This window comes from Ambystoma mexicanum, chromosome 7q (genome assembly GCF_040938575.1).
Source record: "Ambystoma mexicanum isolate Mex_15411 chromosome 7q, UKY_AmexF1_1, whole genome shotgun sequence".
Classification (NCBI taxonomy): domain Eukaryota; kingdom Metazoa; phylum Chordata; class Amphibia; order Caudata; family Ambystomatidae; genus Ambystoma; species Ambystoma mexicanum.
This window is the reverse complement of record NC_090941.1, coordinates 177,324,540-177,468,718: the sequence shown is the minus strand read 5'-3', so window position 1 is coordinate 177,468,718 and position 144,179 is coordinate 177,324,540.

Below are 144,179 nucleotides of genomic sequence, written 5' to 3'. Positions count from 1 at the left end.
AAGCTAAGAAAATACTGTAAATGACATATCACCAACGGTACATAGAAGCATTTAAACATTTTCATGATGCCTGCATCCACAATATATTCCATAATTGCAAACCACTTTTATGAAGCTGCCACAATCTTTCTATGCCATAAATTGTCACTGTAAATCACTTCACCAAGCTGCAGCTACAATAAATATATGCCAGTAATCATCACTGTAAATCACTTCACTAAGCTGTTGCTACATTCTTTCTGTTCCATTATTACCACAGTAAATCCATTTCATACAGCTACAGCCATGATGTGTCTATGCCAGTAATGGTCAGGGTAAACCACGTGCATGAAGCTGCGGCCCCAATCAACTTATGCCAGTTATGGTCAGTGTAAATTACTTGCATGAAGCTCTGGTCACAATCTATGCCAGCAATAGGAAATGTAAATCACATGCATGAATTTGCAGAAACAGTCCATGCCAATAATGGCCAACGTAAATCACTTGCATGAAGATAATCTAACAATGCCAGTAATTGTCACTTTAAATCACTTCATGAAGCTGCAGCCACAACCTATGCCAGTAATTGTCCTGCAAATCACATTCTGAAGCTGCGTCCATGATCAATCCTTGTAACAGTCACTGTGAATCATTTCCATGCAGTTTAGGCCACACTAGAACAGCAGCAGTGATCCCTGATGTGGCCCCAAACTCACACATACACACACACGCATACCCACAGTCTCTCTCAAAACTCTTGATCACAAATACTGCAATACTGCACAACATGCATGCATTACATCCAAACATGCACACACAGAAACATACAATACATGCACGTTTAAAAATGAAAATATTATCTTTCGCATCACACCTTTATAATTGGGTGAGGAGGCAGCACATTGGGTACAGGTCTGCAGACAGGCAGTGCCCAGAACAACTTGCCAAAACAGAGCATAAACTCGCCAGTGGATCATAATGTGTTTGCCGAGCAACATGGACACAACTTGGATGCACAATCCTGCATATGCGCTTTTTTTCTTTCTTTCTTTGTTTGTTTGTTTGTTTGTTTGTTTGTTTCTTTCTTTCTTTCTTTCTTTCTTTCTTTCTTTCTTTCTGTCACAGCTTCCCTCAGAGGTGGTAGTAGAGGCTCCCATTCTGGTGGTGCAACTTCTACCACATATAGGGAAGTCGTTTTCCAAGTACATTTTTTGTGTTCGATGTAACACCTTCTGATGTGTCCGATTTGTTGCTTTTAGATTGCTCTTTAGGCATATAGTATTTTTTCCGGGATTTTAAGAGTGGAATTGTCAATTCGATTTTCATTATTAGCTAATCCAATTGCTTTGTTTAGTGGCATCTTATTCATTATTTTTTTCAGCAAATCTTTTGATTTAATATTTGGAGTCGGTACTAACGCCTCTTGACTTTCTTTTGTCAGTTGATGCAGATCAATGTGATCTTCATCAATGATTTCTATCACTGATTCTATGTTAACTACATCTGGGATCGCATTATGGCATCTCGAGATTTATCAGGAGAAGCAATATTCTTTTCCTTTTAGAAGGGCATCTTTTTGTCTTTTTGCATATCTTTTTACTGCTCGTAAATGTGTCTTTTTAGCACGACGAGACATAAAGGAAAGGTTTTCATCAGTTAGTTGGCTTTCTTCTTCTGTAGGTTCAACTGATCTAGGGCCTTCACCAGGACCGTAGGATTGTCCGGGTGATCAATAGGTTGAACTAGTTTCAAAAGTTGGTAAGCAATTGTTATATTAATCTCCGCAACTGATGCTTTGAGTTCCTTCAATTCTTTTTTACAATTACAAGGAATCAGGACAGGTGAAATAGTTGTTGATTGTGTGGGAAGTACTGGTACTGTGTTAGATGGTTGCAATACCTCCAGGCAGCATTGTATGCTTTTATCTTTATAATCTGGGGACGTGTTTGTCTGCTGTTTTGAAATAGGTTCATCCTTGATAGTTCTTTAGGTATCTGCAGCCATTATAAACCCTTCCATTCTGTCCATCTTAGAACATATATGGTACAACGTAGCTTTTATTTCCCTCAATTCCAGGTGAGTCAGATCATGCCCTTTATCAAGTAGATCTAGTATTTTAATTATCACCAGGAAAGTTCCTGGGGAACGCTGTTCATTCGCTTCAATTGGGCTAGAACCCCCAAAGAATTCGGGTTGGGAGGGCTTAATATGTACATCAGCCGATTCTGGGGACTATATTAAATGAGGCGGTGGTAATTCCTCATTAATATCTTCATCTCTATCTTTGTTTGTCTCAGTAACCATCCTGAGATTTCCCGGAGATTGCGATGTTAGTGAGATTTTTCTCTTGAGAGATCCAAATACCAAAGGCGTTAACATGCCTATTGAGCGGCTCACTCGTTCATTGAGATCCGCCATTTTCCTCATTGAAATATCAAACTGTTCTTTGGCCCGTGTGCAAACAGCTGGTGACTCAGTACAGCTGCTAAAAACTTCTTGTCTCCTAACTTCAGGGCTTATGATATTACTACATGAAAAAGATTCCGATAGCATAGAGACAGAAGTGCTAATCGGATCTATAGCATGTATTAATGCTACATGGGATGAGAGGTTTGTGTAGTTCGTATTTTCTTTAGAGGTACTTAGAGCAATTTCTTCTAACACTGCAGGTTCTATATAAGATGTCCTTCTGTGACATATAAGTGAGTCTATACTTGTTGATGATAAGGGTGTTGCTGTTAAATCATTGCATTGCCCACTCCGCAAACCGCTTGCCATGTCTTTTACTACTGAAGCGTGAGCGGGAGTAGCAATAGGAATGAATGTTAAATGACTGTGCGGTTAATTGCTTCTTTCTAACTGTATGATTCGTTCAACATCCAACTTCAACCATAACAAAAAATGCAAATAAGTGGGCTATTTACTCCGTTACTCACCTCCCAAGCTTGCAGACAATTTACCCAATATAATATCCTTGCAAAGGTAGCTGGTTTAGCGACCAATAGATTGAAAGATAGGGGAATGGTAAATACAGTTTGTTCTCACTGGTACGCCAGGGGAGCCAGCGAACAGCAAACAGCGCTACTTACAGCGTGTACTTGATGCGTGCGCAGCACAGATGATATTGGCTTCTGGGGAAAAGGGGCGGAGCCACCTAAACAAATGTAAATATAACACATATCAATGTTGTATGTTTGTTAAAGGGTGCGTCTTAAGGTCCATATGCTTAGCAAAGTATATATATACAATTTAAGTCCACAAGTCCAATGAAGAAAGGTGCACAGCGTCCTCATGCAGGGTCAGGTGCCAGCAAACAACACTATTTGGAGCGCGTACTTGATGCGTGCGCGCTGATGCATGCGCAGCACCGATGATATTGGCTTCTGGGAAAAGGGGGCAGAGCCACCATTAAAGTCCACAAGTCCAATGAAGAAAGGTGCACGGCTTCCTCATGCAAGGTCAGGTGCCAGCAAACAGCGCTACTTAGACCGCATACTTGATGCGCGCGCGCTGATTCGCACGCATCACAGATGATATTGGCTTCTGGGAAAAAGGGGCAGAACCACCATTAAAGTCCACAAGTCCAATGAAGAAAGGTGCACAGCCTCCTCATGCTGGGTCAGGTGGCAGCAAACAGTGCTACTTAGAGCGCGTACTTGATGCTACTACTGACATATTTAATATTGTATTTAATATTGTGCCAAGATTTCCCAAGATTTGTGAACACTGTAAAATTTCAAGAGGAGTTACAAGTCAACATAGATTGCTATAAAATGACCTGTGCTGATCCTAACTAATAATTGAGGGATGCACTCCCATCAGACATATTCACATTACTAAAACAAAAATGCAATAACCCATTGTAAGAACTCACAACATAAGTACTAAAATATTTCACTCACAGGATTCTTGGAAATCTGTCCCAAAAAGATGGATTTAATCAAGATAAGTGCCTGTATAAACGCTGAAGGAGAAAATACTGCAGATTATCGTAAGAAACACATACAAATGTTTTGACCAATTCTCTGGAATCCCCAATGCGGCAACGACAAGACCACAAGCAGTGGTTTCAGCATTTGCCATGAGATTCTAGCTCAAGAAGGTGGATGGAATTAAGGCTAATCCTATTATTATTATTATTATTATTATTATTATTATTATTATTATTGTTGTTATGGTATTTATTGAGGGCGGACCTAGCTTCGAGGAGCAATGGAGCGCTTCAAAGAGGTATACAACAGTACAGATACATAACAAAGTGCTTTTCAGAGGTATTGGTTGGGAAGGAAAAAATGTGAGTGGAGTATTGCTAGCTGCTCAGCATTTTCATGAGAAAGAAAGAAAGAAAGAAAGAAAGAAAGAAAGAAAGAAAGAAAGAAAGAAAGAAAGAAAGAAAGAAAGAAAGAAAGAAAGAAAGAAAGAAGCAAAATCAATGGCATTATAAATTCAGAAGCTCCAGCCCTCTCAAGGTAGGGCAGGGCAACAAGCTAGTGTAGGTGTCCGAGGGGACAGGACATAGAGAAGTTCTCGCTTACCAGGGAAAGGGAGAATTTCAGAAAAGACAAACTTGGAATGCTTGTTCAATGTAATTACTCACCCCGAACGCAGTTCCTGTGTAAGCACTCCGCTGTGAGCTGCGCCTTTAGTCACTACGGGCCAGCTGGTGTATACAACGCTGCGAATTATATCTTTCTTTAGTCACTGCTCCAACTAACAGTGAGACCCGTACAACCCTTTTCTCACGTAAATATCAAGTTCCTTGTCACAACGTATTTTTGGCTGCACTGAAGGAAACTGCTAATGTTCAGTTTCGCAATATTGAGCTAATAGCTGATACTAGCTCTGTCGCAGATATAGACTCGATAGATCCCGATATCCCGAGTAAGCTAAAGAGACATTTTTTTTTAACTTGGGATAGGGCATCCACCATTTCCAATCTGAGTGGGAAAAAGAGGTGTCTTGAATACAGCAGACAAAGCTTCCTTCTTAGCAAGCCTTGCACATGTGTAACACAAATCTGTACAAAAGATTTGAGAAGGTCTGCATGCTACATGGGCTTCAACATATTACCCACATATGAATATGTTGGGGAGTGGACGAAGGTTCCTATTACGAATAGAGTTTGTCGAATGTGCAAGGGCACGATTCAGACATTGCGACACATTTCAACACAGTACTCTAACCTCCATTTGCAATACCAAAAGGGCTGCCAAGCATTTGTAACTCATATATCGGATGTACGGGCCGATCAGTTTTGGAGCACTTTGATGAGGCAACTTCATTGGTGATTATCTGTGCAGCATATACTATTTGGCAGGAGGTATTAAGAATTACATCAGCGACCCTTTGTACATAGTATCTTGGTTCCTCACTAATTTGATGACTTGGATGTTGTTTCTCTAATATACGCGAACATACTGAACATAGATGAAAAGCAATCTATACAATGTACCGACATTTACAAGCAAGGAGCAATAGAATGATGAATGGACTCTACTGTGAAAGTGTAAATGGATTTTATTGTGATCATCGATGGCTTTTATTATGACATTTGATGTATGATGTTTTGAACCTTTTTATATGTATGTACAAATGTGTAACTGTGCTTAAGATTATAATGATTAAATCAAATGCACAAAAAATACAAATTCATTAAATAAAAGTAATTACTCACATAAATGTGGACATTGGAAGTCAAAGTGTCAGAACCGTATAGTGCAGCGGTCAGCATGGCAAACACAATTCACTCCTTCCTTTTCTCAGCCCTTTCCTCCACCAGCTAATATGTTGAACATGCAATAGGAGACCGAGGAGGTCTGCAAGGTTAATGCCCCATTGATACTGCTTGATTCATCCAGCTCATGCTAATTGTGCGATCAACAGCAAAAATGTTTCTTCTTTAGTTGACACCAGAGCTTCGCACTCCACATTGAGAGCTTCTGCATGTCCACATGCCCTTTGTTCTAATGACATGATCACTGCTGTAGGTATTGGGGTTACGCCTATATTCCATCCTGATAGTCGTCCTATGTCTGTCACTTTGGGTCCTATCTCAGAGGACTACACTTTTCTATTGAGTCCATGCCCTCCAGTAAACATATTGGAATTGGGTCGTTCCATTTACTGTTCTGCTGATGGTATTTTTCTGGATGTTCCAGTGCATAGAGAATTGGAGTTTTTGACTGTGTTACATGACACCCCAAATTCGAAAAAGGAACCATGGTATGGCACTTCCTTGTAACAACAGTGACTGTTCCACCAGGTTTCCCCAAAATGATGTTCCACTTATGTGATTGACATGGGCACATGCCGAATTACTTTGAAGCCAGCTAACCCTCTTCTAGGGCCTCCTCAGTATCCCATTTAGAAGCAAACTGAGGAAGCCATGAGATCAGTCAATGAATCATTACTGAAGCAAGGCATTATTGTGCCTACTCTTAGTCCTTGTAGCACTCTGATTTTGCCTATCAAGAAACCTCGTAAAAATGTATTTCAGTTTGTGCAATACCTGCAAGCTGTGAATGCTGCAGTACTGCCTGCTTTTCCATGCGGGTCCAACCCCTACTACCATTTTGTCTTCCATTCCTGCAACAGCTATGCACTTTACTCTGGTAGATCTGTGTTCTGATTTCTTCTCTATACCTGTGCACCCAATAGTCAATATGTATTCTCATTTTCCTACAATAATTTTCAATTTTGCAGGTATGTGGAAATCCAGACTCGCTATTCCCAAATTCTGAACAGAGACCTTTCTTCGCTAGTGCTCAAAGGGGGATCCCTTTTGGTACAGTATGTGGATGATCTTCTGTTGGCATCTCACACAATGAAAGCCTGCAAACAACACTCACTTGATCTTTTAGCAACTGTTTCTCGTAAGGTAGATAAGGTCTGAAAGGAAAAGCTTCAAATGTGCCAAACAAGAGTCCATTTTACAGTCATAATATCTCCGCTGAGGAGAGACACCTGTCCAATGACTGTATTGATGTGATTTTACAAGTACCCAGATCTCGAGCCTGAAAAAAATGAGAGGATTTCTTGGGATGACTGGCTACTGCTGCCACTGGATTTTGGGGGTATGCTTCAATTGTGAAGCCAATTCAAAATCGATTATTGAACCCATGCCGTGGTCCACCAAAGCTGAGGCGGCCTCTGTTAAAGTTAAGCGGGAATTAACAAAGGCTCCGGCACTGGGTGGGCCCGATTATCAGATGTCCTTTACATTGTTTTGCCATGAATAAAATGAATTTGCTCAAGGTGTGTTAACTTAAATGCAGGGTGATACATATTGTCCAATTATGTATTACAGCACAGCACTAGATTCAGTGTCTGCAAGGCTGCCTGCTTGTTTACAAGCTGTAGAGGCTACTGTCATTTTAGACAAGAAAGCTGATGCTTTGGTTCAGGGGCATCTGGTCAGCGTCGCGGTTCTGCATGCTACATTGAATTGACTTCTGAAGGGTAAAACCCGGCGCATCTTGAACTCGAGATTTATAAAATATGAGAAGTTGCTCATTTCGGGCGCTAATGTTGCCCCCAGCAGATGTTCTGCTTGTATTCCTGGCTCCCTGTTTCCAGCTCCCTCACACAAAAAACCCCATGATTTCCTTAAAGAAATCGAGAATCGCATAACCCCTACAGCTGATCTGAAAGATGTGCCCCTGCATAACCCCAAGCTCATTCTGTTTGTTGACAGTTATCTTTTATGTAATAACATGGGTCAAAGGTTCCGCTGGTTATGCAGTGTGTACACAGTATGAGGTTCTGGAAAACTTTCAACTACTCAGTGTAAATTCTACCCCGGTGGCTGAGCTAATTGCACTCACCCAGAATTGTATCCTTACTGCCGTTTACACTGATTCTAGGTACACCAATTAGTGTACCAACCTCAGTGGTGGGGGAGGCAACTTGCCCCCCACAGAGCTCCACAATGCTGGAAAATGGGAGTTCTAAGAGTGGACCAGGACATTTCTCCCAGCTTCAGCCACATCAGGAGGGCCCTACACCTTCGGAGGCAGTTTTCACAAGTGTCTTTGTTTCAACTAGCTCCCTGCCAATGGGCAGCAGTTAAATGGATGCAGCCAACCCTATCCCATTTGGGAAATTAATGAAGGGCCCTGCTCACTGTCTGCTGCTTTGGCCAGTAGGACAAAATGCAGATAAGAAAAGGCATCTTAACAGCGACACTACAATTACTGCTGTAAAATGTTTCTTTTGTTAGCAGTGCCTTGCACAGTGATGACCATTTCCAGGTAAAAGACCCGCCCACACCCTTCAGCGACCTACTAGATCTCTCTGCTACCTATACAATTATAATGCGTAATGATCTGTTTAAAGGTTCATTTTTAGTTTGGCTATTAGGTGCTGCTTTCCACACCTATATGCCGAAACTATTGCATTTGAGAACAGACAGGGAGAAATGGCATATGAGGAGGACACACAACTTGTAGGTGTTGTTTGATCATTTGCCCACCCATTGACGTCTCATGGCCATTGCTAATGGCCATTCCCACCCAGTTTTGAACCCCTCCTAGCCCAAAACCTCTCCTCATGGGAACTCCTTGAGCTCGTATCAATCAAGCCTTACCATCAAACATTGCACTCAAAGTGCCTGCTAGTGGTTTTTTCAAAGCAGTCTTCTGAGAGTTAATGACTTCATTGGAGTTTTAAAGCCACTTACTGGTGTAATAAACATGTCTTAACCAGGTCTCCCTCAGCCACTGGTTTATAAGCACTACACGTGTCTCTCTCACTGAAGTCCTGTTGAAAAACAAGCATTGGCAAAGCCAACAGCTTTGGCTCGTGTACAAGTTTTAGGCATTTGCCAGGCACTGCTCTTCGATGCTCAGGTACTTGTACCATTTTGCACCTGCTACTATCAATGGGCTGTTGATACCACTACAGCAGTGCCTGGCAAGTGCCTTTCCCATGCCTACACAAAAGCCCAAACAGTTGGCATTTCCAATGCTTGTTATCCATTATATCTGCTAACTTACCAGGCAAAAAAGCGTTTGCTTTTATGTGGCTAGTCAAATGTTCTTATCATCATGTAGCAGAAAGCTGGAAGTGTGTGACAATCTCTATACCCAAGTGACCTTACTACAAACATTAATTGAGTGTGTGCCTTAAAGTGTTAAAATTACAATGGTGTGAAACTGGAAATGCTATATCTTGTGTATTATGTTGTCCTCCAGGACTTAAAGTTTTCTATTCATGATGTGGAAATAAAGCCACGATGATATTCGTTTGCCTTAACAACATGTTTCCATATAGTATGTGATTTGTGTATTTTGTAAGTAATCACTATAAGAGAGTATTGTTGCAGTTCTTGAATGCGAAAACTTAAATATTTGTACCAAGTAAAGCTCAGAAAGTATGTGGTCAAGGGCCTGAATTGGGCCTAAAATCCCTGTTTCAAAGCTTCACAAAAGTGGGTGATCCTGGGCAAATAATGTAACCTCATTATGCCTATTAAGTTCACAGTATTCAAAAACCCAAATCTTCCTATGGGACAGATATAATGATTTTTGGGAAAAAAATGTGGTCCCCTCATGCTCCTGTTTGTGGCCCCTGAGACCTTCATCTACAATTATGTTGTTGTTGTACTATCTCTCCTTCGTCCCATAACAATTGATTTGATGGGCAGGTGTATAGTCTGACCTGCCAGTCAGTGCAGCACGGATTATAGTAAATCAGACTGACTGGGGTAGAACCAACATTAATTTCCTCCCCTTTTGCTTCCAATCATTGACGTTGCTTGCGCTGTACAGAGTCCTTCCCCACAGTCAAATGAGTGAAACTCTTTAATATTCCCTGTAGTGTTATGTTATTTATTCTTGCATTGCACAAATTCTGCATTTTTAACAGGATATTGGTGTTTTATGATCTGCAAGAGGTAGGGTAGAGGCCTGGCATAAAACAAGGGGGTAGGGTAAGGTTGATTTGTAGCAGTGTCGATATGTGCTATCTGACAACATAAGAAAATCTGTGGTGTGTACGTTTTACATTTGTGAGTTGCCTTGAGCAGTGTTGAGTCTAAACTCCGGTGTGCTTATGTACATTGTTTGTGTGGTTATTTGTGGCATCTGTCAGAGTGGTGTTTAAGGAGTCTGGAGAGACGCATTGGTCTATCTGTGGTAAGTGTGGTGCATAGGGACATTTAGTATAGACAGGTGTCTTCGGGTGGTGTGCATTCCACTGTGGAACCTGTGTTGTTTTGGTGCTGAAGTTGTGTTGAGATGTGTTGTCTGTTAGGCTGAGAGGTAGAATGATTTTGAGATAGGCATTGTTATCATGTCTTGCCTAACAAACCGCCCGATTTCTGGAGCAACCTTTTTCCCTTTGGAAGCATCACTATTTTGTCATATATATTTGTTTACATCCTTGCAAAACATTCTTTTTCCAGCTTGTATGCCTTATTTAGCAATATTGTATGATTCTAGGCTAAGTTATGCTACGTTAGGTGACACCATGCTATGGCACAAATTCAGGGCCCACCGTTTCTGTTCCTTTGGCCAGGACCTCCCTTCTGGCTGCCAATTGACCCCTCAAAGACACTCCAACTGTAGTGTCACTCATTTTTACATGGGAATATGGTAAACTGCAGATAACTATGCACTGTGAACTAGCAATTTACAAAGCCACTATTTGAAGCATTGGTCTATCCCCACACCAGAGGTTTTGGCTTAGTTGTGCCTCGGGCAGTAGGCATGAAAAACAATACAAGGGTAGATCTTTTCTCTAAAACATCTCAATTCTCCTGAAGTATTACAGATGGGTGTTTGATGAGCAAACCGTGGGTACATGATGCATATCTTTGTCAAATGATGACTACAAGCAGACGGGTTCATCACAAAGGTTCTTCTGAGGGTGTATACGTCTTTAACTTATTAACACGTGTATGGTAGTTTAAGGCAGGATCGGCAACCTTTAGCTTTCCAGATGTTTTGTAGCACAAATACCATCAGTCCTTGCTAGCATAATCAATGGGGAGGGACCGTGGGATTCATAGATCAAAATATCTAGAGAGCCGCAGGTTAAAGACCCCTACTTTAAGACGAACACACATTTAATAGTGTCAGCTGTGAAATAATTAACCATCCCTGTCTTTTAGGCTCATGAAAAATAAAAATGAATCATATGTCTAAAAATGTGTTGGCATGTGTATTTGCGTGAATGCGTTTGCGCATGTATATGTATGTATGCATTTGGGTGTGTATGTGTTTGAGGCAAAGAGGCAGTTTGTGGCCGCCAACTTGGGGCAATGGTGCCATACATTGAGACAGACGGCAGGATTTTATTTAGTCACTAGCATGGAAAGTGGACAGTGTGGGCATATATTGTTGAGCCAGGACTTGTTTTGAGGGCATTGGCAGGATGAGGATGTGTTTCCCAAGGGCAGTGCTGGCATGTATTTGTGAAAGACCAGCCTAATTACTTTCTTTAGACACAAAAAGGGGGACATACCTCATGATGTGTTTTGAGCAGAACCTGCTTAAAAGTGGGGCATATATTTTTGAGAGGCCTCCTGTTTTTATTTAGGGACAGTCAGCATCAACACCTGTTACAACATGTTCCTGTGTTCTGTTGGAGTCTTTCATGTGTTGCCTTGCAGAATGGAATGTAAATCCCTTATTGTTCCCCAATTTTTCAGAATTTTTGGCTGTGAAATTCAGGATTGCAGCCCATTATTTTATAAAATTTAGAAGGAGAAGAACCAGCCACAACCTTACTGTGTTAAGTTTAGGTCTGCATATTTGGTTAAATTCAAGGAAAACCTTTGCACCCCTCAAATTCACCAGCTGCAACTGCTCTAGACTCTAGCGGAATCATCAGTTTGGGTCACGGGAGCCCATGAAGATGGCTAGGTAGGTATTGCTATCTGCTTTGACCACACATTGGGAGAGCCTGATTACTGCCATAAAAAACAGGACTTGTTAAATTGCTCGGCCCCTCGCTTTTCCTACACTGTATACTCCCCTGGGTATGCCCACAGGCTAGCGCATAATTTTGGTATCATTTGGCAAGAAAGGGGCTATTTGACTTCTGCTGGTACCCCTATGCACAATGGTGTACATGTTTGAGCCCTTTTACAAGGCACGTCATTTCACCAAAATGCCAGGGGTAGCGGAAGTGACATCAGACGACACTTCACCTCTGACAACATCACCAGAAGTGATGTCATTTGACCCCACCCCAAAGTGATAAAATGGGAAGCAATGGAACACAACCTTTCACCCCTTGACAAAACAGGACGTGGCATCACATAGCATTGTTCCTAAGTACACTACGAAAAATATGGTTACAATATCACTATAATGTGATATACATTTCACACAAGAATGGATCGCCATATGTATCATTAAGATCAATGTGTATAGGCCCATATTAGCAAATTACTGTGACTGCAAGCAGACGTCCATGGCCAAATGATAATGATGTGTTATTATATAGCACTTAAGCTTAAGCGCTTTATATAGAAAAAACATACATACAATATCACCCAACCTGTGTTGGTACTCATTTATTGACCTCCGAAGGATAAAAGGCTGGGTTGGTGTTTAAGAACAGACTAAATCAGTGACTCACCCCCTGAAGTGTGCCTGAAATACACCCTTAATGAGTCTAGCAATTATTGTATAGAATTCCAGAAAGACACATTATTTAGGGTCACTGATGAAAGTGTTAGACTTGTGGAATCCCTGTTCTTTTTTTATTTTATTTTTAAGAGACCTGAACAAGAAAGCCAGGCACTCCAGAAGCAAAGAACCACACGTCACTGGCCACAGCCCACGAGCTTGAATAAAAAATAAAAAAAATAAAAATATTTTTAGGGGTAGCAAGGGAGACCTGAGGGGTTGCAGTTGCGACCCCTGGCAGCCCCTAAATGACATCCCTGCCTCTTACAAGCGCTTTTACTTCCCTCTGCCCAGGCAATTGTCAAGTGCTGAGGCCAACATACACCACAAACCTTTTCTTGCTATGAGTAATGACCTCCCTGACAAATCGGCTCGAAAATGCAGCCCTAAACGCCCCCTGGCTGTTAGCAATGTACTTATATGTGTTTCTGTTGAAGAGTCGCCGTTTGCAAATCTTTCCACGCTGGCTAACCTGCAAGATCAAGCACCAGGGTCTGAGAAGGAGCCGTGGCCCAAGAAAAATTGTAAGTTGGACCCTTACTCTCTTGGGTGCTCACTGAATGGCACCCTGGTAGCACCCAGACTTATTCTACATCATCTTACCAGACTGGCACATTCTGTAGCTCACTCAGGAAAGGGAGCAATGATGGATATTGTGAACCGACCCTGACTCACTCCCTTCTTCCCCACTGTGGCTCAGGCGTATTGTAGTAATTGCTCTGTGTGCCTTGCACACAATGTGGGAAGAGTGCTAAAAACAGTGCCACCAGCACAGCCCGTCCCAGAAAGCCCTTCTCTGAATGTGCCGACAGACATCATGGAGCTCCCCAAGTGCCTACACTATGGATACTGTAGGAGGGGCACACAAGGCGGGTGAACGTCTGCAGCTTGGTTCAGAGAGTTCCCTCTTTAGTAGAGCCCTCCCATTACAAGGGCCTATTCATATGTCCCATCGTGGGTTGACAGAAACCCCCCATGTGAAAAGGTGCTTACCACCTAGCAAGAGGACAGGGGCACTATCAGACACTCTGCCAGGGCTCAAGTCGAGGGTACACACGGAGGATGGACTCATCCCCCCCCTGCCCCCGCCCCCAGCTAAAATGAGGAACACTGAAAGTCTTCTTTGAACTCATGAATTAAAGCCGACCTCAGGGATCAAACCTGCAGTCGTCAGGTTTGCAGGCCGGACACTTCACCACTGCACTGTATAACCGTATGAAAAACAACAAACAACTAAAGGTGAAATGTCCCATTTCGGTTCTGCATGTTCCAGGGAAAACATTTGCATTGGTTCTTGGAGTTTGAAACGTGCACACCTATTCATGTTTGCAAAAAGACTACTAGAAGAAAATATCCTCTCTTGGTTTTGTGTGTGTTGATTTTATGGAAAGCAAATGTCATTCACCTGTGCAATCTAGGTGGCGTGCATAGCCAATTTAATGAAATGTGCATATTTCACCTTGATATGCTAATTTCTGGCAACAACACTTCCCATTGCATATGCTGATGAGTCCCCCACTGTTATTTTTAGGACTTGACCCCTGCACTCTGCAGGAGGTAAACATCTCTATATGTTTGAGACTTACTCGACCTCACCCCAGAGTGACCCAATCAAAACTTCAGACAACGAAATGTTAAAAATGTATTGAACGGTATTGAACGGTAGCGTTCTTTTTAGAACTGTAACACAAAAAGCAAGTGGCAACGGATTTGCCAAACCAAACCAAACTCAAAATCCACCAAAAGGCATAACAACAATTTTTTAAAAAAGCATGTTTTATGTCATTCTTTAATACAAAGGGCCAACTCGGTAGGAGAGGAAACTAAAAAGTGGGGTCAGACGTGGAAGGGTTGCGTACCTATCCACTTTCATCTGTGGCAGGACAAACCAAACCCCACCAACGGCATTGCACAGGCTGCGGAATGCCCCTCAGCCAAAATGTTAATGTTAAAGGATATTTATACCGTGCACTATCACCACCAGAGTGGTCCCCTGGCGCTCAATGCCACGAGGAGAATTGCTGCTCCAAGCATGCGCAAGCTTCAACCACAGCAAACCAAGGAGTGTGACATTCTAATTCTGTAGTAATTAAAATGTGTGACTCAGGGTGGACTGCTTCAAAAAGGTGTTGGCGAGGTAGGAAGTGAACCCAGCTGCTTCTCATTTAGAGGTCAGTGTTCTAAGCACGCCACAATCTAAAGCAGTATGCATGAAACACCTAGAAGCCTAAATAAGTGCTCACACATATCCATATGGCGCTTTGCGATCAGCTGGGCAAATTCTTGTGCATGGGCAGCGCGGTTCCTATCTAACGCCACATGGCAGAGAATGCCGAGATGTGCCATTTGCTTCTCTCTAGGCCTCTCAGCGATGGCAATTAAAAGAAATCAATCAATCAGAGGCCTCTCACCGAGGCAATGGCTCTCCTATTGCGGCAAAGGGTGCTCCGCGTGTCAGATGATATTTCAAATCAAATGTTGATGAGAGGCACCGCAAGTGGTTGACCCTGAAGCAGGGGTGTTGCTAGGTCTGGAAAAGATCCGGGGCTATGCTAATGTCCGGTCTGTCGGGACTCGGGGCTAGCTAGTCTTTTGGTTGTAGCCCCTGCGCTTCTATCTGGGGCTGCAACCAAAAGACCTGGGGCTATAGCCCCCTCAGTCCTCCCTAGCAAGGGGTCCCTTCCATGTAAGGTTGACCATCAGTGTGTAGGTTCCCTGTGGAGAATGTAGCCCTGGGGCTGCTGCCAGGGCAATCAGTGGGCCCTGCTAGCAAACCTATCGGGACTCCAGGGGAGCTGTGGATACAGGGGCCCTCTTAAGCAGTTAGTGTGATTACCTGAGGATAGTCTGCATATATACCACCCCTTGCCAACCAATTCCCTGAGCTGTCGTTGCTTAGGTAGGTTAACAGGTGGCAGTAGGTTAAATCTAGAAAACCTCGGGCAAACATCTCGGTTTGCAGGACAGCCTGTTCTCTATGCAGCACGGAACTGGACCAACACAATTGCCGGACAGTGAGAAAGAAAGAGGGAAGGAAAAGTACGAGGAGGTGCAGGGTGCCCAAAAGCAGCACGCCAAAGTAACTCGGCCACTATCAGGAAATAGTCAGATTCCACAGCGCGGTTCAATAGAATTCATTCAATCGCTGGGAAGCCTCGGTCGAGTTGAGCAGGAACTTTTAGCAACCGTTTTCACCATTCCGGAAATGTTCTTTATGAAGCTAAACACACTTCTCCACTTTACCACCGGATGTCAGTTACAGTTAAACTGAAATCTATTCCAACTCAATTGGCTGTCAACCGGCCAGACTGCCACCTTTGAAGAATGTGTTGCGCGTTGCTCCTTTCCTTCCTACTCTGTCCCCCCGCAGGAGTCACAGTTCTACTACTTTTTTCTGGTACACTTCTATCTCTGCTGGGAAGCGAATGCTCTGTGTGTGGCGGGATTTCCAAGTACAGTGGAAATGAGTGAGGATCTGGAAGCAGAGGTGCAGCCAGGATTGTCTAACAAGTGGGCCCTGAAGCTAATGCAGTTGGGCCCACAGCAGTGACATTAACATCTGTAAATGCTCACACAGCTCTGCTGAGTGGACATGTACAGATGTTTGGTGGGCTTTGCCCACTCAGGCCCTTCCCTGTCTACGCCTCTGTCTGGAAGTCTTCGGCCCAATGTAGAGGAAATGGCATCGAAACACAAAACAATTTGTTCCTAAACGTATACGCAAGGCACCTGTCCTACAGGCACAAGAAAATACTATGACTTGGCTAGCTGGTACTCTTGACAAATCCTTTTAAAACACAGACAGGATTGCATTTAAAGCTCTGACAGCACAATTGAGTTTGATCCACATCAGGCTCTCGAACAATTCACACTATGCTAGCAGCGAGAGAAATTGGGATTTGGGCAAGAGGCTTGAACCCCATTGATCTTTTAAAAACACAGGAGGGGTGTATTCAAGCGTGGAAAAGAACACATATTATTTTTCTTCCAAAACAGACTCTCAGACCAGGCATTTTGTTGGCAGCAGGACACATCAGGGTTTGGGGTGTAAGTACACTTGGAAACACGAATTACATCACAAACTGTCAAGACGCATAAGGATATGTTTCAAGACTGACTCCTGATCAATACACCTTCCAGAGGAGGAGAGATGTTAGGTTATGTTATGTGTCAAAGGCCAGGGGAACCAATGGACGGCTCAAGGCCCAACAGGCATGGTGCAACTCAGGTTAATCGACACAAAATCCATGGTTTAGGGTGTGGCCTTTATGTTCTCACTGGGAGTGGCTATAACACAACAAGGATATGTCTCAATAAAACAGTCCTAGGGAGGACTGTGTTCCTAATTCCAGGTTTCCTTGAGTAACAGCAGTTCCTGGTTAGGGTGTTATGGCCTCGTTGTTGGAAGATTCAAGAACTCCAGCACACTTCTGTTATTGTCCTAGTGAGTAGTGTACTGCCTGGGTTTGATGCATGGCAAACAGAGTTGGGGACTGCAACTCCAGATGCCTTAAGATTTCACATTTGCCAGTCAATTTCTTCCAGTCTGTCCTGCGTACATTTCCAGGCAGGAGACACTGATGTCATGCCCCCCTTCAATGGCGGCGTCAGATCCATTCCAGAGCCTATCACTGGCTTTGGTTTCCTGCGATCTCATCACAGACTCCGGTCTCTCGGGAGCTTACCTTAGGCATTAGTTTCTCAGGTGGTTCGAGGATCAATTCTAGATGCAAGAATGCAGCCTCCCCTCTTTTCCTCTATTTCTTCTTTGGCTTGTGCCAGGACTTAGGCTAATGCCTTCAGCAGTCTGCAGGCAAGATTTTCCCCCTTCCGGATAAAAATCTGAAAGGTGTCTTTCATTATGCCCCCTTTTCTTTCTCTTTTGTTCCTTCCTACCACCCCACTAGTTAGCTGTCCACCCCAACCCTCTTCTACTGTCAAGGTATTCTTCCTCCTTTTCCTTTCCTTTTCGCTACTTTCTCCTCTCCTTCTACGCCCTGTCAGATTTAAGATGATTTAAGAGGATTTCACCTCTCTGCCTTCTCCTCTTAGGCTCTTTTCTTAACCTCCCTCTCCTGGGTGGTTACTTTGCCTTTCTGTCCAGCCACCAAATCCAAGTTTACTCGGGGTAAGGGGAAGCTTAGATTCCCCTTTGAGTGAGGTTTCCTGCTCTCCTTCCAGACCATCTCCGGTTCCGGAAGCACCTTGCTTCTGCTTCCTCTCCTCCTCTCCCCTACTGAGCCCATGGCTAAATCTGTAACTGCAGTGGTCATCTGGCTACCCTCTGAACTCGGCCCAGGTCCCCTCCCGTCCAGTTGCTCACCTGCACTGCCCCCCTGGCAACCCTTGCACTCATGGACTGTTTCTGTATCCTTACACCCCCTACTGGTACTTGACCCTTGATGTCTGCACTTACCCTTGCACTTGCCACCAGCTGGAAGCACATTTATTTACGGTCTTTATTTCACTGTTATCTTATGTTCTGCACTGCCCCCTCCCCTTTCCCCTTGCACTTGTCACCTTCCCACCTCCCTTGCACTTGTGCAATCTCAATGTTATTTAGCCTAGTAGGATCGTTGTCTGTCCTCCCTATGTTTCCCCTCCCTTGCCTTGTCGCGCATTGAAACACTTGGTATAGGCGCATTATAATTGCCATACCATATCATATCATTCACCTCTCCTGCAACAACCTTTACCTAGTGTTCTTCAGATTGGCCTAATGCTTTCCATTCTCTTTCCCTCCATCCTCCATCTCCAGCCTCTGACCCTTGTGCCTCTTTTCCCATAGCACTATATGTGTCCCTCTTGCTCTGCTCTCCTTCGCCTCCAACCAGCCTCCAAACTCCCTCCGTGTTGGACTACCTGAATCCCGTTTTGTATCATCTGACCCAATAACCCCTGTGATTGGTATGGCCCTCATCTCACTCCAAAGGTTTTATGGGATGGGCTACTGATTCCCAGTGCTGCCTTCTCCCCATGTGCAGTTCATTATTATTCATCAGATTGGTCTGATTTACATATAGCAAAGCAGATCAGCCGACTGATACCTTAAGAGGAGTGGTCTCCAACTTGGAATCATGCGGCCTTGTCATGGCTGCTGCTTGATATGTCATGATACATCGGGTTCCATCTTGGTGATGCTGATGAGTGCTTATATTGCAGGACAGTAAATAATGCAATATGCTGGCTACGGCTAAAAGCTTGCACATGGGCATTGCAGTTTCCATCTAACGCCACATAGCGGAGAGAGTAATGATGTGATGACGATGCTAATGAGTGGCGATATTGCAGGACAGTAAATAATGCAACATGGGTATGACGTCCTTTCATCGCGGGATGTTTTATCGTGGGTTTTTTTACCGCTGATTATTTTTTTTGAAAAAAAAATCAGCAAATTTTTTGGGGGGTTAAAACAATTATATAAATTGGGTGTGGGTTTACGGGAATATTAAAAAATTAAAGGGGATGGGAGTTTTGGAGGTGCAAATCCCCAAAAATAAAAAATAAAAAATTCGATGAGTTTTTTTTAAAAAAAAATCTGCGGTAAAAAACCCAGCGAAAAAAAATCCCGCGATGAAATAACATGGAACCGCAACATGTTGGGTAAGGCTAAAAGCTTGCATATCGCAGTGCAGATTTCATCCAACGCTACATAGCGGAGAGAGTCATGATATGAAGTTACCTTTCTCTTGGGTGTACTGCCAATGGGGAATACATCATTAAATGTGTGGGGATGTACTATACTCACTGAGATGCAGAGTATTGTATAGCAACAAAAGGTACATTATATGTCAGCCACATGTTCACATGCATGCACGATAAGGCACACTAATATAGCGCCCTCTTACAGATTAAATACTTGCAAGACACTGTTCCAAGGGGCAATGTGGAGTATGGCAGTAAAGTAAAGGTGAAAAGGTGGTGGCCGTTCAGAAGATCCATCCACATCCGAGGGACTGGCTTTGCAATAAGGTAGGCTGTCGGGTCTACTTAAGCACATGCCACACCCTTTGTACTGTGGGTGCTATCAAGAGAGAAGGAAACACCACAAGAGTAGGCCAAACTGGAAGCACTGTAGGAGCCCGAGCTCTCTGAGGATGAGCAGACAATGCCCCGACTAGACGAGGCCGACAGAGATGCCCATCCCACCATGGCACTGTCTGCTGCCCCAACCATGGTCATAATGAGAGAAAGCATTGATGCCCTAATGTCATGCAGCAGCAGGTTGTGGGCAATGGGAAGGACCAACAGGAAGCTGAAACCATCTCCCTGTTCACAAGGAGTTCACTTTCATTGAGCAGTGCATCCAAGCAGCCAAGCCATCAACAACAAAGGTGCTTGAGGATGCCTAAGGAAACAGCGTAGGCTTCAGTGTCTTTGAAGGAACTGGCAGCAGTTACGAAGGAGGCTTCAACTGGGTATGAGCAGATCTGTAAATGTGCTTTCCTGACCCATAATCAGAAATGCAACCTCAAAGGCACCGTTGCCTCTGCCATATAGTTTTTGGCACTGACCATGCATGTTGGCAAAAGGGACCTGCCAATGCTGTGCATGTCGGATTGCACCGTGGCATGACCATTCACATGGATTGGCAAGAGCAGATACTGTCTCTTGTGTCTGTTTAGAGTAGTAGAGACTGTACCAGGACTTCTGATTTCCCTTCTCATACCTCACTCTCCTCATCCTACCAGCAGTCTCCGGTCCGGCCAAAAGACAGTTCACCCGCAGCATGGACTGTGCGTCACATTGGAAGTGAAAGCAGTGGACCACAGGGATTTTTTAGAATTAGTGATGGTGGTGGATGACTTTGGGGTTTGGTCTGGGTAATGTTGGGGCTAGGGAGGGCAGCACTGCGACAGAGTACTGGATTTTGGCATGATTACGATTAGAGTATGTGTATGAAATATGAAAAGACCTAGAGGTGTTCATTCAGACGACCAATGGTTCTTTTACTGGAAGACATTTTGGATATTATTGATAGGTCAGTGCCATCACATATTCTGGGAGGCCTGTAGTGTTGTCCTGATCTGACATCTCTCAAATCCTCGGTGGCGGGAGGGGACGCCGCCATATGGCCCTGGTGTGTAACATCCACCTAGTATTTTGATAAGTCAGACTTTGTCTGAGTTGTACTGCAGCCGCCCATTGTCCTGTGGGGGCAGTCAAATCTACTTGCTTTTAGGAGTCCAAATACACTCGAAATGGTGTCCGAATTGGACTGTGGCCGGGGTTGCATCTTTGCAACGTTGTGAATTAACGGGAGGCAAGCAGCCAAGATTGCAGTGGGTATCAACCATTCAATGAGAAAGGTAGGTTGAAGAAGATATTCCTTGCCCAACTGCTAAATGTGCATTTATGATGGAATGTCAGTGTCGATGTTTCTCACCTGTGATCCTGAGTACTCTTTGGTGTGTGCTCGCATGCCAGACATTCATCCATAATGTTGGCATGGGCACAGTGCTGGTGTTTGCAAGGTGAGCCATGTAGAGCCTCAAAACAATGCTCCCCCTTCTGCTTAGTGGCATGCAGTAATTGGTTGTGCCCAATGTCGTGTTCCTGTGTACACGTGGCAGTCTGATGTAGGCACCGGTGTGTAGATGTTAACTCGGGTGCCGATGTGTGCACGGATGCATGCATGGTGACATGATTTAGCCATTTAGGTTACGGACAAAGAATCAGCTTGAAAAGCTGCAGGCGGCTGAAATCTCCCAAGCTCTAATAGAACTGGGATCCACACCTCGACCAAATGAGCTGTCATTGCTCCAAAAAGTAGCTGAAAGAAGGAGACATTCCAGAGATCGAGTGCTGGGCTCTTACAATATCCCTACTGCCATTAACCTGGAAGCCAAAACTCTTGATGCTTGGTCGAAATAACTTTGGTGGGTGATGGATCCAGAATGATTTTGCATTAGTTTGAGACTAGTGCTTAAGAAAGTTAACAGCATTGGGCTACAATGAATATTAGATCAAATTACATCAAAATCAATCTTTTTTGGAGTGCTAGTAAACCTGCATGCATGGTTGTGTTCACACTTCCAAATTAGCATTAGAAAAGAAATTACTGTATGAAATTGTCTTGGACAGTTCGCCTTTGCCTCCGCCAGTTGGACATTGGCAAATGTGTGGCTTAATAGAGTAGAGCGATAAAGCAACGGGTCAAATATACTTATTTTATACGTAATACAATGTTTTTCCGCAGTCATTTGCTGGGCAATATCCCATTTAAGTGTGAAGAATGAGGACCTATCTTTGTTTAACTTTACATAAAATAGTCTTAGGCACAGCTGGTTTTCCCCACTGTTGGGTCTGAAGGATGCATTTGGCCATGTTTCATTGGGGAGGCAGCGAGAGTTTCTTGACTGAAATGTTTTCCACATGCCATCCGTGAGCACAATGGACCCCTTAGCACTGCTGCCCTGAGGCAGTTTCGCTGTTAGGCTGAATGATGAATTTGCCCATGTTTCATTGGAGGGGGGCTGGGTTGAGAGCTTGCTTGACTGCAATGGGAGAATGTGCTTGCGGGAGCCGGCACATTTAACAACAATAGGCTCCAGTGAGTGCATTTAATTTCAAAATGACACTTCTCCAACCACGCCAGCCCGGGGTAGCCCTTGAAAGGCTCCCCCGAGGTGGCACCCGGGCGGCTGATGGCACCCAAGGCGGTCGCCCCGCCCTCCCTGCCCTAAGGCCGGCTCTGCATGCATTACACTTTGCTTCCCTGTGTGTATTATTTCCAGCCCCTCCTCCATCAGCCCGCACAGAAATGTGCACCTGCCCCCCCCCCCCAAAGGGATTCTCCTGTTGATTGGAGTCTAGATTTGTCCCATGCATTGCAGGTGTGTGTGGATTATCGTTAAACCTATTTCCCTACCTTGTTCTTTTCATGTGTGACAGAATTGGAAGGGCATTGCAAACTCATGAGTGGATTTTATTCAGATAACCTGATGGCAGTTCACTGATAAGGCCCGGGTCCTCAGTTTCACTCTCTTGGTGCCACCGATACTTTCCTGTTCGCTGCGGTGCACTGCTGACTGGCCAGGGGCATGACTTACCTGATTCCCCCAGGCACACATCCCTTGGGTGTGGGTGTAAGAAGTCTGTTGTCCTGTCTTCTGTGTTTGTATGAGCGTGTTAATGTCCCTGCGCCCGATGCCTGCGGGATTTAGGCGCATTACAAATACATAAATAAACCTAAATAAAATAAATACGCATCCAGCTTAATCTCTTCATGGCAGGTGTGCACTCTGGCTTGTCATCTTGATATGCTCCCTGCTGTACAAGCAGGTTGCGTCTCTCAGCTTCCCTGCACAAAAGGCACCGCCTGTTAGCGGGCGATCCCGCCGCCCCCGTGAGCCCCCACACCCCCGTGCACACAGAGACACACGGAGACCGATGCTGTTCGTGTGGGCTCCCCCGTGGCTCTGCTGCCGCCGGGCGACGCCCCTTTATTTATATGGCACGCGACGGAGTGAACGTCACTCCGTCGCGTGCTTGCCCTTAAAGGGGCCACGCAACACTCCTCCTTTTCCATAACAACAAACATAAAGGAGGATACAATTGTTCTACGTTCTACAGCACACAAAACTGACTAATCACTACTTTACAGCACACACATTAGGAATCCCCCATTTATTGGCAACCACCCTGGATCCCCAGCGGTGCCTTCACACAGTCCGGCGACCCATCGCCAACATGACCCCAGATCAGTCCATCACATAGTCACTCAGGTGGGCAGGTTTCCCACGCCCTGTTCTCAGGGGTACCTCCTGCCACTGTCCCTTACCGGAGTACTTGAGTCGGTTCTTCCGCGAACAGGCGAGTCCATGGTGGGGACATCTCCTCCACTATCGTCGGGTAGTTCTTCGCCAGCCTCTACTCGATTCGCTCCCGGGTCACCCAGTCTCCTAAAGAAACTGGCATTTCTGGTCACCGACGATGTCCCATCTGATGCAGTCACCATAGACCCCTTCACCGCTACAACATCCAGGGGGGCGGGCTCGTATGTGAGGGAGAGCTTGCCCTGCGGATGACGGTTCCTCACTAATACCTCATCCCCTGGGGCAATGTTGGGTGGCTTCAGACCTCTTCTCATGTTCTCCGCCCGAGTTCTTGCCAGCCGATCTTCCTCCACCTGCTCATTGTCAATGATGGCGGGCTCTCGGGCCCCTACCTCAGGTACGACATCCCGAGGGCACCTCTGGAAGAGGGCCTCCGCCGGTGCTACTCCCGTCGATGAATGGGGAGTGGTTCTGTATCCCCGTAGGAATACATACAGGGCCCTCTGCAGACATTCACCCTTGCCTTGGGCGATCCGGAACACCTTGTTAAGGGTGCGCATCATGCGCTCGGCCTCCCCGTTTGCCCTGGGCCAGAGGGGTGTGACCTTCCTGTGCTGAATGCCATAGTTCTTTAAGAGTTCAGCAAAGCTCTCACCCTGATACGGTGCGCCATTGTCAGTGCACACAACCAATGGAAGGCCATGGGTGGCGAAGATCTTTTCCACGGCGATCACCACGTCACCAAACGCCAGCGACTCCACAAATTCCACCTCCGGGTATCGCGACCACTCGTCGACCATCACTAGGAAGTGCGTCCCTCTAGATGTAGAGCCGAAGTCAGCATGCACTACTTCCCATGGCTTGGTTCCCCTAGGCATTGTCTCAATGGATGGGTCCCGCTGGGCTGGGGATGCGGCCTGACACCACCGACACGAGGCCACAAACTCTTCTACCCTCCGCTCTAGCTCCGGGAACCACACCTTTTGGCGAAGCCGAGCCTTTGTTTTGGGCGCCCCTTGATGGCCCTGGTGGGCGAGAGCGATTATCTGTGGGATCTTCGTCTGTGGCACCACTATTCTGTCGCCTCTCAGCAGGAGTCCCGATTCCGAGAATGCAAGTTCTTCCCGCACCTTCCAGAGCTGTTCCAGTGCCACCCTGGCTTCGCATGTTCGACGGTCAAGCGCTTCAAGCACCGTCTTCCACGCACCTTGTTGCATGGCCAGTCTTAGAATGGCGAAGCACTCGTCATCATTCGACGCCAGCTCCAGCTCCTCCACCTGCATGGAGTTGGGGGTGGCAGACTCAACGACGAGACGAACGTGTTCATCAGCCTCCTCCGCGGACACAGACGCCCAGGCATCCCCACATGGGTGACGTGACAGATAGTCTGCAGCGTTGCTTACACCAGGCCGATACACCAGCGACACGCCGTATTCAAGCAGGGCAAGCATCCAGCGCTCTATCCTTACTGGTGGTCTGGAGGAGGAGCCTGCCATGATGGGTAGCAGTGGTTTGTGGTCAGTGATGACAGTCACAGGACGCCCTAGAATGTATAGGCGAAAATGCCTGCAACCCCACAACACCGCCAGGGCCTCCCTCTCGATTTGCGAGTAGCGTTGTTCAGTGTCCGAGAGTGCCTTGCTCGCATAGGCTATTGGCCGAACTTCCTGCTCGCGCCCCACTTGAGTGAGGACCGCCCCCAGACCATAGGGACTGGCGTCCACGACTATTTCCGTCTGCAGGCTAGGGTCAAAGAACGCCATGGTGTCTTCTGCCGCTAGGGCACCCCGGATGTCATCAAATGCCGCCTGCTCGAGGGGGCCCCACTGCCACACGGAGTCTTTCTTGGTTAAAGATCTTAGAGGCTCAGAGCGGGACGCTAGATTCCTGATGAAGCGGCCACAATAAGTGACCATGCCCAAAAGCTCCTCACCTCAGCGACGTTTTCAGGTGGGCGGGCCTCTCTAATGTCCTTCACCTTACGGGGGTCGGGTGACACCCCATCCGCTTTAAACACGAACCCAAAGAACTCGATTGTTGTCCTGAGGAATTCGCATTTCTCTTTGTGTAAGGTGAGTCCCAAGAGACGGAGGCGCTCAAATGTCTTTGCAAGGCGGGCCATGTGTTCTGCCTCTGACTTGGAGTGTACTAAGATGTCGTCACTGATGTTGATGACCCCATCCAGATCTGCTAATGCCCCTCTTATGATGTTTTGAAAAACTTCCGCTGCAGAGGACACTCCAAAACTCAGCCTCTTATACCGATACAGGCCCCGATGGGTGGTGAAGGTGGTGATGTATCGGGACTCAGGGTGCAGAACCACCTGATGATATCCTGCCCTCAAGTCCAGCTTGGAGAAGAATCTCGCCCCCTGTAATTCTGCAATGATGTCGTCCATGGTGGGGGTTAGGTGTCTCTCTCTTTTGATCGCCTTGTTGGGCAGGCGCATGTCGACACAAATCCTTACTGCATCTGGTTGTTTGGGCTTCCGTGCGACGACAATGGGTGAGACCCAAGGAGTGGGGCCTTCCACCTTCTCAATTATGTCCAGCTGAACAAGGTTGTCCAATTCCTGGTCTACCAGATCCCTGAGGTGAAACGGTATGCGCCGGTGCTTCAGAGCCACCGGTTGTATGGACTCATCAATGTGCAAGCGGACTGGTTCCCCCACTAACTGTCCAATGCCTTCAAAGAGGGATGTGTGCTTCTCCAGGAGCTCCTGGATGTCGTCAAGATATACGTTGTATGCGAATGTCACAATCCCCAAAGCTTCAGCAGCTGCGCAGCAGAGGAGCGTGTTGGTGCTCACCGGCGTGACGTAAAACCTTGCCCGAATGCCTGAGTTGCCATATTGAGTGTCAGCCACAAACACACCATCCAGTGGGATTGGATGGTTGCCTCCAAATGTGAAAATGCGCGCTCTCGGTGCCGCCAGCGGTGGTGGTGCCTGCATTGCATCATAGTGTTGCCTGGCCATCACGTTCACGGACGCCCCCGTGTCCACCAACATGGGTACTGAATCCCCATTGACCAGTACGTCGCATCTCGGCTGTCTCTTGGAGTGCGATTTCAGCATTCTTACGCATGACACAAAGAAAACATTCTCTTCATCTTCTTCTTCCTCCTCACCTTCTTGAGGGGGGCCATCGTTGGCCTGGTCCACCTGGGCAACGTTGGATGTTCTCTGGGGGCGGAAAGAGCCAGCCCAGACAGGTCCCCTGGGGACCATTTTCGGGACCGTCGATCTGCACACTCTTGCAAAATGGTCTGTGCCCCCACATCGTCCACACTTCACTCCCGCTGCTGGACAGTCTGCTGGGTTCGGGAGGTCATATCCACATTTTAGGCACGAGGACTGCGCCACTTGGGGCCGTGGACTTTGAGTATTCATGGGGCGTCTTGATCCGCGACCTCTTCCGACTGCGCATACCTCTTCCACCCTACCAGGGCGCACACCCGCTTCCATCCTTGATGCCCGCAGCTCCGACACCTCGTGGCACCTCCCCAGTTCTAGGATGCGGGGTAGTGTTATACCAGGCTCGCGCAGGATTTGACGCCTCAGCTTACCAGAGGAACAGCCTTGAATGAGGTGGTTGCGAATCATATCATCAGGGTCAGTCCAAGCACAAGGTGCCGCCAGCCTGCGCAGCCGCCCATAAAACACATCCAAAGTCTTGTCATCTTTCTGTCTGGTGTTGCCCATTAGGAACCGTTCGTAATCCACATTGGCCATGGGCAGGAAGTGATTGTGGAGCGCAGTTTTGGCGGCATCAAAAGACCCATCCGCTGGTTGCAAGGACAAGAAGATCTCGTGCACAGCAGGGCCTGCAGAATACAGGAGAGTGGCCAACTTACTGTCGTCACTCGTCTCCATCGTGGCCCTGAAGTACATTTCCAGCCTGTCCATCCACATCTTCCACCTCTGTCCCAGGCTTGATGGCGTGCCCGAGACATCAAACTCTGGCATTGGCTGTAGGGTACCGGGAGGTCTCTGCAATGGTCTTGGTGGAAGGGCAGGCGGGGGTTGGGCTGGAGCAGCAGCCTGCTGTTGGGCCACGGCGGCCGCTGCACCTTGATCCATGGTGTAAAGCGCACAGGCACCCCGTGATGGGGCCGCAACTTGGACACCAAACACAACCAGTACCTTGATGAGGATCCCAGCCCCTCAGGTGATTCAGATGATGTCCAGGTTCGAGGGTTTTCCAGGCAAATGTAGGACCACCAGGTTCCAGACTTCAGCCGGTGTAGGATTGAAGAATCCAAAAATCGAGCAGGGTAGGCCCCAGTGTGCATCCAGTAGGCCTCCAGGTAGCTCCACCCTTAAACTCGATGAAAAACAGTGAAAATGCAAATGACTTGCATTTCCACCAGCACGTGTTGCAAGCAGTGACTGTCCGCCACTGGAATCTCCAAAAATTGGGTCCGGATCTCTCACAGATGCTTCGTTATGAAGCCGTGAGTTTCCGAGGCCTTGTAGTCAAAATGGCCGCCGGCCACGCGTGTCTCTCCCCTCTCCGCGGCCAACATTCACGGATGCGCTCACACGCGATCATCTGCGCATCTCGAAAACGTTGCCACCTGTCCCAGGGATCGATCCGACTTCGTCGCCATTGTTAGCGGGCGATCCCGCCGCCCCCGTGAGCCCCCACACCCCCGTGCACACAGAGACACACGGAGACCGATGCTGTTCGTGTGGGCTCCCCGGTGGCTCTGCTGCCGCCGGGCGACGCCCCTTTATTTATATGGCACGCGACGGAGTGAACGTCACTCCGTCGCGTGCTTGCCCTTAAAGGGGCCACGCCACACCGCCCACCTTCTGTAAACTGGTTAGAAGTGGGTCGCGATCTTCACACACAGTCAGGTTTACTGTGCATCGGACTTCCGAGTTCTTTGCCAAGCTGCTTTTGAACAAACGCACTGAAAATCCAACCCCTGCATCTGACGTCAGTGCGCCACGCTGGCGCTGTACGTAGGCACACACAATGCAAATCATAACTGCGTTCATGAGCTCAACGCCAGGGGTGGACTGGCAACCAAAAGTGGCCCTGGAAATGTTTTGGATATTGCACTATCTGAGGGAGCCCACCCCTGTGTAGGGTTTATGAAGGGACCACACAAGGCAATTTAAACAAATGGGCCGAAATGGTGAATTTGAAGGGATATTTGTCACTTTATAAAAATTGAAAAGAAAATAATGTTGCAAAAAAATAGCATAAAACATTTAAGAGTGTAGAATAACATACTGGAAGCTTTAAAACAAATAATTTCCTTCAAACTGCCGTGGGAACGAGGGGAGATGGAATAAAGGGCCAAGGTGAATAGGACAAAGGGTAAGAGGAGCAGAAAATCAGGTTTACAATAAATGAAGAGATACACGATGCAGAAGCCCGCCATAAAATATCTAGAGTTCCCTCTAGGCCAGTCCACCACTGCTCAAGGCAAATGCTTTACTCACAAGGGGGTCTTGCTAAAGTGCTGAATCAAGTTGGGTGAGTGACAGGCTATTATGCAAGTCTATGCAAAAAGAAAGCACAAGCATACTCGTCCTTGGCACTTAAGGGGTTAAAGGTTGTGGAAAACATAGTAGGTTATGCAGTCCCATGTATACTGTGTTTCCAGCATGCTGAGAACATCCTGTTTTTGTCTTTCCTTCTATGCAGTTTTCTACATTTAAGATTGGCGTGCGATGGCACCTGTCCAGTCGCCTCTTCCCTACATGATATCATGCTACTTTCTTACCCTTTATGACTGTTTCATTTATTTGACCTCATGATCAGCACATATGCTTAGGATATTTGTCCTCGGCCTTGGATAGCCTTTTTATTTGGACCCTTTAGAAACGACTTGGACACATCCATCGGGAGGTCTCTGGTCAACCATGCCTTCAACATCTCGAGCCCCTGACGCACCCAGACTTTACATATATGTTTAATATACAGCAATCACCGCCTATTGAACATCTGCTTCCACGCCTTGGCATGCTCTGCGTCATTATTTATTTCTATATATTCCTTACTTCTTGTATGACATCATTTTCTGGTCAAGGCATCGTTAGAAGACTAAGGTCCTGCAGTTGCTTTGTGGGACTTAACACACCTTAACTCAGACAATAGGCCTCATTCTAAGTTTGCCGGCGCGGAAACAACAGTGCCGGTAAGACTACCGGCATGGTTGTTTCCGGACCACCAAACTACAAGACGCTGTGCCCAACAGGTATGACCACAATGCCGGTGCTCCCGTATCCCCATTGCCATAGAGTCCCATAGATTAACGAAATTGCTGGTGCCTGACTTCCTGGCTGCAGGACTTGGAATAGCCCGGTGTCACCGGGAAGCCAGGCACCAGTAATTCATTCCGAGTCCATCGGCAACCCGCCGGTAGCCCCGACAGGGTTACCGGCAGACTCAGAATGAGGCCCAAGGTATGTGCGTGTTGAGACTACTACAGTGGTCAGCTGGTGCAGTAAAAAAAAACAATTATAAATAGTGCATGTCAGAAATTTCCTATTTGCCACTTGTCTTTCTTTTATCCTTCGTGAGAAACTGTGCCTAAAGATGGTGGATTTGTGGGTGGATCTGGGAAAACGTGATCGAACATACATGGTGTGGAACTCTGCGTCACATACCATCTGCTTGGCTATTGTGTGCCGCATCTGGTGGCTGCGATTGACCTCCTGTCCCCTGATCGTGGGCAGTATCCGAGAACAAATACCGGGCAGTGAGCTTGGGCAGTATCAGAGAACATTGGTGCATTCAAGTGCACCTTTGGTAGGGGATCCAGCAATGACATTCAATCTCCCCTTCCCTGTTAAAGAGCTCATTCCAAGCCATTCCAACAGTATTCGTAAAAGCCTCAGGGGTATTCAGCCATAATTCGCTGCAGAAAATGGCGAACCCGAAAATGCCAAATTGCGAGGTGCACATTTCCGTGCAATTATATGTGGGGTGAGGGGGTTAGGGTAATAGCACGCCTAATTGCGGGAAATGTGTGGGAAAAAAATAATTCACCATTTTCTTGTCGACAATTTTGTTTGGGCAGTAATCACACAGATCCGTCTCAGGGTCATCAATCTTTTCCCTCCCCAGAGGTTCCGGACTGTGACTCCCATGATCCCTCAATATTGGCTGTGCTGGTTAGAGCAGATTGAACTTAGAGTCCAAAACATCTGGAGAGCCCAAGGTTGCAGACCCCAACGGTTAGGCCAATGACATGGGGGAAGTATTGCTGCTGTGTATGTCAATGTCTGTGTTGGTTTTGTGGTCATTGCTGTCTTTCATATTAGTTTGGCATGTGATATGTGCTGGCTCTTACACAGGATTGAATAGTGCAGTGCTTTGCCCACACTCCCAGCGTGCTATCAGTTTTTGAAATGCCATTCATTAGTAGCGATGCTAGTAATCATGGACATATACCAAAATGTCGCCTCCAGAACTCCGACTGCCGGAAATTCCGTCTTTTATTTTTTACATATATATGTGCGAGGGGGTATCGGATATAATATACAAGTAGAGGGGGCTGAGGGAGGTCTCCCCCTCACATATGTATGTGGTATAAAGGGGGTTGAAAATAACAAATAAATAAAGTCGGCATTTTCGGCTGTCGGCCTTCAGTAATGTGTCCACACGTATGCAGTATCAGCACATGCATGCCACACATCTGCATGCCATGTTTATTTTGGCTAATAAGCTTGTCAAGCTTGGGTGTTCAGGTTTGCCAATTAATCAAAATACGGGTGTTAGTCTCCCAAGACTAGCAGGCATTGTGTTGGAGATATGTTAAAAAAAATAATAATAATTTACAATCCGGACTACTGCAATGGCCAGTGATTGTTTTCATCAATGTGATTTTGATAACAATGCCCATCAGAGGCAGAGTAGACCCAGTAGAAAGCTTTATCAGAAATAATGCAGATGCATTTGATTGGCTCCCAGTATTGCGTATATCAAGGCACCAGTGCTTTGCGGCTTTGAGAAAATACTGTACCTTGCTGGAAATAGGAAATGATGTTTCGAACGCTTCACCAGCTTTCTCATTTTCGCTCGACTGAAATAACAATTCACATCCCAGGTGCGTTCATTACTGTGACCCAGTCTCCTTGATCACAGTACAGGTTCTGGAGCAGACAGTAATACATGGCAATCAACCGGCGCGGCGGATGTGTGCAGAGACGCGGGCGCTCTCCTGATGGCTGAAGTGGCCCACCTTATAAGAGGTGCCCATGGAGGCATAAGAAGGTGGCTACACTTTCTTAAATGTTCTTGGGGGTGGTTGCGAAGCAACACACATACTAGGAAGTCCTAGTAAGTCGCAATTAGCACGACAAGCTTCATAACTATATTGTAAAGACTCAAAGGATGAACAAAATGGCATTTGCTTACAAATTAGAATAAAGTAGGGAATTATTAGCGCACAGAAGAAGAAAAGTCTGTACTGTCATTATGGGCCTCAGTACACGTTGTGCGGTAAAAAATGGAATTTAACGGCATGGCGCTATTAGCGTGACCGCCCTCTCAAGAGGCCGCTAATTGCGGCCCATTACGAGTACGCGGACACGAGCATAGCGCCATGCCGTAAATGACCCTACCGCCATGCCGCAAAATCCCCCAAAAAGCCCCTTAGCGGCTTCGACCAAAGTGCTGATAGCACCTCTGCCCTCACGCTACATGCAAATAGCGGTCATCGCTATTTGCAGACACCGCTATTAGCAGTCACCGCTATTAACGGTCACCGTAAAAAAGCAGAACCGGAAATAGCGTCATCGCACAGGAACGGGAAAGAGCACGGCGGCCATGTTTAAAAACACAATCCATTGCCATCCTCTGCATCCAGGACCTCTTACCAGAGAACTACGACTAGAAATCATCCCGGATAGCCCGAAGATGCCAAAGGCCCTAAAGAAAGCTGCTGATTGCCAGCGTAAGGAAAAGTTTTCAAACGAGGAGATGATAATGCTGACCGAGACACTTGCAGCTAATGCAGAAGTTATATTCACCAATGATATGCGCCGGGAGGCCCTCATAAAGAAAAAGGCCATCTGGGCTGAAGTTGCCCGCAAAGTCAGTGCGTTGGACACTACCATCCGGAGTGTGAAGGACTGCCGCAAGAGGTGGGACGACCTCCGGGTTCGTGTCCGGAACATACTATCGGTCAACCGTAACCTGGCAATGGCGACAGGAGGTGGCGCAGATTCCCCTTTGAAGCTCAAGAAGTGGGAGGAGACCTGTGCCTCCAAAATTGGAGTAGAATCCATAGAGGGCATCGGAGATATGGAGCTTGGTGTGGCCATTTCATCTGATGGAGGTGAGTGTATACATCAAACAATGCACAGTGAAGGGTGAGGGGTCCCCCAAATATGTGTCCATGACCAGGCCATTGATCCAGCCACAAACGTACATGCATGCATCACCATATACACGTGCAACACAGACCCATCCATGCATGACCCACCTGACATCCCCATCACAAGAATCAATATTAAAGAGGCCCCAATGCATAGAGCCGCATGACGTAAAGATTCTGCATAAGGCACGTAGAACGATTAACAATGATATACCCTATTTATGTCCCCTACAGGATCACCAACAGACACTGAAGGCACATGCACTGCAACACGTACTCCCCCAGCAGCCAAAAAGGCCAGGATGAATCAGACAGGGGACACCGCCACCACCTCCAGGGGAACTGGGAGGAGTGTCCATCATCAGAGGGCCAAAGGCAGCAGAAGCACCACTTCCAAGCAGTCTGAGGGCACTGCTGCTGTCATTGCTGAACCCACGCCAGTGTGCCCCATCATAGGTAAAATCATCACAGAGGGCACGCACTCCGCTGCCACCAGTTCGACTGGTGAGGCAGCAGCCACCGCACTGCTCACTGACGAGGAGGACGCCATTGATGTCCTGGATCATAGCCATACACTCAGCCCAACACGGTCCGTTGAGGAAAGGCCAAGGGCAACGTCCATATCAGGTAGCCATGGAGGAAATGACACCCACACCGTTGAATGGGCATGGAGCCCTCAGGTGTCCTCACCTGATGCGGGAAGCACGGACCAGGACGCACCAGCCAGCCCAACAGCACACACCCCCCAACCTGACCTTGCAACCGTTTGTCGGAGGCAGGAAGAAATTACTGGCCTGGTCGCCCAGCATGTGGTCGAGGCAGGCCATCTAAGGGATGACCTCAGCACATTAGCAGGGCAAACAAGGGAGGCCATGGAGGCCTGCACTGACAGGATCTGTAGGGAAATGTGCCAACTTCGCCAGGCCATTACACGCATTGGGGACATCATGGAGCAGCAATACCAACCCCCAACACAGGAGCAACCGGGCACCTCCTCCTCTGCAAGTTCCCAGCAGACAAGCCCCCTGCGCTGCTCCCACCGCAACCTGAGGCGCCCCACATCACAACCACACAATGGTGGAGGAGGCCCTGACGCTTAGGTCCAGCAAGGACTAGGTGGCACATGTTGGAAAGACACGTAGACACTATGGGGCTCACATGGGGGTGTTGTGGGGGGAGGGGGGAAAGGGTGTATTCGGGGGTGTCGTCGGGGGAGGGGGGAAGGGTGTATTTGGGGGTGTTGTGGGGGGAGGGGGGAAAGGGCGTTTACACAGTTGGGGTAATGCACTTTTTGTCCACATTTTGTTCGCAATACACTATTTTGAAGTTGAAACACAGGCGTGGTCTCCATCATTGTGTGTGTGTAATTTATTGTGGATAGGGTACTTTGGGGGCCTCATAAAATGCATCAGCGCAACAATACCCATCTCCATCCATTATATTTCACCTTTGTACCTGATGAAATTCCTGATTCAGATGCTGACGCACATCATGTGCCTCCTTGCCATCGCCTCTTGCATGTGGGTGTGGATGGATGGGTGATATCTGGAGACATGGATTGTTTTCAATGATGTGCAGCTCAGATATGCATGTGAGGTCTTCTCAGGTACATTGTGGCCTTCCATGATGGACATTGCCGTACATCTGTATGTCCATTTGTCCGACACACGACAGTCAACACCCAGTTGGAGTATGTATCTCTCCCTCCCAATCACACCACCATGTGCATGCCCTGCTACTCACTAAACTTGCCACGATTGTCGTCCAGCTTGTCGCTGCATGTTGCGTGGTGTGGTTGAGTTCTGCAGGACCATTGAATCATGTGTTGATCAGGGATATCTTGCACTACAATGTGTGATTATCTTGTTTGCGTCACATGCCATTTTGACTCATATGGAGTGTACTTGTTTTCTGGTTTCGGTAGACTACTTCATTGTGATGTGGGCCCACCAATTCCACATGGGTACAGTCCATGGGCACAATGGTACTTCGGATTCCTGCCAGTGAATTGAAGGCAACTTTGGTGTTTGCGATCTCCTGGCCAGTCCGTGGCAGGAATATGTGTCCACGTGCATACTTCAGGAGGGCATCGTGTACCTCGTTCAGTGTGCATGAGATTACTGGTTGTGAGATGCCATGCATCTGCGCCACAGTATGCTGCTAGGAGCCTGTGGGCAGGAAGTGGAGCACAGTCACCACCTTCAGTAGAGGGGGGATTGCAGTTCTGATGTCTATGAGGGTCAAAATGTTGTCATGTATCTTATCCATGATGCTGGTGATGGTATACCGGTCCAGGCGGTACAGGGTAGGTATTTGCTCCGGTGTTGGGTGAAATGGACTGCCTTGGATCCTGGGGTTTGTTGGCTGCCCTTGTGGTATTTATGGGTGCCCTGGTGGTGCTTGCTGCGCCAGTCTTGCCCTCCTCCTCCTCCTTCTCCTCCTGCGTCTCCTCTGTGCTGCCTGTCGTTGTTGGTACTGCACTGCAATCATGTACTCAAGCCCATGTCATGCTGCTGGTATTGGGACCATCTTGGTGTGGGAAGGGGTGTGGGAAGGGATGTGGTGTGCTCTTTTGTGCTGCCTGTCTCCATTGCCTCCACCTGTGCTGCTTGTGCCCACCTGTGCCAGATGGGAACACAGCTCAGGTCTCTTAACGGGTGGTTTTAGATGCCGTTATTAGCGCCATGCCGGTCATGCGTTTTTGGGTCTTTACGATGCCGCTAATGCCATGTCCACATGGCTTGTAATGGCGCTATTTCCGTACTGGGGGTTGCGCGCGCACGGCCTTGCCGCTGTTAGTGGCACCGTACTTACCCGGGTCCGCTAATAACGTAATTGGCTTGGGGAATTAACGGTACCGGTAATTCTTTACCAGTACCGGTATTCCCTTACCGCACAACATGTAATGAGGCCCATTGTATTTTATTCCAGGTTGTTTTGCCATCTGACAGACCCTATGAAGGCAGAATGTTTTTTCAATCACTGCTCATTGGGGTTTATTATAAATTGGTCAGTGTGGTATTAACGTGCCGTTATTAACGTATACCAGAATGTTACTGCACCAGTGAACTATAAGTTTGCCAGTGGGGTGGAGGAATAACCGCCAGCTAAGAGCTGGAGGTAATTTCAACACGCTACCAGCAAAATAACGCCGGTATACGGTAACACCAGCACCTGTAATACCGGCAACTCCCACATGGGGGCTTATGGGACTCAATAAATGAGGATTCACTCTGTCAACCCAGCATTCGTGATCCGGCAGTAACGGACCTAGTTCCAGAAATGACAAAGTTGTCACGAGAGCCATTATATATTTTTTCAACTCTATGTTTGTATTTTTTACAATAACATCACAACAAACCACATTATGAAATCGAGGAAACATTAAATAAGAATTCCGGAACATTATTAGTGTGACAATAATTAGGGGACAAGAACAAAAGGTTAAAATACAAGGAACTGCACAGCAGTCAAGACAACACCAAGACAGTTCAATTGTGCATCAATCAATAAGTCAACATACACAACTGCACAGTTATCATTAGCATACGTTTCGTTTTTGTGACAGTGGACATGCATGCATCTGCTTTTATAGTCTTTAGGGGCCCACCCATCCAATGGGTAGAGCACTCTGATGTCCTGAGTAGCCTCAAAATAAGAAAACTAATTTAAATCATTGTCTCCATCGGATTACTGAATTGTAGAGCTAATGCTTGGGCTCAGGTTACTGCTTGGTAAATGCCTTTTAGGCATCGGCCTCACAGCAGACACACGGGTGCTGAAGGTGTGCCCTCATAGGCTGATTTCAGGGCAAAAATGCTTGCGATCAGGTACAGATATCCTACTTGGACCTACTGGATTAAGTCCATTGAGCTGTCCTGAATTTTGCTGGGTGTGTATCACAATCAGTGTAATAACCCCCTGACTACAAGGAGCTCTTTCAGAATATAAGCTAACAAAGAAAAATATCTTGCTGGTTCAATGAGATTTAATATTGGTGATCTTTCGTTGGTACAGTTAGTAAAGGGGTTAAATGGTGTAATTCCCCTCAGTAAAGAAAGCTGACAGGGCGCATTTATGGCTCTGATCAAAAGCATTCCCACTCTCTTATTTGAGCTTTTACGCACACAGGTGTTACGCCTCTCCAATAAAAGGACACACAACCCTTTGCCTTCTGAATGAAAATTAAAATTCTGACATTAAAACGTCTGAATCCATCTGTTATCCATTTTCAATAATAACGTCATCCAATGGTTAAAACTATGAAATGGCCTGTTAGTGTGATACAACAAGTTTACTTGCAATTTGTTTGTGCCTGGGTACATGTTACAGATAAACCGGAGACTTTGATTAAATAACTGGAGTGGAAGATACATTGTGAAATTAACCTTAAGCTACATGCTACGACCCTCGCTCAATATCATCAAGCACAGTGAATTCCTCGAGGGTTATGAGTGAACCTGGAACCAACCTTGTGTAGGTAAACCCCTGCATTTGAAAAGAGGTGGCGACAAATCCTGAATAAATGTTCCCTGGACCTTATACTGCTTACCATAGAAGAACGAGCACATAATCTAACCACCTTTGATGAAGAAATCAACAGCATTAAAACGACCTTGACCACGGGCCTGTCTGCGGAACAACTCAAGCAGATCTTGGAAGACACCAATCTGAAATTGTCTAAATACAAACAGGAGTTCAAAGTAAAAAAGATTAGAAAGTCTAGACGCGATACCCAGGATTAGGAACTGGACATCGTCTATAGTTGGCAAGAATACTATGGCTAAAGACCAACTAAACCTTACCAACCACGAACACCAAAACCAGGACCACCAATCCGGAAACAACTTCTTCTGACCCATACATTACTGAACGTGAAACAACTCTAAGCACTAACATTGGGACAGCCTCTACATCCATTAACGGCAATTCCACTGCAGAAACTCCACATTTTTTAGAAAAGGACCAATCAGACGCAGAAAGAAGAAAAAATCCACAGAGGATGAAAACGACTGGGAAAAATACATAGTTGTTAACATGTCCTCATACACACTATCCCAACTGGAATTACACGTTCTCAGGAAAGGACTATCATTTGTTCCTCAACACAGTAGTAATTTATTGAGAGAAAACATCGATTTCTTCAAGATGATGAGGAAGCTTAAGCTTAAGGTCTGAGGACTCCATCTTGGAACAACCTTCGGAATTCTTGGAGTTCAAACACAAAAGCACATTTAATCCCCCGATTCAGAACAATGTACTCGCGGTATTCGAAAAAACACTGTTGGAGGATTTCAAGAACATCCCTTTCAATGTCAAGAGACACGGCAACTTTACGTGTAGGGAACGACAGACTCTGAAGAATCTGCTTGACAACACAGACATTATTTTCAAACCCGCAGATAAGGGCGGGGCATCAGTCCTGATTACTAAAATCGATTACATTGATGAGGTAGAACGCCAACTATTGGATGCAGAAACATACAAGGAAATCCAATTAAATTCTACAGGAAATGTGATAGTGCTAATCAAGGAGATACTGGATGATGCAGCAAACAGAGGAGTCATTTCGGACAAAACCTGCAAGTTCCTTGAGAACACACACCCCATCACTCCGGTGTTCTATATTCTCCCCAAGATACATAAGAGGCTGATAGACCCACCAGTATAACAAGGGGGTTGTCCTACCCTCTATGAATCAAAGGAGTGCACACAATTCATCAAATGCACACTAGATTTTTAAACCCTTTTGGGTGCCCATGCAACTGGGGCAGCCGTTATTGAAAAAAACATGCTTGCTGCTGACAAATACATATCTCAAATGTTTATAAAAGTGTCAGCTTTTATTAGTTTTAGCTGATGCTTTTTCTTTTTTTACAAAATATTTTAAGTTTTTGTATATACATAAGAGCACATAATGACCGTTGTGGTGAACAAACACATAGTTCTGTTGAAAATTCAGTGTAACATATTTACAGGTGACATAAGGTGTAAAACCTTGCACTGTCTCCTGAATGCCGGATGGCACCCACTTTGTTACACCTTCTTAACAACGCTTGTGTCGGCTATCAGGGTCCTCACCCACGTAACCTTTTTTCTCCTCCCTCCCTTCTTTGTCTTGTCCCTCTACTTTTTCCCCCCCAGGGCGAACCAGACGGAAAATAAAAATATTTACGAGCCATCCAGTTTAGATGACTTCACTTCTGACTCTTTTGGCTCCAGGCCCCCGCCTATACCGGGCCAACCTCTCCAGTTACCTTCAGGTACTTTCAATACCTCCACCTTGGGTAGTGTTCTTGCATAATTTGCCTGTTTATCCTGCCCCCATGCTCACCACATGAGCATAGTATTCTCCCCCCTTCCTCTGTGCACCCCAGGTTCGTCACTTATTGAATCCAGCAGGACCTTGCACTGACTACCAGGGAACACCTGCATGATCCCCACGGGCCGAACGCCCTTATGCCGGATGCCCTCACAACCAACGCCCATAGTGGCGTCTCTTCTGCCCTACTATGAAACCTCTTGGGCTCATCTGCTCCCAGTCGAAGCACGACCAGTGGTGAGTGGAGTATTTTTCTGGAACCTTCCAGGACTTGTTCTTCATGTATTAGATATACCTTGTTGACCCGCCCCAGCACCCTGCTGCTGTTTTAACACTGTACTCTGATTCATCTATCATTTTTTGTTTTTCTAAACACAGAGTTTCCTGACTTTCTTTGGCCCCAGAAGAAGGCTTCCATCTATTTCTGCCGAAACGTCTTCAGCACATAGACCCATAATCTTCATGGGTTGTATTTAGTGCTGCACTCTTACTCCTAACATCTTACTCAGACGTAGACCAAATATGAGGTCAGACTTTAGCCGGGCACAGGAGGCCTAATATCAACGCCTCCTCCATTCACACTTTCATCCTGTGTTTCCTGTACCCAATCACATGGGGTATTTTATTTACAAGCAAGTTTACTGTTAAAATGTGTAAATGGATGTTTTACACCTTATGTCACCTGTAAATATGTTACACTGAATTTTGAACAGAACTATGTGTTTGTTCACCACAACGGTCATTATGTGCTCTTATGTATATACAAAAACTTAAAATCTTTTGTAAAAAAAGAAAAAGCATCAGCTAAAACTAATAAAAGCTGACACTTTTATAAAAGTTTGAGATATGGGTTTGTCAGCAGCAAGCATGTTTTTTTCAATAACGGCTGCCCCAGTTGCATGGGCACCCAAAAGGGTTTAAAAAACTAGTGTGCATTTGATGAATTGTGTGCACTCCTTTGATTCATAGAGGGTAGGACAACCCCCTTGTTATGGTGTCTACAGCCCTCCAGTCCTCCCCGTTTTTTTGGGCAGCCTCTTTTTGTGTTACTGATAAACCCACCAGGACGTCCTATTATTGCAGCTACAGACAGCCTACTGGAACCTCTCACAAATTACTTGGACCAGATTCTACAACCACTGATTCAGGATACAGCCATCTATATAAAGGACACTACACACTTTCTTCAAAAACTGAAGGGGACTCAATTTGTGAACGGTAGATATACGCGCTGTTCACCACAGATTTGATTTCACTGTATACCAACATAGTACACAAAGCAGGCTTAGAAGCAGTAGAATGGTTACTACTTAGATCTGACAATTGCCAAGGTGACATAATGTTTGTGCTGTCACTCTTGAAGCACGTCCTAATGAACAATTTATTCAAATTCCAGGACAGGTATTTTCTACAACTCTCAGGGTATATGGCAACAACATATGCCAATACATATAAATGTGCTACCTAGAGACTGAACTCATGCTCACCTCACCACGTTGGATGCGTCATCTTTCCATCTTTGTACGATACATTGACAACGCATTTGGCATTTGGACAGGCCCTGAAAATGAACTACAGGAGTTCTTCAGTATGATGAACGGAATGCACCGGAGAATTAAATTTACCACCCAATCAAGCAAATCAGTGATTGGCCCTCATTAGGACCTTGGCGGAGGACCATGGTGCAATTTGCACCATGGTCCATGGCGCAAAGCTGCCAACTCCGCCAAGGTGGTTGGCGGACTTACCGCCCCATGCCGACTTGGTGGGGCGGTAAGTCCCCAATCCCCATTTTACCCTTCCCCATTCCCATTTTTGCCCCATAGGGTATAATGGGAGTGGGGAAGGCGTTAATTACGCCACCGTAAATTACGGTGGCGTAATTAACAACAAGTCCCGTAGCGCCATGGATTTTTCCGCCTGCGAAAAGCAGGCGTAAAAATCCTTCCATGGCGCTACGGGAACTCGTAGTCTGGCGGAGAGGTACTCCATGCACTACGCCGGCGTAAAACCCTCTCCGCCAGGGTCCTAATGAGGGCCATTAACTTCTTAGGTGTGGAGATTTACAGAAAGGGCCACAACTTGGCGACCCCTAAGCCAATTCCTTAGGTACAGAAGAAATATCTCTGAGACTGATGAGTATGAGCATCAATCCACGTCCCTAAAGAGGAAATCTGGGAGAGAGGCTACAGCCCTATCCTCATTTCAGGCATAGCAGAGAAAGTCGAAGCAATTGACAGGGAAACCCATTTGACACCCAGACCTCAGAAGAGGAGTGAATCACTGCTCCATGTGACAACACATTCCATTCAAAGTCACACAATCAAAAAGATCATACAGAGGAATTGACCATTGCGCCAAATAGATCCTCAACTACAGCCACTCTTTCGACAACTACCTACCTTTGCCTATAGGAACAATAAGGCATTACGCAACAGTCTAGTAAGAGCAGAGATACCTACTGCCCAAATGCGGAAGATCCAACACCAGGGGACACAACCCTGCCACAATTGTCAGCACTGTGGTAATATAATACTAAGCAATACCATCACACGCCTCCATTTAAGGGAAACCTGTCTGGCTCAAGCATTCTTGTACATGCAATTCATCAAATGTAATGTATGCAATGAAGTGCCCCTGCGGTTACTACTATGTGGGCATGATAATGAGGAAAGCCAAGACGAGGTGGACTGAACACAAGTTAAATATCCGCAGGAAAAATTTGAAGTCCCTTGTAGACATGCATTTTGTAGAGGCAAGACACTCAGTTGCACAATTGAAATGTGTTATCTTGGAAAAGATCAAAGTAATTCCACTCTCCGCAGTAAGCTTCACGTAGTGATGGGTTCGTTTTATCAAAATCCTCCAATTACAGTTTGAACAGAACCCGGGGTATGTGATTCTGCCCACAGGTCTATGCCCTCTTTCCTCATTGTTACTTCCCATACAAGATTGTTCATTTACTGCACCACACGGCCATGTGGCCTCACTACATTCCCCACCTACTATTAGCAGGAGTAGGACACCCCACAGAATAATTTCTGTGCATTGACCCAACTTCTTGCTTATATTGATTCCTCTTATCACTCCTTTAAAGTTGCCAGCCCTGGACCTTCAACCATTAGCACCTGAAGGTGCAGCACGACATAATTTAATTAAGAGCATGTTTTATAACTCAGAATGTTCACTACAGCTATCTCCCCATATATATTTATGAATATGCAAAAATGCTGCTCTTATATAGAAAATCATCCTTTCAATCAAATGGTTAATGGCTTTACAACTCACGGATAAGCAGAGCGGCCACACACTTATGAGCCATACTTACGAACTGGCTCCACAACCCAAGTCCCACATCAAGATGGTGACTATGCAACGTGGCGCCGGTGCCATGGTTACTATATACACAGAGAGGGATCGGGCCACGCGTCATCTAGACAGCCGGCTCCAATCCCTCGCTGTGTTCCCATAGGTAAGTGTATTCCCCAGACATGGGGTTTGATTTTCCTAATATGGCAGTGGCCATGCTGACTTACAGTTTACAGCGCCATACACTGTAGCTACATTTAATATAACGTTCGACTTTCAGTCCTCCGGTAATGTTTTCGTCCACACTGTTTGGAACACTGTGTCTCTAAACTTGGATGCACGGCTTGATAACTAGACTTCCCGTAAAGAATATGCACAGTGATATTATTATTGATACGGACTTGTTGCCTCTAAGAAATATACTTATGGTCCCTTATATTATAGATGCGTATTACATCGCGCTTACGTCAATGATCAAGGCACACTTATCCAGTCCCTCTGCACTCGGATTAGACTAAAGGGAACACAGCAAGCTATATGGTGATGGGGTAGTGACGTTTCCAATACTTTAGGCTTAGTTACTTATATCACTTTATTCTTTCCATTATTTCTTTTACCGTAACCAGAGAATACAGCATTTTAGCGGCTGGACTACAAACACGCTTCTTATTAGGTGGATATTAGGGTTACCGATTGGCAACAACCGGGTGCATTTTCTACAGATGAATAGTGTGCCATGGTAGTTAACCGTGGCATTTTCGACTACTTTAGTCACATTTATTTTTTATTGAAATATATATCTACCTAATATTTGTTATCACTAATGGGTTACATGTAACTACAGAATTGCCAGAATGGTAACATATCCCAAATGTGACAGCAATCTGAGCCTACAACATTATTGTGGTAATGACATATTCCTATACATATATGTATGTGCAGAAACCTGGACCTCTTTCACTCAGCAAACGCACCCACTTCACCACATTGCAGCAACAATCAAACAACACATAAACCGCACCAACAGCACACGACGTCTCGCATCGGTCCGATGTTCACACCTCAGCTCAGCGCACGGTGAAAACCAAACTGAAGCTGCCAACAGCACACCACTTGTTTCACTTTCCTACTCGTCTCCACCCGACTAACCCACACCGCCTTCTTGTTTACAGATCCGCCTGAGCGCCTGGGGACCAATTCCGTTCGTGGCGGTGCGCGGTACAAATACCTTTAACATGAACGTTGACATGTGAGTTAGGTGGCAGTTGATAACAGCTCAAATAGAATTGTGGGCCTAACGTCTGACAAAATCCATGTTCCATGCATTGTGCGTATCCTCAATCCTGTAACTACACCTTTCATTCATACATGGTGTGCCCATGATACAAGAAAAAAGCATATCTCTGACAGCATTCGGTGCACACAAATTGGAATACCCTCTCTTGCAAAATCCAACAGGATCCCTACTTCCACAAATTCAAGAAGAAGCACAATGATAACGATGCCTGGTATCTCTCCAACTTTCCCCTCTCAAACCTTGGAACATAGAATGTTGCCTTCCAGAAAATGCTGGCCATGCTTACAGTGCATGCAATGCTTTGCCCGTGTTGCCTTTCTGCCACACCATGCAAAGAAGATGACCATGCGAACCCAGTGAAATTTTCCATTGCATATGCACAAATCCCTATGTGTCAGGCCCAGACCAGCAAGCACAATGGTAGCATCACTCTTGCAAAGAGGATGGCATCCAGGGAAGGACTGGGTGGGCTACGGTGGCCCAGTGAGACCATATGCACCAGTCATGCTGGGCTTGGTACAAGAACTGTAACGGCAGCTCTGGAGCAGCACTTGTATGGCACCTAAAACGGTGACCATCCAAGCACAAGTAGCTTCTTCTGGCAACTGCTGTCTGCATCGCATGCTGGTCCCTAGAGAGCTGTGCCGCAAACCCTCTACTCTGGCGCCAAGCGGGTTTATGTATTCGTCTCTGTACCTCCTGCACTACAATTGCTCTTTCTGTCATAAGAAAAAAGTCAGCAGCACCGAGGATGTAACATACGTTTATCATCTCTGTTAATTATAGATATACATCACAATGTTCACCAGGGACGTCATTTCGGGGTCTCCCTTGTGACCTCTAAAAAAAATAATTAAAAAAGGGTTTTTATTTTTTGCAATGCAAGCTCCTGGGCTGTGGCCAGCACCATGTGGCTCTTTACTTCTGGAGTGGCTAGCTTTCTTGTTCAGGCCCCTTAAAAAAGAAGAAAAATACGAACAGGAATGCCACAAGTCTAACACTTTCAGCAATTAACCTAAATAAGAAAGAATAGGAATGCCAAAAAATGTGTCTTTCTGGAATTCTATACAATAACTGCTAGACTCATTAAAGGTTTATTTCAGGCACACTTCATGGGATGAGTCACTGATTTTGTCTGTTCTTAAATGCCTCAAATCAGCCTTTCATCCTTCTGAGGTCAATAAATGGGTACCAACAAAGGTTAGGTGATATTGGGTGTATATTTCTTCTATGTAAAGCTCTTAAGCGTAAGTGCTATATAATAACACATTATTATCATTTGGTCATGGACGTCTGCTTACATTCACAGTAATTTGGTAATATGGGCCTATGCACACTGATATTAATGAAACATGGCGATCCATTCTTGTATGAAATGTACATCACATTATAGTGATATCATAACCATATTTTTCATAGTGTACAATGCTATGTGATGCCACTTCCTGTTTTGTCAACGGGTGAAAGGTCGAGTTCCATCGCTTCCCGCGATATCACTTCAGGGTGGGTTCAAACGATATCACTTCCTGTGATGTCATCATGGGGTCAAGGGTCGTGTGATGTCACTTCCGCTACCCCTGGCATTTTGGTGAAATAACGTCCCTGATGTTCACTGCCTACAATAGCTGAAGAAATCCTGTGAATGCCGTTTTCAGAATGAAACCTGCCAGGCTTGGTTTTCATTGACACACCGGACCCGAAATGTATTGTAAACATCATCTACATTGTTGCATTTAGGCCTGGGGCTTAGATGTTTAAAGCACACACAGCAGTGTGTACAATTTCTACAGTGTCAGAGAAATCCGGCAGGGTTGTACATACGCTGTTGTTTTGTTTTTTGTTTTTTTGATACACTTTTATATTGTGTTACTGTGTGGACTGTATAGTTAGTATTTTTTATGTTACGAATTCTGGATGAAATTACTATTTTTTAACAGTTGATCAAATGCAATATTCAGTATTGAAAACACATTCATAGTTCTACCAGTGCACGCACTAGGGAGACTGTTGTTGCCACGCTGACAATAATCCATCAGCAATGGCCTGTGCACTACTGTGGCGCACACCAAAAGCAGAGGCGTATACAGGGTAGGGCCTGAGCGGGCAAGGCCCACCCGAAATATGAAAATGCCCATTCAGCAGCGCTGTGTGGGCATTTACATATGTTCATGTCACTGCAGGGGGCCCAACTACATTAGCTTCAGGCCCCACTTGTTAGACAATCCTGGCTACGCCTCTGACCAAAAGTCGTGATTGGCCCCTCTAGCACAACAGCTAATCTACACTTCCTGTTGCGCTTCTCTCAAACACTTTGCCCTCTCATCCCCCATGATTGCAATTATGAGCTCATCTCTGGGGCACTGATAGAACTGAACGCATAAGCCCCACTGTCTTTAAAGATAAGTACAGTGAACAATTAACTATTTTCTCTATGCACATACTGGTGCGCCCACCTTGTATTTGCCCAAGTCAAGTGACAGCATAAAACATCCACGCATGAAACAACAGAGGCACAGTCCCATGCTGAATGATTTGCACAGTGATGCAGGGGAAGTTTGATCATGAAACCAGAGAGAGGAATAACTGAAAATGTGTTCCTTGGGTACTTCTTGGCCGAAGATGCTTGTGAGGGTCAGAATCGATCGTCTCAAGAGGATCAAAATTGACACCGAGCTGTTGATGTTAGTCTTCTATATTTCATGGCACATCCTACCCGAATAATTCGAAGATAATGATAATGATAAGTGCAACCAGGTGTATGGAGCACATGCAAATGAGTTATTCATGAGGATGAGGGTGAATGAAGGAGCAGCGAGTGGCTTTAATGTACTTCTTTTTCCAATGACTGCACTCTTATTTCCCAACTCCACTATGCATTCACTAAGAATAACCAACATCAGTCTAGTGTTCCTAGTCATTTATCCTCCCTCTCTTCTACTCTCTGTGCAGCTCAGGGGCCCCAGAAGTTGGGGCTGCAGAAAACTGATGTGGCAGCCGCGTACCTGCTGCCTCTGTGAAGTTCAGAGCTTGTTTCATGTGCCACTATAGGCAAGGTAATGCTGAAAGTGATTACACCTACAATCAAAACAAAGATTTGGCGGAGGCATTTGTCGCTCTGACTCAATGCCAAATGATGAGCACAGTCTGCGATCTCCCATAGTTTATTTATTGTTTTATTGTTATTTTATTTATTACATTTGATTATACGCCCAAGTCCTGGGGTATCACGGCGTAGGTTACAAGATTACGGTAGTACTTTCTGGTTGCAAGGAAATAGTGTTAGGACAAAGCAGTTAGACATTGTTGTAAATTCATTTTCAGTTGTCAATACAATATGTAAACAGTTATTTGATACATTCTGAACAGAAGGGTTAGAATGTATTGAAAAGCCAGGTTTTTAAATTAAAAAAAAAATGAATATGGGAGGGGTCATTCCTTAGGTTGGGGGTGAGTGAATTCCAGATTCTGGGCACTGCTACAGGGAAGCTGGAGATACCTGTCCTTGTGTTCTTGAAGCAGGGGATGAGTATGTGGGTGCTGGAGTTGGATCTGTGGGATCTGGTGGCTGATTTGTGAGTGAGACATTGTTTAAGGTAGATGGGGGTGTTTTGGGTAATGCATTTATGAGTGGTGGTGAGTGATTTGTGTAATATGCTGGCTTGTATAGGCAACCAGTGTACTTCCCTCATTGACTGTGATATATGGTCCCTTTTTTGATGCCCAATGCTGCTCTTAACACTTTTTTTTGCAGTAGTTGCAATTTAGCTAGATTTTTCTTGGTGGTACCTAGTAAGACTATGTTACATTAGTACCCGGCATGCACAACGCACCGGGAATACAACGTGTGGATTGACTCTTTTGCGAGCCATACCACAAAGTATTCCCTTGTATGCCAGTGTGTCCTGCGCGTGCAGGGTACTCTGTTCCCGGTGAGGGGCGTGGCATCCCCTCAGACAATGAGGAGGCTCGATACGGGGCAATCAACGCTCCGAGCCTCCCCATGGCTGGAGGCTGCCTTCGTCCCCCGCTGGGGAATCAGGTAAGACTTTTTTCCCCTTTCCTCCCTCTTCCCACCTCCCTGCCCTCCCCAGCCCACTTACCTTCTATCCCTTGGTCTCCTCGGATGGCTTCCATCGTCCCCCGCCGGAGACCGCAGTACGTTTTTTTTTTTTCCCCTTCCCCTCCCTTCTGCCCTCCGAACCCCACTTACCTTCTTTTTTCTTCTTGTCTTGTGAGCGAACACGCTGGAAACTTCTGTTCCCAGTGTGTCCGCTCCCGATGGCCGCCATGGAAAGGGAAAACGGACTACGTTTTCCCTTTCCCGACGGAACGTTTTTTTCACTTTTTTTTTCTGTTTCAAAACGCATTTCAAAATAGAAAAAAATGCCATTAGTACCCCGGTCTAATGGGCCAGGGTACTAATGGCAATAAGACCCTCAGTGGCGGGCCAATACCGCCCATGGTAATGCCCCCGGGGCATCGTTAAGGCCCTTGCTATGCTCGGGCCCATAACTACGGCCCCAGGGGCATTACCTGGGGCAGTATTGGCCCGCTACCTCGGGTCTTATTGCCACAATAGTCTAGTAGACACAATGAGTGCTAATGTGATACAGTTTTGAGGGGTGAGAAATTGGCGACTGAGGGCAATAAGTTTGCCTGTCTAGGCCGTGAAGGAGGCGATTGAATTGATATAATTGCTCATGGTGAGACCAGAGTCTAAATAAACACCTAGTGTTTTGACTTGGTTTGAGATAGGTATGGGAGTACCATCTATAGGGATAGAAGTGTAGCCCTGGTGCAGTCTTTTCAGGCGAGCAGGTGTGCCTACTATAAGGTCTTTTTGCCGTTGAGGCAGAGACTGTTTGTTGCCATCCAAATTTGGATGATAGAATAGATTTTGTTGATGAGTATGGTGTCTTGTTCTAGATTACCAGTGACTGGGATGAGTATCTGCGTATCATCTGCAAAATTAGTATATATTACTCCCATGGCAGCTACGGCAGCGAAGAGGAGTTTAGTCTAGGCATTGTCGGGGGTGGGGGAGAGGCACGATCCTTGTGGCAGACCTATGGGCACTGAAATAGGATCAGCTGCCTCTTCGCCAATTGCTAATCCATAGATGTGCGATCTGATAGAAAAGATTTGATCCACGTGGTTGCATCATTAGAGAAGTGAACTTTTTAGATAGTGTTAGGCAGAGTTTGTCATGATCTACTAAGTCGAACGAGGCAGACAGATCGAGCAATAGTAGGATACATAAGTGACCTGAATCTCTTATAGCATCCATATGAATTTTTAAGTCAAGTAGTGCTGTCTCAGTGCTGTGTTTGGGTCGGAAGCCGGACTGTCTATCGCCTAGCAGATGGTTGTTTTCTAGGTAAGTTTGTACTTTGCTGTAAGCAGTTTTGTCAATAATTTTAAGGGTAGGTCTGTAGTTGGCGGGGATAGAGGGGTCTAGTGTGTTTTTATTCAGCAATGGCATGACCCAGGCTTCTTTGATATTGGGGGGGGATGAAATTGGAGCTGAAAGATGCTTTTATGAAGTTAGTGATAATAGGTGCCAGGGTCGGATCACAGGTCTTAACTAGTTTTGCAGGAAAGCTGTCTCCATTGCAGTTAGATGGTTTGAGGGAGGCGATAGTCTTGAGTACTATGGCTCGGGTGACTGGAGTAAAGTTGAATAGGGATAGGGGTACTATGTAATCTGTCGAGGTAGAGGTGGCAGGATTAGCCGTGTTCGCTAGTAGCTTTTTTTAATTACAATTTTATCTTGGAGATAATTGATTTTAGTGGCTAAAGCATCCTGGATGGTGGTACACCATGCTTTACTTGCAATGGTTCCGCTGGACGGTGTGATGGGTGTTTCTAGTTCCCTAATTATAGAAAACAGTTCTTTACTGTTGGAGGCAGCATTGGTGATGTGTTAAGTTCAGGGTGCTGGATTTCTGGGTAATTACTGCCGTCTTGTATTTTTGTGCGATTACGTGGAGATCTTTTTTAGATTCATTAGTGGGTTTTTTTCTGTTTAAGTGTTCTTACGCTCTTTTCTTTCTTCTAAGTTTGATTAATTCGTCATTGAACCAAGAGTTGCTACATTTAGGTAGAGGCAATTTACACTTGCGTGGAGCTACTTTGTCGATGGCGGTTTTCAGACTGGTATGGTAAAGGTGGAAGATGCTGTCAGGTTAGGTGTTCATTATACCCTGTGCAATGAGTATCTTGTTTAGTATTGGGGTTAGGTTCTCTGGTGTGAGTTTCCGTGAGAAAGCCACCAAGCATGCTAGTGATAATACTGGACGACTCTGCCACATACTGTCATTAGAAGACCTGCTGGACATGAACCTCTCAAATTTGGTGTGGGAATGTGGCAGCCTCTGCAAAACAGACATGCCACAGATGTGAAAACATTGCTGTTGGCCTTTCGTGTGGATGTGTGTGAGTACACAGAACAGTTGTATTGACTATCTTTTTAACCTGCAAACAGATGAAAGGGAGAAAGCATGCACACTGACACTGTGCAAGAATGTACAGAAAATATGCTTGGGGGAGTTACTTCAAGAGAAAAGTTAAAAAAGACATGCAACACATGTTCAGCAGCAACGAATTTTGGTGGTCAGTGTCAAGTTGGGTGTGACGTCATGTCATGCTTGCTGCCAGCACAATGCCATCCCTGTCGTACACACTGCAGTGTCTGTGTTGAGGTGGTCAGGAAGGGTCCCCATGATTGTCAGAGGTTGATGTTGTGCACCGTATTGATGACCGGGGGATGGCAGCGAACTGGACGCAATTTTCCGAATTCATATGTATCGAGTGCAGTTAATTATTGATGGGATATATTACATTTAGTATCACTGTTGTTTAGAATGTATAAATATTAGATCTTCATGCACGTTGAAAGATACAATGTTAAAACGGCAAATGCAACATGAACACAATCTACACACAGGGACCTTAGAAAAAAACATGGTAGCTGCGGTTCTCTCGCAAAACACATTTTGCCTTTAAACTGACTTTCTCAGGTTTTCAGATGGCAGAAAAGGAGTAAATCAGTAACTTTAACTTTCGCGGTTAGCTGCTGCACATGATTTTTAAGTAGCAGGGGCATTCATTGACAGAAAGAAGAATGAGTCATCTAGTAAGAAGGTCAGCTTGCAAACAGGACAAACGGTTATGATATATGAGTTCCACAAGGGAACAGATGTTATCTCGCTCATTGTGTTGAAGTTGCGCAAAGGGGGTTGGTCATTTGTTTGGGCTGGCAATAAAAATGGGACCTGAGGCCAGGGTATCCTGTGGTGAATTGTTTTTACAGGTCGAAACCAGAGGCTCCATATTCTGGAGTAGTGGTTGCATACATGAGTATGTCTTCAAACGTGCCTGCAGTCTGGGGTAGTTGAAATAACAATCAGTAGTTCAAACAAGAACCTTTTTATCCATGCCTTCCTCATATTTGCTGAAATATGTAAGCAGACCATGTGCAATCACACTTAAAGTTAAAGGCCCTAGGCCAGTTTTTGCTAGTAATTAATTATATTTCCTTACCAATGTTTAACCATGAACTGACGTCATGGACCGCTATGGACAAATCCTAAGAAGAGGTGTGTTCTGAATATGACCTGAAGATGACTATCAAGAGAAGACGGGCCAATGAAAATGGAAGAATTGGGAAAAGCCAGGATTTCTTTGAAGAGGTTTCTGTGCAATCATGTTTGGGGCTGGACTGCAACAAAGTATTTGGGAGTGTTTTAACTGTTGCAAAACTGTACAAAAGATGTGAACTGATGTGGTATTATTGAGACTTGGGTTAGTTTGGTCCTGCAACACCATCTGCATGCTCCCCGGAGCTTTGTACAATAAACTGGCTTTATGTACAACCATGTACTCACTTCATAAGTGGTGGGCCTGTTTGGGTTGAGGTGATTAAAGGACCATCTGCACATTTGCTGAGCCAGACAGGAGCCCAGGCATTCTGATATGTTGGGAGTCTTATGTCCACAGCTCTCAACTGCGGCACCTCACGACGGTGACCAGTCTTCTGTGCACAGTGAAAAAGAGGTCTGTGGTTGCCATATTGGTTAAAGTTCTATCTGCTCCGCAGAGATGTGGTGCTGCAGCCTAGCTGTGCAGGAGGACTTGATGAAGCACCACATCAGAGCATCTCGGGTTCACATAAGTACATTTTTGGGGGTGTAAATCAAGGGGGAAATAGAGGTGAAAAAGGGATGTTTCTTCGATTTAAGTTTTTTTGGTAAGGGTAGACGTGGAATGTGGGTGTGAAATTAGTTGCGGTTGTAGGCATTGGAAAAGTGGATGCTTCAATAGAGTTGTGGGACTATTCTGTGTTGTAAGTCCCCTGTATATATTTTTTTTACTTTGTTATTTTAGAGGTGTGAGGGGGTACCATACCCCACACGCCCAGTGTGAGGCTTGTCCTGATACCCTTTAGTTTGCTTTTCTGGTTGGCTGGAGCCCTCATCTGAAGGTGGGGTGGTATCCTCGGGTAGGTCCAACTATAGGTATCTTTTTGAGGTAGGACTTGACATTCTTTTGTATTTGCTGGGCAGGCAGAGCCCCTCACCTCAATTTTCTTGGTTAGTCGAAGTAGTGAAGGGAAACTTCCTATAGTCAGGAAAAGACAGTTTTGTAGTAGAGAAAATCGTACTAGTGATGAAGAGAGCGAGTGCAGCGGTGCTGTAGTGGAAAGCATTGCACCCATCCTATGTTTGAGTGGTGGGGATATCTCAGAGATATTGGTCGGCGGAGTGTTTTAAGATGCTGTGTTCTGTGTATGAGTGATTGGAGTAAATAGTGAAGTGAGGTAATTGGGGTATAGATTAGTATGGTGAATGAGTGTGAAGTGTTGGTAAGGAATTGGGTAAGGGTATAAGGGAGGTCCTTGGTGAACATTTTCCGTGCTGCAGGTTGGGCTCGGTATCATATTTTTGTGAAACTATTTTTTGATAACTTGGGTTGGAGTATGGAGATTCCGTTGAATCCTTTGTGCCATGTGTTATAAGGTGAACATTTTAAAATATCATAGAGAAAGGTTGCGGGAGAGTAAGGGGAAAATGATGCATTCTTAGCCTATTGGGGGATCCTATGATACAGGTATTTTGGAGAATTTGCATACTTTTTTAACTACAAAGCACAAGGACTCGAAGTTAGAGAAGTGGTTAAACATCTTGGAATTATGGAGGATGTATTAAAAAAGCCAAAAGGGCCATAATGTTGAAATTGTGGAGAAAGGGCTGAAAAAGGAGGGTTCAGGCATTTCTTCTGCACCACCCCCATATGGGTGCTATCCTTTATTGCCCACAGAGGGGTACACAGACTCTGAATTCATACCACCAAGGTCATGCTCAATCAGTTATGATTTCTAAGAGGAAAGTGGAAGGATGACTCCTTCAATGGTTAGGGCTACAGAGAGGATGAAAATGGAGAGCGGGAAGGTGATAACTCCCCTGAATTCTAGGTTAGCAGATAGATTAAGGGTGGAGGAGAGAGAAAGAGTGAGACCGATAGTCAGAAGAGCAGAAAAAGGATTGAAAATGAGAGCGAAAGAAGATGTTATCCCTCTTTATGCGAGGATAGAGGTTAGGCTGCATTGAGTGGTAGATGCGCAAGAATGCGAAAAAATTAAGGAAGTACTAGGCATATTGGAGGAAGAGGTAGTGCTGCAACAGCGGTAAATAAATGAAGAGCGGGGGAAATGAGAAGACAGGTAAGGGATGTAGAAGAAGGAAGGTGGAGACATGGGCAGGTTCTTGTTAGATTGGCAACTCAGTTATCAGAACAGTTGAGGTGGATATGGAGAACAGGGATCTTGCCACGGGTAAAGTGGCTGAACAGGGAGGATGAGAGACAGCACCCTATGGGAGTGCAGATTATGCTTCCATGCCTGTAGAAGGGACAGGGGATGTAGTAGCCGGAGTAGGTGTTGAAGAAGGAGAGGAATGAGATGGCGAGTAAGGAGAGCAGGGTGTAGTCAACCTACCTCCCGCTCCGGGAGCAGCAATAGAAAGCACATCATGGAGCCATAGGATGCGCTAGGGTACTCGCATGGCTGTAGTAAGTGATAGGGGAGATACAGGGGAAGCCCCAGTAAATACAGAAGGGACTGGGAAGGGCGTATTATGTTGCGTGGTCACGCATGAACCGGAATAACTTGATGAAGACACTTCGCTCACTGCAGGGGTGGGGAAGCGGATTTATGCATTGGAGAAGCACACTGCCAGTATCATGTTGGCCATAAGAGACATCAAGAGCTTATTCAAGGGCCTAATGAGGGAGCAGTCAGACAAGCTTTGGAAGAGATCGGGGTATCCAGATGTTCAGTTGGATACAAATATCCATGATGGAGCAGCTTTTGATAATGTTAGAGCATAGGCATGAGGGGGCCTTGCAGATTACATACCCAGATACATCTGATATCGATTACATTTTAGCTAAGATGATGAAATTGGATGATGATCCTGCTGCACACATCCAGTTAATTGAGGAGATGTGAAGGGTATAAATGGGAGAAGCATGGGACAAGAATGTGGCAATTTATTACCACATGCTGAAGAAGATACTATCTAAAGAAGTGCAGTACGATTTAGGATGGAGGCCAAGAGTTGGCAAGATATTCAGGCACACATTGTGCATTTTTGCAAGAAAAGACAGGAAAAAGAGGCTAAGCTCATTCAAAAGAAATTGGCAAAGATTTGTTTAGAAGAGGCAGTAATTACAAATTCCATGCAAGGACAGCAGGGGCAATCGGGACAACAGGGACACAGTGAAATGAGCATGACGCATGGTTGGGTGGACGGGTATGTTCCCGATCCAAGGCCAATGAGAGGGTTTCTGTGGGGCAGTGGAGGATTTCCATGGGGAAGTGGGTTATTTGGCAGTGTCACAGGAATGGATCCCCAGTTTAATGCGCCAACAGGAAATAATTATGGATATTTTATGGGATTGAGTGTTGGTCATGTGGAAGGTTGCGGCACATGCCACTGGATTGTCATGAACGGCCACAGTACTTTAACATGGAAGCTCAACAGATGCTGCCCCCAACCCTGCCATATGCCCCAGGCTCTGTGCAATCGCAGCAGGCACGGGTTGAACAGAACCCAGCAACTGGGGCTTCACAGACCTTCAGGATCCCACCAACCATGCCAGCACAAGCATTGGTGCAGACATGGAACAAGCATCCTTTACCCCAAGCAACAGTTGCGCACTACACTGGAGCAAGTGTTTTCAGGGGAAATAATTTTTCTCTTGCAGGTGCTAATATGTACCAGGAGTAGTACAACCCACAGTGATCTCTGATGTGCCCAGTCCTGTCCATTGCAACTGATCCAGAAGAGGCACCTCTGATAGGTGTTCAGGTAGGTGACCAAACGTTTTCCGTCATGGTTGACACATGGGCTACCAAGTCTTGTACCAAGGAAGGTGAGCGCCCCTTGTCAGGCAAAATGATGGACACACAGGGATTCTCTGGGGCTGTCCTTTCAGTTCATTATACTGAAGATCTTCTTAACAACTTAACAAGGTTTGTAATCAAAATGTATCAGTCCCTTTGTTGTATTGTATGGGCACCCCAGAAAATCTTTTTGGAAGGGACATCCTGAGCAAGTTGCTGATGTTGATTCCCTTCACAGAGGAAGGGAATGTATGCTCGACCCCAGGGTTGTATCCAGTAAGGCAAGCAGCACATTTTCAGACCTATTGTAGTGACAGCAAGACTAGGGGGGTTCCTGTGCGTGTTTTTCTATAGGGTGATGGTTTTGTTAAGTTGGGTCCCAGGGATCAGAAATCAGGCTTGGCAAGTACCACTTTTTATTTCAGCCTGATGTGCCAAAGGAAGTACTGTCGGGCACCATTGTTATGATTCTCTTAGAGGCCAAGTAATTAAGAAGAACAGGGTGACTCTCTCAGGCACAGATGAGGAAGGCAGAGAATGGTGCACAGTTCTCTGCATCGATCCAACTCTATCACTAAAGGGCGTGTCTTCGACCATTAACCAAGAGACAGGTGAGAGGCATACAGGTGCAGCTGTCGTGAGTCTTCTGGATGGGGAATACCAGGTCAAACTGAAGAGATGGTTGCCTTCTCATTACTTTGCACAAGCGACGGAACTGGTGGCACTTACAGAGGCGCTAGAAATGTGTAAGGGGAAGGCAAACACTGTTTATTCAGACTTTGCGCACGTCACCTCCACCGTCCATTCTTGGTTATCAAGATGGCAGCGAAGAGGGTTTAGGAGGTATGATGGGTCCCTTATCCAGCATACTGCACTGCATTCCTGGCTAATTGAAGCGTTAACCTTGCCAACAGAGATAGGTCTAGTGAAGTATGCTGCCAATACTAACCGCACTAATTCAATAGTTCTCGAAAATAATACCACAGAGAAGGTGGTGAAGGAAGCAGCAGATTTTCCTTTCGCAGATTCTTAGAAAATGAAAACCGTGTCCCAACAGGTACAGTTGCCATCCCCGTACACTGCAGTCCTGGTGCTCTAGATGAAAAAGAGAGGATGTGTTCTCTCACCCACAGATTAGGAGACAGGAAGTGACGGGGAAGGCAGTAATACCTATAAAGATGTTTCTTTTGGCTCTAAAGCAAATACATGACCTGTTGCATACTTCTGACGACAAATCGCAGCAGAGCTCCAGGAGAACTGGTTTATCCCTAACTTACAAGAGCGAGTAAGTAGATTCGTAGGGTATTGTGAAGTGTGCAAGGAGTTCAATTCCAGAAATACCATGAGGTCAGTGAGGGGGGGTCTTGCCCAGGCCCTCTGGTCCATTAAATCAGCTCCACATTGATTTTGTGGACATGATAACTATGTGCAGTAACTTCAGATACCTAATTGATGCGGCTTTTCCATTCCCCAGGTGGCTTGAGGTTGGTCCTTGCATACATCCTGATGCAAAATGGGCAGCGAGATTTCTGGTGAGAGAGGTATTTCTAAGATGGGGAATTTGTGAAGTTCTAAAATCCAACAACAGAACCCGCTTCTTTAATGCCTTGTTCTCAGAAATCACTTTGCTGCTAGGAATAAAGCATTGGTTAAGCTTGGTGCACCACCCCAGGCCAGCAGGATCGTGGAGAGGCTCAATGAAGTCCTTAAGGCCTGGTTAGCTAACTTGTGTGCAGAATGAATTAAATCATGGTATGTTTCCCTCCCACTGGCTTTATTTTACATACAAACCCAACCAGGGAAGGACCACCACTTGAGCCCTTATGAAATCGTGACTGGGCGTAAGCTACATACACCTCTCTCACCTACACGTATGACATCAGATGCACACAAGACTGCAGCGGTCCTAGGAGAGGAGTTTAAGGAATACCTTAAAGCATTAATATAAAGTGTTAAGATTATGGCCCTCATTACAACTCAGGCGTTAAGGGTTAACGCCACCGTTAACCCTTAACGCCTGATTCTGATTTTAACGCCTGCTTTTAGCAGGCGTTAAAATCCATGGCGCTAACCTGCCATGGTGCTAATTACGCCGCCGTAATTTACGGCGGCGTAATTAGCGCCTTCCCCACTCCTATTATGCCCTATGGGGCAAAAATGGGAATGGGGAAGGGAAAATGGGAAATGGGGATTTACCGCCCCACTCACCTTGGAATGGGGCGGTAAATCCGCCATCCACCATGGTGTAAACAGAGTTTACACCATGGTGGTAAAGTTGGTGCACTTAGCACCAAGGTTGTAATGAGGCCCTATATCATGACAGGTTGTGTCTTCTCACCAACAGACAACAGGAAAAAGCGAAGACTCCCGATGATCAGCAGGAAACACAGCTTCTCCCTGGGGACAGCATCTACATTTGTGCATCGCTGAAATGAACAGCATTTCCATGGGCTGCACACAGTGATCTAGGCAACTGCGACTGTGGAGGGCAAAAAGAGATGGATCACCCTGAAAGATACTTGAAGGGATACCGGCAGCCCTCCACCTGCAAAGGAGCAGGAGCAGGCATAGAAGTTATGTATGCCATAAGGATTTACTGTTCATTTCAGTGCAATGGGAGGGGCGGGGGGCTGCGAATAGAGACCTGGAATGAAAATAATGTTTGTATAGGAAAAGACTTGTTTAAGATTGTAAATGTGTAAGCCTGAGAAAATGTTAAGAGGAAGAAGAAATGTTGACAATGATTTTTTCAATAATGATAATGATAAATTAGATCCCATAATGAATGCACATGGTTTTGCAGTTGACAACATATGCTATAGCCATGTGAGGAAGGTGGGGAGAGAGAGATCTGTGGGATATTGCTACATCTGCTCTCTCATCCCCCATGCCTCTGGAGTTCCTAGGGTGTTGATCCTGAATGTGGTAGAGATAGCAGATGCGCTATGTCTAGTGCACTTAGCTGTGTGCAGGGTTCGAGGGCAGTTTAAAGGGCAGTCAATTACGGCATCAATCATACCAAATGATGTTGATTGTTCTATGCCCAACCGTGAAAATATTAGGTGTTTTCCAAGAATCCACTTGATCTGAGAAGGAGCTCATTTTTCTAAAAATCAATGGGAGCAATGGGTGAAGAGTTGCAGAGCTTGAGGAATGAGGGGATTCTCAGAATAAGGGGTGGCACAAATAAGCAAAGAATGTGGGACAGCATGGCGAAATCATTTGCATTATCTGACATGGCTCAAAGAGCCAGAAAACACTGTTCAGATACAGACACATACCCATGGGCGTAGGAAATGGGGAGGACAGGGGGGATAAACCCCCCACAAATTTAAGCAGGGGGATACAATATGATTTATCTCCCCCAGAATATGGAGCCAGTGAAAAGAAAGGCTGTTTTTTTTCCAATTGGGAAGCATGGCCTTTTGTTTAGAGAGCTGACTTTCCTTTCCCAAGTGCTAGAAATGTAAACAGACTGTGCTTTCCTTCCTTTGAATTGCCCATGAAGGTCACTGTTCTGTGGAGTAAGGGTGAGCAGGCATATATCTGGATGCTGTCTCACCCTCTCCCACCTTCCTGTCAGAGGCTGTATGGAAAATCATAGAAATCAAAGGCATTCTTCAAAGCTTAATTTCAGAGATAGTGACACGATTTTAATGTTAAGGCCACAAAGTCACTAAGTAATATTTGTTTGTATGATTCAAAGTTTAAAAGATATTAATATTCAAATAGAATGGCTGTAATTTTGTAATGTATAAAAAACAAATAAAACCCATGTAACCCCTCCTCGTCCCTCCCACATCCACTGGATTGTGACAAAAGCACATGCAAGGCAATAGTTCAAATGGTTTCAGAGTGGTCTGCTCCCATTTACTGTTATCTTGCTTTATGTAGATTTGGCAAGGTGAGAATTGCATGCCAGTTAAACACATGCTGGGTATCTCAGTTTGCCACGGAGAGAAGGTGTGACAGTTGCTACCGGAAGACACATTTTTTACAAGAGGGGGAACTTTGCCTAACCATTTTGGTTGGGAGGGCAGCATTTCCTCTGCAAACTACAACCCAGGTACAGAATGAAAGAAGACCAGAGCAGGGATGGCGTCAGAGCCTTTACATTTTTTCAGTTGAACTGTCCCATGGAGCTTTGTGGGGCTGGGAGCAGGTGTCCCGGGTTTGACATCTTATGAAACATAAACAAAACCTTTTAATTTGGGGCATTAAAGGTATGCAGTGCGCACATTGCAGACTGTCACCTCCTGCTGGCAGTCTCTAGGAATGTTCTTAGCTCTTTGTTCACTTATTATTCAAAATTTCCCATTGTTAGCATCCTGCTGCCAAAGAGCAATTAATAGCTTTTCGGGGGACATTTAGTGTTTCAGTCCCCTGCTGGCTGCTTTTCCCGTGATAATATGCAGCTATAGACCACCTTACTGCATTATTTTAACTTCATTATAATTTAAACCCCCCACTTGCGCCTCTGACTGTTTTGACCAGTTGTATGGCAAATGGGGCTCCCAAATATCATGCTGAAAATCTCCACTAGCCATGATACATATTCAGCTGGCCCTGCCCCAGAGCCACCTGCCAGACTGACTCAAATTCTAAAGAGGCCAGATTTGCCACTTTGCTCATAAACACATGTAAATACGCTCATTAAATGTGTGCTTGTGCAATTTTGCTGGACATTTATTACATTGACATGATATAGGTGGTAAAATAGCTTAGTGGGTTGATGCACGAGCTGCATCCCTTCAGAGCCAACTCAGACTTTGGTCCTACTGAAAGTGATCAAATGACTGCCATTGAGTGGGTCTTAGAAACATTTGTTGATTACAATAGTGCTAAGAAGCTGCATGATTATGTCAGGAAGTGATAAAAACAATGTACATTTTTGAATATACATGCTTTTATTTTTAACTTTGTCTATAATTTGTCAAACCAAACCTCTTTAAAAAGTGTGAAAAAGGATTTTCTGTTCGATTTATTAGGTAAATTAAAAGGAAATTTGTTTTGAGATGTGTTCACATTTATGGACCGCCTTTAATTATGAAGCATGGAGCAGGTATAACATTTACTCAAATGTGTTTTTGCAATAAACATTCCAGAACTGAGCAGGGAGATCATAACTGCACATTTGCAAGCACCAACAGCAGCTAATACAAGCCCCTAGACTCGTACACACAAACCTCCCCAGCATTGTGCATACACCAACCCACTGCACTGCACACCCACATTGCCTCGCAGTGCACATAGACCCCACTTCATGGCACACCTGCACGACCTAGCACCGTGCATACACACCTCCCCACTGCAATGCACACTTCACTGCCAAGCACAGTTCATATACACCACCCCACTGCACTGCACACTCACACTGCTCTACACTCACACCATTCACTGCACTGCATACATGCACACAGCCCCATAACTGTTCTACATTTGCACCATCCACACAATGAATGAATGTATACCGCCGCAACCTTGCTCTTCACACACTTCCTCCCGCCTGGCACTCACAGCATCCGGAAACAGCAAGCAGTCACACAGCCCCAAACCACTCTGCACACACTGACACACTGTCTCCAGCACTCACATACAGGTTCTTTCACTGCACACATGCTCGCTCGCACACTGCCCACAGTATTGTACTATACACACAAAACAATCTCATCACCACAGACATTGTCCCCAGCACTTAATTGTAGTGTACAAAGACACACTAACCCCAGCACTGTGCACACACTGCCCCAGAACTGCACACACATACTGCCTCAATACTTCATACAGTGTACTGCAGAAACACCACTCACCTTCAAGGCTCTGTCCACACACCACCCTCAGAACTGCACTGTGTGCACACACATACAATGTTCCAGGAGTTCACTCCACACATCTCCCTGCAGCTCACTCTGCCCAGCACAACACATAGTCAGCCCACTGTACCACCCACACACCTACAGGATATGTCTTCGAGGGCTAAGGGACAAACTGAGGTCTGGGCTTACTGTGCTGGTGGTGATAATGGCATCTTGCTTTACTGCAAAGAATGTAACTTAGCCTCACTGTGCTAACTTGCTACATTTGAAACCACCATGGCTTTTGATAACTTGGCATATTGGTATCTGACCTTTCTGTGTAAAGTGGGCATAATAGAAGCTGCCATTGATGTCCAAGTTGGGTGTAATGGAATTATTCACTGCTGTGCTATCTAGACATCAGGGAACATGGCCTTGCCTCCTAATTGGAATCATGGCGATTGGCACTGTCATACTAATTGTGCAGAGCCTTGACAATGGTGTGGGTACCTGTATATTGAATGGTAACGGTGCAAGAACCTGGTTTATTGAAGGCAGTGGCTGGTAATGGTATGGATATCTTGAATTTTGAAGACGTTTATTTATATAGCACTTTCGCCAAAGCACTTTACTGAGAACATATTTACATACAATATCATCCAAACGAAATTAGTACTCATTTATTAACCTCGGAAGGATGAAAGGCTGAGTTGGTCTTGCTGGGATTTGAGCCTGCAACCTGCAGATCCCATACAGATCGCAGCAGCGAGCGCTCAAGTCACTCAGCTATCTTACCAGAATTTCGATTTGAAAACATTGAAATGGTGAGTGCCAGGGCTTTTGAGATTTTGGTGTCATTACTTGGTATAGGGTAGCAAGATAAGATACATGGGGCCTCATTCCGAGTATGGCGGTAAGGGATAGCGGCCACCGGTAACGAGACCGGTGGCGGTATTCCCTTACCACCATACTCCGAGTTCCCTCTGCGCCCTCGCCCTTAACGCCTGCTTTGAGCAGGTGTTAAAGTCGAGGGCGCAAAGGGGCCTGCAAGCCAATAACGGTGACCGTAATGAACGGTCACCGTTATTTGCATCTTCCCCATTCCCATTGAGCCCTATGGGGGCTCATTTGGGAATGGGGAAGAGCCTTGGTGAATGGGGAATCACCGCCCCGCAAACCTTGGAATGGGGCGGTGATTCCGCCATCCACCAAGGCGCTGCCGGTCCGGGTACGGCGTCAACCAAGGCGTTAATAGCGCCATTGGTTAGCGCCGTACTCGGAATGAGGCCCATGGTGTGAGTACCAGAGTACATCATGACAATACCTGACAAACGGTGGTACTCTCTGGGCTCATGATGGAAACAGCGGGTAATTAACATTAGTGCCTAGAGTTATTATGGCAATGCCTATAGAATGCATAAAGATGAGCTGAAACATTTGGCTTCACCAATACCTGTTGTAAGTGCTGTCTAAAGTGTTACAGCATGCATGGCAATAGGCAAATGAGCAATTGGGATCTGATGACATTTATTGTACTCATTATTAAAAATTGGTTTCTTATATCGCGCTTCATGTTGGAGTCCAGCCTCTAAGCATGGGACTGGGCTTTGAGACTGTACTGCTCGGTGTTGTTTTCCTTCCACAACATTGTATTCCTTCCTGTCCTGTGAGACTGATAGAAGCTTCAGTGCTTTGTAACGACTGAAACCCTTGCTACATTCAATAATGTCTCAGAAAGGCTGTGTGCAATATACATAAATATAACATGGATCTGGAAGAAAAATAAGCAATAACAAAATAATTGGTCATGCATACTGAATGCCACAAAAAACTTAGCAAATGCTTATGATCCTCACTAACTATGAAATAATTGACACTTTTCACTATGTGGTAGCTGACATCCAAGTATGTTTCACATCCTCACTCTGCTTTTCAGTCAAAATACTGTGACTACCACAGTTTCAAACAGGTTTGTATAAGAGCGCCTGAACGTTTTGCCCCAGTACCAGTCTTCTGGGACCTCAAATCAGACTTGGATATTTTTTCAGGGGATGTCCACAAACAGACCATATACAGGCCCATTAAACCCTGGCTGATTGCTTTAAACCAGACCAGGTCTTCATACCCAGGCTGGATAATCATATTCCCTAAGGTGACGTTTATTGATAGTGGGGCTTAAACCACCCACATTTTTACGCAGATGATCAAAGGTTTTAGATATAACTCATCAGTAATTTCATGAGTTAGAACTGAGGAAGTTTATGGGGTAATATGAGCCAATGGCTTTAAAAAGGCATCCTCTGGTCTCAGAGTTAAGGGCATCTTCTAAAGCCTCCTCACTAGAGAAATGAGGAACCCCTCCACAATTTCTCTAAGTACTAGGGAACACTTGTCCCTCTGGTACCCAAGAACTGTTACCAGAGAAATGAATGCCCAAAAAGTACAACTGTTGAATTTGCTAGAGAGTTGTCGCCCCTTGCATACTGGGTTGTTTCAGTCTTTTTATGCTACCCGGTATCATGAGTCTAGTCTTAGGTCCATTAATAATAAGGTACTTTCTTTGACAATATGTGTTGGAGCACTGTAGTAACTTTCTAAGTCTGTTTTTGGCCTGAGAAAAGAATCACTCCATCAGCTTTAAAAATAAGAAACGGATTGTGAAGTCCGCCATTTTCAGTGGGTCACCTCCCCAACCCTGCAGCAAACGAGTTCTGGCCAAAACCCTCCAGCAAGCCATCCAAATCCTTGATGAACAAGTTGAAGGGTATTGGGACGATGGCGCAACCTTGCCTCACTCTCCTATCAGAGGTTTCCCTGTTAGGGCCCATTCTTACTTTTCCCCTAGCACCAGAGTGCAGGACCTTTAACAGATTATTCATAGCCGGGTCTAGACCCCTAATACCTCCCATAGGAGGGCCCCATTAATTGAGCCCAATGCTCAGTTGAGATCGACAAAAAATAAAACTAAAGAGCCCTTACAATGATTTATATGTTTCATTACCAGTGTTTTTTGGTGCCTGCTTAATATAATAGTGTGTCTTACGCACACCGTCACCCCAAGCCCTTACTTACATCTCCATGCATGCCCAGTGCACACATCAGCTCCAACATCCATCTCTCCATACGGTAGGTACACTGCCTCCTCACAAATGGGATTCCGCCGCCCATAGGATTAAATGGGAGAATCCAATGGCTGGGATGTTTTCCACAAGGCTCAACAGCTTCTCTCTTGTTGCCTCAAAATTAACCTGCAAAATGGAGTTCAATTAAATTTCTTGATGCGCTTCGCAGTACACATTCTCTTTGTATGAATGCAGCTTTGTGATCGCTGCCAATGCAACCCAACTTCCATTCATATCATCACTTTCCCCGGCTCCAAAGGTAGGAGTTCAGGAAAGTGGAATGTTATGTCGTATGTTGGTCAGGTCCCCCATAACAACATTTGGTCAATTAAGGCATTATTTCCCAGTTGACCATTTAATTATTTTCCCAAACCGACCCTGAGCTCATGATGGGCTAAGACAAACATAGCGCGACAAGTGAGTCTAGGTGACCAACGCTATGAGGAACCAGGTCACAGAGACCTGTAAATCAATGGGCCTCATTACGAGTCAGGCGTTAAGGGGTTAATGGTGCCGTAAACGGCGCCGACCCTTAACGCCTGATTACAAGGTCCCTTAGCGCCATGGTTATTTTAACGCCTGCTTTTTGCAGGCGTTAAAATCCATGGCGCTAAGGGACCATGGTGCTAATTACGCCACCGTAATTTACGGTGGCGTAATTAGCACCTTCCCCACTCCCATTATGCCTTATGGGGCAAACATGGGAATGGGGAAGGGTAAAATGGGAAATGGGGATTTACCGCCCCACTCACCTTGGAATGGGCCGGTAAATCCGCCATCCGCCATGGTGTAAACATAGTTTACACCATGGTGGTAAGGGTACGACCCAGGCGGTAACTTACCGCCTGGGTCGTAATGAGGCCCAATGTGTTAAAGTACATAATTGTGTATCAGTTTTATACTAATTGATGTAAAATTTGATGTATGTTTTTTATAACAATTTCTATTTTGAAGTGTAGTGTGGAATATCTGTATATTTGTTAATTGTATAATAAAATTGAGTTTTTTTAGTTTTGTAAGAGATTGATAACATTGGGGAAAGCTATTATTGGTTTCAAAGCTCCCATAAGAGCTCCCCCAAAAGTTATATGAGGACACTAGTAGGGACATTTAATTATGGATCTTCCTTTGGTTTACCCAAAAGTATGTTTTTTTAATACATTTGGCACAATCAAGCAACTTCACTGAAATAAGTAACCTGCCTGGCAAGTCTGCCAGTTATGTTATGTTGATTTATATCAGGCACCGCTAACACCCACAGGCAGTCTCCAGGCACTCACACGGCTCTGCAAGAGATGGGGGCTGGGGTGCTATTTGCGATAGATGAAAGGATAGGTTCAGAACCAGGAGGAACTGATGTCTGTGGGTGTTGTTTGCATGTAGGAGTTGGTTTGAGAGGCTCTGTGCCTACAATAGCTATGAGTGTGAGAAATATAAGTACAATGAGTTTCATAAGAGACCTTTCTGAAACCAGTCTTCACACGTGAGTACTATTCGAACACACACGTGAGTACTATTCAAACGTGACAGGGACGTAACTGGTCATGTGTGAAGCGACTTCGGCCATTTTAGCAGCCTCTTGTCGGGAAGCACGCGTTCTCCTCATAACATTACTCAGGGTGCGCTACCAATTTTAAATTAGAGCTTTTAAGACTATTGTAAGCACTCTGTTTACAGAGCACAGAAAGGTTGAACTGCCACTGAAAAACGGCCAGGCGGCATTGGGTGAAGAAATTTGAGCTCTAGATGCACATTTGAATGCATAGAGGGAAGGAAGGCCAGGGATCACTCACCAGGGAGCATTCTTCCATCACCGAAATTAGAACAGGTTTCCCTTCAGGTGATCACTACAGGAATTGAAGTGCTGTCAAGCACGTACGTCATGCCTGACTAGCGCACCGCGCAATGGAACAGAAGCGGCTGGGAGGCAAATAGGTCGTGCGAGGAGTCAAACTTTGGAGCATAAGCGCTACTGACTGGGTGCCACTATAATCATGCTCTGGGCCCATCATTTAGAAAATGTCAGCAAATGGCGCGTGGCTGTGGAGTGAATCAAGGAGGCTGTTTGGCTGTTTACATGCTGGGAGTGTTTTGCGGAAACGTGCATCGGTCTATTTATTCTGGCCTGAAAAAAATGTAGCATTTGGCCAAATTAAATGAAAATGGGAGCGAAAACAGTTTAATTGTTAAAAACTTTAAGTAGGCACGTTGTGATATCTTCATCAATATTTGCTTTGACATGCTCGGTAACAAATCACACAGCCATCCTATGTTGTCAGCAATATTAATAGTAACTGCCATTTGCGTTTGAAGGTAAGACAATCAGAGCTCAGACAATCTTTTTGCCTAGCTCCACAATAAAGTTCTGAGCGCCTCTCTCAAAAAATGGCTCAAGCTGTCCTATTTCCTGTTTGTAATGATATTGTTTTTTGCAGGAAGAAGGAAAGTGAATGTACATACCGTGCTTAAACCTTTAACATTAGCATCCTTTTCTCCACTTTCAACACTCAACCTCACCCTTCCATCAGGATTCCAATGTCACAAACCACACCCGGCTGTCTCATGGCCCCAAAATCGCCTTCCAGCAAAAGCAATGCCAGATAACTTCACCACTATATTAGCTGGGAATACTCTTCTCAAACGCACATTTAGTCGCATCATTTTTTCTCTTTCGACCTCTTATGTTTTTTGTACACTCGTCTATATATGTATATATATATATATATATATATATGTATTTTGAGACTGTATTTACACAGTCCGAGTGAGAGGCACTCCCCCGTTCCTTACGAAATCACCAGGCAGACAGTTTTCTTCGTGAAAAAATGTCCTCTTTATTCTACAGACCATGCATAGCACATGACTGTTAGTAAAAACCACCTAAAGTGTGGTGCTCCATAATGTATGGCTTAATCTGACGCGTTTCGCGGTTACCTCACCGCTTGCTCACAACAAGTGATCCATACAATGAACACAGTTTAAAAACACCCCATGTGACAGGAAGTTGACTGAGTGGGCCACAGTCATGGGTCGGACATTTTGGAACGGTTCAGATGTTCCAAGTTCTTTCATGTTACATTCTGCATTATCATCTGAATACCTATTTGACATTTTGGAAGATAATATTCTTGCCATTTAAAAAAACCAGGTAATATAAAAACAGAAACCAGCATAAAATGCAACGTGCAAATGATTCCTTTAAAGTGCATAGTGCATTGCCCACTTGTAATCTATGTGGGTGGGATCGTTCCCTGTGCAAACTCTGAAAGATTTAAAGTACAAATTGATATTACTAAAGTGCATCGTGTTGTTATTGCTGTTTCTAAAGTGCTTAGTGCAGCTGTATTTTATCTTCTTAAAGCATTATTAACCACGTCTCACGGAGTGTTTATAGTTTTGTCCACATCTTCGTATGTCAGATATAACAAATAGCATGTATTTGCAAATAAATATAACAAAAACACGTTCCGCAATTCATGCCGATACCTATACTTAACCAAAATGTCATGGTAAATGTCTTCTGGTTTCCAACCAGAAAAAAAAATATATATATATACACAGAGGCATCGGTTAATGTCATTTATGTATATATAGTCAAAATGTGTGTGCTTGTGGCGGGATTTGTGGATTTGTGGGTTTGTGGCTTGGTGAAGCGTTGTGCCTTATTCAATGCCACACCATTTCACCAATCTGCACCAAATTTTGCATAGTTACCAGTTAGGACCCTTCGGACAGTACTAGCTACATAACATTTGGACATCCCACCCCTTTCTCCGGATTTAAGAAAAAGTTAAAATTTGTTTGTGGGTTTGTGGCCTGCCGACAAAGCCGTAAACCATGTTCACCGGGGAGGGAAACGAAAAATGTATGAGAGGCGAATGGACCTTAGAGGCGAAGGTGAAGGCAGGTAGCATTCCAGAAGTTTCCACATTTTTGCTGCATCAGGTGAAATTACTTTTCCAGAGGATTTTTGCAAGATGGTGCCTGCCGACAAAGCCGTAAAGCATGTTCACCGGGATGGGAAACAAAAAATATTGTTTCAAAACAAGCTTTGCATTGCCATAAACCATGCTCACCAGGATGGGAAGCAAAAATGTTTGCCGCTTCAGGTGAAATTACTTTTCCAGAGGATTTTTGTGAGACGGTGCCTGCCAACGAAGTCGTAAACCATGTTCACTGGGAAGGAAAACAAAAAATATTGTTTCTTAAACTGTGCCAACACAAAGAACAAAATTCAAGGTGAATGGATGCATGGTTCCAAGATATTTGCACCGCAACAAACTGCACCACGCCAGGGTGAGGCGGAACAGCAACCGACAGGATCATTTATTTACAACAATTAATGAGAGTGTTATCATGTCTGTCTACGGAACCCGTTCGGAGAACGAGTACTTCTGCTAGTGTGCTATAAATGTGTAATTTGGCAGCAGGGAGCTGTTACGTTTGCACTGCAACATAAAAGGCTCCCTGCTGCCAAATCTTTGTCGTTTGCAAGGTGGTGTACAAAAGTACAGGGCAAAAGGTGACTTTTTCACTCTGCTATGCAAAGTGAATAAATGCTGCCTGGCATGCCAGGTAGCGCTTGCTTTTCATTGTGAGCACCGCTTCCCATGCTCGCATGACCCCGAGCTGCCATGTAGGAAAGCCTGCAGCCGTCCGTCCAGCCTCGCTTGCCGAACTGCCTGCCGCCTGATACCTGCAGCTGTCTCCCATTTTGAACTCTGTCGCAGGAGCTGCAAAGCATCCTGGAACCAAATTGATGCTGTCGAACATCAAGATCATCTCAAGCACCAGGTACATTGTGGTTGTGTCCCCGTGGTCCTTCTCCAAAGTCCCCTAGTGACATTTACAACCTCTTGTACCCTTGGTGCTGAAACCAAATAACCTTGAACAGTTAAGGTTGATTGCTTTTCCGACTACACTCCTGTCAGTATCCAGAGTAGATCCCATATCTTAGTGAATCTGTCTGTCCTCTGTGTTCCATTACAGGGTGGGTTGTATCTTGTAGTGTGCTAGAACTGGCTGTTGAATAATAATAAAGTAGATATTTTTATCATTGGGTAATAATTGTATTTTCACTGTGTTGCAACTAACCAACGATCCACGACCTTGCAGAGATAAGCTTGCCGTTCCGTCCACGTTGCCAAAATTGGACAAAGAGGTTTATAATTTACTTGTGTTCCAATCTGTTCGAATCCCTTGTGGTGTGCTAGAGGTGTGGGCCTGATTAATGGTTTAGAAACCAACATTCATCCCTGGACCACTGATGCCCGGAAGTTAATTCGTCACATTGGTGGCAGGCGGTCAGATCATTTGGAGCCTTGCGCACAGCTTAGTCACCCAACGATAAAATTACTGTTGCAGGCAATGTTTAGTCACTGCAGGGTATTAGCAATAGTCATGGATCTTGACATGGAGACTGTAAAAGGCAGGACCAAGCATGTCCTGCAGATCATATGTCAAGAGAGGGGACTTCCCCACAGCACTAAGGTCAATAAACCTGAGTTGCTGACGCGCCTCCAAGCTTGATTAGAAGTGAGGGCGGTTGGTGAGAAGACCCCAGGGGACGGGCTAGGCCCTGTGTACCCGAACGGTCAAGACCTTCCGGAGGAGTAAAATGATGAGGACGACCACATGAGCATTGTTTCCTGCCAATCATACCGCCGGGGGGCAAGTGTGGTTTCTCAAATCTCAAGAGTGTCAGTGAGGACAGGGGCTAGTGCAGCATCCCGCAGATCCCAGGCCTCAGAACAGTCTCTAAGTGGCCCAGTAATTGTTCCGGCTGTTAATGAGGCAGCGGCTAGAAAGCTCCTGCTCAAGGAGAGGAGACTAGCGCTAGAGGAACAAAAACAGCGGGACAAGGTGACCATTAAGCTGTGCAAGCTGGTGCTTGAAGAGAAGAAGGAGGTTAACAGATCCACCTCTAGCGAAAGCAGTAGTAGTGGCTCAAACCAGAGTGCTGGGGATAATCGCCATCGGCACATCTGCAAAGACTTAGTGCAGGTTTATGAAGTGGGGAAGGATATTTTTGACTGGTTTGAAGCGCTCAAACTGGCTTTCCAGCTACAGAAGGTAGATGAGGTTCTGTGGGGTGCAGTCCTGATGAGTCGCTTACCGACACCAGGGACTGATGCAATTCTTCATTTAACTTCTGAGGAAAGGCCTGTTTATGAGCGCATGAAGGCAGCCCTCTTCAGGAAGTTCTGTAAAACCCCAGAACAGTATCTGAAGAGCTTCAGAGAGCTCGGAAAGAATGGTGGGCAGACATTTGAAGCGTTCACACATGTGTCGTTGAAATATCTGAGCGAGTGGGTGACTGGTAACAAAGTTGACACATTTAAATGGATGTACAATTTGATTGCGTGTGAGAATGTACTGAAAAATTGTGAGGTTGACCTACACCAAAACCTTGTGGACGAGACCATCACAGATCCTAGGGAGCTTCCAAAGGCTTCCGACAGGTTTGTGAGTAGTCGAGTCCAGAAAAAGGCTCAGGCGAGCACACCCAAACCGGAAGAGAAATCGGCAGACAAAAAAGTAAACAAGGATGGGAAGGACAAAGGTCCAACACAATCCTATTCGAAGTCAGTTCCCCAAAAGAATGAAGGGAAACTCTAGTTCAGCCGTGCACATCAAAAAGAAGAGCGCAGGCACCCTTAACTCTGGGACACCTGCGTTCTCACCACCCAAAGGTTGTTTCGTGTGTAAGGAGCTCGGTCATAGGAAAGGGGATCCTGCTTGCAAGGGCTTACCCAAGCAAGCCATAGTGAATGTTGGACTCGTGGAAGAGGCCATCATTAGTGCAGGCCTCTTAGAGGAGGACTTCCCAGTAGGCCATGGAGTGACCGAATGTGCATTTGTTGCACTGAGTGGGAACGGTACCGGATCTCCAGAAGAGACTCCAGTTCCCAATAATACTCAACTGTATCTAGAACATGTGTATATCAATGGACACAAAATACCTGCGGTCCGAGACACAGCGAGACACAGCGGCTAGTGTCACTACTGTCACTAGGCAGTGGGTACCGCCAGGTCAGTATATTGATGGGCCTGATTTGTGCATCAGTGGGTTTGACGGAAAGAGTAAGCGCCCCTTGGCGATAGTAGAGTTCAGCCTGAGAGGTGAAACGCTGTGTAGCTGTCCCATGACTGTTGGGTAATGATCTTACTGATCCTGAAATAGTCGCTGTGCCTACCCAATAGAGGGCCAAAGAGAGCGCCAGATTGAACACTCTGAGCGCCTTAGGGCCTGGAGTGCTTCCAGAGGGCTTGTTGGAAGGACCAGAGTGGCCGGTAGCCCCTAGTCCAGTTCCACAACTTGCTGAGTCACCTACTCCTGCGGGAGAGGGGCTAGTAGCCACTGAGGACTCTACTTTGGTAACAGGGAACTCAGTGACTTCAGAGTTACCTTGCACAGCACAGGAACCTGAGGTGGAGGACCAGGTGGGCACATGTCTGAAGGGCCTGCCCAAGCTGGATGAGTTTGCATTAGCTGGGGGCCCAGATCAGACTGACTTCTTCACAGCCCAGAAAGAGTGTCCCACTCTGGTGGTCTGTAGAAGCAGACAGAGGGGCAGGCTAAGGGCGAGGCCCTTGTCCTATTCAAAGTGTATTGGGAGGATGGGCTCCTGTACAGTGAGCCAAAAGACTCTGAGGCGAGGGCACCAGGAGGTTGGTGATTGCCCAATGCCACAGAAAGTTCCTTTTGAATTTCGCTCACCAAATTCCTTTAGTGGGTCACTTTGGAGTGACTAAGGCATCAGACCAGTTGTCGGTGCACTTTTACTGGCCACAGTTCAGCGTAAAGGTTAAGGAATTTGTCTGGTCCTGCCCGACTTGTCAAACTTCTGGCAAATCAGGTGGTGCCACAAAGGCACCCTTAATTCCACTACCCGTGGTTGGGAGGCCTTTTGAGAGAATAGGCATGGATGTTGTGGGTCCTTTGGATCCTCAAACCAGCTCAGGGAACAGATACATCTTGGTGGTGGTAGACCACGCCACAAGATACCCTGATGGTGTCTCTCTGAGGAGCATCAAATATGTGGGGCCATTCCTGCACATATTTTCCATGCTCACTGCACAGCAGAAAAATAGTCATGTACTCTGGCAGGACACAGCTTACCAGCGTTGCCCTCCCTTGTCATGTGTAGCTGACACCTGACAGCCGCAGGCACATCAGAAGCCTTTGGCCATGGGCAGGCTGATTAGAATTTCAAGGCCCCATGGATTGGCATCTCCACTGTCAATCCTTGCTGGTGGCTGCAAATACTGAAGAATGTTAATTAGCAGGCCTCAGGGAAGGCCTGGGTGCAGGAAGTGGCAATGGAGACCAGAAGCCAACATCTCTTTGTAAAGCAATGTGTCAACTTGGTACTAACACCCCTCCTCAGTATGAAAGGGCAGTGAATGTCCTGTCTGGAGCCACTCCTTTCAGAGCAGGGAAGTATGTGAATTGTAGGAGACAAAAGTCTGCCTGCAACCCCCTACTTCAAAGGAGGCCCATGTTGTGATCAAGCGGTGCATAGGGCTCAGTTAATTAGGGAGACACTTTGATGTACAGCAGACAGGAAGATGGGTGGAACTTAGAAGTATATGTTGTCATCCTTCCCCGGTCTGTTGCCAAGCGCTCTGATTCTGACCTGAAGCATCACTGAAGATTGCTGGTGGAGACCCAGGATTGGCTCACTTAAGTTAGGCTTGGCCAACACCAATCCCTGGGCCCTGTTTGGCTTTAAAAGAGGGCTGAGCCCCTCACTGATGAGATAATCTAAAGACTTTGCAAGGAGTAAGAAGAAGGACTAATTTGGACCTGAGCTGAAGGTACAGTCTACCTTACATCGTCTGCCAGTGAAGGAAGGCTAGGAGTTCCAAGAGGGAAGCAAGATCCCTCTCTTAAACATCTCCCAGGGAACAGAGGGACATACCGGACTCAGAGGACACATCCAGCAGCTCCAGAACCGGTACCCAGCCAGCACACAGCATGCCCAGCTAGGTTCTGACAGCAAGCTTCCTAGGTGGGAAGTGCCAGAGAGGCTCTGGACAAAGGACATGCCAGCTAACACCCTCCTGAGCTTTGGCTGTCCGCCCTTGAAAGGACACGAACGCTGCGAAGAAGCTAGGAGGCGTGCCACACAAGCATCATCCAACGTCCATCTCTTTCAGGACAATTTCGAGACAGTTGAGTCCTTGAACCGCATCCGGCTGCCCCGCTGACTGTTGTCATGCCGCAGTCTCCAGAGCCGTCCGAGATGCCTCGACCAGCATTCCAGATCTGCAAACCAGCACAGAGACAATGATTCTTGGCCCTGAGCTGCCGCGCCAGACAGCCTGCAGACAACCGTCCAGCCTCGCTCGTCGAACTGCCTGCCGCCTGGTACCCGCAGCTGTCTCCCACAACTAACTCTGTCTCACGGGCTGCAAAACATCCTGGAACTGTGTTGATGCTGTCGAGCACCAAGAACTTCTTCAGCAGCAGGACATTGTGGTTCTGCCACCATGGTCCTTCTCTGAAGGCCCCTAGAGACAGTTACGACCCTTTGCCCCTTTGGTGTTGAAATGAAATATCCTTGAACAGTGGGAAGTACCACAGAGTCTCTGAACAAAGGACAGGACTGTTGCCTGCAAACACTCTCCTCAGCTTTGGGCCGTCCACCTTAAAGGATGACCTTAGTCCTGCGAAGAAGCTAGGAGGAGTGCCACAACAAGCATCGATCAGCATCCATCTTTTAAGGACATTTTCGAGGCAGTTGATCCCTCGAACCACGACCGACTGCACCACTGACTGTTGTCATGCTGCAGTCACAAAAGCCATCCGAAACGACTCGACCAGCGTTCCAGTTCCACCAACCAGCACATAGACAACGATTCTGGACCCCGAGCCACCGTGTAGGCCAGCCTGCAGCCGTCCATCCAGCCTCACTTGCCGAACTGCCCGCCGCCTGATACCAGCAGCTGTCTCCCATCTTGAACTCTGTAGCAGGTGCTGCAAAGCGTCCTGTAACCGACTTGATGCTGTCGAGCACTAAGATCATCTCAAGCCGCCAGGGTGGGTTGTATTTTGTAGTGTGCTAGAACTGTCTGTTCAAATAATAGTAAAGTAGATATTTGTATCTAACCTTTACTGGACAGTCCCTTTTATCATTGGGTAATAATTGTATTTTCACTGTGTTACAACTAAACAACGATCCACGACCTTGCAGAGATAAGCCTGATGTTCCGTCCACGTTACCAAAATTGGACAAGGAGATTTATAATTTACTTGTGTTTCAATCTGTCCGGATCCCTTGTGGTGTGCTAGAGGTGTGGGGCTGATTGATGGTTTAGAAACCGATATTCATCCCTGGACCACTGGTGCCCGGAAGTTGATTTGTCACAGCTACTTTGTCTATTCTTCCAGTATATAATTCTAAAGACCCCTCGACCCACTGTAATGCTTTAATATTCCCAACATCTATTTATTGAGTCGCATCTGGGGTCGACCTCATCTAAATCTGATACCCAGGTCATGGAATCCCAGCCAATGAGAACGTGTTGCATACGAGTCTCCTGCCTTTTCTGTAATCAATGGACATTTCTGTTGATCAATGGAAATCATCCAGAGCTACTAACTAAAGCATAAAGGCACCCATTGATCTCTTTACCAGGTAAGTAGTAACCCATGATGTTTTTTACTTTTGCTCATCTATGCTGTCTTTTAGAAGACTACACATGCTTGACTTTGAAAAGCTCAGCATTTTAAGGTCACATGCAAACACAGGTTCAATATTACCCTTTGATAAGAACAATCATGGGATCCTGCATCATCCTTAATTAACTCAAAAATTTGCATTACGTATTCATTGCAGAGACCGCAAAAATCACTTCAAGGAACAAGCTGTTATTAATAATTTTTTGTGCAATTGATGAACACCCAAAAACTTCACAGTGAGAAAGTAAGAAAGGAAGCAATCCGATTCGTGATATGTTGCTGCTTCTGATGTTTCAAAATGATTTTTGATCACAGCCAAACTCGCTACCTGTCAAAGAATTCAACATCTAGTCAGATTTAGTTTATAATAACATATTTATTGCATGTAACACTTGTTTTCGTAGCCGTATACTTTCAAAGCCAGTTTATCTCACCTTTCTCAACCGTAGTCCATTTTTCTCACTCTCAAATTCGCATGCATTTTGATTTCAACTGTGCAGCTGCGCCACTGCGCCACTGCTGCTTGCACGTCTCCGCCCAGCTTTTTAGCACAGTTCTCAGTTTTCTCTTTCCCACCTTGGCCTCGACATCGACTATTTTCAGTTATATTTTTTACCTTCATGCTCCACACACTGGGTTTGCACTTGCTTTTTCTCTCTGGCGGAACCTGTCAATCAAAGACGTTTTTATGGGAGGGCAAAGGGGGCACTTGCCTAGGGCCCCCACCTTGGAGGGGGGCCCCACAAACCTGCCAGTTCTGAAGAAGTAGGATTCCATTGTTCACCAGCCCTAAATAGCACACTTCAGGATATTTTATGGGGTGTTGCTGAGTGTCTAAACCCATTGCCTTTCTGTTTTGACAAGTACCTTCTGTCTTGATCAATTCATCATGTATTGCTTCCTGTGTTCACTGTGGTATTCATAGTTTGTTCCTTACGGCACAACTCTGTAGCATTCTTTCCTTCCTGTGGGAATTATGTTGATCATGTGCAATAGGCAACAGTGAAATGCATATTGATAAATTGAGTGCCAAAATGGTTCAAAAGTTAGCTCAGTGTGCGAAGCACCCATTGCAGAGATATGTGTACATATGCAAAATTAGAATATCACATTCCAGCAACGCTGAATGAGCCTTTCCTGTTTCTGAAGTTTATAAACCTGCCTGCATATGTACTTGGTTTTGCAGAACAACAACTGCTATTATCAGCAATATACCTGCACCAGATAGGGTTTGCTATAAAAACTAACATATTATCCGTATGGTGAAGGTCTAGAAATTGGTTTGTTCAGATGGGGTGTTGTAATACCTAGGCAATCGCCTCCAATGATGGTATAAACTGTTAATCCAAGAGGTGAATAAGTATCCAAATTCAATACTATGGAACAAAAGCGTTCATGCTTGTATCCTGATTTGCCAACAGTCGATAGTGATCCTGGTCAAATCATCTAATATACCTTACATTACTGTGCTGTCTTCTGTGAGGTTTACCTTATTGCATGCTGCTGGTATCGTTTAGCCCATTACTTGATCTTTCTTCTTATGTGGGCCATTTGGGTGGAAGGGTTAGTAGACAGAAGAGAGCAGACCAGATGTTGCAGGCCTCAGGCAAGCATATTTTAAGGTCTGCTTGTTTGACACAAAAAACGGTTTGCTTTTTGGTAAAAGTCTAAGATTTTATGCGCATTTAAAAATGAAAATGTCACAAGCCATTGTTTTGGAAATATTTAAAGCTTTAAAATACAAAAGACAAACCCAGATTAAATTTGTTAAATAACATCGAATGGTATGCTGGTACTTATATACTTCCATTGATGATGGAGAGAATGAAGCTAGAATCATTCCCATTTTGCATAGCACCCTTCTATAATATTTTGTTTAAAAATGGTCATGTTTGGTAATGTGATTTGTGTACTTTCCAAGTCTGTTTTTATAAAATGAGATTATTTTAGTTTATGGTAAGAACTGGAAAAGAAAGTGTTCAAATGCAGAAATTACAGAGTTGGCACAAATTCCAGCTTCACCCCTTGGCCCCTTAACCAATGTGTGATCCTGGGAATCTTATTTAATCTTGTATTGCCTCACCTCTCTATATTTTCACTCCCTAAGCCTTTCAAAATTGTCAGCCCTTCAGAGTGATTTCCTTCTCATGGTATGATCTTCATAAAAGACTTATACATGGTTTCATTGGCTATAGGGTTGCTTCCACTTTAATAGTGAGCATATTTATATTGCACACCGCAGACATTTGTTCCTTTGATATCTAATGACAACACTATTTGAAAACCATATCCCACTTCTAATCTCAGTCTGTCTGGATAAAGACACCTTCCCAGTAGTTTCTAATCTGCATCCACTATCCATGCTATGGTATGTGTAACTTTCTTTTCCTTCTATTTGCTCTCCTCTATCCATGCATGAGCACTTTTGCATTCTGTGAGGCAGCTAATGTGAGATCTCTGTCGAATATGGGTTACATGTACTTTTTACATACGGTCCTGCATTAATACTACAGGCTGCATACCTTCCTAGATGCTAATGATAACAACGATTCTGTATGTGCTAGAACAGTAACCTCTTTGTAGACTGCTAATATTGGTCTTCAAATGCTACTTGTTTATCATTCTGATTAAAGCAAGAATGAAGAGGGTAAGGGGACTTAAAGTGAGTAAACGTGCTTATTATGCAGCATATCAACCTATAGGTTGTGAGCGCGACGGGTGTGGGGCGGAGGTGCGACCTGTATTCTTGATCCTTTAATTCCTTTGGTTTAGTGGAGGGGGGCCCAAAGATGTCTTTGCCCAGGGCCCGAAAAGTGCTTAAGATGGCCCTGCTGTCAATGGTGACTATAGAGAGAGGACTCTTAGGCTGGAGGGTAGTCCTGCAGTGCATTAGTAGTCACAAAGGAAGAGGCTCCGATGGTGGTCTCAAAATCCTCTGTCTTTGTTCATTTTTTATATGTTAACTTTTTAATTGATTGCTGTGGCATGGATGATTTGTGACTATGGGTGTACTGTTGATAAGGTTGTGAACCATGTTAGACTCATGTTTTGCTCATCGAAATTAATATTTATTATCTTTAGCTGGTATCTTGTTTTGGTGCAAATGATCAAGATGAAACATTCAACAACACATTCACAAAAATGAAAACAATGAACGTTCTGTCCACCTGAAGAAGGCCGGAGATTACTAGCAAAACCTGAAACATATATACATCTGCAACGGTAGAATGCTGACTGTGGGTGATGCGACAGAATTATAAGATTATGAAACGGAGTCCAGGGAACTAGCAGACTACTACTTGTCTGTCAGGCAAATGGCATGGTACACTCATGAGTTGGGGTGGATCCTGGAGGTGTGTTGTTGAATGGACCGGTTGAGGGAAGAACTTTGAGGGGATGAAATCAAATCTGTATAAGATGTGTGCCAAGAAATGGTGCATATCAAACTAGTTTATGTGTTGTTCAAAAATAATTAATCTGTATGACTCTAGAAGAATGTTTTTGAGAGAATTTAAATAAAATGTACTTTGCGCTGCTCACAGAGTCTGTATGGATCTGGCTATATTTTTTCCACAGTTAGGTGTGTGAAACTGTCTCATGAATGCTATATGTGGTGGATCAACATTTCATGAAAGAAGGATAGAGGTGGGCACGACTTTTATTATTAGTTAGAACGTTCCCATATGGTTTTTACTTATTTATAGTTGATATATTTGTGTATGTACTAGGAGCTACCAGATATAAAGAGCCCTATGACACAAGGGCCTTAATAAATACTGCAACCGAAAAAATCAGGTGGGAACCACCTAACTATCAATGGTGCTCACAAATTGCTCCTTTTTAAAGATCTATTCATTAATTCTACTTCTTGTATAAATATATTTCACACTTTGTAATCTGTGAGTCTCCTTTTTCTTCAATTAGATAATATTCTTCAACAGAAATAGCGATTCTTCCAAAAGGTAAGTCAAACGCTGTGCCAAATTCAAATAAGATTTTCAAAACCTGTTTATTCACACGATTATTGAAGCAAAAAGACCCAGCAGTCTGTGAAGAACACAATTATGCCAATGCATTTCGGTGCCACGCACCATCATCAGGGCTAAATGTTCAAAATGCACAAAAACAATTTCATAAAACATATTTTTATAGACCCAACCATACATCCATTGATTTCTTCAAGCAATTACAGGAGTACATACCAAAGTTGTTTTCAGTTGTTTTCAATTTTCAATTTTTTACAGGGGAATGCACGAATAATATAGAGAAAAAGAGAGAATATATACTCAATGAGGTGTTCCACCATGTTGGTTATTGGTAAATGTATTCTGCAGATGTTAACATAGTAATTATCGCACCTTTGTGTTCGTACGGGGGTTTTCACTTGTATGGTTTCACCTTTACTAGCATCTCCTAAAGAGCGTGATAACCTGAAACTTATATATCGATCAGAATTCTCTCACATGTATATCTGCTAAACCTATAAAGAGCAGATGTGTACATTTCCTGCTTCTTACCTCCTTGTGTCTCCGCCCACTCCACAGCTCTCAACCCTCTTGCGGAAACGCACAGTGTTTGAGAGCTTTGTTGGTTGTCATTGCGACCCTCCAGGCACTGCCCATCAGCTGCAAGCTGTCATGACCTACAGAACGCGCCCCTTTTGGACTTCCTGGTCCTTGTCTCAATGGGACTTGCACTCCCTGGTACTCCCAACATGGCCGTCCAGCGTGAAACACCATCCTCGCTCTACACGTTGGACGTAGCATGTTCTATTAATAGACCACGCCCCCCGCGGCTCCGCGCGTCTCAATGCTATTGCGAAGTAGTGACCAGACGTGTGCTCCGTAGCTCACGATATTGCTTCCTTGATTCTGTTCCTTCCCTACTCCATTCCTAGTCCCTCTCCTTTCTTTCTTACTTCCTGGACTCGTGTGCTGAGTAGTGCACTTTCTTAATTTGCCGGATTCCTGGATCGTTGCATCCCAGAACTTTGAACGCACACTGGAGTCGGAAGAGACTCGTGCAGCCTTATTCAAGACCTGATCCGTCCGGAAGAAGGCATCGACCAAGAAATCCAGCAAAGATCAGACTCAGGTGAGAAGGGGGGAACTCCTTGACAGTTTGAGACGCTACCCGACCGAACTCGATATGGACATGGAAGCAGCCGTTCAGGACCTGATGCGTGGCATGCAAGAACTAACAACCGAGGTACAGAATCTAAAGGCAGAAAACGCTGCTCTCAAACAATTAGTTCTATCCCGTGATTCTGCCACAAAAGAAAGTGTGTTGCTGGGCGGCATAGTTGACAAATACGATGGGTCGGCAAAAACCCTTTGTGGATTCCTGGATTCATGTTTGGTCCACTTTACTTTTAAGCCCTACTACTTTTCGACTCCCAGGGCTAAGGTGGGTTTCATAATATCTCACCTTTCAGGAAATGCCTTAACCTGGGCTACGCCCCTCGTTAATTCCGGTGATGCTCTCCTAGATGACTATTATGGGTTTTTATAGGCCCTTAAAACCATGTTTGACCGCCCAGAGCAGGTCTATAGTGCCCAGGAACGCCTGTTAGACTTTCAGCAGGGATCCCAGGATATGCTCACCTTTGTAACCCGATTCAAGCAATTAGCCAAGGAAGCTGATTGGTCCCCTGAGGCAAGTTTTACCCTTTTCAGGAGAGGACTGAATGAGGAGATTAAGGATGAGCTGGCCAGAGTGGCTCGCCCAAACTCATTCCAGGCACTAATGGACCTTGCCAAGCAAATAGACTTTCGTATCCAGGAAAGGCAGGCAGAGAAGAAGAAATCCAGTGGAAATCCTCCGAAAATGTCCTTTGAGAGCACCACCAAGACGAACACAAACCCAGGCTCAGTCACTGAACCAGAACCCATGCAGATAGGAGCCTTCCGTGGACCTATATCCCTGCAAGAAAGGATGAGAAGGATTCATAGGGGGTTGTGCATGTTTTGTGCCTCAGATAAACACTTGGTTAGGGAATGTCCTCTAGCCCCTCCTCGGCATTCGGGAAACACCAGCTCCCGATCCTAGATGGAGCAGAGCTTCGGGAGAGAGATGTTTGCTCCACATTAATTCCATCCTTGAACTCTCCTGGACAAAACAATTTGGTGATACTGTAGACCTTCCTATCACCCTCCAAGAATAAGACCTATTCCATTTTGGCCTTAGCAGACTGCGGAGCTATGGGAATATTCATTGATCAAGATAGGGTTGTTAGTCATCACATTCCATACCCCTCACAGACCTGAAGACTGCGCCATAGATACAGATCCCTCAGCAGTGATTCCCTTCGGCAGAATGTTCATCCTTTCCGAACCTGAGAAAAAGGCCCTCCGAGAATACCTGGATACCAACCTTGAAAATGGCACCATAAGACCTTCAAAATCTCCAGCGGGTGCTTCGTTGTTCTTTGTTCCCAAGAAGGACACCAAGGAACTCAGGCATTGCCTCGACTATCGTGGCTTAAATCAATGCACCCTCAAAGACCGGTACCCATTGCCCTTGATCTCGGATATCCTGGAAGCTGTGAGAGGCGCTGTAATATTCACGAAGTTGGTTCTCCGGGGTGCCTACCATTTGATCCGTGTCGGGGAAGGAGACGAATGGGAAACAGCCTTTAGAACACCCTTTGGTCACTATGAATATCTAGTCATGCCCTTTGGACTAGCTAATGCCCCCGCAGTTTTTCAACGTTTCATGGATAGGGTGTTCTCTGACATGTTATTCCTCTTCGTCATTGTCTATCTGGACGACATATTGATCTTTTCCAAGGACCTTCTAAATCATGAAGAACATGTAAAGGCAGTATTACAACGACTCTGTGAACACAAACTTTTAGCCAAACCCGAAAAATGCTTGTTTCACGTTACTTCTGTTCACTACCTAGGATTCATCCTTAGCCCAGAAGAAATTGGTATGGACCCTTCAAAGGTAAAGGCCATACTGGCATGGCCCGCTCCCACGTCCGTGAAACAAGTTCAATCCTTCCTGGGGCTTGCCAACTTCTACCGGAAGTTCATATCCACCTTTTCTGAGATCGTTCAGCCGATCGCTGCTCTCTTGAAGAAAGACACCCCCTTTATCTGGTCTACACCGCAAGATAAGGCATTCCAACGTATAAAGGCAGAGTTCACGCAAGCCCCCATTTTAGCCCAACCCGACATAAATCGACCATTCCTAGTGGAAACGGATGCCTCTAACTACGCCATAGGAGCAGTGTTGAAGCAGGAATTTGAGGATAAACTGGAACACCCCATTGCTTACCTTTCACGAACCCTGACTCCCAGTGAGACACACTACTCCGTCCTGGAAAAGGAACTGTAAGCCATCCGCCAAGCCTTCACTGAATGGCGACATCTACTTCTGGGTGCTAGACATCCAGTTCAGGCCCGCACGGACCATCGGAATCTTCAAATTCTACAGTCATTGGAGTTTAGGAACAGTCGCAAGGCGCATTGGGCCTACTTCTTTGCCCAGTACCAGTTCCTCATCACTTATGTTCCCGGATCACAAAACCTGATTGCTGACACCTTATCTCAATGTCCTGACTATGTAACTACTGAAGATAGGGCCTATACTAAGATGTTTCCCCACACGATCTTTGTAGCTCAAGCAGTCAATCTCCTGGAAGAAATTTGAGTGCAAACCCAATCCTCTGATCTGTGGAAGGATATTTCAAGGAAGAATCAATGGAATCTAAGAGTCACGGAAGGATATTTATTCAAGGACAATGCACTGGTCATTCCCACACAGAAATTACAACAAAGAATAATAAACCTCTGTCATGATACCCTTCACTCTGGATATCGTGGCATAACCAACACCCTCTGCCTCACACAAAGACAGTTTTGGTGGCCTGGAATGAAGACCGACGTACACCAGTACATCCAAGCTTGTGCTATCTGTAGTCAAAATAAACATGATAACAAGAGACCGGCGGGTCTTCTACTGCAACCTACACTGCCAACAAGGCCATGGGAATTCATTGCTACAGACTTCATTGTGGAATTACCACCTTCCCGAGGATACACGACCACCATGGTTACCATTGACTTGTTCACTCATATGGCTCATTTTACACCCCTGTGTAAGCTACCATCCTCCTCTGAACTTGCTGGAATCTTTCTGGAACACATATTCCGTCTGCATGGACTTCCTTCCAAGATCATATCTGATCGAGGACCTCAATACGTCTCACTATTCTGGAAACATCTCTGTCGCATATTGGGAATCCAACGCGCCCTCTCATCAGGTTATCATCCCCAAACCAACGGGGCCACAGAACGTGCTAATCAGACCCTGGAACAACAGTATCTTCGATGTTTCGCCACCAAGGTTCAGGATGACTGGTCGCTCCTGATACCTGTGGCTGAATTCACCTACAACAATTCCGATCATTCAGCACTTAAGACCAGTCCCTTTTATTGTAGCCAAGGTTTCCATCCATCGGTTCTACCCTCTGTTCTCCCTCATCCCACACCGGTACCTACTGTCGACTCTTGGATCGAAACCCTCATCAACGTACACCAGGAGGCCAAAGAAAACTTAGAGAAGGCCAGAACACAGACTAAGAGGTATGCGGATTCCAAAAGAAGACCAGGGCATTCTTATGCAATTGGTGATCAAGTCTGGTTGTCCTCGAAATTACTACCCCGACATCTACGGCCAAACAAATTGGCCGCTTGGTACTATGGTCCATTTCCCATCAAGGAAATTATAAATCCAGTCTCATACCGGATCAAACTACCAGACTCCTGGAAGAAAATTCACCCAGTTTTTCACACATCCTTATTAAAACCCTACATCCAATCCTCCTGGAAATCCTGCAGACCCCCTCCTCTGCTGGTCGAGAACCAACTGGAATATGAAGTGTCCCGAATATGCGACTCCAGGTATAAATGGGGTCAGCTTCAATACCTGGTTGAATGGAAGGGATATCCTCCTAGTGAAAGAACCTGGCAACCACTTTCTAATCTCAAGGCCCCTCGACTGCTCAGAAAATTTCACCTCATACACCCGGGCAAACCTGGAGGAATGGGTCTTCGGAGGAGGCATGCTGTCATGACCTACAGAACGCGCCCCTTTTGGACTTCCTTGTCCTTGTCTCAACGGGGCTTGCACTCCCTGGTACTCCTAACATGGCCGTCCAGCATGAACTACCATCCTCGCTCTACACGTTGGACGTAGCGTGTTCTATTAATAGACCACGCCCCCCCCCGCGGCTCCGCACGTCTCAATGCTATTGCGAAGTAGCGACCAGACGTGTGCTCCGTAGCTCGCGGTATTGCTTCCCTGATTCTGTCCCTACTAACTCCATTCCTAGTCCCTCTCCTTTCTTTCTTACTTCCTGGACTCGTGTGCTGAGTAGTGCACTTTCTTAATTTCCCGGATTCCTGGATCGTTGCATCCCAGAACTTTGAACGCATGCTGGAGTCGGAAGAGACTCGTGCAGCCTTATTCAAGACCCGATCCGTCCGCAAGAAGGCATCGACCAAGAAATCCAGCAAAGATCGGACTCAGGTGAGAAGGGGGGAACTCCTTGACACAAGCAGCTGCATGAGTTGCGCCTCGCATCCCACCTTCCCATGGAAACGGGAGGGCGGGATGTGTGGTCGCCATGGCAACCTGCTATTTTCTATGCAGGAATGTAGGTTTGCAGCGTGTCTGTGTATGCGTAACCGAACACAGCAATTCATAACGTTATACCGACCATACTACGACCCAGCAATTACTTGTCCTGTACAGGCAAACATATTTCCTAATTACCTCACGAATGTATTAACTGCAGGTATGCACCATCAATACAATACTTACATCACTCGTTTTAGTAATGTTATTTTGCCCGCGATGGACCACGGAATCCCACAGTATTCGTGCATTCATGTTTATAAATGTGCAAAATGCACTACTAATATATTCACTGTGTCAAGCTATTCTATTGTAAATTAACCAACATATTCCATCAATACTCATACAGAACAGGTTTCTTTTTGAAAAATGTCCTCTGTTGTTACCTTGTCCTAATCTAAACAACCGTGTGTCTAATGCAATAGCAATTTGTATGAGCCTCTTCTTATATTAAGGAAATATAGCTCATAATACCTCAGACACATCTCATAACATGCATTGTAAATGTCATTTTTGTCAACAATATGAAACCACTGTCTTTTTTTGTTCATATGTTAAAGTTATCGTGTCTAATGCCATGACAGTTCATATAAATCTCTTTTTCCATTAGGGAATATAACGTGTAATCCATCAGACACATTACATTGCATGCATAATAAACATAATTTTTGTCAAAAATGTAAAACTTTCAGAGGCACAAGTTACAGAGTTAGACTGACACTATTGCCACTTTCTCTTTAAATATAAGAGTTTTTGTTAGAAGCCACTCATGATCCCATGCATTGCGTATATCTTCCATGTGTATCAGAAAGTTATTGTTCCAACATAGGCTCCGTAAAGACTGGAGACAACCATAATTAGAATCGTTATTTTTCTGATCACAAAAAGCAAGCAAAATGTATCTCCTCATTGAGGCCCTTAGGTGCCAAAGTTCCCAATTTGTCTATCCAAAAGGACTCTATTTGGTCTAATCTTCTTTGAGTGTTCTCATGTGGTTCTCTTCTTGCTATAACTTGCAGAATCTGGAACTGTATCTAAGCTAGACTATGTTTCTTCTCTTGCCAATTGTGTGCCACTGCAGAGTTTACATTGGGATTACGTATACATGACCTGTGTTCATTCCACCTTATTTTTGCAGTTCTCCTTGATTGACCCACGTAGTACAGGCCACAGGGGCATTTGATCAAGTAGATAATGTTTGATGTTGCACAGGTAGCAAAATTACATAACTATATCTTCTCTCCTGGGTGTGGATGGTTAATAATGTTACTTTTCAGCATGTATCCACAGTTACTACAATTCAAACAGGGATATGTTCCAGTACGTTCTGTATCCTTCCTTGTGGTTATGTGTCTAGTTTTGACTAGCTTGTCTTTGAGATTTTGACTCCTCTGATATGCAAAAGTCGGCAGCTCTCTGACTAGTAGCTCCACCCTTTCATCGCATAAAAGTGTCTTCCAATTCTTTTTTATAATACTCTTGATGTGATTACTTTGTCTTGAAAATTTGGATACAAGCACCATCGGTGTCGCTTCCTCTGTTTTTTGTTTTGGTTTCAGCAGATCTTCTCTTTTCTGAGGTGCCAGCCGTGTTTCTGCCAATTCAATCTCTGTTCTTGAATATCCACGACTCAGGAATTTCTCCCCCATTTTGTCTATTTCTTCCTCGTAGTCTGCTGGTTCACTTACAATTCTCTTCACTTGTAACATTTGACTGTACGGTAAGTTCTTTATGAGACTTGGCTAGTGGAAACTCAGTCTGTGCGGGAGGTTATTCCTATCTGTTGGCTTCTGATAGACATTCGCCTTATATCCTGTGCTCATGGTGCTTGCATTCACATCTAAGAAAAGTATCTTTTCTTTTGAATGCTCAAAGGTGAACTGTATATGTTGATCTATCGTATTGAGGTAAAGGAAGACATTTTGTAAACTCTCCTCCGTGTCTGTCCATATTCCAAAAATAGGAGGAAATGTAGACATCTGCTCTTTATGGGTTTAGCAGATATTCTGATTGATATATACATTTCAGGTTATCACGCTCTTTAGGAGATGCCAGTAAAGGTGAAACCATACACATTAAAACCCTTGTACGAGCACAAAGGTACGATATTTACTATTTTAACATCTGCAGAATACATATACCAATAACCAACATGGTGGAACAACTCATTGAGTATATATTCTCTCTTTTTCACTATATTATTCGTGCATTCCCCTGTACAAATTGAAAATTGAAAACATCTGAAAACAACTTTGGTATGTACTCCTGTAATTGTTTGAAAAAATCAATGGATGGCTGTGTCTATAAAAATATGTTTTTATGAAACTGTTTGTTTTGTGCATTTCCAACATATAGCCCTGATGATGGTGTGCGGCACTGAAATGCATTGGCATAATAGTGTTCTTCACAGACCGCTAGGTCTTTTTGCTTCAATAATCACATGAATAAACATGTTTTGAAAATCTTATTTGAATTTGGCACAGCGTTTGACATACCTTTTGGAAGAATCGCTATTTTTATTGAAGAATATATTATCTAATTGAAGAAAAAGGAGATTCACAGAGTACAAAGTGTGAAATATATTTATACAAGAAGTGGAATTAATGAATAGAGCTCTAAAAAGGAGCAATTTGGGAGCACCAGCGATAATTAGGTGGTTCCCACCTGATTCTATCGGTTGCAGGATCAACATTTCATGTCATAACATAGGGTCACTTGCAGAGTAGGATAAGAGGAGGGTGTTAATCCTGAAGACTCCCTATCATAATTTGAGCAGCTACTATTCAAAGAGATAGAGACAAATATACTGCCTAAATACCCATATGTGTTGGTTTTTAGTGTATCAACAGACCTCATGCACCTTCTTCTAATGAGGAATAATGGAAAAAGTAGCCCCAGCCATCTGAAACAAGCCATCTGAAACATGAGGTTCATCTACCAAGCTCCTAGAATAAACAAGCTGATGGCTCACCCTGCAGAGGTGTAATCCAGATGTCTGTGGCAAAACAGGTCTACAATGTCAGTCATGCAGAGAGGAATTTCATTGAGAGCAGCTCTGCAGAAAGACTGAAGATGAGCAGAATCTTGAGACCTAGTTCATTCAGTCCCTAGTGAGCCTGTGCCATTGGAAACTCCTAGAAACATGCCAAGGGACAACTAAATAAATAAAAAAGAAGACATGCATAAATGCCTGAATAAAGCAGAGAAAGACGAAAAAGGAAAAGTGAGAAATAAAACACCAATCCCACACCAGTGAAGTTGCCATGGACTGTGTCTGCAAACGGAGATTGTGGAAACTGTGGTGAGGCTAATAGCACACACACACACTTACAGAGGAACGCAAGATGGTCAAGTTCTGAAAGGTGGATTTTAAGGAACTTGACCCAGAGGCAAGGAGAAATTCAAAGGGGGGGACCATCAATCCCAAATGAAGCTGGATGCCTGAACATGCCCTTTCAGTTAGATGGAGACATAAAGTATCCTGGAGCACTGGCCACTTTGAGGGCTATCACAGGTGTCCTGTGGGGGAGACAAGATGAGCTGAGTTGCGATAATGAATGGTTTTATTTCTGTACTGGAAGTAATGTAGTGCAGGGGAGACCATTGGGGGGAAATAACTGATTGTAGGATAGGTGACCAGATCAGAACTAAATACCAAACCAACTCAAGACAGCTCGAGGCAGCTGGCACTTCTTCCTAGGTCCCCTTGAGGAATTGGGGGTGTGCGTGAGCAACCCAAGGAAATATTATGGGACAGGTTTTATGGTTCTTTAAAGAAAGCCAAAGGTCAAAATATACCCTAGAGTCACCCACAACGTTCTAGGGGCTTTCTTCATTCTGATCTCGAGTGAACGTGCAGAAGATGACTCTGGTCTTTGTCTTCGGGTTGCAGATTTTGTGGGGTTCATGAGCCCTTGTCAATAGAGTATGTTGCTTCCAGGCTCTATGGCCAACACATCTCGCGCTAGGCCAACATTCGTCAATAGGGACGTCATTCCCTTGATTGCAAAATACATCCACTGGAGTTGGATGGACGTTCTTTGCGTTAGGGGGAATGTGTTTCTACACGCCTGTTGGATGTGCCCAGAATAAGAAATAGAACAAGTGCCATGGGGGTTATTGTCTTAATTAGCGATCTTCTTTCTGTAAAAAGAAACTGTACATAGTGGTCAGGGACTGCGAGAGTACTCTCCCTGCCCTCTCGCGCGTTCTTGATTGATACTTATATGATTTTAAATTAATCAATTGTATTATACGAATGTTGTAAATATGAGGTGTCCTCGAATCATAAAAGCACTTTAAACTTAGAATTCTAATCAAAGGGGTTGCGAGATTACTATCCCCACACATGCATATTTTTCCCCCTTTGGACCTAGATTAATCGTTTTGATTAGATTGATGTTTTAAGTAATACTTGAACCTATCTCAATATAGTAGATGTAACATGTAACTAGTGTCTATATATTGCTGTTTTGTATTGTTTTTATCGATGTCTTGTATGGTTTATTGGCGAATAAAGGCTAACTGAACTGAACTGAACATTTGAAGAAATCCTTCAGGAGGCAGAGGTGCTTGTCCCTCTTCCATTCGCGCCCTGGATGGTTGGAGCTTCAAATGAGGAATTAGGTAGGCCTTTTTCAGTCTGTCAACTCCCTGCTCTGGTTTTCTGATCCCCAAGGTATCCCCTTGCGACTCACACTAGAGCATCCTCACTGTCCCTGGTGGAATAACATGTCTTTTACCTCTTTTCAGCAATTCTACTTTCTGACCTGGACACAGTTGGCCCACCTGAACCTCCTTGTTCTTTCCTTCTAGGGAAACCTGATCTTCTTCCTTCTCTTCAGATCCTGTGGCTCCATCTCTCCCTCTAGTTCTTCTATACTGGCCACAGCTGGTACTGGCCTTCCACTCTCTTCCAACTTTCAATCTCTTTGCCTCTCTCAAGAGGTTTATTTATTTTATTTATTTATTGTGCATTTGTAAGGCGCTTATACATCGAGTAAATTGCGTTTCAAAGCACCCACAGGGCAACGGGGAAGGAACATGGAAATAAAGACAAGAGAGGCCGTCCTACAAGGACTTGTGAGCATTCAGAACGTGCAGAGGGAGAGAGGGGAAGGTGGGTGGGGGGTAGGTGCTAGGAGTACCACAGACGGAAGTGCTAGCAGCTGTTAAGTGCCTGGCAGAATTCACTTGGTAAGAGTGGTCAACTGCCAACACAATAAGTGTCTGCCTGTGAGATAACACAGGCCGGTGGGCACCCAAAGGCAAGTGCTGGGGGTGGGCAGAGGAGGAAGGCTATTGGGGAGGGGGGCCAGGAGCCAGAAGGAGACATAAGTGCCCTGGTCACCAGTCTCAGTGACTGTAGGTTTAACAAGGAAGGGAGAGGGGGAAGGAGGAAGTAAAAAGGAAAGTCTTGAGGAGCTTCTGGAATTTGAGGAGATCTGGCTCAAGACGGAGAGGAAGGGGGAGGCTGTTCCAGAGAAGGCTGTGCTTGATTGCGAATGGGCATCAAGTTGAGTGTCATATAGTTTGGTAGGGAATGGCCCAAGGTTACACAAGGGCCTCCCCAATCTTGGATTTCAGAAGGAATCTAGCTCAGATTGGAGCTTTTCTGTCATCTCTGCACTTACCCTTACACTTGCCACCAGCTGGCCGCACTTTCACTTATTGCTTTATTTATTCTATTTATTTTACTGTTGTTCCCATGTACTGCCCCCTACCCTCGCACTTTCCCCTCCCCTTCCCCTGCACTTGCGCAATTGCAATGTCACCTGGCCGAGTAAGATCATTGTTTCTGTCTTCCCTCTGTTCCCCCTCACTTGCCTCGTCACGCCTTGAAACACTTGTGTATAGGTGCGTTATAAATGCCATATCATATCATATCTCCTTGAAACCCCAGCCTTGGTACCGGTGTGAGTTTGGGTCTCCTGTTTCTGCTGGCTTGTGATTCTACATTCAGGAAATCTCTAGGTAATCCAGGAGGCAGTCTGTTCCATTTCAGTCTTCTTTGTCGTAGGGAACTTCCAAGTTTGTAATCCCACCAGATGGAGCAAAGGTTATGCACATATCTTAGTGTTCACACTGTCTGTGGGAATCACCCTTGCATTGTTTCAGTGCAACTTTGTTACCGCACAACTTCTGTGGATTACACTAGCAGAGATTCTAAAGGTAGCAGATTCCTACAACACCTACATAATTGAAATAAATGTTTGACCCACTGTATGGGGTTGTCAAGAGTATTAACTTTGTTTCCTTCCATAGGATTGATTTATTGATTTGATTTATTGGATATTTGTAAGGCGCCTAAACAACAAATAGTGTTTTAAGGAGCTGCAAGACAAAAAAAGGGGGGACACAAGAGAGAAAGATAACATTAACGGTCCAACTAGGCATGCGAATCATGCAAGTGTAGTAACAAGAAGTGTGAGCGAGAGAGGGGTGCCGGTCTGTGCGAATCGCAAAGTGGTAATGTGGGAAGAGAAGTGCAGGGTAAAGAGGAGAGAGTGCAAGTGAAACAGGGGTTGTACGAGGGGGGAAGAGGGCCACAGGGGCTGGCCTATTGCTAAGGGGAAGCCAGGAGGGTGAGTGCTATGGATTGCATGGGGCGCAGGGGGTGAGGGTTCACATGCTAAGTGCGAGGAGGGGAGGTGGACTGGGTGGGGGGAGCCTGGCGCCCTGTAGAACTCAGGGGGAACCAGGCAGCGAGTCACTGCTGCAGACGGGAGTGTTAGCAGGGGAGGAGGAGAGGGAAGGGAGAAGAGAAAAGGAGGGTCTTGAGGAGCTTCCAGAACTTAAGGAGATCCGGCTTAAGCCTGAGTGGGGCAGGGAGACTATTACAGAGGGAGGCTCCTGCGGATGAGAGAGATCTACCCCCAAACTCTGCTTAGAGAAGCATCTGATCTGCAGAAAGTTGGAGCTAGAAGACCGAAAGGCTCGAGCAGTGAGGTATTACGGAGAGAGAGTTGGATGTAGCAGGGTCCCAGAAATGCAGGCTTGGAGATGGGTCCTCTTCTTCGAGCAGATGGAGCGCCTTTGGAGCATGCAGCAGACCAGTCTGCCAGAGGATGTGCCTGAGGTCCGCCACTTCCGCTCAGCAACTCTGTACTTGTGTTTCTGAAGGTTAGGTCAGAGTCATACCAGGTGTTGCACTTGGAGACAGGCTTCATGCGAATCCTCATGACAAGGGCAGGGATTTCCAGGGTGTTGGTGATAGAGAGGTGAAGATTAGCAAGGGAAGAGTCAGTGTGGGAGTCCGTAGCAGAAGTGGGAGGAGAATTAAATTGGTGGCAAAAGCAGCAACTGACACTCACTTCATCGGTCGAATGACGGAGGAGACTGGCAATGCAGGCAGGGGCTTAGCCGGGGGACATAAGAGATACAGGTGAGAGCACAGGAGAGCATGGTCAAACCAGGAGAAGGTGTAGTGAGAGGGTTGGAGATGGAGATTTCTGCTGAGAGAGAGCATCCAAGGTATGTCCGACTGAGTGCGTCAGACCAGAGGGATGAATGGTGAGAGAAAGAAACTCGCAGAGGTTGTGGAAGAGTCCAGTAGCCAAATCAGGAGAGTCAAGGTGAATATTGAAGTCTCAGAGGAGGAGAAGCATGGAGGTGGAGGCAAGAAGAGAAGATGTGAGGTCAGACCACTCCAAGAGGAAGAGGGAGAACAGGGGTCTTGTACATGGTGGTGAGAGTCAATGAGAGGGTTGGAAAGAGAACAAGCCTGCAGACGAGGCATTCAAAGTAAAAGTAGGTCTGAGTGGGAATGATAGTAGCAGGGACCCATTCAGGGAAGATCAAGGCCACTCCGCCTCCAGACCAATTAGGCCTGGGTTTAGAGAGGATCTTGTAGCCCTCAGGGAAGAGTGTACTCAAAGCAGTGATAGAGCTTGCAGTGAACCACGTCTTAGTGAGAGCGAGAACATCAAGGTCAAACTCTTCAAGAAGGAGACAGATATCAGAGGAGTGCTTAACGGCAGAGCGAGATTTGAGGGTAGCTAGGTGAAGCTGGTTGCCACCTTTGAAGGTCTTCTGAGGAGGGGTACAGAGATGTGGTATGCCCATCGGTGGTGGAGAAGGCACAAGAAGGGTGGAAGACAGAGGAGTAGCAGGAGAAGGGATGAAGTTGATGAGAGATGGAAGACACCTATCAAGAAGGAGAAGGTTGGGCTGGGAGCCCTGGGTCATGACAGTGCCATTCTGATAGATATTAATGGTGCACCTAGAAGATGAGAAGAATGCCAAGAATGCTTCCCATCTGGTTCCACCATTAATTGGGCAATGAAAAGAGAAAGGAGAGAGGACAGAGACCATGTGGGTAGTCCAAACGTCCAGAGAAGGAGCGACAAAGAGGATGGCTGTGACAGTCTGCCTGGAAGAAGCATTGACATAGGTGTAAGTGATGGGCAGGCCTGGACTGGAGACCAGAAGACCTTTTTTTTAACTTTTTCCTTTGAGGCTCTGAGAGCGAGATAGGATAGGTGAGAGAGTAGCAGTTAGAGTAAATTTAAGAGATGGAAAGCACCATGGAGGGAGAGAGCAGAGGGATGAAAAGGGAGGGAGAGAGAGGGACAGAGAAACTGCAATACACAGAGAAACAGCACAATGCACATCGAACTCACCAGGCGGTATGGCAGCAAGACAGTTGCAGACAAGTTAGGTGCACGAGATGTCCTCAGATCGCTGAGTGAGGAATTGCGCTGCTCCAGCAGCAGAGGAGGAAGAAAGGCGACTCAGGTGGGATAAACCCTTCACCGGAATGTGAGTTAAGTGTCTTAAATCCCCAGTCACAAGGCACTTCAACTGATTGTAATGTTATGGCAGCTTGGAGCATCCACTCTTCTTCTTTGAATTAAATGTAGCTATTCATCAAAATCCAACAAGGAATCGATGACTGTTAACATCACATGCCCGGTGAATACATCACTGATTGAAATCATCCAATTATCTCTGTCGACGAATGTAGCTGTTTCAGAGCAGCCTCCATGGCGGACGCATCGCTCCTCCAGTCACTATCTCAGAGATCATGTTCCAGTATCCAGCTTCCAACTGCACATCCAGCCAATGGGTCCCCAAGCTCTCTGCCGGGAAGCCAGAAGTCCCTGTGAGGCCCTGAAACCCCTGCTTCCCCACAAGGTTATTTAGGCCTTTTGGCTCACCCTCTCCATCCAGGGTAAGCATGCAGGTACCTCAGTGCCTGAGTTTACCCAACGGCTGTTCAGCTCACCCTCTTTGCCTTTCTGCAGCCGTCTATGAGCGCACTTCTTCTTGGATCCAAGCAGGAGCAAAGTCCCACCCCGGGGCTGTCCAACCCGGGCTTGCAGGCCTGCTTTCCGATAACTTTATCCAGGAAAGTTACTGCTCCAGTGGAGACTAGTGTCTAGCTGTTATTTGTTGAGTATAAGCTTAGGCTCACCTTCAGCGTAGGAGAAGTGGTGGGGTCCCTTAAATCAACAGGGTCCAAAAGGGTTTCAGAGCGACGGTTAAAGATGGATCTTAAGGCACCAGCTGAGCCGGGAGTTTCCCGATTCGAGGAGCAAGATTTGAGCTTCAGAGCTTGGATTGCATAGTATGTTGCCACGGCTTCCGTTTATAAACTGTAGGGTAATTGGGCCAGTCTAAACTATCGTGCTTGGCTGGGAAGACCTCTTCTATGACACGTTACGGCTGCTGAACTGTCCATGCAGTTCTGACATCCATTAGGCTTCCATGAGTTGCTGCCGACACGAGAGGTGGGGGAGATCGGGCCCATGCAGTCATAGATGGCCAGGCCGCACAGCATTCCCCCACAGTGGATACAGCCTTCAGGCTCTTCAGTAGTTGTTTGGATATCACAGTGCCTTAGGTTGTCGCAACGTCCATACTTCTCCGAACCCCTGTAGTGAGAGGAGGGGAGTCGTGACTCACCTGAGTGAGACAGAGAGGGCCTCAGCGGGTAGCTCAAAATATGTCACCAGTCGGGTCACCAGCATGACTCGGCCAATCACAACTTTTGTGAGGCTTCTGCCAACAATCGCAAAATCGGCAATCTCCCAAAACCACCTATGCTGCGAGCACAGGGCCAGACCCCGCCCTCTGCATGGCGAATGGGTGGGATTGATGAAATTGCACTATTGCCAGTACAGCCAAACTGGTATGCTGACCGTGGGCCAAAATTTCAGCCCACCAACTGTTATGGTGATGGCGCCAACCCCAAACATACAAACACACTTTCACAAATATATAAATAGAGTAGGCCATATATCTCTGGATTCCCTGGAGGCACTCAGGTGGCCATGTTATCTCAGCGGCTCCTCCTCCTCCCTTCTGACACAGGAGTTCTGGGCCTGGCTAGGGAGCTTGACTTGCTCTCTGAAACGAGTGAAGGGAATATTCGAAACATTGGCATTGTCCCTTTCATGGTCCTGAACATCAGTAGGACCAGGGTGGAGGCCCAAGTCCTGGTGTCTGTTCCTCTGCGGTCCCCGCCCTGTCCTCTCTTAAGTGATTGGTTACATTTTCCAGGGGCTTCCCCATAGGGGTGCTGCCCACCAGTGAGGTGGACACGGATTGAATATCTCTATGACTGCCTCCTGTGTTAGTGCAGAGATGCAAGTGGAATGGTCTGGTAATCCCCTGTATACTTCTGTGTCCAGCTTCCACAACCATTGGGCAGGCTCTGGTTCCTTCGACCATCACGCCTTCGGAGGTTATTAAACTCTTTTTTAGTTCAGATGTTTAGGTGCTAGAATGTTATGCTAATGCTCCTAGAATGGAACTTGCATGAAAAATCTATTACTTTTATATGGGTGAAAGAAGGCCCTTGGCAATTTTTCTAGTCACTCTGTGCCAGTATGGGTGAAGAGGTCCTCTGTAATGAATGTATTTGGGAGAGTCAGTTGTTCAGGGGTAACTCTGTAGATGGAGTGGATATATTGGGAGGAATACTATGAGAGTGATGGGCATGGGACCACATAAAATGCAAATCTTATCTCCCATCACATTTGGTAATCTGGTGCTCATATCCCAGCAGAGGAATCCTGGCGGCTGCTCCCCAAAGAATGACAGACCCCGGAGATTAAGGTAGAATGCTTTATCAGAGGTCATTCTACCTGGCTGCAGGTCTCATCAATGAAAGGGTACTCGACTCTTCCTCCTGTCCTGTCTTCATTCAACACCTAAGGTAAAGAATGGTGGTAGGCCGTCCCCAATCTGCCCACTAGTCAGTGAATTATAATGTAAGAACAACCTGCACACATTTTGAGACCAGTACATGGGGGCTTCATGCCCATCTGCTGAACAAGAGGTTCCGTTTATTTGCACATCTCAGGCTTCTCAAGTCCGATATCCCATGGCCAGACACAACGTTGTCATGTTCAGTTGCTGGCTCCGCACAATGTTGGTAGAGCCCATTCCATGCCTGTCCCAGAGTTAGGCCTAATGAAGTTCTCGTAGACAGTTCTCTTCCTAACATTCTTCTGTTTTTCCCATTTACAAATGGAACAAGCGGACTTAAAGACTCTCAAATCTGTAAGTTACCCTCACACATATTATAGTCATTATGCAATGCAACACAAAGAATAATATGTTCCATTCCTTAAAGAAACTAATGATATAAGGTGGTATAAGAGGCTCTGGGAATCACAACCACCAAGGACCATAAGCTGCTTGCCATATATCACGAGTCCCTTCAAAACTGCATAGCCTTACAGTATAAGAGAGGTCTTCATATCCATTTATAGCACAGAGAAAGTGGGGCACATCAAAATAATCCAATATTCGTTTTGCGATCAATTGTTAATCAAATAAAATGTCTAAGAAAAATGGTTGCTAATTTGGGTGCAATAACCCCAAATCAACATTGAACCTTATGTTGTTAATATTCAAACAAGCAAATCTGTGGAGGGAAACCTTGCCACTAAGGGCCCGAATCATGGAATTATCTATGCTTCGGGACTTTGCATGCCAAACTGCTTGAGAAATCCCGTTTGTCGATTCATGGAATCGACTGCATAGCACTTTTTTCATACTTTGCGGGGACTTAGCGCATCCTCAGCACATCACTGCGAGAGACCAAGTGCTTTACGTGAGACACCACGCAGATCGTGGGTGTGGCTTGCACAGAGGGCAGGGAAGGGGGGCAAAACACGGAAAATGAGGAAGAAAAAAGCAAAAAGTGGGCGTTACGAGGGGTGGCCCGCAGGCAGTCCATTGCACACCCACTCTTGCGTGGAACAATACATATTCATGGATCCAAGCGCACCACCTCGGGTGGGGAAATGGCCGCGCAAAGCCCTCATACTATCCACCCCCCGAAGTCAGGCGTACAGACACTTGCAAATAGGATTCACAGCGCAGAGGTAAGATCGGTGTCAGATCTATGGATGCGTATACTCAGCCGTTGTCCCGGTCTGACTAAGGGGGGCGCATATGCAGTGTAGCGGGGTGCAGGAACGGTTTTCAGGGGTTCAAACGCAGATTTTCAGAGTTTTACCCGAGTTATGATAAATTGTACGCATGTTGCCGTGGTGCCGGAATGAGTTACGAGGGACCCTGCGTACGGTCCCCGAGATGCAGGCCTGCTTGCTGGGGACCCCATGCACTGTTTGAAGGGTGTGTGTATTCACGCCTGGGAGAGCACGCAAAGGTAGCTGTTCTGGCTGTTTTTGCTTTGCATGGGGGTGTCGGGGCGTTCCGGCCGCGGCATGCGTATACGGTTACTTTGCGTAAGCAATTCCATGAATATGTTCTGCACGCAGGCTCGTGCAGTGTCCTTCTCGGCACGCGGCCTTTCCAGGATAAATGTGCACTTTTCCATGAATCGGGCCCTAAGGCTCTACACACCTTTGTGTAGTCATGCTCAGCACCATCATGCATTTCTAATCACAATTCAAAATAAAATATTTAACTATTCCTTTTATTAGTTTTCAAGGTTCATGACCATTTTACATTCCAACTTTGTAATCCAAATTAACTATTGTACTTCAGGATCAAATCCCCAACTTCACAGATGCTCGACGCGTTAGGTCACCAGGTTCTTAATCAGGGGCACATATCTTTACTTATCACTCCCTAAACAAAAACGATACAGTTAACAGATGCACATTGGGATAAATACAGGGGTGGATTCTAAGTGACAAAACCCTAGAGGATATACACATGTGACTGGGACGAGCACGCAGTGTTCTAAACTGCGAGGGGCAGAAGGATACCATTGATATCCTGTTAACGCGGAAAAACAGCAGGGAGGAAACACTTCCCAAACTGATTTGATAACATTATTAATAAGCAACCTGAGAAGGGAATGAATAAAGTATTGAAAAGTTGCAAGCAACTAAAAATTTGAGCAGAACAACATTTTGTATCCATACGTCTAAACACTAAGAAAGATATGATTGGAACTAAAACTTTAACATACTTTTTGGAAAAAAGCTTAAAATAAAAATTCGTAGGGTCGAAACACGTGTTGACAAAGGCTAGGAGACCAAGGAACAGTAGTACAATTGTACCATATGATTTACTGAGTGGATTACAAACCTTTGGGCAGATGAATGTTTTCATTTTGGAACGACTAGGGCTAGGAGACTAAGGAGTAGTAGCACAAATGCAGATGTGATTAACGGAGTGGATTTGATTGATTTAATTTTGGAACATGAACAGATTCAGGATCTCTAGACTAGACACACAAATATGTTAATGTATCCAAATTTCTACAGATCCTTAGTGCAAGTAATAGCCTTTCTTACCCACACCATTTTATCCTATTATCAAGGTATATTTGAATCTACAGGACGTCTGAGTCAACAGATAGGTAAAATCCATATGAAAGTGGTACCAAGAGGCAACCAATCTCTCTTTCTTCATTGAGATATTTCTCCTCAGTATGTCATATCTCCAGCATGACCGACAATTTGATATCCAATTTTCCCAAACTATTTCCATTCCCAACCACTATCCTGGGCCCAGATGTCCCAACCTGTGTCGCCTTTCCTGTGTGCCAACAAAACATGAGCTCAATGGTCCTTTGTAGAATCAGTAACCCTGCATCTTGGGATGAGTTGGTGACAAAGGGAGGAGTTTTATAGAAAGGGTAAATGAATACGGGTACTATTGTCTTCCTACTATAATGCTCTCATAACCTGTGATCTGAGTGAATTATTAGCAAACCACTTCAGTGTCATCTTTAAAGAATCATTCTCATCATAATCTTCTGCCCATTTATCCAATTCCGAATGTGGCTGCGATAATGACATTTCTGCAGCACATATAGGCCAACTATCATCTTTGTAGTTTACTATGGTGCATGATGGCAGCTGCATCCACGACATTATTACCTTCCTTTCAATTTCCACCTTTGGAAAGCACTTTAGCTTTCAATATGTAAACTCTGCAATTGCCCTTGAGCAAATGTTCACTTTAGCTGCTGACCCACCCATACACCTTGCACTGTTGATTTTTCACCACCGTAGATAGATGCCTTAAACACAAAATACTACTGGGATCTTGAAAGCGCACGTGCGCGTGTCTGTGTGTCTGTTTGTGTGTATGTGTGTACTTTTACTTTCTCCTATCTATTTCATATTCATAGCGAAATGGGGGCAATACTCTGAAAGGTTGTTTGTTTTAATCACCACTTTCACTACAGCTTCCACTCGCCCTTCAGCCATGAAGAAGCAGCCATCTCAAAAATGGACATCAGCCAATTCCCCGTGGGCAAGCTCAAGCTCAAAGTACTGCATGCAGTATCTCTGTATGTATAATGTCACATTCATGCTGTTCTTCCAACACTTCCGCTCCCATTATTCCAGATTCCCCTTGCTATAATCCTGCACTTCCAAATCTAATAATAACAAAGTCGTTGCTGCCAATTTCCATGTTCTCGTAGTGGACACAGGCCCTGTGTTCATTTTTGGAGGGAATACAACTGTGAACGGTGTGTGCCTGGTTTACAGGATCACTTTCCCACCTCAATTACATATTTTGTCTTACGCCATGCTCAATAAACTGTCAAGATATTGCTTTTGCATGCGGTGTGTCTGTACCCACAGTTTTCAACATTTGTGAGTTACTTGCTACCAACATGTATCTACTGCTATACAATTGTTTTATCAGTGCTGCTGTGGCGTTCTCTGTTACCAAAGCCCATAGATAAAACACCATGGGGCCTCATTACAGGTTGTCCAATGGGGTATTTATGGGCCGGTAATTATGTATACCTGCACGTTACCGCACCGGCCAACTAAGATTTTGCAGGTCGGGTGGAGGAATTACCTCCAGCTAAGAGCCTCCACCCTATCGGCAAAAATGGTTGGTATTACAGGCACCGGTAATACCGGCACTTGTAATACCGGCATCCCCATGGAGTCCTATGAAATTCCATGAATGGGGATTAACACCGTCACCCCGGGCACTTGGCGTGCCGGTAACAGTATTACCATTTGCCGGTATCCTGGCGGATTTACTGCCAGGATACCTACAAGGTCAAAATGACACCCAATGTCTGGTGATGGTGTCACAATAATTATTGCTGCGTAATAGGCTGTTTAAATTGTTCCAGGGCTTGTGAATGCTGCTCCCCTGGAATTATTTCTGCCTCACGCATTATTGCAAAGGCTTACAAAGGTTTTCCTAATTTTATACACAAAGTGAGGAATATTCTGGAGAACTCTAAAATTCCACATATTGACTGTAATAATTTGTGAGTTGTGGGAATTGGCAATGACATTATTAATTGAAGTCTGTCTTTATAAATGCTTTTACCTTTCACTAATAAACACATGCTCAAAAGATGTACCTTCAGCTTCTTCCACTATAATTGTACAGTGTCCAATTTCAATCCTGCTTCCTGTATTCTCATCCACACTTCTCCCAGGTGTTCATCATGTTCCTTCTCATTCCTGCAATAAATTCATATATTGTGCACATTTTTAACCACATTTTTTTAATACTTCTGATCATCCAGTCCTCTTTTCATTACTTTGTGGCAAACTGTGGGACTGTCCCTCAACCTCTGTGGCAAATTGTGGGACTGTCCCTCATTTTCTGTGGCAATACTCTACAGAAAAGTACTTCTTTTTTTATTTATTTTTTATTTGGTTGGATAATATAATCATCCTTTCAAATATGTAAAATTCAAATACACATCAAATTTACATCAAAGAACATTAAAACAATATTTCATTTTCATCACGTTAAGACCTATTGTAATTTTCCTTCCCACCCAAAGGCAATATATGTTTGACTGTCTCTGTGTAGTGGGCAAGTCCATAAACCATTATTTACATTGAGCATTGTAAAAATTGTACATTGGGGGATGACCCATGCTAGCATTTCTGCCAAAGATGCAATTAACTGTGGGATGGAGGGCAATACAAGTTCAACTCTTTGTAATCTATCACCAATCTCTTGCCACCATCGTTCCTCTTAACTGACAAAATGAGGGTGATGAACAGGTCTTGCTCTTCTGCTTCACCTCACCAAAAATTCCATAATAGGGTTTGCCATTGGCACAACACTGTACTAAGGGACACTGGGGCTCATTATAAGTTTGCTAGTCTGGAAAAAAGTGCTGGTAATAACGTTTACCCGCAGTTTTCCAGACCATGGTTACCTGACTTACCTCTAGTCAAGAGTTGGAGGCAAATCAGGACCCCACTGGAAAAAAACAGCCGGTATTTCCCGGCACCGGTATTTAAATACAGGCAATTCCCTCATTGAAGTCATATGGGACTCCATGCAGTGGGATAATACCGGTTTTACCACCACTTGTAATATCCCAGTAATACCGCAATATCAGATGGCGGAAACAGTCATATAATTTGCTGGTATCCCGGAAACTTATAATGACCCCCAGTGGTGTTTTGGATTCTAGGTAATGTGCAGATCTATACAATTCATTGTACTCCCACAATCTAATATGTGTTGTACCTAAATCGAGGGCAACTGTTTCTGCAATAGACCCAAATCGTTGGTAATCATTAACTCTCTATTTTCTTCCAGACACCACAGACTCATCAGGACCACTGTCACAATTCCAGTGTCCATTGCAAGTGTCAGAGTTGCACATTAGTGAAATCCAAAATGTCCACTTCCCCTCTTGTTACATTCCCTCCTATTATATCTTCCTCTTTTAGACACAAAAAGTGATAATCTCCCAAACTGAAATGAGCACATTTGATATTACATTTCCTCATTTGATGGGGAGCAGGGTCTCCTCCCAAACCATGCCTTTTAATAATCTCATATTCATTCTCTTCCAGGAATTCAGCCATTGTTATAGACATTGTTGCACCTCTTTCATAATTGACTCCACCAGCACTAAAAGTACACCGTACTGGGGCCCTTCACCCTTTGTCTTTTTGCCTCCCTCTGTATATTGTGGGTGACCCTAGCTGTTGTGTCATCAACCAGCTTTTGAGCCAGAAATGGCTTGTTCTTTCTCTTCAGGTCTAAACTTTGCTAGGGCTTCACCTGCTCTCTGTCACAAGTCTCTCCCCTTCTCACCTGTCTGTGTTGTTTACTCGTGATCTTCGGAGATGTCTTCTTTCGCATAGTTCGGGTTTTATATAACCCTGTGCGTAGGTCCTCGGATTCCAGTGTGTGGTTCGTAACCAAACTCCAGGATACGTTCAGATGTCCAGGACGGAGACCAGGAAATAACGAGGTCCGCACTCGGGGACCGAATGCGATAGAAATCCAGGATATGCAAAGGTAAGGATGAGGGGAAGGAAGGAAGAAGAGGAATTCAGGGAACTGGGAACCAGGAATCAAAAGGAAACATTGAACGAGCTCTGGTAACACACGTCCGACTACTGCAAGCGGTAACGTTGAGAAGTGCAGAGCCGCGGGGGCGTGTCTGCTTTGTAGAACGTAGAGCATGTAACGCAGAGACTGGCAAACAGCGTTCCGCGTTCAGCAGCCATGTTGGAAGGACTACTGAATTCAGTCCCCTATGGGTCAGGGACCACAAAGTCCAGAAGGGACGCAAACGGCGGTTCATGACAGCATGCCTTCTCTGAAACCCAGCTCCTCCGGGTTTGCCCGGATGTATAAGGTGGTATCTTCGAAGCAGCCTGGGGGCATTCATGTTTGAGATGGGTTCCCAGGTGCGTTCACTGGGAGGGTACCCTTTCCACTCGACCAGATACTGTAGCTGACCACGTCTGTACCTAGAGTAACATATTCAGGAAACCTCATATTGTAGCTGATCGTTGACAATCATGGGGTAGATCTTTGAGCAGTTCAAGAGGACTGGATGTACGGTTTCAACAGAGAAGTGTGAAAGACTGGGTGGATCCTTTTCCAAGATTCTGGTAGTCGGAGTTGAAAGGCCACTGGGTTAATGACTTCCTTTATGGAAAAAGGACGTAATAGCTGGGAGCCAATTTATTTGGTCGTAGGTGTCATGGAAGACGTTTTGAGGACAGCCAGACCTTATCACCTATTGAGTACGAAGGCCCTTGTCTTCTTTTGGAGTCAGCATGATGTTTAATGTCTCTTTGGGCCTTTTCTAGGTGTTCCTTTGCTTCTTTGTGTACGTTGATAAGGGTTTCAATCAGGAATCAACCGTAGGAACTGGGGTAGGATGTGGGAGAAGGGATGGTAGAACCGAAGGGTGGAATCCTTGAATACAGAAGAAAGGGCTGGTTTTGATAGCCGATTGATCCGAATTATTGTATGCGAATTCAGCCACAGGTATTAAGAGTGACCAATCATCCTGGACTTTGGTGGCGAAACAGCGAAGATATTGTTCCAGAGTTTGGTTTACGCGTTCAGCAGCTCCATTAATCTGTGGGTGATAACCTGAGGATAAGGCACGTTGGATTCCCAGTACACGACATAATTGTTTCCAGAACTGGGATATGTACTGGGGTCCTCTGTCAGAAATGATCTTAGAGGGTAGCCCGTGGAGTCGGAATATGTGTTCCAGGAAGATTCCGGCAAGTTCGGATGAAGATGGCAGTTTATATAAGGGTGTAAAATGAGCCATGTGAGTGAACAAATCAATGGTAACCATGATAGTTGTGTAGCCCCTGGAAGGCGGGAGTTCCACGATAAAATCTGTGGCGATGAATTCCCAAGGTCTTGTTGGTATCGCTGGTTGGGGTAGGTGACCTGCCAGTTTCTTGTTATCATGTTTGTTTTGATTGCAGATTGCACATGTTTGGATTCGAATATCCTCCAGGAGGTTGATTGCTTGGGCAACAAATATTGTGTGGGGAAACATCTCAGGGAAGGATCGATCTTCAAGGATTTCATAGTCAGGACGTCGGGATAAGGCATCGGCTATTATGTTGTGTGTTCCAGGAACATGATGGATTTGAAATTGATATTGAGCAAAAAAGAAGGCCCAACGGGCTTGAGGACTGTTTCTACATTCTAGGGATTGCAGGACTTGAAGATTCCGATGGTCCGTGCGGACCTGAACAGGGTGTTTTGCTCCCAGGAGTAGATGACGCCAATCAGTGAAGGCTTGACGGATGGCTAGCAATTCCTTTTCTAGAAGGGAATAATGGATTTCGCTAGGAGTCAAGGTGCAAGAAAAATAGGCGATGGGGTGCTCTAACTTGTCATCCAACTCCTGTTTCAGGACTGCCCCGATGGCGTAGTTGGAGGCATCAGTTTCCACAAGAAAGGGTCGATCAATGTCAGGTTGGGCTAAAATGTGGGCTTGTGTGAACTCCGACTTTAACCGTTGAAACGCCTTATCTTGGGCTGCTGTCCAGTGAAAGGGGGTATCCTTTTTCAATAATGTAATGATTGGATGTACAATCTCCGAAAAATAGGGTATACATTTCCGGTAGAAGTTAGCAAGCCCCAGGAAGGTTGAATTTGTTTTACAGTATTTGGAACAGGCCAGGATAGAATGGAATCTACTTTCGAGGGGTCCATTCCAATTCCTTTAAGGCTAAGGACGAATCCAAGATAGTGAACTGTAGACACATGGAAAAGGCATTTCTCGGGTTTAGCCAGGAGCTTATGTTCACGTAGACGTTGTAAGACTGCCTTTACATGCTCTTCATGCTTCAGATGGTCCTTGGAGTATATTAGTATGTCGTCCAGATATACAATGACGAAGAGGAACAGCATATCGGAGAACACCCGGTCCATAAAACGTTGAAAGACCGCTGGGGCATTGGCAAGTCCGAAGGGCATAACCAAGTATTCAAAGTGACCAAAGGGTGTTGTAAAGGCTGTTTTCCATTCGTCACCTTCCTTTATACGGATAAGATGGTAGGCACCTCTGAGATCTAATTTTGTGAACACTACAGCTCCTCTTACAGCTTCCAAGATATCTGAGATGAGGGGCAACGGGTAGCGGTCCTTGAGGGTGCATTGATTAAGGCCGCGGTAATCTAGACAGGGCCTAAGCTCCTTGGTATCTTTCTTGGGAACGAAAAACAATGAAGCTCCCGCCGGGGACTTGGATGGTCGTATGGTACCATTTTCCAAGTTAGTATCCAGGTATTCTCGGAGCGCTCTTTTCTCAGGTTCTGATAGAATCAACATCCTCCCAAAAGGAATCACCGCTGAAGGTTCAGTATCGATGGTGCAGTCCTCAGGTCTGTGAGGGGGAAGAGCTTGAACTATGGCGGTCGAAAATACATCTGTATAAGCCTGATAGGCCCTGGGAATCTGGATGATATTAGAGACAGTGAGTGGACCTTGCTGGTTTGCTTGTGAGTCTTCAGAGGATCTTGACAAGGAGTCTAGGGATAAACAGTGGGACATACAATGTTCAGAACCAAGAAACAAGGATCCTGCTGCCCAGTTGATGTAGGGGTTATGCTTCTGTGATCAGGGCATGCCTAGAACCATTGGATAATGGGCAGATCTTATGATGTTGAATTTGGTTCTCTCTTGATGGTGGTTTATAGAAAGCAGGATCTCTTTAGTTTGAAGGGTTATGGGTCCTGAAGAGAGGGGTCTCCCATCAATAGCCTCTACAGGTTGCATGATCTCTCGAGTTTCATATGGAATATTATGAGTAGTGACCCAATCATGATCTATGAATATCCCGATGGCCCTGCAATCCACTAATGCCAAAATGGGTTAGATTCTTTCTTGGAAGGCAATAAAAAGGCCTGCAGAATCACAAGGTTGTTTTGTCCAGGAGAGTTCAAGGATGGAATAGATGTGGAGAAAACATCTCTCACCCGAAACTGTGCTCCATCTAGGATCGGGAGCTGGCGTTTCCCGAACGCCGTGGAGGAGCAATAGGACACTCTCTCACGAGATGTTTATCAGAGGCACAATACATGCACAGACCAGTGTGAATCCGTCGCATCCTTTCTTGCGGGGTTATGGGTCCGCGGAAGGCCCCAAGTTGCATGGGTTCTGGGTCGGAGAAGCTGAAGGCTCAGGTCTAAAAGGATGGTCTGTAGTGGCCTTTTGGAAGGGTGACTTAAATTTCTTCTTCTCTGCCTTTCTTTCCTGGATACGAAAGTCGATTTGCAAGAAAAGATCCATGAGAGCCTGGAAGGAACTTGGGCGAGCTACCCTGGCTAGCTCGTCCTTTATCTCTTCATTCAAACCTCTTCGAAAGAGGGTGAAGCTGGCCTCTGGGGACCAGTCTGCCTTCTTGGCGAGTTGTTTAAAGCGGGTCACATAGGTAAGCATATCCTGGGATCCTTGTTGAAATTCTAGTAAACATTCTTGAGCACTGTAAACCTGCTCTGGGTGATCAAACATGGCCTTTAGCGCCTCCACGAAGCCATCATAATTATCCAGGAGGGCGTCGCCCAAATTAACTAACGGAGTTGCCCAGGTCAAGGCATTACCAGTTAGGTGTGAGATCATAAACCCCACCTTCGATCTGGTAGTGGAGAGGTAGTAGGGCTTAAAGATGAAGTGCACTAAACATGAATCGAGGAAGGCACGAATGGTCTTCGAAGAACCATCATATTTATCCACTACTCCTCCCAATATCACGCTTTCCTTGATTGCGGTATCACGTGACAAGACCAGCTGTTTCAATGCAGCATTCTCAGCCTTAAGATTTTGGACTTCCTGCATGCCTCTGTCACAAATGTCGGTTATATCTTCTTCTTCTGATGAAATGGTGGATTCTCCCCCTTCCCCCAACTCCTCACCTTCCTCTTTCTGCTTGATCTTTCCGTCCTTGTGTCGTGGAGGCTTCTCTTTTTTCTTGTGAAGATAAGGACGCCCTCGATAGGATGCCACTGTGCCACTAAGATAGGGGCAACGGGGGTTATCCTACCGAGAGCGCCTCACAGGGGGAAAAAAGCCAAAAGGCACAAAAAAAACCTAGAAGTAGCATTTCAGGCGGATGATCGAAGAAGGTAAGTTCGCTGATGGAAGAACAATCCGAAAAGCAGACACAGGTCGGGCAAGCAGAGATTCCAATATAGGTACAAGGGATTGAACACAGGCAGTCCGGTAAGCAGGCACGGGTCTGGTAGATGGAAGTTCCAAACAGGTACAAGGGATTAAACACAGGCAGTCCGGTAAGCAGGCACGGGTCTGGTAGACGGAAGTTCCAAATAGGTACAAGGGTTTAAATACAGGCAATCCGGTAGGCAGGCACAGGTCTGGCAGGTGGAGGATCCAAATAAGGTAAAAGGGATAGGAAAGAAGGACAAAACTGGGAAGGATGGGGAAAAAGAAAAAGGGGTAAAGAAAGAGGTAAGAAGAGGCAAAAAAGAAAGGGGAAAAGGAGAAAGGAAGGCTAGACAAGGACGAGGCAATGCGCAAAGCAGAGAAACAAGGGTGGAACACAGCTGCGTGGAAACAGCGAAACGAAAGGCAGAAAGGCAGGAATATCACCAGTAACGGGAGCGGCAGCAATACAGGAGGGAACCCGGAAACGTTGCAACGCGTATGCGACCCGGAAGTGAAGTAATTTATACTTCCGGGTCACGATCGCGTACAACGACAAGAGCGGTACGCGGAAAAGACGAGGAGTGGAATGCTACGGCGGACATAACCGCCAGCAATTCCACATCCGCCATCCCTGCCGCGGCATGACAGTATGCCCCCTCCTAGGGAGGCCTCCCCCCAGTTTACCCGGATGAGAGCAATAAAACCTGCTGACCAAAAGTGGGGCATGTACATGAGAGGCTGGTTCCCAAGAGTTTTCTGACCAGTGATACCCCTTCCACTGTATCAGGAATTCCAGCCGTCCCCGGCGGTATCGGGAGTCACAGATTTGGGCTACTTCAAATTCCTCCTGGGTCGAAGTGGCAGGCAAGGGGGTTTTCTTCTCTTTACGGGACCAGATGTCTGCATGGAATGGTTTAAGTTGTGAGGCATGAAACACCGGGTGAACCCTCTGAAGGCTCTTGGGTAGTTTTAGACGAAAAGCTACCGGGTTGATGGCTTGGGTGATTTCGTATGGACCCAGAAATTTAGGGGAGAGTTTGGAAGGGTGTCCCCATCGTGGTAGGTATCTTGTGGATAACATGACCTGAGAACCCACCCCCAAATCAGTTACTGTTTTTCGAAGTTTGTTGGCCTGGCCCTTGTTTCTCATTTGTGCTTCGCTAAGGTTGTGTTTAGCCTGCAGGTGAACGTCTCTCAACAAGGCGAAAGTGGAATCAACTGTGGGTAAAGAGGGGGAGACATTAGAGACCGGCAGTATAGACCGGGGATGGTAGCCATAGCTGCAGAAAAAAGGGGTGAAACCGAGAGTAGTATGAAAGGAGTTATTGTAGGAGAACTCTGCCAGGGGTATTAGAGAAACCCAGTTATCCTGTTGAAGGTTCATGTAACATCGTAGGTACTGCTCTAAGGTGGCATTCAGACGTTCCGTCTGTCCGTTGGACTGAGGGTGGAACCCGGACGTTAGAGCTCTCTCTATACCCAAACGGCTGCAGAGATTCTTCCAGAAACGAGAGGTGTATTGGCTACCTCGATCTGAGATGATCTTCTTTGGCATCCCGTGGAGACGAAAGACATCCTTGATGAATGTTTTGGTCATAGCTACTGCTGTCGGTACACCTGGTAACGGGGAGAAGTGAGCCATTTTAGTGACGAAATCGATCACCACCATAATGCATGTGAACCCTTGAGAAGGAGGCAAGTCGACGATGAAATCGGTAGAAACAACTTCCCAAGGATCGTCGGGAACAGGATTAGGTTCCAAAAGCCCCAAAGGTCTTAGACGGGAACTCTTACTGCGAAGGCAGGTCACGCAGGATTGTACATAACAGGCCACGTCTCGTCGCATCTCCGGCCAATAAATGTGCCTCTGCAGATAATGCAACGTGCCCTTGGTACCTCGATGACCTGCCAACTTGGAGTCGTGACACCACTTTAACGCCAATCTCTGAAATTCTGGAGTGGGTAGATATAATTTGCCTTCCACAAAGTAGAGTCCTTCCCTGACGTCGTAGACGATGTCTTGTGGGTGTCTTTCAGATTCAAAACCCCCTTTTGAAGCTTCTTTGACTTGCCTCAAGAAAGTGGACAGTACTCCTATTCGCTTTGTCAAAGGGAACATCAGATCATGTGTCCTGTCGGATTCTGTCACATAGTCTCCTCTGCGAGACAGAGCGCCCACGACTAAATTCTGTTGCCCTGGGATGTAGGTAATGTCGAAATCGAACTGGGCAAAGAAGTGAGCCCAGCGTGATTGCCGTGTGTTGTAGCACTCAAACTGTCGCAGGACTTGTAGATTCTTGTGATCGGTTCTGATGGAGAATGGTTGTTTACCTCCTTGTAGGAGGTGACGCCACTCCAAACAGGCTGACTTCATGGCCAATAATTTGCGCTCTATGACGGAGTAGTTCCTTTGGCTGTCGTTGAGAGTCTTGGAAAAATAGGAGACTGGATGTTCCACTCCTTGATGTTCCTGCCAAAGAACTGCCCCCATAGTTGATGAAGAAGCATCTGTCTCGACAATGAAAGGCTGGTCTTGATCTGGCTGCTGAAGGATGGGGGCGGTACAGAAGGCTTCCTTGAGATTGTGGAAACTATCCTCAGCTTCGCTGGACCAGGAAAATGGATTGGAGCTTTTTTTGAGTAGAGTGGTGATAGGTACAATCCGGTGGGAAAAGTTGGATATGAATTTCCAGTAAAAGTTCGCCAGACCTAGGAATCTTTGTACATCCTTGATGGATTTAGGTGAAGGCCATTCCAAAATGGCAGATACTTTGCGGGGATCCATGGCGACACCCCGACTGGATAATATGAAACCCAGATATGGGATGGAAGTTGCAGAAAAGACACACTTGTCTAATTTGACTGAGAGGTGGTTTTCTCTTAGTCTCTGGAAGACCTCTTTGACATGGACTACATGTTCCTCCGGAGTTCTTGAATACACCAGTATGTCATCGAGATAGACAATCGTGGTCTGACACAGCAGGTCTGAAAAAAGCCGGTCCATAAAACGCTGGAACACTGAAGGGGCATTGACGAGTCCAAAGGGCATCACTTGGTATTCGTACAACCCCTAGGGGGTCCTGAAAGCTGTCTTCCATTCATCCCCTTTTTGGATCCGGAGAAGATGGTAGGCATTCCGGAGATCCAATTTTGTGAAGATTGTGGCACCATGAACAGCTTGAATGATTTCGGTGATAAGAGGCATGGGATACCTGTCCTTAATGGTCACCTTGTTTAGACCCCTGTAGTCAATACAGGGTCTCAACTCTTGTGTGTCCTTCTTTGGGATGAAAAACAGTGAAGCTCCAGCCGGTGATTTTGAAGGTCTTATAAGCCCGTTGGCCAGATTGTTATGCAGATATTCCTGGAGGAAGTGTCTTTCTCTGAGAGATAAAGGGAACATCCTACTGTCATGCCACGCGGCACTTGGCGCCTGTGGAACCGTGGCGCCGCTGACATTATTCCGCCGCGCACGCTGGTAGCCTGTCACGCCCACCTGCAGCTCTGCCCGTGCGTATGCGCGCTGACGCGGCCCGGAGTTTAAATACAGCCGCTTCCGGGTTGCGTACGCGTTGCAACGCTTCCGGTTTCCTCCGTTAGTGCTGTCTGCCTTTTGCCTGCTCTTCCCACGTTCGCCCTTGTTGCAGTATTATCCGATCTCTATCGGGACTTGTCCTCTTTCTCCTTGTTTTGCCTGCTGCCCTTTTTCTTCTGCTATTTTCCTTCCTCTCTCCTCGCCACCCTCATTCTCCCGGTTTTTCTCTGTTTCCGTTCTTCTACCTTATTTTTTTCCCCTTCCTGTTTTTTTCCTACTGCCTGCCTCCTTGTGTACCAGACCTAGGCCTGTTTTCTTGGATTGCTGATTCTACTGTTCGGATACCTTCCTCTGTGATCTCCCTTGTACCAGATCCTGGACTGTATAAGGACTGCCTATTCTCTTGTGCTACACCTATGGACTTGGTTCCCCTTGTGAGATTCCTTACTACTTACCGACTACCTTCCTACGGAGCATCTTCCTTCTACCACGGAGTTCAGCTTCAGCCGACTGCATTCTCCCAGCATATCAGCTCATTCCTTAGGAGAGTCACGCAGGTCGCTTAGGGTTTTTTGTTCCTTTTGGCTTTTTCCCCTTCCCGGCGTTCCCGGGAGGAGGCACCGGGTACCCTTCTTGGGTGACACAGTGGCTTCCTTCCGTGGGCGCCCTTACCTACATAAAAAAAAGGAGCGACCAAGAAGTAAAGGAAAGAAGGGTACAGGAAGAAGAGATGAAGGTGAGGAGATAGGGGAGCGTGGTGAATCGGATTCTACGTTCTCTGACGAGGATATCACCGATCCTGGTGACAGTTTGCAACGCCAAATTGAAGTAGAAATGGCTACGCCACAGCAAGTACAGGAACTTGTAGCAGCAGTCCAGAGCTTAAATGTGGAAATGCAGAATCTCAAGGCTGCCAATGCCACCCTACAGCAACGGATAACGGAGAGAGAACGATCTTCCACCGATCTACCACCACTCCCCCTTGTGTCGGGCAAGTTTGAAGGCACTCCAAAAAAGGTAAAAGAGTTTTTGGATGCGTGCCATTTACACTTCTCATTCCGCCCTCAGACCTTTTCCTCGGACCATGCCAAGGTGGGGGTTATGATAACACACATGTCAGGTAATGCCCTGGCATGGGCCACTCTGTTGGTGAACCTGCCGGATCCAGTCTTACAGGATTATGATGCTTTCAAGGTTTTGATGCAACAAACCTTTCTACGTACCGAAAGCACCTACTTGGCTTCAGAAGATCTGCTGGATATCCGTCAAGGGAATTCGGATCTGCTATCCTACATTACAACATTCAAACAGGTGGCAGCTGAAGCTGGGTGGCAGGAGCAGGCTCAATATGCAATCTTTCGGCGGTGTCTGAGAGAAGACTTAAAGGATGAGCTAGCCAGGATAGAAAGACCTGTATCCTTTGCTGAACTCCTTACGGCTACCCTCAGGATATATTTCCGCCTGACCGAACGACGCATGGAAAGAAGAAAGACCAAGACAAATGCTCCCCCTCTCTTGGAAACACACCCGTCTCCTTCAGTACCCTTCTCACGCTCCTCCAAAGAGGAGCCCATGCAAATTGGGACAGCACGTGCTCCGCTCACCCCTGAGGAACGCAAACGGCGCAGGGACGGCTGCCTGTGCATGTACTGCGGAGCTTCCACTCATATGTTACGAGACTGTCCGGAGGTACCACCCAGAAGGCTGGGAAACACTCGCCCTCGGTAAGTGTTGGGACTCACTACCGAGGGGCTGGTCCAAGTCCTTACGCTTCTCTATCTGTGTCATCTCCCGAAATCCCTGAAGACTCTTGTCTTATGGTGCTCACAGTTACCCTCAAACTAGAATATACAGAGGTGACCACTTTAGCTCTACTGGATTGTGGTGCTGCCGGCAATTTCATTGACACTCACTGGGCCAAACAAAAAGGTCTTAAAAGAATTGCCAAACAGGAAGACCAGAAGGTTGAAGGAGTGGATGGAGAACCTTTGAGCTCAGGCATGATCACCCACACCACCGAGGAACTCACCTTGTCGATACAACAGCACACAGAAAGAATTATGTTTGACATCATCAGAGCCGCGTACTTCCCCATCATTCTGGGAATCTGCTGGCTACGCAAGCACAACCCCAGCATTGACTGGTCTAAAAATCTTTTGAATTTTCAGTCTTCATTCTGTAGAGCTGAGTGTTTACCCCAGCCAAGATTCGAAACTGTCAAGACATCTAATAGTTGTGAGACCAAGTCTGTCCATTGCTTGCCCCATTACCTAAGGGAGTTCACAGAGGTTGTGACGGAAAAGATACCTATTGAACTACCTCCACACCGGCCCGAGGACTGTTGCATCGAACTAACTCCGGGAGCTTTAGTACCATTTGGCAGAATGTTTCCTCTGTCACTGGAGGAAAGGCAATTTCTCAGAGGTTATCTGGACGGTAATATGGCTAATGGGCTGATCCGACCTTCAAAGTCTCCTGCTGGAGCTTCCTTGTTTTTCGTTTCCACAAAAGATTCGAAGGACTTAAGACCTTGCATTGATTATCGAGGCTTAAATAAAGTCACTGTTAAGGATCGTTATCCGATGCCCTTGATAACTGAGATCTTACAAGCAGTCCACGGTGCAACAATATTTACCAAGCTTGATTTAAGGAACGCCTACCACCTTCTCCGAGTGCAGAAAGGAGATGAATGGAAGACTGCCTTCCGGACTCCGTTCGGGCTCTTTGAGTATCAGGTCATGCCATTTGGGTTGGTGAATGCCGCTTCTATTTTTCAATGGTTTATGGACAGACTGTTCCCCGATTTGTTGTGCCAAACAACTCTAGTGTATCTTGACGATATACTAGTATTTTCCAACAATGCCAAAGAACACGAGGAACATGTAAAGGAAGTTTTCCGTAGGCTTAAGAACAACCACTTATCCGTCAAACCTGCTAAATGTGTGTTCTCCGCTTCATCCATACCTTATCTGGGTTATACCTTGTCCAGTCAGGGTATCTCAATGGACCCCCACAAGGTGTCTTCTATCCAAGAATGGCCTTCACCCTCTTCAGTGAAAGAAATTCAAAGATTCCTGGGTCTGGTGAACTTCTATCGTAGGTTCATTCCCAATTTCTCCCAGAAGATCCTGCCCATCACTTCTCTTCTCAAGAAATCTTCTGAGCCATTCAGATGGTTGGCTGAGGCCGAGGACAGCTTTGGGGATATTAAGAACGCCTTTTGTGCTGCACCCATACTACTACCGCCTGACCAGGAGCTGCCCTTCATCCTGGAGACCGACGCCTCTGCTGCTGCCATAGGAGCTGTCCTTCTCCAAGAGGTTCGGGGAGTAGAGCATCCAGTCGCCTACTTCTCGAAGACTCTTAACGCCAGTCAAAGAAACTACTCTGTCATTGAACGAGAATTACTAGCAATGAAATCGGCTTGTGTGGAATGGCGGCATCTCCTTCAGGGAGGCAGGTATCCATTTACTATCCGGACAGATCACAAGAACCTGCAAGTCCTGAGGCAATTCGAGTGCTACAACACCCGACAGGCCCGATGGGCTCACTTCTTCGCCCAATTCGATTTTCACATCACTTATATCCCAGGAAAGCTGAATGTGTTGGCTGATTCCCTTTCACGTCGTTGTGATTACTTACCCAATTCCGAGTCTCCTCCTGAACACATGTTTCCCCGACCCAGAAGTATCGGAATGGTTTTGACGTTCCTCAGTCAGGTAAAAGAAGAATCGGGAGGGCGCTTTGAAGTAGAGAGACATCCCAAAGGCTTGGCGTACGAAATTAGAGATGGTCTATATCTGGTCAAGGGTAGACTCTACCTACCCACGCCTGCCTTTCGCAAGATGGCTTTGAACTGGTGTCACGACACAAAACTTGCTGGTCATCGGGGCGGAACAGGTACTCTGGAATTCCTTCGTCGTCACTTCTACTGGCCTAGAATGAGGGAGGACGTGGATCGTTATGTTCAATCTTGTATCATCTGTCTCCGAAGTAAATCCCCTCGTCAACGACCTATTGGATTACCAGGACCAAGTGCTGTGCCAGACGGCCCCTGGAGCTCAATCTCTACTGATTTTATTGTGGATCTACCCATCTCACTGGGGTGCACATGTATAATGGTGGTGGTTGATTCATTTACTAAGATGGCTCACTTTTCCCCTTTGCCCGGAGTTCCCACTGCAGCCAACATGGCCGAAGTATTTCTCCAAGACATCTTTAGACTGCACGGTATGCCCTCTAAGATCATCTCTGACAGGGGAAGTCAGTAAACCTCTCATTTTTGGAAGGCTCTCTGTGAGCGGCTGGGGATTGAAAGAGCTCTCACGTCGGGTTTTCACCCCCAGTCCAATGGACAAACTGAACGGCTAAATGGAACTCTTGAACAATACTTAAGTTGTTTTACTAATTCCCAACAAGACAACTGGCACTCGTTATTGGCTCTGGCCGAATTCTCCTACAACAATTCTGTGCACTCAGCTCTAGGGGTCAGTCCATTTTTCTGTAATTATGGCTACCATCCCCGGTCTATTCTTCCTGTCTCCTGTCTTTCTACCGATGTAGCATCTGTAGATTCCTCACTCACCCGCCTTAGAGAGATACACAAGAAGGCTAGGGAAAGCCTTCAGGCAGTGCAGGAACGCTATAGGTCCCAAGCCAACAGGCATCGTCAACCCGTACCAGGTTGGGAGGTGTCTTCTAGAGTAATGCTTTCTACGAGATACTTACCTCATTGGGCCCATCCATCCAAGCTATCCCCGAGGTTTTTAGGGCCTTATAAGATTGTACAAAGGATCAACCCTGTGGCTTTCCGTCTAAAACTCCCTGCCAGCCTGAACAGAGTTCATCCTGTCTTCCATGCTTCTCAGCTTAAGCCCTTTCATGTTGATACCTGGAGGCGTCAAGCTGAGAGAGTCATTGTTCCTCAGGATTCCACTCCGGAAGAATACGAGGTAGCTCAAATATGTGACTCCAGGTATCGTAGAGGCAAACTAGAATACCTTGTACGATGGAAGGGCTTCCCCTCCTCTGAGAATTCCTGGGAACCCATCTCCCACATTTCGGCCCCTACCCTGTGGCCTTTAGCGCCTCCACGAAGCCATCATAATTATCCAGGAGGGCGTCGCCCAAATTAACTAAGGGAGTTGCCCAGGTCAAGGCATTACCAGTTAGGTGTGAGATCATAAACCCCAGCTTCGATCTGGTAGTGGAGAGGTAGTAGGGCTTAAAGGTGAAGTGCACTAAACATGAATCGAGGAAGGCACGAATGGTCTTCGAAGAACCATCATATTTATCCACTACTCCTCCCAATATCACGCTTTCCTTGATTGCGGTATCACGTGACAAGACCAGCTGTTTCAATGCAGCATTCTCAGCCTTAAGATTTTGGACTTCCTGCATGCCTCTGTCACAAATGTCGATTATATCTTCTTCTTCTGATGAAATGGCGGATTCTCCCCCTTCCCCAAACTCCTCACCTTCCTCTTTCTGCTTGATCTTTCCGTCCTTATGTCGTGGAGGCTTCTCTTTTTTCTTGTGAAGATAAGGACGCCCTCGATAGGATGTCACCGTGCCACTAAGATAGGGGCAACGGGGGTTATCCTACAGAGAGCGCCTCACAGGGGGAAAAAAGCCGGAAGGCACAAAAAACCCCTAGAAGTAGTATTTCAGGTGGATGATCGAAGAAGGTAAGTTCGCTGATGGAAGAGCAATCCGAAAAGCAGACACAGGTCGGGCAAGCAGAGATTCCAATATAGGTACAAGGGATTGAACACAGGCAGTCCGGTAAGCAGGCACGGGTCTGGTAGATGGAAGTTCCAAACAGGTACAAGGGATTAAACACAGGCAGTCCGGTAAGCAGGCACGGGTCTGGTAGACGGAAGTTCCAAATAGGTACAAGGGTTTAAACACAGGCAATCCGGTAGGCAGGCACAGGTCTGGCAGGTGGAGGATCCAAATAAGGTAAAAGGGATAGGAAAGAAGGACAAAACTGGGAAGGATGGGGAAAAAGAAAAAGGGGTAAAGAAAGAGGTAAGAAGAGGCAAAAAAGAAAGGGGAAAAGGAGAAAGGAAGGCTAGACAAGGACGAGGCAATGCGCAAAGCAGAGAAACAAGGGTGGAACACAGCTGCGTGGAAACAAGCGAAACAAAAGGCAGAAAGGCAGGAATATCACCAGTAACGGGAGCGGCAGCAACACAGGAGGGAACCCGGAAACGTTGCAACGCGTATGCGACCCGGAAATGAAGTAATTTATACTTCCGGGTCACGATTGCGTACAACGACAAGAGCGGTACGCGGAAAAGACGAGGAGTGGAATGCTACGGCGGACAGAACCGCCAGCAATTCCACATCCGCCATCCCCGCCGCGGCATGACAGTATGCCCCCTCCTAGGGAGGCCTCCCCCCAGTTTACCCGGATGAGAGCGATAAAACCTGCTGACCAAAAGTGGGGCATGTACATGAGAGGCTGGTTCCCAAGAGTTTTCTGACCAGTGATACCCCTTCCACTGTATCAGGAATTCCAGCCGTCCCCGGCGGTATCGGGAGTCACAGATTTGGGCTACTTCAAATTCCTCCTGAGTCGAAGTGGCAGGCAAGGGGGTTTTCTTCTCTTTACGGGACCAGATGTCTGCATGGAATGGTTTAAGTTGTGAGGCATGAAACACCGGGTGAACCCTCTGAAGGCTCTTGGGTAGTTTTAGACGAAAAGCTACCGGGTTGATGGCTTGGGTGATTTCGTATGGACCCAGAAATTTAGGGGAGAGTTTGGAAGGGTGTACCCATCGTGGTAGGTATCTTGTGGATAACATGACCTGAGAACCCACGCCCAAATCAGGTACTGTTTTCCGAAGTTTGTCGGGCTGGCCCTTGTTTCTCATTTGTGCTTCGCTAAGGTTGTGTTTAGCCTGCAGGTGAACGTCTCTCAACAAGGCGAGAGTGGAATCAACTGTGGGTAAAGAGGTGGAGACATTAGAGACCGGCAGTATAGACTGGGGATGGTAGCCACAGCTGCAGAAAAAAGGGGTGAAACCGAGAGTAGTATGAAAGGAGTTATTGTAGGAGAACTCTGCCAGGGGTAGTAGAGAAACCCAGTTATCCTGTTGAAGGTTCATGTAACATCGTAGGTACTGCTCTAAGGTGGCATTCAGACGTTCTGTCTGTCCGTTGGACTGAGGGTGGAACCCGGATGTTAGAGCTCTCTCTATACCCAAACGGCTGCAGAGATTCTTCCAGAAACGAGAGGTGTATTGGCTACCTCGATCTGAGATGATCTTCTTTGGCATCCCGTGGAGACGAAAGACATCCTTGATGAATGTTTCGGCCATAGCTACTGCTGTCGGTACACCTGGTAATGGGGAGAAGTGAGCCATTTTAGTGACGAAATCGATCACCACCATAATGCATGTGAACCCTTGAGAAGGAGGCAAGTCGACGATGAAATCGGTAGAAACAACTTCCCAAGGACCGTCGGGAACAGGATTAGGTTCCAAAAGCCCCAAAGGTCTAAGACGGGAACTCTTGCTGCGAAGGCAGGTCACGCAGGATTGTACATAACAGGCCACGTCTCGTCGCATCTCCGGCCAATAAATGTGCCTCTGCAGATAATGCAACGTGCCCTTGGTACCTCGATGACCTGCCAATTTGGAGTCGTTACACCACTTTAACGCCAATCTCCGAATTTCTGGAGTGGGTAGATATAATTTGCCTTCCACAAAGTAGAGTCCTTCCTTGACGTCGTAGACAATGTCTTGTGGGTGTCTTTCAGATTCAAAACCCCCTTTTGAAGCTTCTTTCACTTGCCTCAAGAAAGTGGACAGTACTCCTATTCGCTTTGTCAAAGGGAACATCAGATCATGTGTCCTGTCGGATTCTGTCACATAGTCTCCTCTGCGAGACAGAGCGTCCGCGACTAAATTCTGTTGCCCTGGGATGTAGGTAATGTCGAAATCGAACTGGGCAAAGAAGTGAGCCCAGCGTGCTTGCCGTGTGTTGTAGCACTCGAACTGTCGCAGGACTTGTAGATTCTTGTGATCGGTTCTGATGGAGAATGGGTGTTTACCTCCTTGTAGGAGGTGACGCCACTCCAAACAGGCTGACTTCATGGCCAATAATTTGCGCTCTATGACGGAGTAGTTCCTTTGGCTGTCGTTGAGAGTCTTGGAAAAATAGGAGACTGGATGTTCCACTCCTTGATGTTCCTGCAAAAGAACTGCCCCCATAGCTGATGAAGAAGCATCTGTCTCGACAATGAAAGGCCGGTCTTGATCTGGCTGCTGAAGGATGGGGGCGGTACAGAAGGCTTCCTTGAGATTGTGGAAACTATCCTCAGCTTCGCTGGACCAGGAAAATGGATTGGAGCTTTTCTTGAGTAGAGTGGTGATAGGTACAATCCGGTGGGAAAAGTTGGATATGAATTTCCGGTAAAAGTTCGCCAGATCTAGGAATCTTTGTACATCCTTGATGGATTTAGGTGAAGGCCATTCCAAAATGGCAGATACTTTGCGGGGATCCATGGCGACACCCCGACTGGATAATATGAAACCCAGATATGGGATGGAGGTTGCAGAAAAGACACACTTGTCTAATTTGACTGAGAGGTGATTTTCTCTTAGTCTCTGGAAGACCTCTTTGACATGGACTACATGTTCCTCCGGAGTTCTTGAATACACCAGTATGTCATCGAGATAGACAATCGTGGTCTGACACAGCAGGTCTGAAAAAAGCCGGTCCATAAAACGCTGGAACACTGAAGGGGCATTGACGAGTCCAAAGGGCATCACTTGGTATTCGTACAACCCCTAGGGGGTCCTGAAAGCTGTCTTCCATTCATCCCCTTTTTGGATCCGGAGAAGATGGTAGGCATTCCGGAGATCCAATTTTGTGAAGATTGTGGCGCCATGAACAGCTTGAATGATTTTGGTGATAAGAGGCATGGGATACCTGTCCTTAATGGTCACCTTGTTTAGACCCCTGTAGTCAATACAGGGTCTCAACTCTTGTGTGTCCTTCTTTGGGATGAAAAACAGTGAAGCTCCAGCCGGTGATTTTGAAGGTCTTATAAGCCTATTGGCCAGATTGTTATCCAGATATTCCCGGAGGAAGTGTCTTTCTCTGAGAGATAAAGGGAACATCCTACTGTCATGCCACGCGGCACTTGGCGCCTGTGGAACCGCTGGCGCCGCGGACATTTTCCGCCCCGCACGCTGGTAGCCTGTCACGCCCACCTGCAGCTCTGCCCGTGCGTATGCGCGCTGACGCGGCCCGGAGTTTAAATACAGCCGCTTCCGGGTTGCGTACGCGTTGCAACGCTTCCGGTTTCCTCCGTTAGTGCTGTCTGCCTTTTGCTTGCTCTTCCCTCGCTCGCCCTTGTTGCAGTATTACCCGATCTCTATCGGGTCCTTGTCCTCTTTCTCCTTGTTTTGCCTGCTGCCCTTTTTCTTCTGCTATTTTCCTTCCTCTCTCCTCACCACCCTCCTTCTCCCGGTTTTTCTCTGTTTCCGTTCTTCTACCTTATTTTTTTCCCCTTCCTGTTTTTTTCCTACTGCCTGCCTCCTTGTGTACCAGACCTAGGCCTGTTTTCTTGGATTGCTGATTCTACTGTTCGGATACCTTTCTCTGTGATCTCCCTTGTACCAGATCTTGGACTGTATAAGGACTGCCTATTTTCTTGTGCTACACCTATGGACTTGGTTCCCCTTGTGAGATTCCTTACTACTTACCGACTACCTTCCTCCGGAGCATCTTCCTTCTACCACGGAGTTCAGCTTCAGCCGACTGCATTCTCCCAGCATATCAGCTCATTCCTTAGGAGAGTCACGCAGGTCGCTTAGGGTTTTTTTGTGCCTTTTGGCTTTTTCCCCTTCCCGGCGTTCCCGGGAGGAGGCACCGGGTACCCTTCTTGGGTGACACGGTGGCTTCCTTCCGTGGGCGTCCTTACCTACATAAAAAAAAAGGAGCGACCAAGAAGTAAAGGAAAGAAGGGTACAGGAAGAAGAAATGACGGTGAGGAGATAGGGGAGGGTGGTGCATCGGATTCTACGTTCTCTGACGAGGATATCACCGATCCTGGTGACAGTTTGCAACGCCAAATTGAAGTAGAAATGGCTATGCCACAGCAAGTACAGGAACTTGTAGCAGCAGTCCAGAGCTTAAATGTGGAAATGCAGAATCTCAAGGCTGCCAATGCCACCCTACAGCAACGGATAACAGAGAGAGAACGATCTTCCACCGATCTACCACCGCTCCCCCTTGTGTTGGGCAAGTTTGATGGCACTCCAAAAAAGGTAAAAGGGTTTTTGGATGCGTGCCATTTACACTTCTCATTCCGCCCTCAGACCTTTTCCTCGGACCATGCCAAGGTGGGGTTTATGATAACACACATGTCAGGTAATGCCCTGGCATGGGCCACTCTGTTGGTGAACCTGCCGGATCCAGTCTTACAGGATTATGATGCTTTCAATGTTTTGATGCAACAAACCTTTCTACGTACCGAAAGCACCTACTTGGCTTCAGAAGATCTGCTGGACATCCGTCAAGGGAATTCGGATCTGCTATCCTACATTACAACATTCAAACAGGTGGCAGCTGAAGCTGGGTGGCAGGAGCAGGCTTAATATGCAATCTTTCGGCGGGGTCTGAGAGAAGACTTAAAGGATGAGATAACCAGGATAGAAAGACCTGTATCCTTTGCTGAACTCCTTACGGATACCCTCAGGATATATTTCCGCCTGACCGAACGATGCATGGAAAGAAGAAAGACCAAGACAAATGCTCCCCCTCTCTTGGAAACACACCCGTCTCCTTCAGTACCCTTCTCACGCTCCTCCAAAGAGGAGCACATGCAAATTGGGACAGCACGTGCTCCGCTCACCCCTGAGGAACGCAAACGGCGCAGGGACGGCTGCCTGTGCATGTACTGCGGAGCTTCCACTCATATGTTACGAGACTGTCCGGAGGTACCACCCAGAAGGCCGGGAAACACTCGCCCTCGGTAAGTGTTGGGACTCACTACCGAGGGGCTGGTCCAAGTCCTTACGCTTCTCTATCTGTGTCATCTCCCGAAATCCCTGAAGACTCTTGTCTTATGGTGCTCACAGTTACCCTCAAACTAGAATCTACAGAGGTGACCACTTTAGCTCTACTGGATTGTGGTGCTGCCGGCAATTTCATTGACACTCACTGGGCCAAACAAAAAGGTCTTAAAAGAATTGCCAAACAGGAAGACCAGAAGGTTGAAGGAGTGGATGGAGAACCTTTGAGCTCAGGCATGATCACCCAAACCACCGAGGAACTCACCTTGTCGATACAACAGCACACAGAAAGAATTATGTTTGACATCATCAGAGCCGCGTACTTCCCCATCATTCTGGGAATCTGCTGGCTAAGCAAGCACAACCCCAGCATTGACTGGTCTAAAAATCTTTTGAATTTTCAGTCTTCATTCTGTAGAGCTGAGTGTTTACCCGAGCCAAGATTCGTAACTGTCAAGACATCTAATAGTTGTGAGACCAAGTCTGTCCATTGCTTGCCCCATTACCTAAGGGAGTTCACAGAGGTTGTGACGGAAAAGATACCTATTGAACTACCTCCACACCGGCCCGAGGACTGTTGCATCGAAATAACTCCGGGAGCTTTAGTACCATTTGGCAGAATGTTTCCTCTGTCACTGGAGGAAAGGCAATTTCTCAGAGGTTATCTGGACGGTAACATGTCTAATGGGCTGATCCGACCTTCAAAGTCTCCTGCTGGAGCTTCCTTGTTTTTCATTTCCAAAAAAGATTCGAAGGACTTAAGACCTTGCATTGATTATCGAGGCTTAAATAAAGTCACTGTTAAGGATCATTATCCGATGCCCTTGATAACTGAGATCTTACCAGCAGTCCACGGTGCAACAATATTTACCAAGCTTGATTTAAGGAACGCCTACCACCTTCTCCGAGTGCAGAAAGGAGATGAATGGAAGACTGCCTTCCGGACTCCGTTCGGGCTCTTTGAGTATCAGGTCATGCCATTTGGGTTGTTGAATGCCCCTTCTATTTTTCAACGGTTTATGGACAGACTGTTCTCCGATTTGTTTTGCCAAACAACTCTAGTGTATCTTGACGATATACTAGTATTTTCCAACAATGCCAAAGAACACGAGGAACATGTCAAGGAAGTTTTCCGTAGGCTTAAGAACAACCACTTATCCGTCAAACTTGCTAAATGTGTGTTCTCCGCTTCATCCATACCTTATCTGGGTTATATCTTGTCCAGTCAGGGTATCTCAATGGACCCCCACAAGGTGTCTTCTATCCTAGAATGGCCTTCACCCTCTTCAGTATAAGAAATTCAAAGATTCCTGGGTCTGGTAAACTTCTATCGTAGGTTCATTCCCAATTTCTCCCAGAAGATCCTGCCCATCACTTCTCTTCTCAAGAAATCTTCTGAGCCGTTCAGATGGTTGGCTGAGGCAGGGGACAGCTTTGGGGATCTTAAGAACGCCTTTTGTGCTGCACCCATACTACTACAGCCTGACCAGGAGCTGCCCTTCATCCTGGAGACCGACGCCTCTGCTCTGCCATAGGAGCTGTCCTTCTCCAAGAGGTTCGTGGAGTAGAGCATCCAGTCGCCTACTTCTCAAAGACTCTTAACGCCAGTCAAAGAAACTACTCTGTCATTGAACGATAATTACTAGCAATGAAATCGGCTTGTGTGGAATGGCGGCATCTCCTTCAGGGAGGCAGGTATCCATTTACTATCCGGACAGATCACAAGAACCTGCAAGTCCTGAGGCAATTCGAGTGCTACAACACCCGACAGGCCCGATGGGTTCACTTCTTCGCCCAATTCGATTTTCACATCACTTATATCCCAGGAAAGCTGAATGTGTTGGCTGATTCCCTTTCACGTCGTTGTGATTACTTACCCAATTCCGAGTCTCCTCCTGAACACATGTTTCCCCGACCCAGAAGTATCGGAATGGTTTCGACGTTCCTCAGTCAGGTAAAAGAAGAATCGGGAGGGCGCTTTGAAGTAGAGAGACATCCCAAAGGCTTGGCGTACAAAATTAGAGATGGTCTATATCTGGTCAAGGGTAGACTCTACCTACCCACGCCTGCCTTTCGCAAGATGGCTTTGAACTGGTGTCACGACACAAAACTTGCTGGTCATCGGGGTGGAACAGGTACTCTGGAATTCCTTCGTCGTCACTTCTACTGGCCTAGAATGAGGGAGGACGTGGATCGTTATGTTCAATCTTGTATCATCTGTCTCCGAAGTAAATCCCCTCGTCAACGACCTATTGGATTACTAGAACCATGTGCTGTGCCAGACGGCCCCTGGAGCTCAATCTCTACTGATTTTATTGTGGATCTACCCATCTCACAGGGGTGCACATGTATAATGGTGGTGGTTGATTCATTTACTAAGATGGCTCACTTTTCCCCTTTGCCCGGAGTTCCCACTGCAGCCAACATGGCCGAAGTATTTCTCCAAGACATCTTTAGACTGCACGGTATGCCATCTAAGATCATCTCTGACAGGGGAAGTCAGTACACCTCTCATTTTTGGAAGGCTCTCTGTGAGTGGCTGGGGATTGAAAGAGCTCTCACGTCGGGTTTTCACCCCCAGTCCAATGGACAAACTGAACGGCTAAATGGAACTCTTGAACAATACTTAAGGTGTTTTACTAATTCCCAACAAGACAACTGGCACTCGTTATTGGCTCTGGCCGAATTCTCCTACAACAATTCTGTGCACTCAGCTCTAGGGGTCAGTCCATTTTTCTGTAATTATGGCTACCATCCCCGGTCTATTCTTCCTGTCTCCTGTCTTTCTACCGATGTACCATCTGTAGATTCCTCACTCACCCGCCTTAGAGAGATACACAAGAAGGCTAGGGAAAGCCTTCAGGCAGCGCAGGAACGCTATAGGTCCCAAGCCAACAGACATCGTCAACCCGTACCAGGTTGGGAGGTGGGTTCTAGAGTAATGCTTTCTACGAGATACTTACCTCGTTGGGCCCATCCATCCAAGCTATCCCCGAGGTTTTTAGGGCCTTATAAGATTGTACAAAGGATCAACCCTGTGGCTTTCCGTCTAAAACTCCCTGCCAGCCTGAACAGAGTTCATCCTGTCTTCCATGCTTCTCAGCTTAAGCCCTTTCATGTTGATACCTGGAGGCGTCAAGCTGAAAGAGTCATTGTTCCTCAGGATTCCACTCCGGAAGAATACGAGGTAGCTCAAATATGTGACTCCAGGTATCGTAGAGGCAAACTAGAATACCTTGTACGATGGAAGGGCTTCCCCTCCTCTGAGAATTCCTGGGAACCCATCTCCCATATTTCGGCCCCTACCCTGTTGCGCAAGTTTCACTTTTACCATCCAGGCAAACCAGGGGGAGGGTACCTTGGGAGGGGGCATACTGTCATGCCACGCGGCACTTGGCGCCTGTGGAACCGCTGGCGGCGCGGACATTATTCCGCCGCGCACGCTGGTAGCCTGTCATGCCCACCTGCAGCTCTGCCCGTGCGTATGCGCGCTGACGCGGCCCGGAGTTTAAATACAGCTGCTTCCGGGTTGCGTACACGTTGCAACGCTTCCGGTTTCCGCCGTTAGTGCTGTCTGCCTTTTGCCTGCTCTTCCCTCGCTCACCCTTGTTGCAGTATTACTCGATCTCTATCGGGTCCTTGTCCTCTTTCTCCTTGTTTTGCCTGCTGCCCTTTTCTTCTGCTATTTTCCTTCCTCTCTCCTCGCCACCCTCCTTCTCCCGGTTTTTCTCTGTTTCCGTTCTTCTACCTTATTTTTTTCCCCTTCCTGTTTTTTTCCTACTGCCTGCCTCCTTGTGTACCAGACCTAGGCCTGTTTTCTTGGATTGCTGATTCTACTGTTCGGATACCTTCCTCTGTGATCTCCCTTGTACCAGATCCTGGCCTGTATAAGGACTGCCTATTCTCTTGTGCTACACCTATGGACTTGGTTCCCCTTGTGAGATTCCTTACTACTTACCGACTACCTTCCTCCAGAGCATCTTCCTTCTACCACGGAGTTCAGCTTCAGTCGACTGCATTCTCCCAGCATATCAGCTCATTCCTTAGGAGAGTCACGCAGGTCGCTTAGGGGTTTTTTGTGCCTTTTCGCTTTTTCCCCTTCCCGGCGTTCCCGGGAAGAGGCACCAGGTACCCTTCTTGGGTGACACGGTGGCTTCCTTCCGTGGGCCCCCTTGCCTACATAAAAAAAGGAGCGACCAAGAAGTAAAGGAAAGAAGGGTACAGGAAGAAGAGATGAAGGTGAAGAGATAGGGGAGGGTGGTGAATCGGATTCTACGTTCTCGGACGAGGATATCACCAATCCTGGTGACACCTACAGAAAGGTACCAGTGCACCAGGAACAAGATCCAGACAGCAGTCTTCTGGTCGGTGGGGAGGAAGGTCGCTAGGTGTCTTTTCTGTCACTACCTCTGCGTATTCTTGTAGATGATGTGGAAGACAATGTATGAGTCTGGAGTCGTAAACACTGGTAGTCTGTACAGTCTCAAACTTTGGTTCAGGTAGACATTCAGATCTACAAAAGGTGGACTGAAAACTGAGTACGTTCTTTGCCCAGTCAATGTGAGGGTTGTGCTTTCAGAGCCAGTTTATCCCTAGTATGATAGGGAAATGGGCTGCTCGGATGATGTCAAACGAGATCTTTTCGGTATGTTGCTGGATACTTAGGTCTAATTCTTCAGTGGTGTGTGTGATCAAGCCGGAAATCAAAGGCTCACCATCCACTCCTTCGACTTTCTGATCCTCCTGTTTGGCCAGACGATTTATGCCCTTTTCTTTAGCCCACAAGGTATCTATGAAGTTGCCGGCTGCACCACAGTCGAGTAAAGCCTGAGTTGGGACCACGGTCCTGCCCACCGTAAGAGTGACTGACAGAACCAACTACCTAGAATCCTCCGGTATACCAGAAGATGCTATCGACAGAGTTGCATAAGGACTAGGAATGGCCCCTTGGGAGTGCATCCCAACACTCACCGAGGGTGCTCGTTTCCCGAACGCCTCGGAGGGACGTCAGGACAGTTCCGTAACAGATGGCTAGAGGCTCCACAATACATACACATGTTGCCATCCCTTCGTCTCTTCCGTTCTTCCGGGGTGAGTGGTGCACGAGCAGTACCGATCTGCATCGGTTCCTCTTTGCCTTGATGTGAAGGTGGTAGAGAAGAAGGCAACTAGGCTTCTAGGGGAGGGAGACTGTAGAGTTTGTTATTTTTTCTTTCTGACCGTCGTTCCGAGAGCCGGAAATCAATCCGAAGAGCAGCCGTGATGAGATCCGAAAAGGAGGACGGACGGTCGATACATGCCAGTTCGTCCTTGAGATCCTCTCTCAACCCTCGACGGAAAATGGCATATTAGGCCTGTTCCTGCCAGCCAGCTTCGGCGGCTATCTGCTTGAACGTAGTGATGTAGGAGAGAAGATCTGTGTTTCCCTGACGGATGTCTAAGAGGTCCTCAGAGGCCAGAAAGGTGCTTTCTGTGCGTAGAAATGTTTGCTGCAGCAGGGTTTTGAAATCATTATAGTTCTGCAGCACAGGATCTGGTTGGTTAACAAAAGGGGTGGCCCACGCCAGGGCATTACCCGTCATGTGGGTAATCATGAATCCTACCTTGGCATGATCTGATGTGAAGGTCTGTGGACGGAAGGAAAAGTGGAGATTACAGGCATCTAAGAACTCCTTGACTCGTTTCGGCGATCCATCAAATTTGCCTGAAACCAAAGGGAGTGAAGTTAGGTCTGCAGAGGGTCGCTCCCGTTCATTCATTCTTAACTGCAATGCTGCGTTGGTTGTCGTAAGGTTCTGAACCTCCAAATTAAGGTTTTGGACGGCAGCTATAAGTTCCTGTACTTGCTGGGGGGTTGCCATCTCAGTTTCTTGTGGGCGTTGCAAAATGTCACAAATGTCGGTTATATCTTCTTCTTCTGATGAAATGGCGGATTCTCCCCCTTCCCCCAACTCCTCACCTTCCTCTTTCTGCTTGACCTTTCCGTCCTTATGTCGTGGAGGCTTCTCTTTTTTCTTGTGAAGATAAGGACGCCCTCGATAGGATGCCACCGTGCCACTAAGATAGGGGCAACGGGGGTTATCCTACCGAGAGCGCCTCACAGGGGGAAAAAAGCCGGAAGGCACAAAAAAACCCTAGAAGTAGTATTTCAGGTGGATGATCGAAGAAGGTAAGTTCGCTGATGGAAGAGCAATCCGAAAAGCAGGCACAGGTCGGGCAAGCAGAGATTCCAATATAGGTACAAGGGATTGAACACAGGCAGTCCGGTAAGCAGGCACGGGTCTGGTAGATGGAAGTTCCAAATAGGTACAAGGGATTAAACACAGGCAATCCGGTAGGCAGGCACAGGTCTGGCAGGAGGAGGATCCAAATAAGGTAAAAGGGATAGGAAAGAAGGACAAAACTGGGAAGGATGGGGAAAAAGAAAAAGGGGTAAAGGAAGAGGTAAGAAGAGGCAAAAAAGAAAGGGGAAAAGGAGAAACGAAGGCTAGACAAGGACGAGGCAATGCGCAAAGCAGAGAAACAAGGGTGGAACACAGCTGCGTGGAAACAGCGAAACGAAAGGCAGAAAGGCAGGAATATCACCAGTAACGGGAGCGGCAGCAACACAGGAGGGAACCCGGAAACGTTGCAATGCGTATGCGACCCGGAAGTGAAGTAATTTATACTTCTGGGTCACGATCGCGTACAACGACAAGAGCGGTACGCGGAAAAGACGAGGAGTGGAATGCTATGGCGGACAGAACCGCCAGCGATTCCACATCCGCCATCCCCGCCGCGGCATGACAGCCTCGCACAAGGTCTTGAACGGTGGCCTCCATTTCTGTAACTGTATCAATTTGTTGGCGTCTCAATCTGTCACAAGTCTCTCCCCTTCTCACCTGTCTGTGTTGTCTACTCGTGATCTTCGGAGATGTCTTCTTTCGCACAGTTCGGGTTTTATATAACCCCGTGCGTAGGTCCTCGGGTTCCAGTGTGTGGTTCATAACCAAACTCCAGGATATGTTCAGATGTCCAGGACGGAGACCAGGAAATAACGAGGTTCGCACTCAAGGACCCGAATGCGATAGAAATCCAGGATATGGAAAGGTAAGGATGAGAGGAAGGAAGGAAGAAGAGGAATTCAGGGAACCGGGAACCAGGAATCAAAAGGAAGCGTTGAATGAGCTCCGGTAACACACGTCCGACTACTGCAAGCGTTAGCGTTGAGACGCACAGAGCTGCAGGGGCGTGTCTGCTTTGTAGAATGTAGAGCGTGTAACGCAGAGACTGGCAAACAGCGTTCCGCATTCAGCGGCCATGTTGAGAGGACTATTCAGTCCCCTATGGGTCAGGGACCACGAAGTCCAGAAGGGATGCAAATGATGGTTCATGACACTCACACGGTCTAACGGATACGATGACTCCTGCCCGGTCCTTTTCACCTGCTCTTTTAAAATTTCCACTGTCTCTTTAGCTTTCTCCACATACTTTTCTAGCTCGAAAATGATTTTCCACAATCTCCCTCGATGTCCTGCGTGCTCATGTATTGTATTCCTTTCATTACCCAAAATCCCTCAATCTCTACCACACCATCTGATCTTCCTGGTAAACATACCTCTTCCCAGCCTCTACAGCCTCTTTATTTCTACATCCTCTCATTTTACATTCCCGCACCTGTACCACTTTGCTCTGGATCATGTGGTAGTAATTTTCCCATTCTGCTATATTTTGCTATCCATCTTCTTCAGTCACCTTCTGTGCTACACCTTCATGTACTCTACTTTTTCCTAAACCGCTTGCCGCACAGTTTCCCAGAAACTCAATTTGTCTACAACAGTGAAGAGCAACCATCCTTCAAAAGTTGTTTGAGTCAAAGCCTCTTCATACTTTGATGGGTATTGTCTTCTTGAAGATTTAATTTAGCCAATAACTTAGACCAACATTTGATGCCAAAAGCCTTGCATAAAATAGAAGTTATTGTTGTTTCACATAATAATAATAATAATTATTATTATTATTACTATCTCTACTATCTCTCCATATTCTGGACTGCCTCCATTGGTAAAAATAAAAGCACTGAAAAGTATGCCTTGCTTCGAGGATTCATTATTAGTAACAAAAATGAGTGCCCCTCCTCCGGGTTAATCGCTGCCCCATCCAATAGCTCGTAAGCCTGATGTAGGTTAATTCCCAAAGATTGTTCTCTTTATAAGTTTGGGTCACGTTGCTCCTCTTTCAATTACCGCTGTACAATTCCTCCCTCCCTGTCTTTTGCTGTCAATAGCAGTTCTATGTGATAATGTCGCCTGGAAAAAGACGGCAGGTAGGTGACTTTTTTTCCTGATCCCTAAAATCCTTCCCCCAAATATTCTAGGGAGGGTAGAATTTTATATTATAAATTCCCATTGTAGAATATTTGAGGAAAGTGTTTGATTTTAATGAGGGTGCATTTTTTGGGAAATGTCACCCTCTGGTGGCAATTTCCCGGGCGACTTTATCGTTATATATCATATATCATATATCACTGGACACCCTCAATAGCTACACTCTGCTAGTGTATCTTTCCACCAAAGCAAAACCTTTTTTTTTATCTTCTTCCTACAACTCCTCTGCTGTTTCACTTTCCTATTTTGTACTGTCTTATACATTTTCTTATACATTTTGTATCTTGGTTCCTTATATGACGGATCTTCACCCTTCCCAAAATTAGTTTGCGCTACCATCCTCAGATCCCTGATGGGGTACAACTGAAGATAAGTCTTGGGGTACAGGACCCCATAAAGCCCACCACTGGGCTTGCTCGAGCAGAAGCATTTGGTTCAGCCTTAAGCCCGCAGCGTGAGAAAGGGGTGAGGCAACCTGTCTGGAATTTTAGCAGTAAGATGTGACATTAAAATCCAGTAGGCCCAGCTTTCTGCTGCCCTTGGAGGAGTCGCTCAACAAAAGAGGAGACCTGAGAAGGATATCCAGCCCTGTTTACCATCCTGATACCAGTCCTGTTTCATTAGAAGTTGCCCAGAGATTCGAGTTGGTCCACTTTTGAGGGGATTCCCGAGTAAAAATCCTTGATATTAACTCTATATATGAGTCTTGGCATCCTTTTGATTCCCTGAGTTAGTCACAGGTGGTGTCAGGAGTATGATTAGGAAGGCCTGACCAGTAGGTCAATCAAGCCCTAACTCCAAGTCTCCAAATGGCAAACCTTTCTGCACAACAGACAGGGTGATACCCACCTCATCTGCCCTAGCCCAGGAAACATGTTTACCTCCTAGTCAGGGAAAAGAAGGAATCCCACTCTTGGTGCTACCAGCCAGTAAGTAGGGGAGGCAGATGTGAGAAGGAATATGACCAGGGGACCAAGCAGAGACAGCCACGAGAACCACCATGATTTGGGTACATTAGATTGAATCACATGGCACAATGCCTACCCAGAGCAATCCTTGGATCCCACACTTCTACATTTATTTTACTCGTAGATTTGGAAGATTTGGGATTTAAGAAGATGCTAATGGCTACAGGCATAAGGGTCTGGTATCAAACTGTAAAGGACCCTTCACCACCAGTTTGACTCAGAAGGTTCTGACCGTAAATGCCATTGAGCCAAAAGACCACCCGCTAGATTTAAGGAATCTGCTGGTCAATTTTTCCTTGACACTCTTCAATGCCCAGGATGGGAACATACAGCCGTACCTTCACATTGAAACAATAAATTGTCTGGAGAAGATCCATAGACAAAAATAGGTCTTCAACACCAAGTATGACTAAATCAGTGAACCTGCAGGTATGTTGAGAGCATCTGCTCAGAGCTCCCAAATGTATACATCATCATTCCCATTTGCAAGGAGGACCTTGTGAGATCAGGAAAATAAACCTCGACCCATGATCCTGAGAAGGACTAAAGAGGAACTGGATGGAGCCATCACTCTGGTGTCAGAATCCAGGGACAGATCTCTGTATGTTACTGTCATGGAGGAGGCTCTGGAGTGAACAACCAGCAGGAGGCTGTGGCCAATGGAATAACAGAGCCAGTGATAGTGGAAGGCAAGCTCCAGGCTCAATAAATAGGGATGTAATGAATGCCCACTCAAAGGCCTGGAAAGATCCTACCGTTGGCTCTCTGGAAACAAGAATGAGAGAGGAAAGTAAGGTTTGTGCACTCAGCAGAAGGGCAGAAGCAACCATCAAGCATGCCTTCAATGGATGGAGGAAGGCCTGCACAGGCTATTTCAGGAACCTGACAGTAGTGTTTACAGGAGACCTATACCACCAGTAAACTGAAGAGAGATAAGGGAACAAGTCAGCATACTCAAGACTTCTAACACATCTCACCCTGCCAGAATGGCTTCAGAGTAAAATAGTCACGTAGAAAGACCCATCTCAGGCCCCACCGTGTACACTATTGGTCTGGATGGCATTGTTGGTGATGGGTTCAATACATGGTTGTAGACTCCTATGAGAGGCTGATCACTGCTGAAACACAGCCTCCATCACCCTCAGGGTTGTCAAACAACTCCTGGGTATGGGACGAGAAACCGGAGCAGGCCTAGCTGGACCACACCATTCCATTTCAGGGAAGGTGTAGTGACCTCAAGAATGATGCAGCGAGGAAGCAAAGAGAGTTGTGAGGTATGTGATTCTGGTTTTGGGGTCCAAAAAACTAAACGCACAGGAGATCTGGCACCGCCCAAGCCAGTGGATGGTGGGCCTGGGGTTGGTATGGAGACAATTGCCTTGTCACCTCACTTTGGCCACATCATAAGGCAGGGGACAGTCACAGTGCCACCTCCCCGCAGTGCAGTACTGGGGTCCCAGACGTTCCCATCTAATCCATTAGCCTACTTTGGCAATCCTGGAAGCCCAGGCACTTCTAAAACCCCTGGTGAGACCCTGCAGTGTAATGATAAGGCACCCCTTCCCCAAATGAGATAGCCTGCCGTCTCTTTAAACAAATGTCCAGCTCCAGTATAGAAAAGGCGATCTTTCCCTTCAAGGGAAAACCTTTCCATTCCCTAGATGCTGGTAGTATGTATTGCAACATTGATAACACCTCTGCCAGAACATCAGGGAAGGCACTTCGACACTTAAAAGGCACATGCGATGAGGCATGTAGTTCCACAGATGCAATGCCTGCAACTTCCCGAACATCCACGCTTGGGAAGTTGTGGGCATTGTATCTGTGGAACTTAGTTGCAGATGCATTCACTCTCTGCAATGCGTTTCTCTGCCGAATATACAATGTTGCCGTTTCCCCAAGCACACTATTTACTAAACCAAAGAGTGTAAACTGCTTACCCGTTGTGTTTCCGGGAGTGAATTCACATGCTACAAGAGCAGGGACTTTCAGGGCATAACAAGCAGCACAAGGAAGGATCACAGAGAGACTACTGGCTCCCAAGATAGTGAAAAGGGCAGTTATAGACTTGCTCACACCCCTCCCTCCCCTGACTCCCACCAAGCACAAAACAAACCCTGGTGTGCTCAGGAAGCATAATCAATCGCAGTCCAATGTCGTTCTGAGAACAGAGATGCAGGACCTTATTCATCGGACACATGAGAAGAATGGAGAGACTTATCAAACACAGGAAGGCCCAGTCTGGCAGTGTAGGTTGCAGCAGCAGGAGGCTTGAGTTTAGTTAGGGCTGCTAACTAGAGAGTAGTGGATAAGGTGATGGCTGGAGAAACGGAAATGGCTGGAGAGGGGACAGCAGGCTAGAGTAAGAAGTGACCAGGCACGTCATTTCACCAAAATGCCAATGGTAGCGGAAGTGACATCACATGACCCTTGACCCCCTGATGACATCCCAGGAAGTGATGTCATTTGACCCCACCCCAAAGTGATATCGCGGGAAGCGATGGAACACGACCTTTCACCCTTTGACAAAACAGGAAGTGGCATCACATAGCATTGTACACTACGAAAAATATGGTTACAATATCACTATAATGTGATGTAACTTTCATACCTCAATGGATCGCCATATGTATCAAGATCAGTGTGTATGGGCCCATATCACCAAATGACTGTGATTGCAAGCATATGTCCATGACCAAATGATAATGATGTGTTATTATATAGCACTTAAGCTTAAGCGCTTTACATAGAAGAAATATGCACCCAATATCACCCAACCTGTGTTGGTACCCATTTATCCATCTCAGAAGGATGAAAGGCTGAGTTGAGGCGTTTGAGAACAGACTAAATCAGTGACTCACTCCCTGAAGTGTGCCTGAAATAAACCTTTAATGAGTCTAGCAATTATTGTATAGAATTCCAGAAAGACACATTATTTGGTATTCCTATTCTTTCTTATTTAGGGTCAGTGCTGAAAGTGTTAGACTTGTGGCCTTCATGTTCTTATTTTTCATCTTTTTTTAAGGGGCCTGAACAAGAAAGCCAGCCACTCCAGAATGACAGCCCAGGAGCTTATATATATATATTTTTTTTTAGAGGTCGCAGGGGAGACCACAGAGGTCGCAAGGGAGACCTCAGAGGTCGCACTGGCGACCTCTGGCGACCCCCAAATGACGTCCCTGGAAGTGACATCTACAGAGGGGAAGCACGTGGTGAGACAGAAAGGAAAGATGCAGTGATATCAGAAGGGAAAGCGGTACTGAGATCAAAAGAGAAGGTGGTGCCGGTAGTAGCAGAAGTTGAGGAGGAGGTGGTGACAATGAAAGAGGAGGTTTTAGTGACCCAAGTGGAGGAGGTGGAAATCCCTGAGAAGGAGGGGGTGACAACTAAGGTGGCAGCGGTAGCGGGAGAAGACTTGAACAAGGAGGATGTGGTAAAGAAGGTGCCAATGGAGAAGTTGGAATAGAGCTGGGTTGTTGAGGAAGCATGGGTCATAAGAGCCGCCCACAATGGTATGAGCAGGTGATAGCCCTAAGAACAACCCACTGGGTCAGCGAGGAGACAGTGACAGTTGAGGAGGAGGTATGACAACTAAGGAGGGATGGTAGCAACAAAAGAGGAAGATTGAGGTGGAGATCATAGATCATTTAAGAGGAAGTGGTACAAATGAGGAGCAGGTGGTAGTAGCCGGACTAGAGGAGCTGGTGACAGATGAGAAGTAAGCAGGGGTGGAACGGTAACCAAAAGAGGCCCTGGAAATAATTGTCAAAGTGGCCCTAAATTACACATTTTCTGCAAGCCCAGCCCTTTTCCTATTAGAACATTTGGAAATAGCACACAAAAGAGGCTCATGGTGCAGAGGCCTACCCGGAAATCTCCAGAGTTCCCTATAGGCCAGACGCTCCCAGGCAAAATGTGGTATTAAAAACAGTAGAAGAGGAGGAGGTAACTAAAAATGCAGTGCTAATGAGAGTAGACGAGGTTGAATGCAGAGAGGAAAGTACTGGTGGAGAAAATTAGAATGAAGAAGATTATAGAGACAAGGTGAGAGAAAGATCTCATGATGAGGAGGAATAGAGTGAGGAGGAAGAACCCCCATATACTGATGAGAGGGGGACGAGGAAAGAGGGGGCAATAGATAAAAGGGACAGAGACGTCATCTTCAAATTAATCAGCTAGGCAGAGGACTGTGGAAAGATGGTCCAGTCAGATGTCAGAAGAAGAAGGTTCTAGAAGGCTGTATCATGCTCTATGCAGGCTCATAAAACAGGAGAGGTTTCAGTGAGGGTCAGGGAGTTGACTGTCTTCTCAGAGAGGAGAAGAAGTAAGGCAATTAGGAATTGATCCTTCTGGGTTTGTCCTGACTGCTGTGCAGTCTTTGAGGGAACGCTGAGCATATTACATAGACTCACATCAATGTGTCATGGGGTATGGGACCCCGGAGAGCCAGCATCTATGCTTACTCAGCAGAAGAAGGTTTTGGGTCACCCTTAATCCCACAACATGAGAGAGGTGGGAGCGAACCTCTTTGGAACTCTTGGATTAAAACCTAACATTTACAGGCTCATGGATCCAGCTATCCGCACCTTGTACAAGAGACTTTAACAAGGGGGATAAGGCCTGAGTAGGGGATCAAACCTTGTTTACCATCCTCACACCCTTTCTGACTCATTACAAGTTGCACAGATATTTGAGTTGTCACAGTGTTGCAAATAAAAATCCTTGGTTTGAATTATATACGTGTCTCAGGGTCCTTCTTCATTGAATGTTTTTGACACAAATCCAATGACCTAAACACTCAAATGATGACTTTTGTTTGCATCATTTCTTTCTTCTTTTATATCTACAATGCATCTTTAGTCTCACATCTTGAGGTACCAACCAAACACAAGAATAGTATACGTGAAGAAATGTTACACTTCTTGTCTTCCAAAGTAATTTCTTCATGATCCTTTGGAAAACAGCTACAGCAGGCCAAAACAAATCAGACAAATTTGGTCCCCACTAAAAGGTAGAGTCAGCTAGGATGTTTTTCGGTTGGGCTGTTGGCAAAAATCCTTAGTTAAGAGAGAGATAAGGTGATCTGATTTATAGCAGCACACCCTTAAATTTCAGCAAGTGTAGACAGTGATGAGTATCTTAACTCGGTGTACCCCAGTTGATGACCTCATGATGTCATTTTGTATCTCATTTTTAATACCTTCTACAGTGACATCGTTTCACCAAAATGCCAGGGGTAGGGGAAGTGACATCACATGACCCTTCACCTCTGATATGCATCACAGAAAGTGATGTCATTTGATCCCAACCCGAAGTGACATCATGGGAAGCGATGGAACACGACCGTTTACCCATTAACCAAACAGTAAGTGGAATCAAATAGCATTGGTTTAAGTACACTATGAAAAATATGGTTATAATATCACTGTAACGTGATATACATGTCACACAAGAATGGATCACCATATGTATTGGCAGAAAAAAACATGCTATAACTGCAACTTGCAAAAAGCAAAATACAGTCTGAAATGGATGCTTATTCTACTGTAAATGCTTTTTGGCTGATTTTGTCTGCATTGTGAACTTGAGGTGTTTAAGAACAGACTAAATCAGTGACTCACCCCCTGAAGTGTGCCTGAAATAAACCTTTAATGAGTCTAGCAATTATTGTATAGAATTCCAGAAAGACACATTATTTGTTATTCCTATTCTTTCTTATTGAGGGTCACTGCTCAAAGTGTTAAACTTGTGGAACCCCCTGTTATTTTAAGAGGCCTGAGCAAGAAAGCCAGTCACTCTAGAAACAAAGAGCCACATGGCATTGGCCAAAGCCCAGGAGCTTCAATTTGTAAAACAAAAAAAAGAAAAAGGTTTTTTTAGGGGTAACGAGGGATAACACAGGGGCGACCCCTAAATGACGTCCCTGACCTGTTATGATGAGATGTAGGTGCTCATTGGCTTGCAACAGGGGGACGCTGGTTTTGTTGCAATAAATCACATCACCTTAACTCTTTCCTAGCTAATGTCTTTTCACTGAATTTGAAGGGTTGTATTATTGTATACATTCTGTGGGACCCACTAGCCATGGCCTTCGGCAGTAGCCACGATACATGTGCACAAATGGTTTTAAAAGAGAAAAGCCAGAGGCCTACAGCCCCCCTCTCTCCTGCCTAACCAGATCCCTCTAGTCATAGCCTAAGTCCATAGCCAGCGGCCTCAGAGTCCACTGCCCTTTTGCCTTTGCCAGTGACCAAGGCCTTTGGCCATGCCCAATGTCTATGTTGCCCCAAATATTAAAAAATGCAGTAGTTCTGATCCAACCTGCGGTTTTGAAGACTATCGACACCCCAGTGATCCAACTGATTATACCCCTTTTTAACACTCCTTTTACTCCCACGATGATGCAGAGTATGCCCATTCCACGATAGCGTAACAATTGATGATCCCCGCAGTAAACAGTAATTGCAGGAATGTAATTCCTGCAATTAGTGAAAAATGCTCAAAAATGTAAATGATTTCCCTGTCCTCCCTGACACTCACCATATGTCCCCCTCGTCTTTTCTTGGTCCCCTCACACCTCCACTTCTGTGTTAGCACCATAACCCCAACCCATTACCCACTTGCACTCTTCAGTTTGTGTTCCATTTCCTTTTCCTACGCGCCTTGCAACATTCGCACTGGAATCTCGTGAAACTATGGCGGGAGTCCCCCAATAAGCTGAAAATCTTCTCCCCAAAACGGGCATTCCAACCCACCCCAAACACCCTCACTGCACATGTGATCCTCTTTCGACATCTCCACCTGTAGCCTAATTGAAATGCACCCCTTTTCCTCCTCCAGATATAATTTTGAGCACTTTTCGATTTGGGCTGCCTGAACAAAATACCCAGACCCGCCGTTAGTGGAATAGGTTGATTTAATTTGACAGACCGTGCCTTACAAAAACACGCAAACCTAGCTCCCTGGCATGGAACAGCGTTAACCGCCAAAGGTTCCAGGACCTTTGCCGACACCTGTATTTATAAAAACAGGGGGCAATCTAGCCCTGCCAAACTCGTTGGCTTGGTGCAGTGCCCAAAACCTCCCCGGGACACGAGTACTGTGTGCTCCCTGGGCCCCACCTTTGGCCTGACTGCACAAAATACCCAGTCTCTGCGTTAGTGGAAAAGGTTGATTTAATGTGACAGGCCGTGGCTTACAAAAACACACTAACCTGGCTCCCTGGCCTTACAGATGAACAGATCAATTAACAATTGCCAAAAACAAATACATAAATAAACAATTCAAATTCATCACCTCCTGTCCTTTGCTCCCTCCCCTCCCCCTCAATTCCTCTCAACCTTCCTTCCTGCTTTCTCCCATCTTCTCCCCGAGGCCACGCCCCTCCTCCTTCAATACCTCTTTCCCCTCTTTGTACCCCTGGGGTAGCCTGTTCATGCAAACAGCACTACCCACCCTCCTTACCATGATAGTAATCCTTCGGCTTCAACCAACCATCATTTAACCACCCGTGTCCCCGGCACCAGGAAAACCCTCCCCCGAGGTGTTCTTTCTGCCCCACTCCCACCTATTACCTTTCTATCTAACTCTTGTTTAATTTTTCCTCCTCCTTCCTTCCCTTTCTCTTTTTTTGGTTTTTTTTTTTTAAACCATTCCCCACCAACAGCCCTGCTCCTAGACATAAAATGCCAAACTGAGAGAAACGTTCTTTATTGCCTCTTGTTTCGCAATTCACCCTACTTCCTTTCCTCCAACATTACCCCTTCACATTGCTCGCCATGCTAACATCGCTTTTCTCTCTACTCTTTCTTCTACCGATAGCAACTCTTCAAAAACCCGTCATAGCTGGCTAACCCCTTCCGTAACTTTCATAACTAAAACTTACTCCAACTGCCATGGCCCCCTTACTTCTCTACATAATCCTAATAGCCCTCATGCCCTTAATACCCACCATCAAAACATTCACTTGGGAAAAAATACCAGACCTAACTGCACTGAAACCTTTATACCCCTACATTAACAGACACTCTATATACATTGACCGGTCTCTTATAATGTTCTTCAGAACACCACCTCCTGCCCCATCTTTGAAAGAAAAGACAAATTAAGCACCACACGTAATTGAACTCAAGCCACTTTACTGCACTCCGTAACTCTTCCTCTTATGCTTGTCACTTTAAACCTAGCATTACCTTTCACCACCAATATTTCCATGCACTTCAGAGCCCTGCTCATCCTTCTTGCTCACTAAGTTCCCTTTCTGGCAATGCTACCACCCCCGTAACATTTCCTGTACTGCTCAGACTCTCACAACCCAACTCCTTACCATCTTTCTCTGGTGTCCTATCCTCCCACCTTACCAGATAACCAAAACCTATTCTTATTCTACGTGTCTGCCCCATGTTCTGTTTCATAACAGGGCAGCACTGTCCCTCCCTTCCGCCTAGCAGCCAAATAACTTATTTTCCCTTCTTATTTATTGAATTTCTTTATTAATTATTTATTATTTTTCATACCAGCTTCCCTATCGCAAACCTCTGCAATTAAACCATTGTAACTCTGCACCAGCACCCTTATTATGCACTGCCCCCACAGGACTGTACACCCACAAACTTGCTTGTCCCGCCTCGTCCAACCTCTCCCCCTCTAACCTGCTACCCCAGCCCATTTTTACCAAAACCCTTTCCTCTACTTCCGATCCATCTACCCCATTCGCTCCCCCGCTAACACTTCTTCAGAGCCCTATTAGGTCCTTGTCAACACACTGGACCCTTTGACCTAAGATCTTATTGACCTTTTTAAAAAAATATTATTATTTATTTATTTTAGAGCCACATCCTCTTGCCCTTTTTCCCCATACCCATCTACACACTTCTCCCTGATAACACCTGCCCACCAGCCTTCTGCTGCCACCAACAAATTTGTTCTGAAAACCTGAGCCCCCCGATGCTCCCCTTATTGGTACCATTTTGTTTTATACATTTATTTATTTGCTTTTCCTACCCACTAAGAGCCCTGGCTTGTGTGGTGTCAATGCATTATGTTTTATTGAGGACATCGTCCTGAACTCCTCTATCCACTTTATGCTCTCCACTCAAGTACCCCCAACTATTGCTGCAACTAACCTTTTCCTTTCCCTTACTCATCACTCCAACCTGCAACGGTCTCCCCTACTCTCCCCTACCAATCCATGTAATACCTTGTAACCCTAGACCAAACTAAACCTCATTTTGTTGGGGGCCAGCATATTGACCAGCATCATATGGACATCTACCAAACAATGTACCCTTGCATGGTTACTCCTCTGTAGTCACCCCAACCAAACCCATTTGCTCATCGCTCCTTACCCAGTGCCCTTCCTTATTGCTCCCCCACTGCACCGCAGGCCGTTCCTGTTCCCTCCGTCCATGCAGTTTAATGCCCCATGCAGTAACTCCTCCCCCTCCTCATTTGTGAATGTACCCCCGTGTTCCACCTCGTCAATATTTGTTCCCCTGCTCTCTGCTACACACCTCACATGCTGCCCCCCCTTTTCCTGGCTGCCACACCCGCATCTTCTGTTCGTGCAGTTCAATGACCTCTGCACACTGCACGCTGTGACACCACATCCCTCCACCTAGGCCACTGCACCCCCATGCTCACCCTTACAAATTTTCCATATCATCGCTGTTTCCTCCACTGCACCAGGGGCCGTTGGTGCACCCCCGTCCATGCAGTTCAATTCACACCACCTTCTACTTCACGTAGCAACACTACCCATTTTATCCCCTGGCATGCCGCTCTGCTTAGCTCCTTCACCTGAGCGCCGACCCTCTGATATATCCCCTCTTTTCACCCCACCATTTTTCTTTCTTTTATGAATCCTTGAAACCTGTCCTTTCTAACCATTTCTTTTCTTCTCGTTTTTTCTTTTTTTTAAGTCATCCTCTACATCGCTAGGCCAAGAATGTATAACTCCACACCGCTACCATGTTCGTCCCCTCCCATTGAACTCTCCTACTCCCTTATCCAAACCTTCCAGTAAATTGACATTGTCTCCCTCCTTGATCCTCCGAGTTCCTCATTAGTCTAAACTGCTTTGTTGACCTGTAGTCTAACTCCACACTGCTACAATGCTCGTCCCCTCCTCTTAAACCCTACTTCTCCCCACCCTCCCAGTAAATTGACATTCTCCCCCTCTTCGATCATCCGAGTTCCCCATTAATCTAAACTGCTTTGCTGACCTTTATTCAACCATCTTAACTGTCACCAAATTACCTGTCACCCAATCAACATCCCTTTAAGCCAGTAGGACAAATTATTCCTGTTTTGACATTGACGCAACCCCAGCGACTTCTTCACCTGATATGCTTATCCCCACTATTCCTTCTTGTAGGAAACCCTTCCACCTTGTCGCCACTATCCCTCCCACTGCAAACCCTCTCTCAGAGATTGCTGGCTGCCCTCTGGCTCCTTCCCCCCCACCCAAGCCCTGTCCCGGCTGGGGGCAACCAGTAACGGGCCGCACAAAGGTGGGATGCGGTTGATACAAGTTCTTAAACATAAGGCCGAGAGGGGCCATACAACTACAACACCCCCATTCTTGCTGTATTCTGGACCTGGGCCCGATACCTCCTGTTCCCCTAATCTTATAGTAGGCCACCCCCTATTTCACCTTAATAGGTGCCCCTTTCTCTCCCTTATCCAATCACCCTTTACCTTACCACCCAATCCATGTCATCACTTTAAAATAGAACCAAACTATTTTCACCTTGCCTCCTCTCGCTCCTTCCTTCTCAAGCCTTTTCCTTAGACACCTCCAAATCTCTGATGTTCAGACTCTTCACCACTCGAGACTGGGGTGTAGATCTCTCCCACCTGCAGGTACCTCCCTCTGAATTACCCCCTTGTCCATCTCAAAATTGAGCCAGACCACCTCAAACTCAGGAACAGCAGAAGACCTTACTCTTCTTCTACTGCTTTTCTCTCTCGCTCTCCATTGCTTACCGACCTGTATACTGCGCTGACTTGCTACCCTCAGAGTCTCACAGGTACCAGCCTGTATCCCTGCACTTCCCCCAGCTCTACTGCTTACTAAGGGCTGCATCTGACATTTGCACGATATGACTGACATAAGGGTTAGACAGATCATTGTTTTGTCCTCCCTTTGTTTTCCCTCCCTCATATTGTCCCTCCTAGAAACACTTGTGCACATGCGAGTTATAAATGACATATCAGATCACATCCTCCTCCCCAGCGCCCGGCTCATACCAACTGTTACTCTCTTTCTCCTCATCATCCCTTTCAAACCACACTTCCTGGCCTTCCAGTTCTCCAATGCCATTTCTTTTATTAATTTTATCCGCCCAATCCTGTTCCAAGCTGGGATATCCACTCTCCTTCATAATTATTCTTTATTTTCCTTTATTCTTTTAATGTGTATCATATTTATTTAATTGCATCCTTTACCCACCAAATACACCTGTCACATCACATTCACACCACCAACCTTACCTTTCCCAAACACCACTGCACCTTCAGTTCAAATCCTGCTCACCTCTTGGTCCATTGTAGCGTGGAACGTACACCCCATCACTTCTGCACTGCCGAAGGGGAGAGCCATCCAAAATCTCTCCCCACTCATTGCGAACTCCATCGCCGCTGCACAGCCACTGGGGGAAGACGTCCAAAATCTCTCCCCCCTCTCAGTGCAGTTAAATGGCACTCTGACTATCTCCTTAAACCAAGATATCCCGCCTAGGGACATATTAGTCCCTTCTGCTCCGGTTGAAGGGGGCCGCAATAGCACCTCCCCCTGGGGAGCCGTCCACATCCCTCCCAACTCACTGCAAACTCCATCACTGCTGCACAGCCGCTCGGGGGGAGCCGTCCAAAATCTCTCCCCAATCTCAGTGCAGGAGATGGCGTTCCGGCCATCTCCCTACGCCAAGCTATCCGGCCCAGGGACGTTCTATTCCCTTCTGCTCCTGTTGTAGGGTGGGGCACCCTAGCCCCTCCCTCTGCTGCTGCACCCAGGGATGATAACGTTCACCAACTCCCTTCACACTCATGGACAAACCTGGGGCCATGCTGAGCCCTTCTACCCACCCCAAAGATGACCCTGTGGTCCTTCTAGGACAGCGCCCCCAGCCTCTCCCCCATTGAACCCTCTAACCCCACTGCCAGTGGTAATGCTGTTTACTCCTGTGGTCCTACTTGGGCATCGCCCACCCTGGCTCACCCACTAGCTGCCCCATCACCCGCTCCCATCCCCACTCTCACCAACCCCCTACTGCTAAATCGAGGCCCCTCGGGTAAGGGGCTTCAATCTAACACCCCAGCACCCCCACCCCGTTGGATGACCCCCACCAGCTGCCCCTTGGAAAACCTGACCCCCCCATTGAGCCCCCTTTTAAAGCCTAGGGTGGGGGGGATTAGAAACTCCCCTGTCCACAGAGGACCAAACATGGCCCAAGAACACCTATCAGCCTTTCTGAACTAGCACAACTGTGTGTAAATGTTTTTCTTTTTTTTTTTAATTAAAACTCCTAATTGTGAGCACATGCACTCTATTAATATAACCTTAGGCAATGTAAGTCACAATATTGGTTAGTGCCTCACCTCTTTTCTAACGTGTGTGTTGTCATGCTTGAAGGAGACTCTCTCTATCCCAGCCCCACTGGCCTATTCGCCAGCACCAGCAGCAGGAGACACTGCCACCTGACGCCCACAGCTGAGCACCGCACCAGGCTCACAAAACTGGAGCTCACAACAGCTGCGCACCCTAGGAGGACAACCAAACCCCAAACGCTGCTCTGGCAGGCCCCACTGATATCCAAAACCCCACAATCAAAAACCCAGTCATATCCATAACATAGCAAGCCCCCCAACTAGGGCGCCGCCCGCCACCTGAATACAAACCGGAAAAAAACACACGCCGAGGAAACCAAGAGTAAAAGGGGCCCCAGTCCTATAAAAAGAGGGGGGGAGTGAGAAGGGGAAAGGTGGCCTGCTGTACTATTTAATTCTTATTATTAGTTTTAAAGTTTGTTTTGCGACCCCTCTCCTCACCAGCGCTCTCAGATCGCCTGCTCCCTACCATGTCCCCTGCTCGCTCCTGGGTGCCCCCTAGGCCACCAGGCTACCCCAGCAGCGGTGCCGGCGAAGGTCCAGGCAACACAGAACGGCGTTAACCGCCAGAAGTTCCAGGACCTTCACCGACACCTGTATATATGAAAACAGCGGGCAATCTATCCCTGCCTGACTCGCTGGCCTGGTGCAGCGCCCAAAACCTCCCTGGGGAGTAAAGCATACCGCATGCTCCCTGGGGCCCCCCTATTCGGCTTTTGCTGGGATTCCTGCAGGAATCTCTTGCATCAAGCAAAAAATGGCTGCTTCGCATTTGTGAAAGAGCTCAGCCTCTCTGCTGAAAAGCACCATGGGAGATGTATAACAGTTTTTCAGGAGCAGGGGACAGCCCCTCCACTGACGATCTACTAGACGGATTTACCCCAAATCACCAAAAGGCACATCTGGGACACTTTTTGCCAATGTTGTTTCTTATTTGGTGTAAAATCTGTCGAGTGGGTTTCGCGGTATGGGTGCTTCAATTTTCATTTATATATAATATATTCAATGAAAAACATTGTTAAAGGATGCTATAGGTAGA